Source organism: Toxorhynchites rutilus, chromosome 1 (genome assembly GCF_029784135.1).
Source record: "Toxorhynchites rutilus septentrionalis strain SRP chromosome 1, ASM2978413v1, whole genome shotgun sequence".
Classification (NCBI taxonomy): domain Eukaryota; kingdom Metazoa; phylum Arthropoda; class Insecta; order Diptera; family Culicidae; genus Toxorhynchites; species Toxorhynchites rutilus.
The window spans coordinates 134387261-134531439 of NC_073744.1; the positions used below are offsets into that span (position 1 = coordinate 134387261).

The following is a 144179-nucleotide window of genomic DNA, read 5'->3' on the forward strand; positions in this document are numbered from 1 at the left end:
TTAAAGAAGAAGAATATTTTTTTTGTTACTAATATTTAAGGAAAATTTTTAACTTTCAAAATTGATCCTGACAGCATTGCCGACTGTACTATAACTATTTTCGATGATGTATTCTAACTATTTTAAATTCCAATCTCTCTCAAGAGATCAAATCTTCAAATCCTTTCAATAAGAAATTCAACCCATTTTTCAACGTCACATATTTCAAAACCCGTTAGCTTACTCATTTGTATACTTCCGCAAATGGCATAATAAAAATAACGAAGCGACAGTAACATACATGTTTACTGTGTCGCCCAAATATTGAAACTTCAACCAGAACACTTGTGTTTACAAGCGTTACTAGGTCAACTCATTTCCGCGTGCGCAGCAAACTTCATAGAACGCTCAGCGCATTTTGCAAGCATGTTTTCATTTATTTATGGTTTCGCAACTGGCGTACCATTCGCGCGTTTGATTGTATAACTATGTTTTGCTTACCATTCATTTCTGATTGGATGGGCAGTAAATAACTAAAGCTTCTAAGACAACTCCCACTTTCTTCTGCCATATATTTTTATTGTAGTACTAGATTTAAGGTATGAAAAATGAGTTAATAAAATGACGAACAGAGTCGGAGAAACGGAGACTCGGAGAACAACTCTTGTTTGAAAACCGATATGTCCGAAAGCCAGGAAGCCCACTAAATGGCGACCGCGATTCAAATCAGTAATCTTCGGATGGTGAAAATGTGTGTTATAAGTGAAGTTTAAAAATGCTCCGATAAAAAGTGCCGAACAATTTGTGTGTTAGCGAAAACCAGGAAAAACTGAACAATAAGTGAATTCTAGAAATGCCCCGATGTAAGGTGCGGAGCAGATAAGTGTCGAAAAATTGTGTGCACACGAACAGCAAGGATAATGTGTTGATCCTATTGACTACTACTGAAGAACGTTATGAAAGCATGTGAAAGTGAACTCGTAAATGGAGATATTTGATCCTATTGGCTACTACTGAAGAACTTTATGAAAGCATGTGAAAGTGAACTCGTAAATGGAGATATTTGATCCTATTGGCTACTACTGAAGAACTTTATGAAAGCATGTGAAAGTGAACTCGTAAATGGAAATAATTGATCATATTGGCTACTACTGAAGAACGTTATGAAAGCATGTGAAAGTGAACTCGTAAATGGAGATAATAGATCCTATTGGCTACTACTACTGAAGAACTTTATGAAAGCATGTGAAAGTGAACTCGTAAATGGAGATAATAGATCCGGAGGGGACTAAACGATCCAGGATACAGCAGCCAGCGAACGAACCGGTCCAATGGTCATCAACATGGAACGTGGAAGCAGCGCTATGGAGTAAAAGGGATTAAACTCCGAAGAAAATCAGGTATTGTAAAAGAAAGTAGGGGAAGAATAATTTTTAAACAAAAAATTTGTAAATTGCAATGGAAGACCCAATTTCACAGGAAATTTGGGATATGATCGACGAGTTCTAGCAACCGTCGAATTGAAAAAAATAAAGAAGAAGTCCTAGAATAATTTAGAAATTTAAATATACATATTTTTTTTTACATTGCTGATTTTTTTGTACGATGTCCGGAAATAATAGAATGGATGACAATGAACTTAATGAATTTATGGAATTTCTAAATGAAATAGGAAGAGGACATGGATCTGGAGCTTTCGCTCCTCTAGAAGTAGGTTACCCCTTGACGTGGGAAGAACTGTTGAAGAGAATTAGAGAACTTCCGGGGGATGATCCCATTACATGGTTACCCCTAGAAGACAATTCAAAATTGTAAATCACAATTTTTATCACAAGTCAAATAAAATAAATATCATACATCTATACTAGTTTTCAATATTTTTTTTTGTCAAGTAATGACAAAGTATGATGACATAAATGAGGATTTAAAAATTTTATTGCAGCTAGATGGAAATTTAAAAAAGTCTATTTATAACCTTTTAAGCTAGCTACATTACAAACAAAGTTGGAGTATGCGAAGGAAATATATAAAGATATACAAGCAAAATTAATACTGCACGAAGACGACTTGTCAAGTACAGAGTTGAGTTTCATAGCAAAAGCAGCAAGAAACTCATTTTTTTCTATTAGAAGCATTTTAGAGAGTAAAATAGAAAATTTTAAAATGACTACCCCTCAACCGGTACCCACGAACACTTCGTTCGACATAAAGCAAGCGACAGCCATCGTACCAATGTACGATGGCTCAGCAGGTAATTTAGAAGCGTTCATTGATGCAATAAACCTTCTTGAGGAGGCCTTCACTAAGGCTGAACACATGGGTACAGCCGTAAAATTCATTAAAACCAGACTAACTAATAAGGCGAGATCAGGCTTGCCAAGTGACTTGAACAGTCTCCAAGCCATCGCCGCAAATATTAAAGAACGATGCAAAAGCTATGAGAAACCAGAGTCCTTGATTGCTAAACTAAAGCAAATCAAGAAAAAAGCGTCAACTGTTGATTTCTGTGAGGAAGTAGAAAACCTCATACTTAAGTTAAAAAGCCTTTATTTGGAACAAAAGGTTCCAGAAGACGTTGCAAATAATATGGCAACAAGAGTTGGGTTGGAATCCCTTATAAATGGGATTCAATCCAATGAAATTAAATTAATTTTAAAAGCTGGAAATTTTACAGACATCAAGCAAGCTATTATCAAAGTCAACGAAAACCCTGAAAATAACGCCCAGGTCTTAGTTGCCAACATGAGTAGATAAACAAACCGAAACTTTCAATACACCAATCGGTCAAATAACCCAAACAGAGGCAATAATAGGCCTCAATATACTAACAACCTACAAATGGGACGCAATCAATTTCACCGAGTGAACGGAGGTCAACGATCACACAATAAACACAACTCATACAGAAATTATAACAATAATAGCAGTATGAATTTCGTACGGAATGGTTTCAATGGAAATAGACAACAAAGAGGAGTCGAAACTTTCAACAACAATAAAGAATATACACGGGGGCAGCGACTCAGTTACCCGCTGTCCCACAAGTTAATATACCAAACATCGAAAACGGTGTCAGTTTTACACATGCACCGTTTGGACAAACACAAAACATGCTGAATCAGTTAAACCAAACTGAAGGTCAGCATGTACTACCTCAATATAATTTTTTAGGACAACGCCCGTAATCAGAACAACGTATGCAATGAATCTGGGTGCAACAAACTTTATTACGATACTCGTACATATGACTGGCGCCAAATGTTCATTCATAATTGATTCTGGTTCGGACATATCTGTTTTCAAACGGGGAAAAATTTCAACGTTGCAGAAAATTGACCCACTGAAGCGATTTCAAATAACAGGTGTTACCGATGGTACAACCGAAACCATCGCGGAAACAGAGACAATATTGCAATTTGATAATGGCCTTACACTTAGGCACAACCTTCAGATTGTAGACAATAATTTCCCAATACCGACGGACGGCATATTAGGCCGTGATTTCTTTTGTAAATATAGATGCATAATAGACTACGATCAATGGCTATTGAAATTTTATTTCGATAACCATCAGATCGAAGTTCCAATAGAGGATAGTATAAATAATGGATTTATTTTACCTAGCCGGAGTGAAGTGATTAGAAACATTTCATCATTAAATATAACGGAAGATATGGTAGTTTTCTCCAAAGAAATCCAACCTGGAATATTCTGTGGAAACACCATAATTTCTCCCAATAATCCTTGTATAAAATTTGTAAATACTACAGATAAATCTGTATATATAGATAAGTTTAGCCCAATTATGGAACCATTACGAATTTACTATTCATTTAATATGAAAATAAATAATCCTAGCAATAAAGTGCGGATCAATGAAATAATTAATGAGATTGATATGGAAAATATCCCACAATTCGCGAAAAATCAATTTTTTAAACTAATAAAAAACTATGCAGATGTGTTCTGTTTACCAAATGAAACACTATCAAAGAATAATTTTTATAGCCAAAATATTAATTTAAGCGATAATGTCCCTGTATATATACCTAATTATAAAACTATACATTCACAAAGTGAAGAAATTAATAACCAAGTATGTAAGATGCTGAAAGAAAACATAATAGAACCATCAGTATCGCCATACAATAATCCTATTTTGTTAGTTCCTAAAAAGGCAGAAAACAGTACAAAGAAATGGCGTCTAGTTGTTGATTTTCGACAACTAAATAAGAAAATACTAGCAGATAAGTTTCCACTGCCGAGAATTGATACTATTCTTGATCAACTTGGTCGAGCAAAATTTTTTACAACACTTGACTTAATGTCAGGTTTTCATCAAATACATTTAGATGAAGATTCGAGAAAATACACTTCCTTTTCTACACAATCAGGACACTATCAATTTACTAGATTACCGTTTGGATTAAACATTAGTCCAAATAGCTTTCAAAGAATGATGACGATCGCAATGGCAGGTTTAACACCTGAAATGGCTTTCGTCTATATAGATGATATTATCGTGGTAGGATGTTCGATCCGACACCACTTGACAAATTTAGCAACAGTTTTTGACAGATTAAGAAAGTACAATTTGAAATTAAACGCGAAAAAGTGTAAATTCTTTTCTCACCGAAGTAACGTATTTAGGTCACAAAATAACCGACAATGGTATTCTGCCTGACGACTCGAAATATGAATCTGTACTGAATTATCCGGTACCTAAAAATAACGATGATGTAAGACGATTTGTTGCTTTTTGCAACTACTATCGCAAGTTTGTGCCAAATTTTGCAATAATAGCACACCCATTAAACCAATTACTAAAGAAAAACGTTCAATTTATTTGGTCATTGCAGTGCCAACAAGCTTTTAAAACGCTTAAACAGTATCTGATGTCACCGACAACATTACAATTTCCAGATTTTTCAAAAAATTCTCACTACTGATGCATCCGATGTTGGATGTGGAGCAGTGTTATCTCAAAATATAAATGGCAATGATCTTCCAATAGCATTTGCTAGTAAAACTTTTACAAAAGGCGAAAAAAATAAAGCCGTTATTTTAAAAGAACTAACTGCCATTCATTGGGCAGTTAATCACTTCAAAGCGTATCTTTATGGTAGAAAATTTTTAGTAAGAACAGACCACAGACCTCTAGTCTTTCTTTTTGGAATGAAAGATCCCACATCAAAATTAACTAGGATGAGGCTTGATCTATCAGATTACGACTTTACAATAGAATATATAAAAGGAAAATCTAATGTTTGTGCTGATGCGTTATCACGGATTGTAACCTCTTCGGATGAGTTAAAACAACTCTCTGTACTCAAGGTTAATACAAGAGCAAAGACGAGGAAAAATAAACAAGATATTACTAAGAAAAAAAGTGTTAATACTAGCGAGATTGATCACCTTGCTATGTATGACATCGAAAATCAAACTAAAGTTAAACGTTTACCTAAGCTTATGGTTAAAGCACACAGAAATAATCTCAAATTTACAATATACTATGGAGCGCCGTACACTAAACACCCTACATTCGTGTATGAGTTTGAAACACAAATATACAATGGAAATCAAACATTAGAGTTTGCCTTTTCAAAACTTGATAATAATATGAAGAAAATGAATATTGAAATAATAGCGCTACCATTTGACGATGATATATTCAACATTATTCCGGCCGGAATTTTAAAACAATTGTGTAACCGTGTACTTAAAAATATTAAAATTTTAATTTTTAAACCAGCAAAGTTCATTAGTGATCCTTGCGAAATACAAAGAATTCTGAGGGAAAACCATGAAACACCACTCGGAGGACATAGTGGACAGCATCGACTGTACAGAAAACTTCGAGAATGGTATACATGGAAAAATATGAAAAAGACAATTGCGCAATTCATAAGGGCCTGTGAATTGTGTAAAATCAATAAAATAACAACACATACTAGAGAAAAATTAGTTATTACAACCTCACCTTCGAAACCTTTTGAAGTTGTCTCTATAGATACTATAGGACCACTTCCAAAAACTATTAAAAACAACAGATATGCTATTACCATACAATGTGAATTAACCAAATATATTACATTGATACCAATACAAACGTTATAGCAAAAGCCTTAGTAGAAAATTTTATCCTCATATATGGTACATTTTTGGAATTGAAATCAGACCAAGGGACTGAATATAAAAACGAAGTGCTAGAACAAATTTGCAAATTACTCCAAATTAAACAAACTTTTGCAACAGCATATCATCCACAGACTATGGGATCACTAGAGCGAAATCACAGATGTCTCAATGAGTATCTGAGATCCTTTGCCAGTGAACACCATACAGACTGGGATGATTGGCTTCAATTTTATGCTTTTAACTATAACTCAACACCTCATTCAGGACATGGATTTACTCCATATGAATTAGTATTTGGAACAAAACCAATAACACCAAATTTACAATGTTTACAAACAGGAAGAATTGATCCAATATATAATTTTGAACTATACAGCAAAGAATTGAAATACAAACTACAAAAATCACATGAATTAGCGAAACAAGAACTTATGAAACAAAAATTTAAACGAAAAGAAGCAATTGATAAAACAGCAAATCCAATTGATGTAAATCTAGGAGATACAGTTTATTTAGAAATCAACAACAGACGAAAATTAGATTCATTTTACAACGGACCATATGTAGTAAAAGAAATAGAAGAACCAAATTGTGAAATAATACATCAAATATCACAACAAGCATTTAGAGTACATAAAAATAGGCTAATAAAAATTTAAGAAATTGTGTTATAAAAAAATGAAAGATGGCAATAAATAATTAAAAATTATATTGTAAAATATATTAAATAAAAAGAATTTTTTTTTTGTAAGAGTGTCTGAAGCAATCTTTGATTTTTTTTTCCAGAGGCATTGTTAATGCTTTTGAATGTTTCCACTATGTTACATCATTCACCTAAAGGGGGATGATGTACTATAACTATTTTCGATGATGTATTCTAACTATTTTAAATTCCAATCTCTCTCAAGAGATCCAATCTTCAAATCCTTTCAATAAGAAATTCAACCCATTTTTCAACGTCACATATTTCAAAACCCGTTAGCTTACTCATTTGTATACTTCCGCAAATGGCATAATAAAAATAACGAAGCGACAGTAACATACATGTTTACTGTGTCGCCCAAATATTGAAACTTCAACCAGAACACTTGTGTTTACAAGCGTTACTAGGTCAACTCATTTCCGCGTGCGCAGCAAACTTCATAGAACGCTCAGCGCATTTTGCAAGCATGTTTTCATTTATTTATGGGAACACACAGAGCCGTTCAAGCAGGACACGATCTAATAAATATTATTCTCAATCTAGACATTACCAACCAGGAAATAATAAAAATTCAAAATTCCATTACATTATCAAAGTTAGGGATTGTTAATAACAGAATGATTACATCAAAAGAGACAGAATTCATGATTCAAATTCTTAGTTATCAAGGTATACCAACCGAATTGATAGACGAGACACTCGGGTTCGCAAGCGTCACCATAGGCACCGATGGACAAACCATACTTTACATCATCAACATTCCAAATCTCAGCAATTCAACATATCAGCATCTGAAAATCGTTCCTATAATAACAGATTCACTGCGTATAAAACTGGAAAGAGATGAATATCTCTACGGTAACGACAAGCTTTTCCTGAAAACCGACCATTGTTCAAGATTAGGCAACTGGAGCCTTTGCAATCACAACAGTTTGAAAGATGTTTCCTCAGACGAATGTATATCCAATATAATAATTGGTCACGACAGCAAGTGCACTTACGAGAATATCGTGCATTAACAATAGTAACGGAAATGAGTCCCACAATATTATTATTGAATCAAGTGAATGATTTATTTCACAACACGAGCGGAGTCTCCAATCGACGATTAATTGGATCATTCTTAATTACATACCAAAATTGTTCCGTTTCGATACGAAACATGACATTTACAAATCAAATCACAGAAACGGTTGAGCATCCAATCTTCTCGCTTTCAACGGGACTAAATGTTGTCAAGCGGCAAACAGAACAGCAAGCCGACATTCATTGAAAAAACTTCATCACAAAAAACCTGGAACTGAAACTCACAACAGTTACACACCATTGGACAATAATCGGGGGATTTTCATTTACAACTTCTATGATCATAATCTTTGTCATCTACATTCTTCTCAAGTTTAGAACGCAATCAGCTGAAGCAACAAACAACCCAGAAAAGTCAACCATAGACAATCATTCCGCTGACCCCGCACCAGTACATTTCTACCAACCACCATCACTAAGAATCTGACCGTTGAACCAGGAATTTCAACACTAGGGGAGGAGCAGTTACCACCCAGGCACGGTATACCGATAGCGGGGAACATCGCGACCCAGTGCACCGAGTCGCTAACACATTTTCTGCAACCATCAGCATAAGTAACAAATATATCAAAAAACATGGTGTAAGCATATTTTAGGCCCAGCCATGAAAACAGTGTTCAATGAAAGAAATAATAAATCAGTTCACATTTCGACTCCGTTCAGGACGGCTCAGCTTTTTTAAAAATTCATCCGAACGTCACGTAACATAATTTGGGAAGTCAAACCAAGAAGACAATTACAGATCAACACCAAATCAAAAGTCATAAGAAAGACTTAAAGAGAATATTGAAACCATATACCATCTATAATTATGTCATTCCAGATTGTGTCTCGCGACGATGGGGCAAGCAGACTTACGAATACATGATTTGAGACAAAATCCTGTAGTAATTCTTCCATTAGGACCAGCAAAGATTAGTCACAATTATTTGAGTATTGACCATCCCATTGAGTTAGACCCCATCGAAGAAGTTGTAAATCACCTTTTCACAAAAGTTCAAGTAATTGTAACGCAAGATCAAATATTAAGTCCCATGTTAAAAGCAAAAATAGAGGAAGTTATGTTAACGTTCAAAAAGCTTAGTCCAAAGAACAATATAACAAAACGATGGGATAGTTTAGGTAAGGCCTGGAAATACATTTCTGGGAGTCCTGACGCTGACGATGTAAGAGCAATCAATTCGACAATCAACAGTACTGTCAAAGAAGAAAATAAGCAAATTGAAATAAATACAGGAATAGATTCTAGAATTAGGAATACAACTAGAGCAATTAACGTTCTGATATCCAATCAGGGGAACCTGACATCGAAGATCAACGAAGGATTCAATTCAGTCAACTTGCTGTACAACATAGGCGTGCTAACGCAGCAAATCGAAACCATCGAGGAAGCAATAACTTTGGCCCGCTTCAACATTCCTAGCAGTCGTTTAATCAGCCTTACCGAACTAACCGTTGCACGAAATTTCCTAAGAAATCAAGGACTCGACGTGACTATGGCAGAGCAAGTATTGGAAATCGCAAAATCGTATGTCGTTACCATTAAAAACTCGATTAAATACACTCTGAGGATCCCAATGCTAGTAAACGAAATCTTTAGCCTTTATCAAGTCGAATCAGTCATTTCAAACGGAACTAGGATTCACCTTCAATATAACTATCATTTGAACGGAACAACCTCATACTCTTCGAAAACCATTCACCCCAACCACCGGGTTGAAGGTAAACGCAACTAACATATTAGATCGTATTCCTTTGGAATATTTACAGATACTACATATGGCCATATCCAACAGTTGAACTTGACTACCGAGAGTACCCACGGCAAGATAAAGTTTCTACATTGGCTATCCTTCGGTTCAATATCGCTAACATCGCTCTTGGCAATCGGAATTATCGTCGTATGGATCATCAAAATATTATCCCGACGAAAGGCAACAATAATCATCAAAGAGGACCATTAAGAGAAGACAAGCGAGACTAAGAATTCCATCAGAGGCTGTCGATAGGTTCCAAGGACGACTCTTACCCCAGCTTACCCCATACGAAAATTGCGAAAGTCGAGGACGACTTTCAATCTAAGAGGGAAGCTGTTAGTCATGTTGCTATGTGCATAACGCCACCAGGTGCACATCAGGTGACAAGCCGCGCCGTCAGCAGAAGCAAATAATAAAAGAGCCGCGAACACGAGGTTCGACCTCTTTTTCCGATCGCAAGTCAAAGTGTAAGCAGGTAGAATTTACGTTTAGTAAGTTGTAAACTTACTAAACTTAAATTCTACCTGCTTACACTCTTAAAATTGCATTACTCATCAAGATTTTCAGGGTGCCGTTTTTTGACGAAAAAATTGTTTTCCTAGATGACACTAGATCTCGACGTTTCATGCAATTTTAAAACATTTGGCATAAAAAAATCGAAAACCCCTATTTCCCTATCCACACGGACTCGTATATAGCATCCATGCGCCATGCTTTCGAGTATCTTCGGCAAACAGCTGAGTATTGACATTGATCGGTAGTTGCTTACATCGTGGATCACTGTCTTAGTATATCAGCAAATATTCACGAGTAACGAATATGATTTTATTTCAGTGTAAATTACTTTTTTTCAGCTTGAAAAACCCTGCCCTCATTATATTGATGACAATAACAAACGAGTTCATTCTGTTCATATCGCTGATGCATGAACAAATTTGCTATAATCAATGAATGCGGCATTGAGTGGGGTTCATAAAGTCAAACTTCAAAAATAAAAAAAAACAGTCAGGCTGAACCATTTAGAGAACAAAAACGCCAGAGTTCGATGAAACGAACTTTGCAAGAAATCGCGCAGGATTTTGTTTGGCAAGACGGTAACAACGGCATAAATAAAAACCAGCCGCACACAGCTGCCTAGGGTTAAAAGTAAACAACAGCTGATATTCATTTGGCTAAAATGAAATTCAATTCTGGCACCTTGAATAATCAAGATGAAAATGACACTGGGTGAAAAATAAACTTCAAAACAAATTGAAAAACAGTTCATTTGTTCATATTCACTGGTTGTCTGGATCTGTCATTTTTATTTTCGTTTGGAATATATAGGTTTTCGATGCAACCTAGCCCGAAAATCTATGCATTTAAGCTCAGCGAAGATGATTTTTTCTCCACTGTCGTGGATATTACCGAATTTGTGAGTCGGAGTTATTGCCGCTATTTCCCAAAACTCGGGAAAACGAAGTCGTTAAGTGACCGATTGAAGATTATGGAAACAGAATTATTAATCCCTGAAGAAGGAATGAATTCCTCCTCGGGATTACAGAGAAAAAAATAATATCAGAAAAATAAACTCAGAAAAAATCAGACAAAATTGGGTTTTGTCAGGATATCATGGAACGTGCCAAAAAGTCTTGAAAATCCTAAAAAATCAGGAAGGCTTGCATCTCTGTATGTGACTTAGAATCAGAGCTCTGCATAGTCATAGTCAACTGAGGATAGTCAGCTGACGATCTGACTGACTATATACGTATTCAGTTAGTAATGACTTTTGGCTTCTTCACGCAGTTTCTCCGCTAAAACGACTAAACAGTCAGTCGGGCGTTTAGTCGCTATCTCCCTCTACCAATTCGACTATATCATTTCATTCTTCCCAGTTAAATTGTCCTCATTGCATTTTGAAGTGACTTCCCCTAAAACGAATTCGTTCCTCTCTTTCTCTCTCCCATGTACGTGTGCATGCATCGATGTTTGAGTTCAACGTGGTTTGACATACGCTACAGGTGAGCTAGATTTTTTTGTGTCATACACGAAAAATACTCAAACGTATAAAATAGCGTGCAGTGTGTGCAGTGCGCTATTTTGCACGCTATTTACTGACACTAACGCGAGGACGTTCATAGCATACTTGATAAATGTCTAAGTTCATTGGTTTGAATTCACGATGGGTAGACAATAAACCGTCCATTGATGGGGTAACTTCTTTTTTGCATCAGAAATCATGTTTTCGTTCCTCTTTATATGGACGTAAAAATAAGATTGTGTACGCGGGTACAAATTTTGTTCCTAGGGGAGTTAGAAATGTGGATTGAAGTCAGTTGAATGAATAGGCAGATTTGTATTCATTAGTCGAGTCAGTTAAAATAACCACTGACTGGACTAGTTCACCAGTCATACTCGCTAGTCAACGCTAGTCAATTCATTTTCTAGTCAAGTCACTTTGACGTAGGACTTCGTCTTTGATTTCTATACAGGGGGTCACTCTAAGAAAAATGTAACGTTTATTAAGAGTTTTCAAATGCATATTACGCAGAATTGTTCTTTTGATATATGTTATAATGTATACCATTAGACGGCAAATTTATCCAGCATTTTTTTAGCCTGAGACATCAACAGTGGAAATATAAAAAAGGTGAACAATTTAACAAATAAAAGAGGTATGTTTTGCGAGCGGATGCGAGGGTAAATCATGTATTATGCATTCTTTTTTCCAACTTCGTTCCCGTGAATGTTGTATGTAACACAAAATTGCGAGCAATAGTTCGTTCTATCTAACAAATTAGCAAGATATTAAAGTAATCAGATGCAAAATTTCATGCATCACTCAAACTTCATGCAAGATTTCATCATAGCAACGAGGAAAGTGTCGCCCATACAGTGATCGATCATTAATTAGGAGGAGGCAGCGATTATCAACCGAAGATTTGTTGAGATCGGCATTACATCGCATCACAAAAATGAAACGAAATGAAATATTAATATTCTTCATGACTCATGTTCATAATTCTCAATTACTCAATTCCTTCTATGACAGATTAAGCAGTAGAACCAATACGACTTGATTGTGATAGTCTGCAAACGAACATTATTTCACCGAAAAAGCTACTGTTCTCGATGCCTGATAATATGAATAGGACAATGGAAAGAAATCACAATACCATAGCTATCCATTAAAAATAAAGCAACTTCATGATGTCATATCGTCACGTCACGTCACGTCATGTCATGATGTCATATGTCATATGTCACGAAATCGCGAGTATTTTCAACTTGTTTTTTCGTTTCTTCCCCATAAATTTCATGTGTCCTACTGTTACTCATCAATCATTTCCAGTTAGACAGTTAAACTTCCTGCCAGAAGCTTATTGTCTTTCTTTGTTCGTTACAAACCGTTTTAAGTTTATGAGTACATACAACAAACAGCCCTTTTCAGGGCTACTATTTAGAGTTTCAAAAGAGTTAAACTAACAGATTTCTAAACAATGAAAAGAATTACATTTAAAATAACCAAGTGTTCTGAACAATCACAGTCCTACGTCAAACTCTCGTCTGTGCCCCTGGCTCAGATCCTTTTTGTTGTGGGCGACTGCCGAAGCAGTTCCAGTCGAAAGCGAAGCTACTGATAGTAGAGTCGATCTTCATTTTTCACCTTCGAAGATTTCGGGCTCTGCTTGGAATATTTATGCGATATAATGTTTGCTTGGTAGTTACATTGGAAATTTAAACTTCATGGCTGTTTTGTTACAAGATTTGGGTGTCCAGATTGTTGCTGATACAGACCATCAATTAAAAAGGAACGTAGACTGTTCATTTAGAATGGCATTCCTAGGAATGGTTATGAAGACTCAGAATGTCAGGATCGTCAAAAAGACCAAAACGGCTAGTTTTAAGTTTCGTACGACCACATTAAGTTGGGACTACATTCTTCATATGAGTATGTATTCAAAGTTAGTGATCATTTCATCAACCAATCATAACCTGAGGAGCTACTTGCCTGATAGGAATCATAGGCTATTTCGATTGAAGTAGTTAAAAAAATTCAAACGAAAATATGTAAATATGTGAAATATGACTGTATGTTTAAAACACCTACGTGTTTCGATTCTAATTTTTTCTCAACGATTTTTAACGGGTGAGTCATAAGCGGAACTAGATTCCTGTCACGTTTCCCGCCACACGCGCTAGATAGAGAGAAACAGCTGTGTGTCGTTGCGTTATCCTCTTTGTGAGCGTTGTTCGAAGATCGCGGAATAGAAATTTGTCCAAGAGCGTGTCTTTCGGATGCTTGAAAAGCATTTGAAATCGAAGGTGAGTATAAAAAGAACTGTTTGTCAAAAAATGGTTGCTTTTTAAAAAAGCATATGAGATGTTGCGTTCTGGAAAGGCCTAGCATCGTTCCATTGCGCAAAGGCCACTCTGGAATGGTTTACCGCCCATAACTTACCCTTTGTACGCAAAGAAGACAATTCCCCAAACGTACTCCAGGCACGGTCAATCGAGTCGTATTAAGTCATACTGTCGCGGTGGGTGTGAGAAAACAGTTGGGAAGTCACAACATCCGAACAATTCAAATTCCGTATCATCAAGCTGGTCCAGACCATGATGGCGAGAGTTCCGGGAATCTAGAGGAAGATTTAAGATAAAAGGCCGTTATCTGTCTAATTGTTTCACACCTCAAAATTGTTCACACCTCAAACGCACATTGTATGGACTTGAAAAAGAAAGTGATGAAAATGTAAATGCAATAAAGAATTGAATTTAAAAAAAAAACTTTTTTACCAAGCGTGTTTTCATTTAGTCTCACTACTTATGACTCACCCGTCCGAAGGTTTTACCAATATTTCCACTGAAACTTCCCTCATTATGATGATCTAAAAAGAACTCTAATCATTTTCGTGGGTGACTTGAACATTTGAAGCTCTCCTCAGGTGTGTTAATCTGAGAGGAAGAACACTTACCTCATTCAAACTCAAAACATTCGAAGATGGCGATACTATACCTTGGAAGACATTGATATTGAAGCGATGAACAAAATCTTGTTTGAGCGACATTCAGGATAGAAGTTGTCGAAGATGATATGAAGCCCAAGTTTTGGAATGTGTCAAATCTGGACAATATGGACAAATGAAAACAAAAAAGATTTCGACTCCATTGATTTACCATGGCAATCTTGTTGGTGAGCTATAATTGGGGACTAACAGTATATTTCATATTGGGGGCTTCGTTGTTTAAAATGGAACAGGTGTGACACTCAAAAAGATCTGAAGATTGCCACCAACAGGCTGAACATATACAAAACAAAAAATGGGCTTATCGAAAGCTTAAACCACTTTGGGATATCTCCAGTAAAGAAACGACCGAGAGTTTTGATGGTTCGTACAAGCATAGTTGAGTTTATTTTTTTTTATTTGACTTCTTCATGAAGCATTTCTTTTATATCGTTTTTTTTTCTTTGTTGGTCTCACAAGATGGGTTTCCGATTTCTGTCTGTGCATCTTCATCATATCATGGTGTGACTAGTAAAAGTGAAAGCAGATGAATTGTATTGCGCGCAGCAATTAAGTATATTTTTCCAATGTAACGGTGTGTATTAATGTTAAATGTTCGATTCGACTAGGTGTGAATTCAAAGTAAGATGACGTGAGAACGAAACTCAAAGGTTTGTGTGTGTGTGTGCTCTTCACTAGCACTTCAATTCGTCTTAAAAAGTAATGTCTGAATCTGGAATAAGTAGAGAGAATTTACTAAACAAACGGAAACGGTGCAAAAGAACATAAAATTTTCTCAAAAAAAATTCATCATAAATGAATAACAGCATAAAGGCCACATTCCGATAATGATCGAAAAATTAAAGGATAACAATTTCAACCTCAGTTTAATAGTGAATATATCCACAGGTAACACAATAGATAACAAGAAAAAAATGTCATTTTTTAGAAGAAATTGTCGATTATCTAATAAATTTCACCCCAATGTATTTTTTGGAGTTGTTGAAAATAAAATTTTGTTTTAACGGCAGATTCAATGTAACCAAAGGATAGGAAAATAATAATCCTGGAGACCATGTCACAAAATGACATTAAACAAATTGATCAACGAAAAAGCACTGAAAACTAATCTGACGAAGAGTTCTAATAGTGTTTCATTATTCCACATGGAACGGGTTACATACGGTTTACATTCACTAGATTATTTTTTTTTCATCCTACTGCAATCTGATCCTTTTATATTTTTTTAATATATTTTTTGTTATGCATTGCTACGAAGAGAAAATCTTACAGCCGGTGGTGTGGATCGCCACCGCTTGACAAAACGCTACTATTTGTTTAATTAGCTAGAACAATGATTCATGTATTTTTTGAAATGTTTGCGCCCGATATCCAAAATCGAGCGATACTCTTCGATCGATTCGGTTGCGATATCATTTTTTTTTTGCTACTAAAATGCAGAAAATGTGTCGATTCATCCCTCCTGTTTTTCTATCTCTTCTACTCAGACGCCAGCACAAATGGCGTAGATTGGATGTCCGCACACAGATGGCGCGCTATACTTTTTCCTATCAAAATCATATTACACTCTCTCGCTCTTCTTTTTTTTACTTCGACTCGCTCAAAATGAGATCAACTCAGCGCTGCGAGCAAACCCTCACGAGAGCGCGTGATTGGGTGGGAGTGAGTTACCCCGGTCTTAATTCTCTTCCCCCGCACGAACCGTGTTCTATGTGTATGTCGCACAGGTGAGACAAGTACCCTAAAAACCATATCGCAAACTGCTCTGAAGCTGAGAAGGGAGAGTCCAAATACCTTATGCAACAGTATCAACCTCTTCGACGATTTGATGATTTTGAGCCGCCTCCGACGGAGATGCGGCCGCCGTCGCCGTCGCCGCCGCCGCTGTTGCAGACGTGGTAGTAGTAGTGGCAGTAGCGGTGGCTGTGGCCGCCGCCGCATTGTTATTGTTGCTGGCAATGGCCGTTTTGGATTGCATCGCGGACGAATTCTTTTCCATTGTCTCTGCGCCGGTTTCTGCTGCTGCGGCTGCATTGGGGGTGTTGTTCACAAGTTGGCAGCGAGAGAAACAAGTCGCCTCCAAAACCGACCCACTGGCAGCCGCAACTGCTGCTGATTTGTTGGATAACACCGGTGAAGAAGAAGAGATGATGGTGGCGAGCGTTGGCCCCGCTAAAATGCTATAGGGAGCACATTTTTGCTTACGTGCCTCGCGACGCTCCTTTTTCTGCTGCATAATCAGGCGAAGGTTGTCCAACTTGGACTTGGTCTTGGAGTTTTCGAGCTCGGCGGCACTGATGGCAGCGCACCGAGGACACTGAGCTTGGCTGCCGCCGACGACATCAACAGCAGGGGATTCACTTGTAGGTGTTAGCGTGAGACCACACTTGCAGAGAATCTTGGCTGGCGTTAGTTTCTGCTGATGATGGTAGGTATGGTGGCAGCGGCTGCTGATCGATGGTACGCCGGGTGGATCGATGGATTTACAGATAACGCAACTCGACCCAACCATTCCACTACCAGTGCTGCTGGTTCCAGCACTAGGGTATTTTTTGGTTTGTATTGGCGTTGGGATCTGGAATACAATGAAAGGATGAGGTCATGCTTCTATAATATACATGGAGGTTTATAAAGGGATATTCTCACCGCTTCGTAGCGTGGTCCGGGCCGAAACCAAACTATGTTAAGCCCGTGGATGTTTAATAAATCATGACGAATAAGTCATGTTTATTCTGTTTTTAATTTCTTTATTTTCTTCTATGGTGCAAAAATACAACACTTTCTTTTGTGTATAACTTTTTATTACATGGGTAAAATTTTGGTTAAAACTAGTAAAGAGTATTTAGGGGCTGTCCACATACCACGTGGACAGAAAAGCGTGAGTTTAGACACACTCTCCCCCTCCGTGGACAAGCGTGGACATTTTCTATACCCCTCCCTCTGTTGTCCACGTGGACATTTCTTCTCTTCTTAGAAACAAAATTCGGGGAAAAAATTATGTTGCGTCTAAGTTCTATTTTAAATTCGTTTTTACTTTCTATTCCCTGTTTTTACCTGATAAAAATGTTACCTTTATTAGTAATAGCAGTATGTAATCAATTTTTGGTTTATTGCCTAACATTGCCCGTGAAGTTATTTGTATCGCTGTTTTGTTTCTAACTAGTGAATCTAATCTCGGACATTTTCTATCATAAATCAACGTAAGCTGGTTGAGCTGTTTCAGTTTTTAAGCTGGAATGTTCTTTAAGCTTCCAACTGAAATGGAGTATATAGTGTAGGATATAATAATATTTGTAAGACAGGCCATTTGAACTTTATTGTTTTGTTCAGGCGCCAAAAACTCAAAAACAAAAAACCAAAAATGCCGATCATTCATAAATAAAGAACCAGATGGGAAACTATCACACCTTTCCAAAATTTAAATCGATTTTGTATGAATTCCAACCAGTTTCTAATCCGTAACTCGATTTTAGTTCAATGTTCCTTCATAAGATTCATCACAAATACTCGAATGGGTTTTGATCTGGGAAGCCCCTAATCCCTGAAGACCGTCCGGATTTCGTTACCTGGTGCCCAATTACCCAATAATCGCGGTGGTTTTGACACAAAAACAGCAACAAATGATTCCGAAATACTTCGTTCTACTCATGACTTTTCCATCTGGTTCTATAGTTATGAAACACTGGCGGTTTTGTTTTGACGTAGGACTACGTCTCTCATTGCTGTACCGGGGTGTAAGTTGAAAGTTTCGAAAGCGAGAGAGTGACGCTGGACTGCAAGGTTTTGAACGTTAATACTTCTATACCGGCTGAATAGAATGGTATAATAATCACTTCATCCGAAAGATAAAATGTCAACGAGTTATATATTTTTTTTTTTTATCTGTATTATAGTGACTTTCAACTAATTTGGCTGGTTCGTCACTTTTACTTCCGTTTTTGGAAGAATGTCGGGAGTGAGAATTGAACTCGTGACCTTTAGCGTGAGAGGCATGGATGTTACCACTACGCCAGATCGCCTCCACAACGAGTTATATGATTGTCACTTATTGGTCCAAAAAATCGTTTCAATAGCTTAAAATTTGCTTTGAAAGCATACTATTGAAGTCATAACAATCTAGCTCATTGATGATGATTGGTGATCGTAATGTGTTCCCGAACACAATCCAATCCTTTTTGACGTAGAACTACGTCTATCAGGAAGAGTACCAAATACATTACAATTCGTTAATCTCTAAACGGTTTAAATTCATGAAAACTGGAAGAACTTCCTTTTTCCCATACATTTGTTCTGCCGATTTGTGTGCTAACTCTATCCGTATTCCGTATGCTAATAACTCGAACATTTCTTAACAGATCGGAAAGATGTTTGCATCAATTGATAGAAAATATTTCTACGCGTCACAATTAATAAAATGTTATTTTTCATGAGATGTACAATTGAATAACTGTAAATGTCAAGCGTTATCTAAACGCCCCAACTGTCAAGTTTTGATTGCCCCGATTTATGGTTTCCCCAACTGCACTACAAAAATCTACCAATGATCTTTCTGTACAACTTCGTAAATTTTGGGATATGTAGGGTTATTCGAAATATTTTTGCCGTTTTTTAGGGGAAAAACAGAAGCATAATTTTTAGGATACACACTTAAATGATTCTACACTTCAACTGTAGAACCACTTATTTTTTTAGCTTTAAGAGACGCGAAAGATATCGAAAGATATATTGTATGGTATACAATGACTATTTTCGTTTATAAAACAAAATTCGCAACCTTCATTGTTTTTTTAATCCTTAAAAAAACAAAGTATCGGTGTTTCTTAACTTTACCTTTACGTTTTTACTTTTTATTTACTTTATTTTTTTCAACATTACCACGCCTTTCTAAAATTAACGAAGATAGTTAATGTTTCCTACTATTTACACTTAGTTTTAACCGAGCTTTTCCTGATCGCTGAAAAATTTGAAAACTTAAGTGGTTTTATCTTCTTGAAAGGTACTGTATGTGCACCGTTTTGTTCTCCACAAATCCACAGACCTTTTGTTTTTTGTTTTTGGCGAAAAACTGTGCAGGATGCTTTTTATGCCATCCCATGAGTCGAAATATTTGCCCTTTCTTCCAACGGCATCTGAAGATGCAATATCTGGAGAGTAAGGCTCAAATAGGTACTCCACCGAGTACCACATCCCAGTCAAACTCCAATATTTTTTTCCGGGCTGTCAAAGAAACATGGTATTTGGCATAATTCTGGGGGAACAGCTTAACTATCAGTTTTGGGGATAGCCGATTATGGATCAAAGCCTCAAAGCCCTTGCCTCAAAGATACACTCCAAAATACATTCTCAGAATTCACATTTCAGCAAAGCAGTTCAACTATATGAAAAATATAGATGTTCAACACTATCAGACAGCTCAATCCTTTTTGTAGATAAAAACGAATGAATTTATTGAAAACGCAGAATGCAGAAATTTCCATATATTGTTGAACACAGATGTGAACGGTTTTTTTTCAAAATATTTATTCAACGTGTCCACGTGGATATTGTCTATATCCCCTCCACCATCACCGTGGACAAGCGTCCGTCTTACATCTCCGACAGCATGTTGAAGCATGCCCAAACGGACGCTATTTATACTTATCTGACTGCAGCCTCCGATAAATTGAACCAATGTATAGCTGTCGCCAAACTGGACATGCTTAGAATTAACGGCAACCTTTTGCAATGGTTCCAATCGTATCTAACTGGCCGTCGACTAGCCGTCGTTTTCGGTGATAGCCAATCCTTTTTTTTGGCTGTTACGTCTGGCATACCACAAGGTAGCCATCTAGGCCCCTTGATATTTCTAATATACTTTTTTTCTAATATACTTTAATGAAATTGAACGTTTCAGCGAAGTCAAGGACCTGGGACTCTCAGATTTAGACATGCAACTCTCTTTCGAACCGCCCAACACATTCATGGTTAATAAAGCATTCAGAACTGTGAGGTTCATCTTCAGGATTGCTAAAAATTTTACCGACATCTACTGTCTGAAGTGTCTCTACTGCTCCCTCACTCACTCCATCTTAGAGTATGGTGCAGCTGTTTAGACTCCACACTACAACAACGGTGTCGAAAGGATCGTATCAGTTCATCGAAGGTTTATAAGATACGCTCTGCGTAGATTGCCGCGGACCGACACCCTTCAATTACCGAGTTACCAGAGTCGTTGTAAGCTAATCTGCTTGGAATCTTTGTCGGTTCGTAGAACAATAATCACGTGACTGTTTGTTCAGTAAAAAAAGAGCTAAATCTCCGACGAAGAAGCGTTCGGGATAAATGGTAATCGAACAGCTGGGCTACCCTGTTGAAAAGTCTTTGTAGACCATTTAATCCACCGAACATGCCGTAGTTTGTACGTAGGGCGGGCAATCGTAACATCAAGTTATTTCGGAGAGCCCGAGGTCGAACGTTGAAATTAATTTTTTCCAGAAGACCGGGACAATCGATGCGTCCTTGTAAGGTATCAGCTATCATCAAAGCCCTGGCTGTGTCTCTACGAACCGACAAAGTTTCCAAGCTGATCAGCTGACATCGACTCTGGTAACTCGGTAATCGGAGGGGGTCAGTCCACGGCAATCTACGCAGAGCATATCTTATAAACCTTCGTTGAACTGATTCGATCCTTTCGACACCGTTGCTGTAGTGTGGAGTCCAGACAGCTGCACCATACTCTAAGATGGAGCGAGTGAGGGAGCAGTAGAGGGACTTCAGACAGTAGATGTCGGTAAAACTTTTAGCAATCCTGAAGATGAACCCCAGAGTTCTGGATGCTTTATTCACCATGTATGTGATGTGCGGTTTGAAAGAGAGTTGCACGTCTAAAATGACACCCAGGTCCTTGACTTCGCTGACACGCTCAATTTCCGTGCCGAACAGGACATAGTTGTGCAATATGGTCTGTCTCGTGCGCGAAAACGAGATGACAGAACATTTAGCGGGGTTAACCTCCATTCGGTTTAGAATACACCAATCGGCAAAAGCATCCATCTGTCGTTGAAGGAAGCGACAATCTTCAATCGAGCTGACCTGAAGGTAAATTTTTAAATCGTCAGCATATGATAGCCGTGGACCTTCAATTACCAGATTTACGTCATTAAAGTATATCAGAAATATCAAGGGGCCCAGATGGCTACCTTGTGGTATACCAGACGTAGCAGCGAAAAAAGGGGATTGGCAATCACCTATAACGACGGCTAGTCGACGGCCAGTGAGGTATGATTGAAACCATTGTAGAAGGTTGCCGTTAATCCCAAGCCTGTCCAGTTTGGCGACAGCTATACTGTGGTTTAATCTATCGAAGGCTGCAGTCAGATCCGTATAAATAGCGTCCGTTTGGGCATGCTTCAACATGCTGTCGGTAATGTAAGAAGTGAGGCACAGTAAATTTGTGGTGGTGGAGCGGCCCGTCATGAATCCGTGTTGGTCAGTACTTATGTACGGTTTGCTGAGAGCGTCTAGCGGTTCCAAAAAAACGAGCTCAAATAGTTTTGCCAAAGCGCAAAGCGAAGTGATGCCGCGATAATTGTTAATATCTCGTCTATTTCCCTTTTTATGGACTGGGAACATATGCGATATTTTCCAACAGGTCGGAAAAACACCGGTGGCTACAGAGAGTTGAAATATGTGGAGCAGCGGGATCAATAGGTCATTCATGTGCGTTTTGAGAAAAGCTGAAGGAATACCGTCGGGTCCCGGGTTGAACGACGTTTTGAGCTTTGAGAATGACCTTGAAGTCATCTCCGTGTTGATGTCGAACCTACTCAGAGTTTGGCTAGAACGGGGGAGGTAGCTAGCCGCATGCCTGATATAGTCGTCGGTTAATGTTTCATCGGTGAAAACACTGGCGAATTTTTCTGAGAATAGGTTGCAGATATCCTGCTGAGTAGAGGCCGCAATTCCATTGAACGTCATAGACGATGGCAGGCCAGCTTCATGGCGCTGCTCGTTGATAAAATTCCAAAATTGTTTTGGGCGGGATTTGAGTTTCCTCTGTATTCTGCGCTGATAATTCAGGAAAGATTGTTTCGCAACACGTTTGTATTCGTAATTGATTCTCGCATACTGGCATTGAAGAGATTGTGTGCGGTATCTGGTGAACTTTCTTAATGCGGCCCTCTTTATGGATTTCATTCGTCGAAGTTCGCGTGTTTGCCACGGTTTTCGGGACGTATGGAGGCACTTCTTCTTTGGCACATATCTATCAATGACATATGCCAGGACGTTGGAGAATGTTACAGCTGCAGACTCGACGTTAGCGGTATCTAATATGTCGCCCCAATTGAAGTTAGAGAACAACTGGCTGATATTACGATGGTCAGCATTTCGAAAGTCGTAAGAAACGACTACAGGTGAAATATTGATATCCTGTAACAGTTTTGTGCCAACGGCAACCAGCAAGGGTGGGTGATGAGGGGTAAGTTTCACGAGAGGAGCGGGAGCCTCGCATAAGAATGGGGCTGTGTCCTGCGCACTCACAAAGCAAAGATCCAGGCTACGGCCGTTCTCGTTAGTGACGTGATTAATTTGCGAGAGAGTGGCTAAGCTATAAGTATCTAGCATGAAAGACGCGTTGGAATGGAGGGCTGAGTGACCCAGATCCGGATAAAGGAAACCGTTGCGTGATTTCTTCCAGGAGATTCCTGGGATATTATAATCACCCATCAAGATGATTTCATCTGTTGCTTTAGCGACTTCCAGAACGGAGAAAACTGACTGGCAATGGATCTCGATAAGTTCACGTTCTCGTGTTCGGTCAGGAGGGATATACAATGCGCATAGATATAAAGTGCGGTCGCCAAGTGTGATCGCCGTCCATACCTGCTCTAGACAAGACCATTTTTGGTTTTCTACAGCCCTCGTCTCAAGTCTAGAGTTCACGGCTACTAAAACGCCTCCGCCTCTAGCCTTACGACTATTATCAGCGTTCCTATCGCAACGAAAAACATCGTAATCGCAGCCGAACACTTGGTGAGAGAGTATACGTGAGTCCAACCAAGTCTCCGTGAGAACTACTATGTCGTAGCATTGGTCTGATACAGCTACCCGGAAATCGTCGACCTTGTTGTTGATACCGCCAACGTTTTGGTAATATACACTAATTTCCTGATGACGGTTGGAAGAAAGAGCGTTGAAATGCGAGGTTGTGGTAGCTGGAACAACAGTGGCATCGAGGTTCGGCTCGGCATCAACCACACCATTGATGTACGCAGCACTATCAATGGGACCAATATCAGGAAGAGAAGAAACGGTACTGCAATCGTACTTGCCTGAAGTAGCAAGTTGGAAGACTCCCTCACCAACTCCGGACACAGGAACGGAATGTCTTGAGTGGCAGGAACAGTCAGCGGAGAGACGACAGCGGTGCTCGACTGTGCCGGGCGGTTTGGGAGCTTCCATCATGCTATTTTGCGCGCATTCCGTTGGAAGTAACCACAGACGGCTGGAAACGGTCAGCGGTGACGGTGACGATGTATCCTCTGATTCGGTGAATGATGACCGACAAACAGCAGAAACGACGGGAGCATCAGAGTAAGGTGCGGTATCAGCCGCACCGTCGATGTAGGCAACACTATTAGTGGGGCGGATTTCAGAAAGCGAAGGAACGGTACTGTAGTCGTACTTGCCTGAGGTAGCAAGTTGGAAGACTCCCTCACCAGCTCCGAACACAGGAACGGAATGTCTTGAGTGGCAGGAGCAGTCAGCGGAGAGACGACAGCGGTGCTCGACTGTGCCGGGCGGTTTGGGAGCTTCCATCATGCTGTTCTGTGTGCATTCCGTTGGGAGTAACCGCGGTTGGCCGAATGGGCAATGGCTATATGACATTGTCATACTTATTGAAGAAATGCAACTGAAAACGTACCGAGAATCAGGAACGAAATTTGATCCAGAGGAACTGTACTTGCCTGTGCAAACTGGCTGGAAGACCCCTTTTCCAAGCCCAAACGCAGGTCCGGGACGACTGCTGACCGACGGCGTGAAGGGCACGACTGGGATGGGAGGAGAGGGGCCTTCCGAATGACTCAAACTATTGCGTCCCGGGCTGCAGTGAACTAACTCAAATTCATGATAGTCGCGGTCGGAGAAGATACCGTTTCTGGTGGCATCAACGGCGTTGTAGACTTCTTGTACTTCGTTGGAACTCCAAATTTTTGTGAACCGTAGTTTTCGAATTCACGAAATAGCAATCCTTCGGGCCATGTAGATGGGTCAAGTGCCTTTTCCCTGAACGAGTGGTCCAGTCCAATTTTAAAGGATAAAAAAGTGAGGGAATCCAACTCTCTGCCTTTTGGAATGAGCTTGACCACTGAAATATTATCCTCGGTCCCGAGATTAGCCTTAACCATAGTCGATACCGATTCCACGGTGACGTCTGGGCGAATTTTTGATACGTATAACCAGAATTTATGATCAGCATCATTATTGCAAATTGGCACAGAAGCAACATTTGCCATCGGCTTTTTGCTTCCTATTTGGCAACTCTCAGAAGCTCGGATTGTGAAATCGATCTCACGAGGCCGTTTCAATGCTCTGCGCTGCTCAAGTGCTGGCCAGTGCGTGCTTGTAGCGGGTGAAAACTGGGCAACGGGCTTAGAATGCAGTTGTTTTATTTCCGACCGCAGCTCAGTAATCGCAGTCGTGAGCGTGCATAGTGGGGATTTTTCATCGGCCTGGCGTGAGATGACGCGAAAATGCGAGTTCTCAAATAACTCAGCACATTGATCACACATCCAGAAAAGGTTGTTTCTGTTAGATGCGAAGTACGATTGCAACGCACGAGTTACACCGGAACATGCATTCATGTGAAAAGACGCACCGCAATAGCCGCGGCAAACGACATAATCGATGCCCGAAATAGCATTAGAGCACTTAGCGCAGTTTTTTGCCATGATGATGCGCCTTTGGGTATGCAGTACAATGCGCGTGCCGAGCTTTTGAAAATTCGACCAGATGCGAGGTTGAGTTTGAGTCCAGTAGATGTCGCTTCGAGCCAGAAAATCGGCGTGGAGAGTAAAGCACCTTTGTTGTTTTGTTCCACCGAATAAACACAAACTAGCGGGAAGTAGAAAATGCTACACAACAACTGTACGGATCGATCCACAAACGTAACTGTTCAAACACAGACCTCCACTAGACGATATCAACACGGGAATTAGATTTAAGACGATAAAATAAACACGTAAACCCAAAATTTATGTTTCGTTGTCACATTCACGTTTTCTTACTAAGCGCACGTTCATGGGTCCAATCGCAGAACTGTTCGTTGATTGATCTTCTAATCTACCCTTTAAAATTATGTTTTACTATAAAATTTCAGTTGTTCTACCAAAACTCAACATTATAATATCAGATTATTTTCAGACACAATTCTCGCGCAAGATTTTTCATCCACTTGCAAATAACACGTTTCTCCATTACATGGCATAAATGTTTGATACAGAAAATATGATAGAATGAAGACAGCCCTATATCGGACAATTCCTTTCTCGAGTTTTGCTGTTATCAACACATTCGGCGATCCATTTTTATTTATTTAGATACAAGACGACATAGAAGTGCGTTTATTACATTAAAAAAAATAATTATAGAGGCTTTCTTAGACTCTCAGATTTTTTCAGTTCATTCGCCTCTAACCATAAAAAAGACCAATTGGCCTTGAGAAAGACCATTTGAAAAGCCTCGCTGCTGCTGCCATCTGTTCGCCAGCAGGATGACTGAGAAATCGTGAATGAATTTTGCTGAGATACTGTATAACCAATTGGACATTTAGTGTCTCAGTGTCGCTCTAAACAGCGATAAATCAACAGTACATGTTAATTTTGAGTTGATTTGAAAATCTGCTCAAATTGGTGTTTTATTGCTTCCCAAAACGTATCTGCCCCTCACCCAGTGAAAGCATTCATCGGCTATTGTCAGTCTTTTAATCAACAGACAACAATATCGTCGAAAAATAAATACTTTGATCATTCAGAATCAGAATTATAAAAAAAGTTATAATCGTACTGCAAAAACATTGAAAACTAAAAGCGTATAACATAAAATTATCATAAACATACATAGACGTTAATGGCAAAAAAAAATCCCGACTTGATCCCAACCCGGGGACACGCCACGGAACAGTGAGAATATCCCTGTGTATATACTTACGCATCGAGAAACCAGTCGCGGACTCGGGGCAGCCATTGGCGTAGTCACAGTAGTAGTGCTGGATGATGCGTGAACGGATGGTAGTGGGTGCAAGTTTCCACCATTGCTTGTCCCCACTCCGGCCATCGATGCTGTCGGGGCCGCCATCGCCATCGGTGGCGGGGAAGAAACTGCAGGCGTCGCGGGAGTCGTGGCGGAAGTTTGGCTCGATGGTTCGAAGTAAATTTTGGTACCCGATCGGGCACATTGGGGTGCCGCACTCAGCAAATCGTTCAGTATGTGGATAATGGTGGAAATATCCCGCTTCGGTCGGCCAAATTTATCCTGGAGGGCGGGGTTCAGAGTTCCGGAAAACGTTCCCGAGTAGATGCCCTTCCCGTGGTGTTTCATCGACTCGATCACGGCACCGGAGCTGACGTTTCGTGCCGCCTCCTGTGACACGTCGTTGACTTTGTTGGTGAACACCCGTTTGGACAGTTTGCGCAGGGTTTGCGTCAGATTGCGGGAGGCTTCCGCCAGTGCCGGATTTTCTACATTGTTTGGGTCGGACGAAGTGCTTGGTCCGGGCTGAGGATGTACTTGGGCTTGAGAATGTGGCTGGTTTTGGTGGTGCGAAAGGTGATAATGTTGATGCTGATCGACCCGTTTTGGTGAAGTATGGGCAGAAGCAGGACCAACGGGTTGCACGATGTCCAGTTCGGTTTTCGCTAGGCTGGCACTGTCAAAGCTCAGGTGTTTCTTAAGCGTTTGAATTTTTGTTTTGTGACGAGCGATAGGATTGTGCGCGGTTCGATGTAGTCTTGCGGTCGATGTTGACGGTTGCGGCTGTGGTTCTGGCACCCGTGACAGACAATTGGTATCACAACAGTTATTGTCGTTACTGTCTAGGCTTTTGCACAAGCAGGAGGTGAGGTTGGCACTGATTGGATCGGCACAAGGTGACGATGGGCCAACGATCTCAAGAGTGTTGTTATTGCACGCAGAGGGAGCGGGAATGTTGGAGTTTATTGAACTAGATACTAGGTTGGACAGCGACTTGATTGGAGATTCCGTGGCCGGAGACCTCAGACCTGAATCGGTGTCCATTGAATCCTGTGCGCACGGTGAGACAGTCGCCACCGATGGGTTTTCACTAACTGCTAATTTTTTGACTATTCTGTGGATATTGTCTATTTCTTGCTTGGTTAGTGTTTGCGCTTCGCTCACTTGCTCCACCATCGGTTGACTGGACGAAGCAGGGACTCTACGGAAACCAATTGGAATCGTTGTTCTACCAATACCTCTGGAGGATGACGATGAGCTCGATTGGATGGAGCTCGATGCAACACTCGTACTGGTACTTGCTCCCCCAGATGAAGAACCAGTTATTGCTGTTCGCGATCTGTGACTCTTACCGCGGCTGCTGTTTTGTGACGAAGGATTCAGCGTGCTGAGTTGCAGTTGGATCAACATCATGTGATCACCAAGGCGTACACTCAGGTTCAGTGGTGACTTGCCGCTGAGAAAATCGTTCACCTGATTATCATTGAGGGATTCCAACGCTTGCATAACCGTGTTCTCGGCCCGCTGTGCCTGAAAAGATGAAGAAAGAGAAACACATTTGTAAAGCATTTCGTTTGAGCGGAATGTGGAGCACGATTGCTGTACTCCGAAAATGTAAACAAACAATTGCTCCAATTTTTTTCAAAGCCCCTCTCATTAGCATCGTTTTATAGCATCAGCAAAAGAAGCCGAGATGAATGATGTTCGAATTCGAAGAATGGATTGGATTAATGTATTTTTTGATAAACCGCCATGTCCCCTTCTCTGTGCTTCGTTATTGCTCGATAATAAATAATGCAAAAATAAGAAAAATCGCTGAACTCATACGATAAAAAATCATTCCTCACTGGGATATAATAAACCTCTCATTGAAGCCCCGTTGGTTATCTCAGTGAAGTTGTTTTTTTTTCAAGCGTCGTAAATGTTCATCGAAAATCAACCAAAGTATCAATGAAATCAGAATGTGAACCCATATTTTTTTAACCAATTCAGATTATTGTTATTTTTTAATCAATTTCAAAAATGTTAACAACACCTCGAAACGCAACACTGCATGCAAGTGGTTTTCTTCTCGCAGTACCTCTCTTCATCGCAAGCGCCGCTATGCGCAGGTCTTGAAAAGCACTCGTTTTGGTCTTTACCCAGTGGAGTGGAGTTAAGGTTTTTTTTCGTTTCCTCTCGCTTTTTTTCTCTCGCGCTGCTGCCACTAAGGCTCCCACACACCGGAACCCGTAATCGGTACGGTTAAAGTTGGGGCCGTAGTGAGCAGTAGCCGTAGCTGTGGTTTTTGCTCCCTCCTGCCAGCGGCGGACCGTAAATAGACAACGGTCCAAAATTCCATCAACTGTTGCGGCGTGGCCGAGCTGTACCCTTCCCTCACCCCACTGAGAGCCATGCCCGGCCTCGTTGTAGTGGTCACTAATGGCTACACTGTAGCAGCAACAGCAATCATGGCACTTAAAACTGTACAAACGCACCTTTGTTTCTTGAACTAGCAGCGATAATCGAAACCGGAGGAACCCACCTTTGATTCGGTGTGTTTACGCACTCCATGTTTCTTTCCATCGAGTACACAACTAGCGGCGCTTTGCAGATATGAAGAGATCAGAGATATGAAGAGATTAGATTAGTTTTGAAAATATAGAATGTGTACTAATCAAATGTCCAAAATTGTGGCTGAAGATTTTTTTTTCTAATAAATTATTTTATTGTCATTTATATATCCATTCGAGCCACAAATCCCTCAATGAGGTTATTAATCAATCGTTTCTCCGCTATTCTGTTACCATTGGAGAGACTAGGTTGGTAAATACTCCGTAACATTATAATCATCAATTCAATTTTCAATTTCAAACTCTGAGGTGGAAATCCTTTCGACAATTTTTGGAGATTTTACGCTTCGATTTCCGTGATTTCTAAATGCAATATACCAATACACTCTCTAAAAAACACATTTTTTCACCTTTTTATGCAGAAGTCAAACGATATCGAACTAAAATTAAAAAAAAAATCTTAGAAACATGATCAGTTGGAGAGTATTTATAGGTAAGTTCGCTTGTCGCCATGTCAAATACTTTTGTGGCGTGACAACACCTAACTTTGCAGTTTCCGACTATTGAACATTAAGGAACAAAATTGTATTTTTAGCTCCATTTCAAAACATACAAATGAACTTCATTCCATGATTTGTCAACAGTAAAAATGTAAATTCAAGTATCCGGCATCCGTTTTGCGACGTCTGCGTGAAAAACAGGTTTCACAAAATAAGAAAAATTTATTAACCCATAACCGACCAACGGTTCAAAAATTCAAACAAAACCCTTTACCAATAATGGGTTAAATGAATTTTATCATACAGAGCGGACTCCATTATATACAATTTCGGATTTATTTCCACTGTATATAATCGAGTCTAAAGTTTTAAGCGAGTTTTCGTTTTATGAAAATAAAAGAATCAAATTTTTGATTCATCCCCTTAAAGTCATAACATAGCTTTCTCATATAAAAAAAAACAAATTCATTCGGGAGGTGATAGAGGATCATATTTTATGAAAAAAATCCTTCTGAGCATATGTTCGAATTTCAACAATGTCAGCGTTATAGATTTTTTGTTTGTTTTGGACTCTGTTACCTCAAACTGGCGCTACATTGAAAGGTACGCTACACAAGACGATTCTGTTGCTTCCATTAGAAAGATGAGAAAATTTGGTACAGGATATAATTGTGAAACATCTAAATAAGTGGTTCTTTCTATTAATTAAATCCAAGCTCTTTAACCGCTTTACAATTTGTTCTTCTACACCCATCTTCTATCTATCTTAATTTCGCTGCAATATCGATATAAACAATTCCTGCTGAATATTTCAGCAAAATCTTCAAAAATCGCGATTTTCACACTCACTGAACGTATAATATTCATTTAAATGTCACCTTAACGTTGAAAGGTTACATTTTTCATTGAAATAAGTCATATTTGAAATGCAAAAAAATATATTTTTTTCAAACCGTATACAAACGAGTCCAACATTGTATATATTCGAATCACATATAATCGAGTTCGACCTGTATTGTATAAAGCAATACATTTTTTTTCATGTTATGAGAAATGAGAAGTAAGCCACACCAGTTTCGTCTTTCACGTATTTCAACAGAGTGACATATGAATACTAAGGTGGCAGTGAAAATGGTCATGTCAAATTTCAAAAACCGACCATATACACTTTGTTTATTGGCCCCAAAAAAATGACCTTTGCAAAGTTTCAGCTCAATTGGACATGATTTAGGGGTGCCTCAAAGCGCTCTAAGTTTTAATTTTTTTGGTCCTAAAGGAAATTTGGAAAATCGATTTTTTTTCTCGATGCCAAATGACTTAAAAATTCACGAAACGCCGAGATCTGGTGTCATCTCGAAAAAAAATTTTGGCCGAAAATCGACCTTTTGGGACTAAAGTTACCAATGTTTCGATTAGGAGTTTTGACCCACATGTCTTCAAATGTTTTTTAACGAAACTTCTGAACATATATTTTTACCATAATGATGTATTTGGAAAAGTTGTTGAAAATTATGAGCAAATTCGTAAAATTTCATGAACATGGCGGTATAACACAACAAAAATACAGTGAACTCTCCCTTACTCGATGTTCCGTAACTCGATATTTTCTCTAACTGGATGAATTTCATGGCACCTTTGATTTTACAAACATTCTTTTTCCATAACTCGATACCTCTCTAACTCGATGCCTCCCTCACTCGATGAGTTTTGATTCATTTTTCCATGGATTTTCCCCTTCCTAACTTGATTGATTTTCGTGTACATGTTTTTGTGCGTTATTAACTGTCCTTTCAATTGCTCTTGAAAATGAAGACGAAGTGTTCGTGTCATCGAGGAATTTATTTTCAAGTATGGAAAACCACGAAAAACCTTCCAACCGAACGATTAAAACGCTAACCATTGCGCAACGTTTGAGCATCATCGAGCAGGTCAAAAATTATGGACGGAAGGGGTCTGAAGCTGCAAAAGATTTCAGTATTGCACAAAGTACGGTATCAACACAATTCAAGCTGAAGAAAAAAATGAAATCGGAATGGAAAATTGAATCTAGACCAAAAGCATATAAGGTTGGTCAAAAAGCTGGAACGGTCAATGGATTTTTCGTCTTATCAAGCCTGAGAGAATAATTTAGATCTCTCAGGTTCTATTCTTCGGGATATGGCTTGCGAATTTATCCAGAAACTGGGAATTCTCAACTTCAAAGCACAGCCAAAATGGACGGTACGATAAACTACCCTTACTGGTCAATAGAAAGAGTAAAAACCCACGATGTTTCAAAAAGAAGAAGTCATTATCAGTAATATAATTAAGAGCAATAATTAAGAGCAACACCAAGGCCTGGATGGCCTTAATGCTTTTTGAGAAATGGATCAATGATGATGGTGATATTTCGCTGGCATAATTGATGCGTCGTGAGCTTGCTGATGTCGACAGTACAGCACCGTTCAATTGCTCAATGTCCTTCAATGATTAGTGCGAAAAGGACCAAAATGTGATTTGCTGTGTTCTGATGCCAGATACCGATATATTGGAAAGTGTTGAAAAAGCAGAGAAAAACGCTGAAGATAGTAGTCCTATCGAGTTTGAGAATATTCAGGAAGGTTCAGATGGTTGTGTCGGAATTACTCCTTCGAACGTTAAATCAAACCTGAAGGATATGTCCGGAATATTGAAATCATCTGAAAATGTCCCTGTGAAACTATTTGAACATTTCTTTGTGATATATTTTCTTTGTTAACCTAGTTTCTTTATGCAGCTCGGACTCGATTATATATGATTCAATTATATAAAATTTAGGACTCGATTATATTAGGCTGTCAAAAAAGTCCTGCGGTATTTCCGCGAGGTGTCGTTGTAAGCGCGTAGTTCTAGTTGTATTCATTGTATCGAGTCATACTATAGCTTGTTGGAAAGGTATTTTTGCGCGCTATCCTTGACAGTGTTTTGTTTGGTTAAGTCGTTCGTGAGTTATAGTGTCGCAAATATGGAGCAAAATAAAGAGAAAATCCGGCATATTTTACAGTACTACTATGACAAAGGCAAAAATGCATCTCAAGCTGCCAATAAAATTTGTGCAGTTTATGGACCCGATACAGTTTTCATTTCCACCGCACTACGATGGTTTCAACGTTTTCGTTCTGGTGTAGAGGTCGTCGAAGATGCGCCACGCTCCGGAAGGCCTGTCGTCGAAAATTGCGACAAAATCGCTGAATTAGCCGAGAAAGACCGGCATAGTAGCAGCCGTAGCATCGGCCAAGAGCTGGGGATAAGTCATCAAACCGTTATTAACCATTTGAAGAAGCTTGGATTCACAAAGAAGCTCGATGTATGGGTGCCACACACGTTGACGCAAAAAAACATCTTTGACCGTATCGACGCATGTGAATCGCTGCTGAATCGCAACAAAATCGACCCGTTTCTAAAGCGGATGGTGACTGGCGATGAAAAGTGGGTCACTTACGACAACGTGAAGCGCAAACGGTCGTGGTCGAAGCCCGCTGAAGCGGCTCAGACGATGGCCAAGCCCTCATTAACGGCCAGGAAGGTTCTGCTGTGTGTTTGGTGGGATTGTCAAGGAATAATCTATTATGAGCTGCTTCCCTATGGCCAAACGCTCAATTCGGACCTGTACTGCCAACAACTGGACCGCTTGAAGGTAGCACTCATGAAGAAGAGGCCATCTTTGATAAACAGAGGCCGCATTGTCTTCCATCAGGACAACGCCAGGCCACACACTTCTTTGGTGACGCGCCAGAAGCTCCGGGAGCTCGGATGGGAGGTTCTTTTGCATCCGCCGTATAGTCCGGACCTTGCACCAAGTGACTACCACCTGTTTTTGTCCATGGCGAACGAGCTAGGTAGTCAGAAGTTTGCCACAAAAGAGGCCTGTGAAAATTGGCTATCCGAGTTTTTTGCCAATAAGGAAGCGAGCTTCTATAACAGGGGTATTATGAAGTTGGTATCTCGTTGGGAACAAGTCATCGAACAAAACGGCGCATATTTGACTTAAAACAGATGATTGTAACTAATTTTATGAACAAATGAAAATCCAAAAAAAATACCGCAGGACTTTTTTGACAGCCTAATATGAGGGGCTCAGAATGCAAGGGGGTAAGTGACTTGATCGATTTCTCTTCATCAACTTTTTATTTAGATAATAACTCAACTACAAAAACTTCCCAATTTAAGTTTGTGATAGAATCCGATAGATGAGGTTCCGACCTATTTTCCACATTGGTAAATACAGCTGGGAATGTATTTGCAGCTAAGTTATGCAGCTGTAATGTAAGTTATTTGCAGCTAAGTTATGACTAAGTAATGAAAGAGAGAGTCGATGTAGAGAAATCGATCAAATCACTTACACTCCTTTCATTCTAATTCTAAAACCCTCATATACAGTTTGAAAAAAATAGTTTTTTTATAACTCAAATATGAATAATTTCAAGAAAAAAATTAACCTTGCAACATCAACATTAATAATTACATATTACAAAAAATACTAACTTTTCAATTTTCCACTTCCAAAATGAACTCGAGTCGACCGCGAGTAATCGGTTTCCAATTCATTAACCATAGAATTAAGGAAACAACATGTTGATATATGCTAGTTGAAATATATGTAAGAGTTTGGCTCCATTAAACTTATGTAACTGAGCCTTTAAAAATAAACGGATTAATAAAAAAAAATGTAAAATAACATTCACTAATCCACTCATCTAGATGTTCCACTACCATGTCCTATACTAAATTTTCTCATCTTTCAAATGAAAGCAACAGAATCGGTTTACCTAGCGTACTTTTCAATTTAGAGTCAGTTTGAGGCAACAGAGTCCGAAACAAAAAAAAAAAGGTCTATAACTCTGTTATCGTTGACATTCGAACATATGTGTACAACGATTTTTTTCGTGAAATATAACCAATTATCACTTCCTGACAGATTCTGGAAAAAATATTTTTTTTATATCAGAAAGGTGTTTTCTCACTTTAAAGGGATGAATCAAAAATTAAAATTCATACCATAATTGGGACATCTACCCTAATATATGACAATTCATGACATAAAAAAAATATGAAAAAAAAAGTTCTCTATCTCGATACCTCCCTAACTCGATGGTCCCCTTGGATATCGAGTTAGGGAGAGTTGACTGTATTTAGAATATACTAACTGGCAACACCTCCTCGCTCATGTGTGCTGCTGTCTACACTAGACACGAGCGAACGAGTGCATAAACTACGCACAAAACGCCCCCGAAAACCAGACGAATAGATAGCCTCCAGCGGTTCTTCCGATAAAGGTCTATTCGCACATCTCACGTCACAAATCTGTACCTTCCGAGATAATGGGCCTGATCGCGAACGTCACTTCACGGTGAAAACGAAGTGAATTGTATACAACCTTATTACGACTGCCACCGTTTGTGTAGAATCCGGAAGAGTGCATCCGTCGTGACAACTTTGATGAACTCGGTGTTATTATGAATACCACGATACTGTCACGTCACGGAGAAAAACAGGTATATTTGTCACTTGTGTTTTGGATGGTGAAGGCTAGTCACGCGTAATTGAGTAAGTTGATTTCGTATTTATTTAGCTGTTTTACTAACATTTTGTATCTTGTATTGTCTTGTTTAGGAAAGAAAACATAAACAAACGGCAATTTACCCGCTTGGTGGCATTTTTAGACGAAATCCTGACGTATCCAGAGGACGTAAATTTGTTTTTTTTTGGACTCGGTTACTGCGATATGAGGAGTAATTAAGAACTAAAAATGTAGCTCCCGCAGGCCCATTTAAACATGGCAAAAGGTAAGTAACTCTACTACCGAATAGCAATAGCAATTTTTTGTTTCCATTTTTAGGACTAGACTAACAGAAAGTTGCAACACCATAAAATGTAAATTGAGGCCACTGGACTAAATCATGTTGTAACAGTGTGAGAGAAACAACAATTTGTCATCATTCATTAGAAAGAACAATAATTACGGTTGATTATGTATAATATTGATTTGTTGATATTTTGAGCATTGAATGAAGAAGTTTGTTTTGAAGTTTTTCCAACATTGGAAACAGTTTTTTGTAATTCAAAACATTCGCACGATAGTTATAAAGAATAAGGTCATTATTTTTTCCTTTTTACATAACAAATATTTTCATCGATATTGTTTTGAAGACATGTTTTGAATAAAATAATATTAAAAAAGTGATAATAGATTTAAGAGCAAAATGAACTGCAAAGTATAATGCTCCTTAAAAACAAAGTATTGAACTGAACTGATAATAAGTTTCAAACAAGGAAAAAACGTGTCTATCATTGCAAAGCATACCTAATCATCGAGGTATAATCGCAAACTTGTCATTCTGAAGCATACGCTTAATTAAATGGAATACTATCTCATACACTGTATTAATTTTACCTACATTACGTTCAAACGTCCGAAATTAGGCAATCGTTCAAACGCCCGAAATTATGCAACTGCATGTCTCTTATAAAAAAGAATGAACTCTTTCACTTCACGGAGTTTATTTTTACACGCAACTGTCCGTGACAATGATGATAGACACAAAAAGATTAAGTGAAGTGTAAGTGACGTGAAGGCGTACGTGGCAGTGATGTTCGTGATCAGGCCCAATATCTCACCTGGTCATGTCGGTTCGCAAATTATCATCAGTTTGCTGGAAGTTTTTTTTTCTCTAGACTCATACAAAAAGAAGCCTGTACCATGCTGGGAACTGTCACCCAACAACAAAACAAAGCGACTGATCACGAACATCACTTCACGGTGAGAATTAATGATTTGTATGCAATGTTATATACGTATCAATTCGTTTTCACCGTGAAGTGACGTTCATGATCAGGCCCAAAATGATGAGAACCCGTGACGTGACGTGACAACACTGTACGAACAGACCCTCAATCGAACACTTTGAGCACACGACAACGACTAAGCACCGTTTGTCGTCATCATCATCATCGTCGTCGTGAGCGTGAAAAGCAAACAGCATAAACTCTCGAGCGCGGCACCCGAAGTCGCCGGCGGTGTGGTTATGTAGCTCACCTCCATAGGCGCGCCGCCAGAGAAACGAGAACACGAAACAGCTAGGGAACCCAGAAAAAAATTAAACGCCGAGTGCACGTCACGCCACGCAAGCCTCGAAGGTGAGTGCGGCTGCGGGCGGCCTGACGACGACTGCGACGCTGGTCATCCATGGTTTCACTTCTGCGGTTCGCATGTTTTGTGGGCGCTCTGGTTTGGCTTGATCTCGAAGCTGGCTGGCTGACGGCGACCAAGCCGCGGACCGCTATGAATTAATAACGATCCCCGCACGTGTACCGCGGTGCGGTCGATCGGCGAGCAAAGGTCCGAATCGAGGCTCGTTGTGTGGCCCCCCGATTTGCCTTATTTGTATAGTGACCTACGTTCGTGGAGAATACATGTTCATTCTGCCAAAAGGTACCGTGAATTAATAAAGTGAAGCCTTTCCAACCCGCGTAAAGGGATTGATTGTCACAATTATTTTTGTCGTTAAGTTGACACAATTATCCTCGACATTGTCGTGAAGATTCAGCGCAATTCGTCATTCAATTTGTTCACAGTTACAGTTTACAATGGTTTTAAAGATCGAATAAAGAATATGTCGGAAATGTTATTTCAGAAAGCTCATTCCTCCACATCTGGCTCACAACGACTGCTACCAGTTTGAAGACCTAGAATTAATAATTCAGGAAGGGAATCGACTCCAATGAAAAAATGATTGTTGGAATTGAAGTCGAAACAACAAGCGTTAGAATGTATGTTTCGTTTTTGGATGAAACTATGTTAATGCATAAATTGATATTCATCAGTTCTGAACCCATTCTGAACCATTAATATATTCCTAAATCTCGTGAATCATCTTTACACCTTACAATGTCGGAATGATGACTTTCGTTACAAAAAGTACACTTCAACGGGCCCGTTCACTCTAACATTACGCTGGAACAAAACAAGTTCCATGAATATGCCGTTCCGCATCACTTGACGCGTGCTCCCTGATAATAGCTTAGGGTACGAGTTTATCAACATCGTATATAAGTGTACAATATGGTTGATGACAGAGGAAGAATGCCTGCTTATGTGGGAGTGCCCTCCTAAATGATCATCGTAATCGAGTGATGTGTTCACTTTTGCTTGTTTTATACCTACCAATAGACCCGTTTCTACGTTGGGTGTTAGAATCAATTTGGAACCATCCATCAGTCCATTTTCGCGGAGCGTTCCATCGTGTAGTTCTCTGGAAGGAGAAAATAAAATCAGACTTTTAGTACCTTTTGAAAACTGATTGTATAGCTGTGGTTATTTGATTAAAGTACATGCATCGCATATCTGTCTATGATTACGATTCAAAGTAATTATTGTTCAGGCACAACAGTTAATAAAATATCCACGGATTCTATTTCTCGAGAAAAACTGAGTTGACGTTGTTCGGGGTAGTCATAACAAACTAAGATTCAAAGCAGCAATTTTCGTGTTTCGCAGCCTAAATTTTTTTATTTGTTTAATTATTTTCATCTTTTCTTTCTTTTCAGGATTTGCTCACATTTTACAGTTTCTTTAATAATTTCACTATTCTTTTCTTCTCAGGGCGCTCAGGATCCAACGGTTATTCGAAAACTATCAGAACATTATGTTAATTAACATTATGCAATTCAATTTTACAATTTATAAATATTACCAATAAATTTCGTTTGCAAATTCCTACAATTGCAGTTAAAGCCTCCTTGAGTTGTAGCTCTGTTGCTCTGGAAGACTGCAGCAATCTCGAGCAAGCCGTCGTTTACATAAAACTTTTGAAATACGTTTGCGGAATTTACCTTCGACCCAACTCGCAACCGTCGTTGTATTCTGCACACTCCGCAGCAATTCAACAGCTCCGCGAACGTATTGCGGACTCTGACAAGATCGTTGTAGTCGGTGATTATAATCTTCCTCGTCTGATATGGGAAAAAGACGACGATGTCAAAGGATTGCTGCCATCTAACGCATCTTCCGAACAAGAGATTGTGCTGATCGAAACTATGGTTGCTTCTGGTCTACACCAAATCAACAACCTTTTAAATTCGAATGGTTGGATACTCGATCTTGCTTTTGTGGACGAACCAAGTGAAGTTGAATTGATTGAACCACCCACCACATGCCGTTCGTTCTTCGTATGGACGTTGATGACTTTCCTATGCAGTTTGCTGTGAGCCTGGATAATAATGGCAACTATGATTTTCGACGATGCAATTACACGGAGCTGAACACCGCTATAAGCTGGGACATGATTTTCCACGGCCTTGATACGGACGAAACGGTATGTTTATTTTATGACAAAGTGTATGAAATCCTGGATCAGTTTGTTCCGCGCAAAAGATGCAGACAGCATTCTTACAAGCATCCTTGGTGGACATCCGAGCTGCAGCGTCTCCGCAATTTTGTACGAAAATCTAGAAAGCGCTTTTTCCGAGCAAGGACAGACGAAAATCGCAATCATCTTCGTTCAATTGAAACTCTGTACAACGACTACCAGAGTGTATCGTTTCGTAGTTACATTGCACGCATGGAAATGACTGCGAAGCAAAATCCCTCTGCCTTTTGGACGCATGTACGCAATCGTAAACGATGTAAACAATTCTCCGCTGAGATGACATTAAGAGATAAGTCTGCTGATTCTCCGATCAGTATAGCCAATTTATTCGCAGATTTCTTCGAAAGTGTACACAGCACTAACTCACCAGCATTTTCGTCTGTCAGCATTAGGGACTGTCCTGCTTTTGATGTGAATCTACCACTTTTCAACATAACTCAATTTGAAATTTGGACTACTCTGAAAAAACTCGACGCATCTAAGGGACCCGGAACCGACAACCTTCCCCCGTTGTTCCTGAAAGAATGTGCAGAGTCTCTAAAAAAGCCGCTTTCAACGATTTTCAACAAATCTCTCCGTCACAGGGTTTTCCCGAAGCTATAGAAGACAGCTTCAATTTGCCCAATATACAAATCAGATTCGAGGCATCGCTCTAGACTCATCGCTCTCGAAACGCTTGTCTCCAGACGTTCGAATCTACGAAAATCTTTTTGTTTTCGATTTGATTTCGGGAACCATCGACTGTCCATCATTGTTGTCGAGTGTTTCGTTTTATGCGCCTGCCCGTCAACTTCGTGAGCGTGAGTTATTGTTTATTAGACGACATAGATCCTCTAATGGCCTCAATAACCCATTGGATGTTTGTTTTCGTTTGTTTAATAGTGTTTGTGCAGTGTTCGAATTTGATGTGGTCGGTGTTAAGTCAAAGCGGACCAAGACACAAAATTGAAAAAATCGAGTTTTGATTGTATTAGGTTGAACGGTTTGTAAGCTACATTTCACATTTATCAGATACGTAAAATCGCGCGTACAGCAGGAATAACTTATCGAAATTGTTTTGAACGCTCAATAAAAACCCATTATAGCACCAAACTCTTTTTTCTCGAAATCATAAAAATGTCACATGGTCCGGTCTGACATAACACCGGCCATATGTCCAAAAATATGTTTAAAAATAGATTTAAGGCTTTATCGGTTTAAGTTCAGTCTGTGGAATTGTTCATTAACATTCGAGACGTTGCAAATAAATAAATAAAGTTTGTATCAATTCCACCTTTTCCGTAGACATTACACGAGCTATTATTTTTAATAAAAGAAACTTCCAACTGAATCCACCTATTTACCTTTTGTTTATGATGTCTATTATCTATACCGTTTTAATTCGCTCCACTGCCATTCTGACATTCCGTCGCAAGATGCATAATTCATGCAGGCAGTCCTTTGTCGACTGTGTGTGGCGGTGTGTACAGACGTTATATCTAATTTGTTACAACCGAAGGGAATAAATAATACACAGTAGATACTGGCCGACTACTGATCAATTCAGGTTAGTTTTGAGTCAGTCTAGAACAGCCATACTCATCCTACGGCCCACGGGTCACATGTGGCCCTGTGAGCTCTCCTGATTGAGCCATCCGGTGTTGCTTTATTTTGTACAATTTTAAATGTGTAACAATACGATAACCTAAGAAATCACTCCCTTTTTTTTACGAAATCGTAACAGCAAGTGTTCGTTCTAAGGAAAATGTGGATAGAGAAAATATTGCAGTTTAGCTCCACCCGTTTTAAATTTATTGAGTGTGAACAAGCTATTCGCAATTCCAAAGCATTCATGATTCATCACTCATCAGCCAGTTAGCGACTAATCGACAACAAGGCTTTCCAAATGGTCTTTCTCGAGGCCGTGAGTTTAGTTCAGTTTTCCAAATTGGTCTTTTCTAGGCTAGAGGCGAATAATCTGTAAATTTTTAAAACCTGTATTTTGCACCACATCATTTGTGCATCTGTACTAGGGTGTAAGATTAAAATTAAAAAAAAAACCAAAGCGTTACGTTTGGCGTGCAAGTATTCGAGCGTTAATACCTCTATTAGAGTGCCAATGGATGTATGGGAAAAAAGTGACCTTCGAATTTTCAAAGGGAACTTGATTAAAAATGTTGATTCCCACGAAAAACTACCCTATGCAAAATATCTGCTCTATCGGACTTCATTTACTAGTGTCACACAGCCGTCAAAGTTTGAGTTTTATGAAAACCGAAAAATCATCCGAGGGAGAACTAAAGGAAATCGGGGTTTTCGAAAAAAAAAATTTAGGCCAAATGTCTTGAAATTGCAACGTCAAGATCTAGTGTCATCTCGAATTTTTTTTTTGCAAAAATCGGCAAAAATCTGGGAAGTTTTTTATCGGAGTACGAAACGAAAAGTATGGTTTTAGGTGCCAATAAAAATAGTTATCTCGATTTTTCATTCGGAACTTGCCACGAAATGTTGATTTGGACGATAATATACCCTATGCAAAATATTAGCTCATTCGGACTTCATTTACTGGTGTCGCAGACATTAAAATTTGAGTTTTTTGAAAACCGAAAAATCACCGGAAATCTGGGTATTCAAAAAAAAGTTTGATTCCAAATGTTATAAAATTGCATGACATGTCAAGATTCACAGTTATCCCAAAAAAAAAATTCTCAAAAAAGGATTTTTCAGGCGGAAATATGACCAGTGCCAAAAGAAACATTTTTCAAGATAACTGTGAATCTCGACGAGTAATGCAATTTTAGAACATTTGGTATCAAAAAAAATTTTTAAGCCTCGATTTTCGGTGATTTTTCGTTTACCAAAAAAAACTCAAATTTTAACGTTTGTGACACGAGTGAATGAGGTCCGAATGAGTCCGCTGACAATAAGGACATATATCTCGTGGATTATTTTCACGAGAACAACAACAACATTTTTTAGGATTTCCCAGACTTTTTGTCACGTTCCCTGATATCCTGACAAACGCTCAATTTACCCTGATTTTTATAAAATGATCCTGATTTTTCTTGATTTTTGCACTTTTTATTTTATCAGAAAAAAAATATCCATGATAAACCTACTAGAATCCCTACCAAAATTCTTCTGGTACAAATATGTGCCTGATATTGTCAGTTGTAAATCGACTGAATAAACCTTTCCAGAATGAAAATCCCGAATTATATTCACAACACTCAAACTGTTCTAAGATTTTCAAAACCAGTGCTGGATAATTTCATAATTTGATGAAGGAATACGCTTTAGAGTGTAAAAGTACTCAAGAGAAAAATTTTGTTTGGAAAGTCAATATGATGAAATATGTATAATCGAACCAAATAACATAAAAAATTGAAAACAATGTTCAATTCTTCCTCTGCTGATATGCTTTTCTTTTTTGGTGAGTAAATATTCAGTCCATAACATGACTTATGAATGCAGATAAATTCTGAATATAGATTTTCCGGTAATTGGCTGTAGTTCTGCAGGTTTTCGGAAAAAATATTAACGATCAAATGACGCGGGGACATGCTGGCTTTTCCACTTCTGGGAGATACCATGTTTATCAATTCTTCCACATTCCTCAACATAGGTTGAACGACTTTCCTTCCAATTCAATCTTAATAACACGAATATTAAAAGAATAGACTGGGAACGGAAGCCACTAAAAATTATGTAGAGCTAAACAAAAAAGATACTGGTTCCGTTATATTTTACATCAAACAACTAAATATATCAAATCGGTATATGAAACATTTAGAAAAAGAATATTGAATAATATAACTTCATTTTGTGTTTGAACACACGCGCAATGTCATGACAATGCATTGCGCTTGGCCTGGCTATAACTAAAGCTGTGTCGGCGTTACTCATGATAGTGTCTCGCAAGTGAATGTATTATTCCTCGCACCGCTTTTGTTGATTGTGTAGTAAGAATTGCAGTCGTTCAATCTCTACCTTCGCGTATATGTCGACCATAAATTGTTGGCACAGCTTACGATATCTTGAATTGGCGTTTCTTGACCATGTCAAATCACCATATGATAAACATAAAAATACTTCGAGCGCGCAATAACCTACAATAACCGTTCATGTGGATCTGGTGAAAATTGATAAAACCTTTAATATATTGCATCTCGGTCTGCGACACGCTTCAAAAACGCAATGAAAATGCCCTTTTGAAGCAAACCGTGACGGGTGATGGAAATGAATCATTGACAACAGCGTCGATCGGCTGAAAACTTTGGGTAAGCGAAATAAGTAGCTAAACCCAAAGCCGTTCTTTACCCGAAGAAAGACGTGCCTTGTGACTGGTAGCATTGGATAGGAATTCTGGATTATGAGCTTCTATGGTATAGAAATTGATAACTAAGTAGGTACTAATACAAATAATGCAAGTAATACTACTTGAGACATCGAAGTTCCTCTAGTAACGTTAGAGCCATCTAAAAAGAAGAAGGTTCTTGATGGAAGAATGGCAGATGATCTAACCCGCAATAACCCTAAAACTTATTCTTTCGATGAAAAGACGCCTACAGAATGTAGCTGCAGCAAACGATGACAATTGGTATTGACGGGCATGAAGTATTCGTTATGCGAACGAGGTTTCGCTCTCTTTTGACGTAGAACTACGTCGTTCATTAAGGGTGCCAAATCAGATAACAGGTCACGTTTTTATGAAATAAAGTTAACTTTAATAACTATTTTTGCCGTGAACTGATTTTGGCGATTTACATACTAAACGAATTGGAAATTCCGTAAGATTTGTTTAATATGTTATACATTAGAATCCCCTGATTCGTAAATGGTTAAAATTCATGAAAACTTTAACGTTTCCATTTTCCCATACATTTGTTCTGTCCATTTGTGTGCTTTCCCGAACAGAGCTGTCAATAACGAGCAACTTATCGACGACCAACGGAGGGGAAATCGTAGGATTTAATGTCTCCGTAAACAAAGGAAAAGTAGAAGAATTAAAGGGAATACTTGCCTAGAATATAAACAGTGGATCTCGGTGAGACAAACTTTCATTCGGCATCGGACTGTTGAGCAATCCAGTTTACTTTGCTTTCGCTGCGCTTCGATCTAAGATTGGACCCCACCAGTGGTAACTAGAGGTGTGCAAATCAGCTCATCATGATGAACAGCTCTGATCATATCAGCTCATCTAAATGAGCTGTTCTTTATGAACAGCTCTTCAGCTCAGTTGTCAGTGCCGACTTTCAATTTGGGTCCCAAACTCGATAGCCACGAAGCCAGTTTGAAAATGTTAAAATTCAAATGAAATTTTTCACACCATATTATTAATTACTTGAAACACGTATTCCAGACTATTATTTACAACAGACTCGGCGAATACAACATTTCCGACATTTTTACTGAGGCTTTACATTACAATAGAAAGTTTTCTTCAAAAAAAAAAAATCTTATGAGATTTTTGCACCGCCTGCAAACAAAGTGTTTTTCATTGAAATAGAATACTCATTTGATACACAGAAGTTAATTTTCATTAATAATTTGAATTTTAAAAACGTGTTCATTCTGCCTGAGAGCCAATTATTATTTTTGGCGCCCCCTAAACTGGTAAATAAAGCTCAATGCCGTCAACGCGAATATAACAGTTGAAAAGAAGAGGGACAAATGAAACTAAACTGATGTCTTAACACGAAGAGCGAGAGACGGTCAGTTCATTTGAATCTTACAGCTCACACACTCTCTTCAATTCTACAGCTCTTTTCTCTCCTTCATCATCATCAAAGTGAGCTGAAGAGCTGTTTGATTATTTTTGCGAGCTGTTCCGCGTCAACTCACTTCAAAGAGTCGATTCTTCGGAACAGCTCATGAGCGGATGGCACATCTCTAGTGGTAACCCAACATGGATATCGTCGTGTGGTTTTTTTCAGTTCGTTTTTCCCGTTATTTGTATCGTGTTTTTCTTTCATAATCGTCATAAATTAGACGCTTCTCGTAATGTGTTTGACCAAGAAAAAGAGGAAGGCAGGCTCGAGCCCTGCAAAAAACGAACGCATTGCCAGGGGCAATAAAATTTCGAGGCAAGCGTCGTCTAATGATGCACGCGATGTTGGTGCAGTGAATAGCGCTCGCACTGAACCGAGCTTTCGCGAGTGTGACACCGCATGGAACAACAGCGAAGTAGGCGATTTCGGCGCGTCGGTCGAAAATGTAAACGCCGTTACCCAGGCAGCAACCGAAATCAAGCTCCCCCCGCTGGTGGTGATGGCGGTCGCTCTTGACAAACTCATTAGCGAATTCACATCGATGGGTGTTACTGCAGAGTACAAGCTGTGTGGCATAATTCAGTCTTTTCCAAGCAGTTAACATTGTTTGTTTTCCGTCATCATAAGGGCTTCGTTGGTGCGTTGGTTGTTATTACAAAAAGAGTTTATTTCGCTTGTTTAGTCACCAAGAAAGTAAATGTCGTTCTGGAATTTTGTATGTGATTAGGTATCACTTGCCAGTGACAAAACTTCCTCCACTTAGGGTGACAGCTGCGCTTCTCTCTAGCATGAGAAAGTAATGCAACTCTTTTCCGAGGCCAGTAATATTAACAAAAGCGTTTCTTTTGAGAATAGCGCAAAATGATGAGAAGTATTTATATTCCTAGTAGTTTCAAGCCACTAATGTATGGCTCTGTATGCATGCTATGGCGAACGCTTGTTTGGCGCTTGGTTTACGTTGTACGAACGATACCTAGAGGTGCGATTCCTTTGAGGTAATACTAAATAACATGTAGCATGATATTTGATACTTGCAAGTGTTGTCATTGTTGTTGTTTCCATGCGGTGCCAAAGATATATTGATGTAGTTATGTGATGTGGAATAATGGTGCTGGTGCAACATGAATATTATCGACTGTAGCCGAGTCTATGTCAATTGCGAAAAAGACCACCGGAATAGCGTTCGAGGTACATTTTCAATGCATTGACATGAAATAAATTGCGAAATACGATCAGCTAGTGTATTGTTTTGCGAGGGCAAGAATGAATCATCAATCAATTATCGTCAACAGATTATACAATGAAAAAACCACTTCAGAGATTAGTCTACTAAGCAGTTGTTTCTAAAATTTCACAGCATTATAAAATAATATCCCAAGGTATAAACAAGCGACTTATATAAAATAACAGCGTAGTTCTACGTCAACAATGCGGTCGTATCTTGGACACAACCTCCTATAATTTTTTGATGAAAATCAACAAATTTTGTGCAACACATTCACATTCAATCGCCTTCGACGAGTTCTTTGTTAGTTCTCATGGACTGACATCGATTTAAACGTGTAAATCGAAACAGGAAATCTCTTCTTGTAGGAGTCAGCAAAATGGTGACTAAATATAACACTCTCGGTTTAGTAGCTGATATTCGAAAAAAATTACATAAAAGCTCTGGAATGATCCCCCACAAGGAAAAGTTATAACCGATTCGGGACATGTTCAATAATCCACAGAAATAAATACTCATATTCGGAACGCAAAATGCCTAAAACTAGACACAAACAGAAGCATATCGTATCGACTGGTTCTCAAGTCCCAACAAGGGAAATATAATTTCATAAAGTAAAACTATAACAATGAAACCGAAAGAGAGAGATAGAGAGGCCAAGGGAAACGAGAAATCGAGCCGAACTTGAAACGATATTCTCGCTGTGAGTGCGCGCGTCTCGAAGTGTGATTGTATATAGTGTGTGATATCTAGACGGTCAAAAGCGCAGCAAAAGAAAGAGAATGTTTAATTGTAAATCGAAACTACATACAATTGTGTTCGTGTGGTGATACACATAATGTATATCTCTATCCACAATGACCGCATGTTGGGAAGCGGAGAATGAAAAGTGTAAACATCGTGCAATGATTTCATTCTCACTGGCGCTGCGCAACGCCGCCGGTGACAGGGTGGTGGTATATTCCGCCATGATTGTTTAATTTTTGTTTGCATAAGATGGAGCGAAGTGAGTGGAAATTTGTTTTCCCCAGAAAGCACGTTATCCATTGACTATTATTCTTCGGAATCAACCTATTTAGTTGGGTAACCTCCCGTGGGACCGAGCAGAGAACCACCCTGGCACGTGTCTTCAGAGTTTCATTATATTCTTTATTCATATCTTGCTTGGATTCGCAGTAATTCTATCTTCGAAGTACAGTCTGGCAGAGACAAAGAGAACATGGTGAAGCTAAAGGATCACTGCATGTTCCATTTCTTCAAGTGATTAACACTTCACAAATTGTTACATTGAAATTTCAAACAGTCACTCTTCTTTCGTTTACGAGCATCATGAACACCCCTAGGGACCACAACGCAAGCGTCTTATTTCAACATTTTTGTTTTTCCTCACGTCATCACAAAACAGCACACCAGCAGAATGTGTGGCCACATAAACCCACACACGATTCGGGGTTTCGCTGCTTTATTTATTTTCTTGTGTGTGCATTTCGCACCGTCGCCACAATCTCTTCGGGTTCGGTTGCGATAAGCGTTTTTTATTTCGCTTATGCAGTCACACACAGTATTTGGCCCCTATCGACGACGACGACCATCACCAAACCACAACCATGAACAAACACGATAAGCAGCGCGTTGTTCTCCGTTCGAGTTGGGAATTTGAGGGATCAAGAAAGCATACACACTGTGACGAGCGATGTATGATTGAAACTTGAAGAATTGTAAAAATGAGCTCATTGTGGTTCGGGTCTTAGTGCGTCCTCCTTATTTTCGAAGACCTGTGAAACGGTCAGATCGTAGTCCGGAAAATGTCGATGAACGTGAGGTTAATCAGACCATTTCTTCAACTGTATGCTGTAACTACGACTAACTTAATGTTTTCTAGAGAACTTTGAAATTCCAATTTCTAATGACGAGTATTTGAGGATTTCAAGAATTTCGACCTCCAGCATCTCAATCCTAATCGACTTAGACATAAAGAATCTGGACTTTATGCAGCCTTGAATGAGACGAAACGAAACGGGATGCAAAAATCGTTCTAGCCGTGAACCCATAAGAACACTGATTTTTAAATATTTTGCCGTAAAAAACAATGATTTTTGTAAAAAGCTGAAAAAGTTTTCTAGGCACTGTGTTTAAGTGAGGTCAAAAATTTATCTTTTAATACTGAACAAAAAATGCCACGTAGATGTTACACTCCATCTTCGTGATCTGTGATCCACTAGAAAAAAATCAGAAGCAAATACCTTTGGTGGACAGAAAAACCGCGATTAAATTTTCCATATCACGAGAATTTCAACACATTTACACGTTGAGTTCTTCTCCATGATCCTTTGACGAGAATGTCCGATTGCCAATCGAAACCCCAGGCGAATGGTGGGAAATCTGCGCCGTTCGAATGTGCCGACTGTTGTTGTTCCTCTTCTCGCGAAGGGGAAGAAACAAGAATCTTTGGATTACTATTTCTTACTCAAATTTAAAAATACAAATCGGCTGCTGAGAAAGGACCTCTTATCTCAGTGCATACCGATGCTGTTGGTGTTGATGGTAGCAGGCAGCCATAGATAATCCGCAGTGCATTGTTGTAAGTCAGAGATACAGGAGTCTATTTCTGGCCAGGTACGTCGATTCGAGATGGTACGTAACGCGGCTGTTGATGACGGCTCTGGCCACCCGTAAACGAATCATTCGGTTATTACTCCGGTGATGTTTGGAAAAGGCTTCCAAAAAGACTAAACCGGGTGGCACTGCAGGTTGCAGTCGATCACTCCTTGGATTTTCAAAATTCTACGCGGGGGATGTCGTCGCTGGAAATTTTGACACCCGAATTGCAACCTTAGTGTTTATGACTGCTGACTACCATGTGACCACCCTTTTGCACCGAAAGTGGGAAACCTCTTTTGACAGCCCATTTACCGATAGCATAGCTTGGATCTTGATGCGTGGTGCCCTTTGCATGTTCCCCATCACCACCAAAAGGATGTCGTTCGCATAGGCGAATACAAACACTAAGGTAGAATCTTGAGGTGTACCAGATTCGTCGTGGAGGTGCCCTGAATTGGTGTACCCAACTTTTACCTCGAAAGTTAAGGTCTGCCGATGTCTTCCGAACTAGTGGAATCCAAGTTCGATTCATGAATCTGGAGAATCAGGGCTACTATCTCCACGTGCTGTCGATTCTTTCTATATTCATAATACGAAATTCCCCATACCACTAGGCACAAAGAACGACTCTCTTCGGGAGAAGATTAGCTTTGGGGATTGCTGATGGCGGTTCATGTGTCTAGCCCAAGGATTTTTTTCGTTCCACTTTTTTTGTAAATGATTAAACTTTTCATCGCCCATCACGGTCCGTGCGCCCATGAAAAAACAATAAGTGGGTTATATCTGTGTTATAACTGCAAGGTAGACGTAGGACTACCATTGGCTTGGTAATCATTGATTTGAAATTGCATCTGAATCAATTCTTAATGCATGAATGAATGAATATTTTGAAAGATTGCTGAAAGTTTTTCTTGTTAGTGTGTGGGTGGATGAGTAGTTTTGGTTTGTTATTAACATAAAATTCAACTATTTCGAACTTGTTGGTGGTCCTGAAACGATCCGATGGAATTTGAGTGACCTTTTAAAAGCAACTGAAGATGTTTGATACACGATTTATTTTTGTTTTCGTGAGATTTTTCATGATTACTCCACGCGCAGAATAGAAACTGAGGGTGCCATTTCACGGTGAAAACGGAATAAAATCTATATAACCTTACATTAAATTCATTTCGTTTTTATCGTGATGTGTCAATTTTTCATGACTGTTCCATGCGAAACCAGAACAGAAACTGATGCTTTTGGATTGCATCACAGGAACACCAAGCCGAATGCGTAAATGGGTGCGAATATTCCTTCGCTCGGACGCATTCACACGCAAACAATTTTTCATGACTGTTCCATGCGAAAGCAGAACAGAAACTGATGCGAGTAAAAGTACTCACGCCTTGCTCGTATTCGCTATGACGTTTTCTGCAGGTGCCTAGATTTTGCGTCCGTGTTAGGGAACACATTGCGATCACCAATCATCATCAATGTGCTAGATTGTTATGATTTCAATAGCTTGCTTTCAAAGCAATGTTTAAGCTATTGAAACGATTTTTTGGACCAATAAGTGACAATCATATAATTCGTCGACATTTTATCTTTCGGATAAAGTGATTATTATACCGCTCAATTCAGCCGGTAAAGAGGTATTAACGTTCAAAACCTTGCAGTCCAGCGTCACTCTATCGGTTTCGAAACTTTGAACTTACACCCCGGTACAGAAATCAAAGACGTAGTTCTACGTCAAAATTTGTTGTTCGTGTTGTTGTTTGGAAAATGTTCGATTTTTCGGGAAATTGATAATCGGAACAAATACTTGTTAAGCATTGACGTTTCTCCGCGGTCAACAATGAAAGCAATATCTTTCGTTTGCAAGAAAAAGTCTGCCCGTAGTAAGTTTAAACTACATGAAATAAGAAAGGTCACATCTCACCATTAATTCTGATTTATGCTTAGAGACTTTTATTCCTCTGTGCTTGTTAGTCCAGGAATGTAAAATTAATGCATTTATGAAAGTCGCATATTAGCTAATTGAAATGACCTTCAGTTCGTAGTATGCTTGTAATTGCAAGAAAAAGTGCGGGCTTTGGTCAATGTTCGATTTTTCTAACAATCATTTTCCGGAAAATGGAAGTCTTGAACATCATTGGGGTTCAAATTCTGTCTCGTTGGTGGAAAATACGCCCTTGTCATTTTCACGATGGACGACTAATTTTTATAGCTGCTGGGTCATATTTATGAATTGGGAAACCAACGATACGCCAGGCAACTTAAATGGAGCTGATATACCTTTCTATTTGGAACCGCACTATTTCGTCATTGTCATTCAATGGGCCATGAACCATGCTTGTGGTTACAGTATCGAACAGTCTTCCACATTTCGGAATACGATTGGTTACAAATTTTACGATTCGATTGAAATCGATTTTTGCATTCTTAAATCCGTTCGACTCAAATTCAATAGTTATATGCAAACGTGGCAACCTCGCCTTATTTCAAGAAAACGTCAAAGTGATTCATCCGTATTCGTGGAGCAATTTACTCTCTATCAGATTGGCAGACCCGAGAGCTGTTTTGAATTGTTGAAATTAGAATGAAAATTATCACTCTATGCTACTTAAATACATAGAAGACGCCCCTGATCCTAACTTAACATTTTTCCATAAATTTACTCATTGCAATTCGTTAGGGTAATTTTGACTCGATCGGTTTCCAGAATACGGGTGTGTAGTTGATCAGTTGACAGATCTGGAATTTCTGAGGTAATTAAACTATTGATTTCTTCGGGGCGTATTTTGTGGATACCCAAACTAAAAATGTGTGTATGGGGTAATCCTCACTTCTCCCACTCAACCGAATACATTCAGCAATAGGTGAGACCGAATCCGACCAGATTGAACACACGCGCTGTTATGTGATGACAACAACGGGATTGTAATTTTGTAATTCGACCAAATGTGATTTGCAGTATTTCAATAATTCATTGTGCTCACTCAAAGCTTCCAGCTCGCCGGCGATACGCTTGGCTTTAAACTGATTGAGGTTACCCACGCATGAAGCGGCCATAGTGCCATCTGTCATTCAACAACGTTAATAAAATCCTTCTGTTTGAAAAACAGGGAGTGGGTTATATCTATGGTATAACCGCAATGGTGACGTAGGACTATCGTTGATTTAGTGATCATTTGTTTGAAGTTGAATCTGAATTCATTCTGAATGAATGAATAAATGAATGCTTGGGGACTTCGAAAACGAGAGCGTTGTTACATTGGAGGTACAAGGTTTTATGCATCCAATATTGAATACGAAAATATCCTACCGATGGGGAAGAATAATCTTCAGAAGCTTTCCTGCTGATTGCGCTTGATTGAAAAATCACAGAACTAAATGTATTTGGTCGCAGTATTATATGGATAGAAAACATTAAAAAAAAACTCTTCCGCTCGAATGTAATTTTCAAGTTCAAGGGGGACTGGCAGATTATTTTGCAGTAACGATGACATCTTTCCGGATTCTTCTCGAAGTCCACCACCAGTGGTTAATGTTAACTCGATAACCACATGTTAATAGCACTTGATTGAAAAATATTTGGTCGCAGTGTTACATGGATAGAAAACATCAAAATAAACTCTTTCACATGAATGTATTTTTCAATTCCCAAGGGAACTGGTAGATTATTTTCCAGCAACAATGACATCTTTTCGGAATCTTCTCGATGCTGGATGGCGACACTCGCTTATATACCGATTGGTGATTTGAATAGCCTGTTTTGAAAGCAATTTTAAGGCTATTGAAACAAGTTTTTGGATGAAAAAGTAACAAGTATAAAACGCGTAGACATTTTATCTTTCGAATGATGTGTTTATCATACCATTTCGTTCAGTTGTTTAAGAGCTATTAACGCTCAAAATCTCTGTCTCCGGCGTAACGCTTTCGTTTTCGAAACTTTGATATTACACCCCGGTATAGAAATGAAAGACGCAGTCCTACGTCAAAACGAACGACGGTTGAATTATTTGGATATTGTTCATACAAAAATACTTAAATCGCGATTGTTGCCCTAGACGGCGCCAGTGGTTGTATGGTTAGCGTAACAGCCTCACAATCCGATCGGCCTGGGTTCAATCCCAGCTGGCGTCGTTGGGATTTTCTGAGGCGAAAAATCTCTGGTTACGTCTTCCTTCGGAGCGGAAGTAAAAGAAGTTGGCCCGGCTCATGAGTTGTTGAGTCTGATAGGTAGGAACAGGTGGAGTCGCCTCCCTGATGTCGGTGATTGGCACTAAAGTGGCGGAAATAGGCCGACGAAAAATAAGCGAAGATAAAAAAAAAAAAAAAAAAAAAAATTGTTGCCCTAATCAGTATTTAATATATGGTAATCGGTATCCTATCAGTATCGTATATAGTTTACATCCTATTCTCATGCCTACAAAGTTTGTTGTGCCTAATTTCATCAAAATCGGTCTAGCCGTTTGGGAGGAGTTCGGTAACAAACACCTCGACACGAGATTTTTAAACGGTTTTATTTAGCTTGCCCTGTAATCTGTTTGTATGTTTGCATGTTTGTCTGTAGCGCTGACCCACATTAATAGAAATTTGACCCCCTTTATTTTGACCGATTGATCTGAAATTTGGAACACACCTTTATCTCTGTAGTCAATATAATACTGTGTATTATATTGTCTACAGATCTTGATCCAATATGGCGGCCGCTACAAAATGGCGGATCACATATTTTCTCATAACCTCATCGATTTGGGTTTTCCAAAACCACATCAATATGGGTATCAAATGAAAGGGCTTGACTAGTAGAAAACAGTTTTTTTATGAAAAATTCAAATCCAAAATGGCGTCATATATATATTTTTTCAAAACTCCATCATGGTACCCATCAAATTAAAGTGCTTGACTAGTAGAACAGTTATTTATGATAAATACAAACCCAAGATGGCTGCCACTACAAAATGGCGGAATGTATGTTTTCTCAAAACTTCATTAACGTGGGTATCAAATGAAAGGGCTTGACTAGTAGGATACGGTTATTTATGAAAAATATAAATCCATGATGGCTGCCACTATGAAATGGTGGACTACAAATTTTCTTAAAACCCGATTAATATGGGTATCAAATGAAGGGCTTGAATAGCAGGTCACAGTATATCATTCAAAAATCAAATCCAAGATGGGCGCAATCACAAATTAGCAAATTACTTTATTAAACGGTTTTATTTAGCTTGAACTGTTTGTATGTCTGTAGGGTTGTCCCACATGGATAGAAATTTGACCAATAGGAACTGACCGAACACAGCGAAACACCTTTATCTCTGCTGTCATTTTAAAACTGCTTATCTTGAAAAGTCCAATTCGGCTGCCGCTACAAAATAGCTGATTTCTAAAAAAAAAAAAAGTTGATTGAGATATGTGTATCAAACGAACGAACTCGACTTGGAGAATACATTATGTATTTTCTGCAATCCACTCAATATCGGTATCAAATGAAATTTTAAATTTGAAAAAAAAACTGTTTAAGTTAAACGGTTTAATTGTGATTAAACATAATAATGTACTAAAAGCTAGAAAATAATTAGGCAAGTAGCAGTCAACAGTTATCAGACCTCTCCTTCATTAGCCTAGGGCATTGATAAGACTATAAAAGACGGGTGGGTAATGTCGGGGACATAACCGGAGTGACGTAGGACTATACAAAGGGGACAGCTTTTGTTAAATATATATTTTAAATATATTGTTTTATTTTCTTCTCCTACGTGAATACTTACCTATCTACCTGAAAAATGGATTAGTTTACTGTTTACTCTTTATGAATATGTTGATGGTTCTGAAAAGAACCTTTGATGTTGTGTTTTTGTTATCACTCGATATTCCCATCTTGTTCGGTTAAACCTTCCTGTTTAGCTATTGCGTTTGCCACTCGCCACAGCTTTCACAGTTGGAAAATTTCTTCCCATCCAGCTTGTGACATGTTGTTCAGTAAATTACATTTAATGCGACGTGCCGGAGAAACACTTTGCCACTCACTGAAACTAATTGTTGCCTTGATGAGCGCCGAACCGAAGCTGCTCTGTTCTTGATGCGGGTTTTCTGATTGTCGTGAACAGCTTTGCAAGCCAACTCGAGCACTCCGACGGCCGAAACTCTATAATCGCTGTTAGGTATACTGGTGCTCCGGCACCAATCCGTTCGGCCTAGTTACCCTTGCGGAGCAATCAGTGAATGCGACCAACAGGGAACTGGAGACCTGCACGGTTCGAGTGAGACTTTGCCTTTTCCTTAACTTGTCCTCCTTTGTTACGTCCACGATGCCGATGCCGTACAACCACACGGGTTTACGGTTTGAAAGAAAATAAGATATTTTTTGGGGTCCGCGTGTTTTATACTCTAGCGGTACACACTCACAGGATAGAGACAAATCGGCAGACTCAGCCAGAGGGGCGAGTCCAACGAGACGAACGAATGAGCGTTAAAAGGGAGCGATGGCGAAAAATACATTCATTACGATTTGTTCGCTCGTTGGTTTCACATGCAGGCTAAAAAGGGTCCTTTTCAGGATCACAAAATTATCTTCAATCTAAATAGTTTATTGTGTTGTTATCACTCGATATCCCCATCTTGTTCGGCTAAACCTGTTTAGCGATTGCATTTGCCACTCGCCACAGCTTTCACAGTTGGAAAATTTCTTCCCATCCAGCTTGGGACATATTTTACAGTAAACGTCGCATTACCACCACTCAGTATCGGATTGGAGGTAATTTTAACCTGTAATTGAACATTTGCGATGACAGTGGTACAGTGTCGACTTTCAATGTGGGGTCATAGTTTGGACCCCGAACTCTATGTTTACAAAAATGTCCAACTAAATATGTCGCACTGCAGGTCCGTCCAATTAGCTAAATGTCGAGATAAGTGTAAATTACTGTACTTTCAATCTAGAAGCAATTTAAGAATTGGTGAAAATCAATAAGCTCAGAACAACTGCCAAATTCACATACTCATCATATCCTGGCAAACAAATTATGAAAAAATCAATTGGTGTTTTATTATTATTTTGGATATTTTTTTAGAAAGCATTGAACTGTATTTCGTAAACTCTTTTTTGGAAGGTTTAATGGCCCTGAAAAGCGCCTTGTTTTATGGAATGGTTCCAATTTAGAAAACTTAGTACTCGTGGTTTTGAAAAAAACCATTTCGAACGCCCTCGATGCCGCCTTGTTCTGGATTTGTCACCAAAGCAGTTTGTATAAAGAACAAACTTTTTTCTTCTGCTACCTGATGCCGTTTTGCGATTGCGTTTGCCACTCGCCACTCGCTGCAACTGCCTGTTGTTGACTTGATGTCCACCGAACCGAATGTGTTCTGTTCCGAATGCGGGTTTTCTTATCGTCGCGAGCAGCTTTGCCAGCTAACTCGATCACTTCTGCGGCCGAAACTATATAACGCCGGCTAGGTGGACTGGTGCACTGGTACTAACGCGCTCATCCTAGCTACCCTTGCGGGGAACTCCAGATCAACACGGTTCGAGCGGGATTTTGCCTTTCCCTCCACTTTTCCTCCTTTACCATGTCCAGACATGGCTGCTTGGGTTGGTTTGTTGATGTGTTGTGATGCGAACCGATGTGGTGTACGGTTTGAATGAGAATGATCGTTACGGCAGCGGAGCGGGGATTTTTAAGCTGACTGGCTGGCTCGAGAATTACGCATGTGTGAGACTGCGACCAATGTTTCGTTCATATTTTTTCTCTTTCCTTTCCAATCGTGCTTCATTCTATTTCGCTGCTGCTCTGGTAGCCCGTTTTGGTCGGTACGATTTGAGTAGCACAAACTGGACCAATCAAAAATGGGCACATAGTGAATTTCCACAATGCTTGATATTTCACAATTATTCAATTATTTATCTCAAGAAAAATGAAATGTTATTCGTTATGATAGATGCGTAGATATATTTCCTATCAATTGATGCAAGAACCTTTGCGATCTATTGAGAAATGCTCGAGTTATAAGCGTTCCAAATCTTGCATTTTTTCCTACTTGTTCAGTGCCTAGATTTCCATTTCACCCCCTATATCTTCCGGTTAGACGTAGTCCTACGTCAATAAAATCGTGGGGCACATTGGATTTCCATTATCCACAATTGGCGACTTCATGATATGTTGTTAGTCTTAGCAATGCCCTAGACTAATGAAGGAAAGGCGTGATAACTGCTAAATGCTACTTGCCTAATTATTTTCTAGCTTTTAGTACATTATTATGTTTAATCACAACTAAACCGTTTAACTTAAAAAGTTTTGACGTAGGACTACGTCTTTCATTTCTATACCGGGGTGTAAAATCAAAGTTTCGAAAACGAAAGCGTTACGCCGGAGACCGAGATTTTGAGTGTTAATAGCTCTTAAACAACTGAACGAAATGGTATGATAAACACTTCATTCGAAAGATAAAATGTCTACGCGTTCTATACTTGTTACTTTCTGATCCAAAAACTTGTTTTAATAGCCCTAAATTTGCTTTCAAAATAGGCTATTGAAATCACCAATCGGTATATAAGCGAGCGCCGCTCGGAAATCCACTCAGTTCTAATTGAACAGCGATTGGAGCATGTTGTCGCTGTTGTGGTGAAGCTCTTCATTTATCATGAAAGCGTGGATGAACGGTGTCACCAAGAGCCTGTTTGTGCACCTTAGGCCAGAAGGGAATCCATCAGGAGGAGAGTGATGCTACAAACGGTTCCCCGGGAAGATCTCGAAGCAGCCGCTACACACACACATACACGCACGGAATTCTTTCCGTTTGAATCGAGAAAGATCCGGAAAATAATCTGCCAGTTCCTCTAGGAATTTAAAAATACATTCATGTGAAAGAGTTTATTTGAATGTTTTCTATCCATGTAACACTGTGACCAAATATGTTTCAATCAAGTGCTATTAACAGATGGTTATCGAGTTAGCATTAACCACTGGTGGGCTTCCAGTATCGAGGAAAATGTGGAAATATCTAATCGTTACTGAAAATAATCTGCCAGTTCCTCTGGGAATTTAAAATTACATTTATATGAAAGAGTTTATTTTAATGTTTTCTATCCATGTAACACTGTGACCAAATACATTAGGTTTTGTGATTTTTCAATCTATCGCAATCAACAGGATAGCTTCTGAAGATTATTCTTCCCCATCAGTAGGATATTTCCGTATCCAATATTGGATGCATAAAACCTTGTGCCTCCAACGTAACGCTCTCGTTTTCGAAGTTCTCCAAATATTCATTCATTCAGAATGAATTCAGATTCAACTTCATACAAATGATCTCTAAATCAACGATAGTCCTACGTCACCCTTGCGGTTATACCATAGATATAACCCACTTCCTGTTTTTTTACTTATTTTATTATATATACAAAAGATATATGAGTTTGTTTTTTTCACCTCAAAATCCATTTCCGCTTTCGACCAAAGATCAATTGAGTTAGCGCAAACATCAAATGTACTAACAACCCTTATCATGATGTAATTGTAGAACATATGGGAATTAAATTTTCCGAACTTTCTCTTTTTACTTTAGAGTTTTCCGAAAATGTTCAAGTGTCATGTTTGATTGAAATATGTGTTTCATGTGTTTCGTTATCGGGAGATACATTTCACGTAACTTTTTCCACAGTATGAATGAGCTGCCGTCTTGAATGGAATCAACAACATAAAAAGGAGCTTTTTGGTTACTATTCTACATCCTGAAATAGTCTGGAAAGTGACTAAAAATCAAGGAATATCTGGAATTGAATTTGCAGTGGTGCTAAACACTGGTTTACTACGCGATGTTACACGGTTTAAGATTGTACTTGGAATTGATATTTGTCGGTACTAGGCATCTGTTTCCAATTTGGTATTTGAAAATTTGAGACCATTGATCACGAACACGTTTTAGTTGATAATTTTTTTATAGTGCTTGTCTATAAAATTCTGTCTGATGTACTACAAATCTTGATTCTTGGACCAGTAAATGACTCTAAAGTAAAGGATCTGGGAGAATAATAAAATGATGGAGAGTGATGACTAAGTGCTGCCAGATATTTCGAATCGACGCTCTTCACATCACAACAATGTTCAATGTTCTTACTCAAAAATACCTGTTTCCTTTATCTAATGCCATGAATGAAGTATGACGTTCAATGAAAAATACAAATAAAAAAAACTAATAAATTCCTCCACTGCAGCAAATAGTTCCACTCTATCTGTTCCCCTATAGTTATTTTCCCGTTTTTGCACCCTCTCACCTCATACAAGCATGGCATTTGAACACAGAACACGTGACTGCGTCCGCGCAGCAGAGCTCCGTGGCCGCTTCTCTTCACCTTGCGTGGTGACGTGCTGTACGGTACGAGGGGTGATTCTCCTGGCATAGACACAGAGTCCTTTTCCTGCTGTATTGTTACTAAAGCAGCAGCACCCTTTTTGTCGATCCATTCCACTTCCTTCCATTACCCCTTGATTTCACTCATTTTCGGGCTCCGGGCTCAGAACCATTGTGCGCTTTCACTTGCTTTGGTGACGGGAAGAGGCTGTGTTGTATCTGTGTTTGTGTGCGTGTGAATCAGCCTGAATCCCGGTGGTAACCTGTTTCTGCCATGTGTGCTCTCCCGTGCGGTGCTGCTGTGAGTTTGCATTCACCTCCGATAATGGTTCGTGATTATCCTCCACTACTGTAGTATAAACCGGGATAATTACATACAGGTTTCTCTCGAGAAGATTGCTTGTCCTCTGCTTCTGTTGCTGCTGTTGCCTAGCTGGCTGCAATAAACACAGGGAAAAGCAACTCACCACGATGAAAGAAACCCTTGCTTCTTCTGTTCGTCCGGCTTTTCTTCTCATCCGTCGCAAATGGCGGTCCCAATGTCGTCGGGTATGTGAGTCATTGAATTCACACTGGACTCATAAATGGGAAAATGTAGTTTCCATTAGGTTTGTGCAAAAAATACACTAAGTCGCTAACTAACTCGTAAAATTCAAGTAGAAGTGGTACTTTTAACATAGAACTATGTCTTTGATTTCCATATAGATGGGGTCACTCTACGAAAAATGGAACGATTCATTAAGAGATTTCAAGCGCATATGACCCAAAATTGTTATTGCGACATATGTAACATTTTTTTGCTTGAAACACGAACAAAAAATAAAGTAAAAAACTATGGATGGGTTATACCTATGATATAACCGCAAGGTTGACGTAGAACTGCCGTTGGCTTTGTAATCAATTGTATTTCTTCAATTAGTAATAATCCCACCTTGGATGTTCCTCATTAGGTACGTTATCGCCGCTGCGCAGAGCTATCTTTTGTGTTTATTGATTAAATAATTGATCAAACTAGTGAATGAATGAAACTATTTACGAATTCAATTGCAAACAAATCCCAATTTTAGTCAATTTATGCATTATGCTAGTAGTTATCGCAGCAAATAGTTATCAACATTTCGTCTAATCATCAAACGGTATGCGTAGAAGTTTAGTGAGCTGGCGACATGCAAAGATATCTTCCAATGCAGTCTTGAATAATCGAACCAAAGCGTTGCATTTGTACCCGCTTTTGAAAACCGTGTTAGCAAAACGAATTTCGTAGTGTAAAATTGCATGGGGGTATAAAAGCATTGCCAACTTGAATGTATCTTGCAAGGCCGATTTTCCCAACTTCTTGGTTTCGGAAGCTGTATCGGAAAAACACATTCCGGTTTGCAAAAATACAAGCGAGTACAAAAATACCCGTAGTTTGCATCTACTTTGCAATGCCAATTTCCCCAGAACCCATGTTTTTGTAATCTGTGTTATGGAAACATTCCAATTTGCAAAAACACAAACGAGTACAAAAGTTCCTGCTGCTTGCATCTAATTTGCTATGCCGATTTCAACAGACTCCATGGTGTTGAAATGTATGTTGGGTAAACATCCATCCATACCAGCGATCGTACCTCAATCGTTGCGCAAACATAACTGAGTGGATTTCCGAGCGGCACTCGCTTATATACCGATTGGTGTGAATATCTATCTATCGAAGCAAGTTATTGGATCAAAAACATTCACCATCTTTCACACAGCTTAAATATTCTATCCTCCCAGAACATGTTTGCTTCCTCGTCGAAGACTGCTGCGAGCCATACATATGAGAAACAGGTTGCTTGGTAGTAGCTCATAAGACAGAATCCATTCCAAATCTCACCAGAAACAAAGTATATCTTCCTTCGGGCGAAGACCGGATATGTAGAAGAATTAATAAGCATGGTATAAATCCTCGCTTACGCGGAAATGCTAATGTTTCACCTGACTTTTTGATCGTTTATATTTTTTCCGAAAAACCTACAGCATCACTACAGTGCAGAGTTGCAGAGAAATCAATATTCAAATTTTCATTGAATTCATCATCCATGCTTTGGAATGAATCTTTACTCGAAAAATGAGGAAAGCATATCAGCAGTGGAAGACTTGTTGATTTTTTTCCTAATTTTTATGATATTTAGTACTGTTATACATATATTTACAATGTATCCAACATTAAAGTTGATTCTACTTTGAATCAGATGAACAATATATATATATATAATTTTTTTTGATATTGCCTGTGGATTCAAAAATTTTCTCTTGTGTAATTTTGGAAAACCACGAAACAATTGAGGGTAGAGATAAAAAAAAGTTAAGTACAGATTCGCGTCTAGAGAATTTAACTTAATGTGTGATATATACAAGTGTGAACCGGAGAACTATCAGAGAAATTTAACATCCTTTTTACGATTGTAATCACAATAAGTGTTGTGTCCTGTCGCGCCCCGCGTATAGTGTTGTGAAAGAAAACTTTGACATGGAAACCAGTATATTTATTACGAATAATGTTAAGAGTACAAAAATCAGGAAATCAGGGTCATTTCAGAAAAAAATCAGGATAAATTGAGTGTTCGTCAGGATATCAGGGAGCATGCTAAAAAGTCTGGGAAATCCTGAAAAATCAGGGAGGTTGGCATCTCTGCCAGTACGAATTGATATAAAGCGCAGAGTCATAAATTTCAGTATGGAGCGTACAGAATCTATTTTGTTGACTGATTTTCTTATATGTTTTCGTGATAATCTGTCAGTGTTAGATTTCTTTCAATATCTTTATAAGACAATTGAATCTGAATACGGATTTCACGGAGATACTTTCCAAATGTATAAATTCTCAAGTATTTCTAACACAATTGTTGGAAAATGAGTGTTATTGGTTCACTAACAAGCCCAAACGAATGGTGACCCATTTTGCCCAACCTGGTCATTGTGCCCCTATCTACTCTATACTTTTCTCCCAAAATCGACAACCCTTTGAAACCCATTTTTACGATTGATTCGCTGTTGCAAATGATTCATTCAATACAATAGCGTCACACCTAAAATACGGGGGGCTCGATTTCCGTTTTATTCGGGGATTTTTCGTCAAAGAAATTTCCTCCGACTTGCACTGTGCTCACGTGTGTTCTAGAGCTTGCTACTCAAAATGCATTCAAGGCGTGATATTTGGCATAGAAATCTCAACCAAGTATCTATATATTAGGCTGTCAAAAAAGTCCTGCGGTATTTTTTTTTTGAATTTTCATTTGTTCATAAAATTAGTTACAATCATCTGTTTTAAGTCAAATATGCGCCGTTTTGTTCGATGACTTGTTCCCAACGAGATGCCAACTTCATAATACCCCTGTTATAGAAGCTCGCTTCCTTATTGGCAGAAAAAACTCGGATAGCCAATTTTCACAGGCCTCTTTTGTGGCTAGCTTCTGACTACCTAGCTCATTCGCCATGGACAAAAACAGGTGGTAGTCACTTGGTGCAAGGTCCGGACTATACGGCGGATGCAAAAGAACCTCCCATCCGAGCTCTCGGAGCTTATGGCGCGTCACCAAAGAAGTGTGTGGCCTGGCGTTGTCCTGATGGAAGACAATGCGGCCTCTGTTTATCAAAGATGGCCTCTTCTTCATGAGTGCTACCTTCAAGCGGTCCAGTTGTTGGCAGTACAGGTCCGAATTGAGCGTTTGGCCATAGGGAAGCAGCTCATAATAGATTATTCCTTGACAATCCCACCAAACACACAGCAGAACCTTCCTGGCCGTTAATGAGGGCTTGGCCACCGTCTGAGCCGCTTCAGCGGGCTTCGACCACGACCGTTTGCGCTTCACGTTGTCGTAAATGACCCACTTTTCATCGCCAGTCACCATCCGCTTCAGAAACGGGTCGATTTTGTTGCGATTCAGCAGCGATTCACATGCGTCGATACGGTCGAAGATGTTTTTTTTTGCGTCAACGTGTGTGGCACCCATACATCGAGCTTCTTTGTGAATCCAAGCTTCTTCAAATGGTTAATAACGGTTTGATGACTTATCCCCAGCTCTTGGCCGCAGCTACGGCTGCTACTATGCCGGTCTTTCTTGGCTAATTCAGCAATTTTCGACAACAGGCCTTCCGGAGCGTGGCGCATCTTCGACGACCTCTACACCAGAACGAAAACGTTGAAACCATCGTTGTGCGGTGGAAATGGAAACTGTATCGGGTCCATAAACTGCACAAATTTTATTGGCAGCTTGAGATGCATTTTTGCCTTTGTCATAGTAGTAGGGTAACACGGGGTGAGTTGGACATATGGGGTGATTTGGACCACCCCATTATCTCAAAAAGTATGGCTCAACTTGGATTTTTTATAATGTCATCTTCTTTTATTGTTGAACCGTATATAACTAACGTAAAAAAACTTTGGTAAAATTCGACAGGTTGAAGGAAACGGTAGCATTAACACAGCAAGCACTTTTATTGTCAAAAAATGTGAGTTTTCCGATCGTGGTTTTAAGGTTTTTCCCGCTGATTAAACAAACTTTTCGTGTATTGTGCAGTAAAGTTCTGTTCTCCTACAGAAGAGGAGCAATTTGATGCAGCGAAACAGTAAGTTAGATAACAATAAATGAAATTAATTGCATTTTAATTTTTGGATGTTGTGTGGGGTGACATGGACATGTTTTTGTGGGGTGAATTGGTCCTACAGATTTGAGGCTTTTCTTTGGTCTAATTGATTCCAGATGCCACTAAATTACAAAAAGAGGATGGGCAGACAACGTTGGAAGAAGGAGGAGCTTGAAAGACCAACGCAGGTCATCAAGAACGGATTTTCTTTGACCAATCATCGACAGTGTTTGAAAATGCTCGAACAACAGTGAAAAGATCCATGCATAATTCGAGATGGTCCCAATCCTATTTTTCTGGTCTGAAATCTGGCCAAGACACCTGGTATCGATCCCAGAACACTGTTACAGATTGTAACATTATTTCTAAATACTTTAAATAAACATAAGAATGTTTTTTTCGATGAAACACACACTGGACCAAATCACCCCACAGATGGTCCAAATCACCCTACATCAAATTTTAATGTCCAAAAATCGTCTCTTTTATTTTATGATATATTTGGTAGTTTGAAGCTTGATATAATGATTAAACATTATTGATTGAGAGAAAACAAGTGTAGCTCAGTATACAATGTGACATTTTTTATTTAGACCGTATTGGTTTGGAAATATTAGGCGATTTGCTTAGGTGGTCCAAATTCCCCCCTTTTCCCCTACTGTAAAATATGTCGGATTTTCTCTTTATTTTGCTCCATATTTGCGACACTATAACTCACGAACGACTTAACCAAACAAAACACTGTCAAGGACTATATTATAGCGCGACAAGCTGTAGTATGACTCGATACAATGAATACAACTAGAACTACGCGCTTACAACGACACATCGCGGAAATACCGCAGGACTTTTTTGACAGCCTAATATATATATATATATATGAAAATGGATTTCTGTCTGTCTGTCTGATTCTTATGGACTCGGAAACTTCTGAACCGATCGACATGAAAATTGGTATGTAGGGGTTCTTGGGGCCGGGGAAGGTTTTCATGATAGTTTGAGACCCCTCCCCCCTCTCAAAGAGGAGGCCCCCCCATAAAAACTGAAAAAAAAAAATTGATGTCTAACCATCTTGGAACTAAAAACATTAAACAATGAATATGAAATTCAGCTCATTCGAATTCATTAGACAATGTTATCTTTTTAGTACCCTTCTCGAACCTTTGAATTATGTCCAATTCATTTTTAGCGTTAAAGATTTTCGTGTATTTCAACTCATTTCGGGTAGTGAATGTTTTCGAAGTGAAACAAATCCCTCTAGGACGGGATTCTTGTTCAACAATGCTTCGATTAGTATGTTCCAATAAGCTTCTCCTATCTTTTATGGCTTAAATTTCTGTTTTTGTAAGTATTCGAAAATTTAAATCAGTTGGGCGTGAACAAATGTTCACAGTTGATTAAACTATATAATACACAACATAGACTATTTACACACACACTATGAGTGGAGTGAAATTGGAAATTGTCGCAATAGAGCATGTTATGTTTTAGTAAATAGAAACGATAATGTGTCGTTATACGGAAGGTCGTTATAGAGAAATGTCACAATGAAGAAAAGAATTTCTATGCGATTTTGGAGGGACCTTCAAACATGTCGTTATAGAGAGCTTTGACTCTAACTCGAAAACTAATCAAGCAAATGGAGCCAAATTTGGCCTGTGAAGATTTTAGGGGGCACGAAACGTTTCACGCTTAACACGCAAAGACATGTTTTCTCTCCATCCACTTTGTTATAGTAGAGTGGACTTTCTCTACGCGGCTGTGTTTGTTCTTCTTCTTTCTTTGTTTTTAAGAGGCTTTAAACTTTGCAGTTCATTCGCCTCTATGTGTTTGTGTATGTGGGAAATAAAAAATGCTGTCGTGCTTCAAGTTTCAGTGTTTGTGATTTATCGATGAAATAATATAACCAAAGTGATGCAAGAAGAAGATCCAGTGGCTGCCAGAAATTCAATATTTTATTATTGCAGTGATTTTATCACCATGATTAGGTGTATCGTAATTGTGTACCAGCCTAATAGATAAACCAAAATATTTTGCTATGTTTACTTTTCTTTTCATTCTCTAAAAATCGAACTTATAATTTATTATTTTACAACACACTTACAACAAGTAATTTGGTTTAAAAGCGTATAGTGTACGGAGAAGTTCCCTTTTATTTAGCTATTTTATTACCCTCATTATTTCTATGACAATTCAATTGGATTTATGTATCTTTAATAATCTTCGGCGTCGCGAATAAAAATACGATACAGTATTGGCGTTAGGCACAGAACAAGTCTCCGATTAGAATCATAATAGAGATTACGTGTATTACGTGTGAAAAGTCCCACAATTTATACCCGATTCGAACTGTCTCTCGGAGTCTGTTTGGTTACCTTCTCAGGTAGCAATTTCATAACCGCCGGCGTCGTGATTTGACATTAAAATAGAGTACTTGACGTGAAAAGTCAAAGTATGTATGACCGATGCGATTTATTCTAGAAGATCTTTCGGTTACCTTGTTAGGCAACTGAATAAAAATCTCCTGCGTCACGATCAAAGATTGCAATAGAGTACTACATTTAAAGTTAACATAATCACATCACTTACCACAGTGAATCCTGATTCTTACCTTCCCCACTGACAACTATCCCTCCCATGATAAACGCTAGGGAACCACGCTATAGAGGCGACCCTTCTGGCTTTCGGGCGGCGAATATCATACTAACATTCCTTCCCCTCCCCTGGTGACTGTAAGGAGTCCCAAGCGTCATTCTTTGTGCAATTTGGTTGGTTCAGGTCAATCACGGAGAGCAACTACGAATTGTACAGTCTACCCAAGCTCAAGCTCAAGCTCAAGAACTAGGCATTTTTTAGTAAAAGCTAAATTCAACGGGATCGATTAGAAGATCAATCAATGAACAGTTCTGCGATTGGACTCATGAACTTGCTCAAGGTAAGAAAACGTGAATGTTTGACGGCATTGATAACAAAAAACAAATTTTGGGCGGGACGAAGTTTGCCGGGTCAGCCAGTGACTAATAAAAATGACGCAAGGAACACTACGTTGAGACGGCGAAGTTTCTCTAGGAACGTTGGTGTCATTTAAGAAGAGCAGGAGTCAAACGCAAGCCATGTTCTTCGAGATAAGGATCCGTTTTCCAGAATCCAGTAACTAATCACTTAGCAAAATGTCCACATTTGTACACACTTTTCGATCAGGTTTATCTTGCATGAGCCAACATAAAAAGTATCAGTAGTTCGCATCCACAGATTAAGTCATCGTCCGTTCTCCTTCAATCGACCGATTCTCCAATTCCAAGTTTCACTGTTCGAATGCGGGGGGGGGGGGGGGTCTTCCTCGGAAAGTACACGCGCCTCCTCTCCGCCTGGAGAAGACATGCATCAGCACGATGGGGCGCGCGGAGGAGTGACGTTGAGTAGCACACGTCACCCGCATATGCACAGCACACACATAGCCACGAAATGCCACACCGCCACCACACTACCATCGTCATCACCGTCAAACGCCGCGAATCGACGATGAAAAATAACCTTTCGATGAAACAAAATGGCAGCAGCGCAGTAATCGCTGATTTCTGCGTCTTTGTGGCCATCGCCGGTGCGTACCGGAGAACACACTCGTACAGGCTGCCCGGAGGCTGCTTTCCGAGGTTCTGCTGCGGGTGGGTAAATGATTTTTTTGTGGGTTTCGGTAAAGCTTATAGACAAAACAAATATTTGTGCTGCATGATCATCATCGACCAGACGTTAAAAATAAACAAGATAAAGAAAGGAGCTCTCGCGATTAACTTGTGTGAGCGCAATTAACTCTCTCTACACGGGAAGATACTAACCTCTCACGATGTAGCAAACATATGCGGTCCTTGGAGACTTTCAGCTTTTTCGATATAATTTTCTTCAGATTTTCCACCGAATTTTCACCGTCCACAACGACTGAGAAACTGCCTCCGGTCGTGGTGGTGACGTTCAGCGTCATTGGGCTCGTCATTGGTGGGCTGCTGCTGCTGGTGGTGTTACCGGAATTAGAACCACACCCAATTGCTGCTGGAGTCGCAGACGATGACGAAGCCGTTGTCGGATTCGTTGACGGCCCGCCGTCACGCGAATCACCTTCACTTGATTTATCCATTTTTTCTGCTGTATTCCTTTATTCTTAGTTTGCACCGTCCGCTGATGGATTATTTTTTTTCTCGTCTTCGTTTCTCACTTCAATAACATCCAACTATAACAGGCTGACTTCCGCTGACGCACACACAAGTTTGGAACTGTACCGAAAAACGAACGGTTTCAATTCTATAATCTTATCACCGATGGCGGCCTGCTATGATTCCTCAAATGTCCCACTCCATTTCTTTATCCTATTTCCCACTCTCCTACGCCTCGCTAGTCAGTCAACACACCACACCTAATAGGGTTTCTGTGCGCTGTGTGCGCGAAGACCTACGGATCTTCTGCTGGGATTTCCCCTGGAATAATATAGCGGCGGCAGCTACTCTATACAACACACCACCACCGTGTCGAAGCACTCCGGGAGAGATTTTTCTGTTCCCTATCGGTATCTCCACCCACTCCTCGTAACTCGTAGAGCCAGACGACGGTTTGCTGACACTGGAGCAGAAGTGGAACAACTTCTGAAGCACAAAATTTTCCCCGATTCGACACGGAACGACAATTATGTAAGGTAGAAGCGGGTTTCACTCGGTCCACACACGGAACGCGACACACGCAAAGTGCTGAACTTGTTTCGACGTCTCTCTGAGGCACCAGGCAGCAGCTCACCAGCACATTCAGAAATTTTCACGCGAATGAATTCGATCCGCTGTTCCGTTGGCACAGCTTGAACAATTGAAGAGGGGAAACGCCGCGATACCACAGAGTGTTGGGGTTACATCCAGAAAGAGCACACACTGAATTTGTGTTATCAAAACTCGCTGAACGCACACAATCTTCCACACACTTCTGGTTTCTCCTCTCACACCACACTCGGTTGTATTAGTTGTGTAATCCCTGGCACCGGACGACCAAACTGACGAATGCTCGTACGAACCGTACACTGAGAAGTCTATTCGATGACTGAGAAGCGGCGCTCGATCGTTTGGTTGCTGGTGTCCGCAGAAGCAGACACTCAAGAGAGTGAGTGAATGAGTGCTGTTATTAGTCTACTGAGCTGAGCACACAAGTGCTAGCAAACATAGTGAAGGATTTCCTGGAAACATTTTTATACTTATAATTATGAATAAAAATTACCTTATCATTATAAAATGTATACGTTATGATTTAGAGTATTGAATTTTCTGAAAAAGGCCACTGAATCTTGGATGAAAATTATGTCTGGCAATGATTTTGTATAACGATAGTAAAGTTTCATAAGAAAGATTGAAGTATTATTTCATTAATGTTTGAGTATGGGCCAGTATAACGTGTTTGAGGTATTTGAGGAACATTAGTCAATAATTTTCATTGAAAATTTTAATATTCAAAGATATCTTCAGCCGTAAGTTCCGGAAGGAATACACTTTTTCATTGTGCAAAACTAATAGCTGATTTACACATTGACCAGTAATTGGCGCCAGTTACTTGAACGTCAACGGCACGCCATATTTAGATCACCAGTTGAGTGGTGCTGTGCGTTCATACACATTTTCAGCAACTGGACAGCTTGGCTGTCACTTTATCCTCGATGACGAATGACAGTGTCGACGTCTGGTGGCGATAACCATTTTGGGAGGCAAACTAATCTTTATCGGTTTTGTAGGCCCGGAGGCAGTTTTAAATTGTAAAAATTTGAATGAAAAATTTTACTTCTTGTTAATTTACTAATTAAAACACGTCGTACTGAACCTTCATCAGCTGTTTTTATATAAATTTCCTGATATTTCCATGATTTCATTGTCTATTATCATTTTCGCTTCACAAATCGAACACATGAAGCACAATGCCGTCAACGCGAATGGAGATTCTTCCATGTATACGTTGAGGGAATTGAATTTGATGTTCCTTGTACCATCGAACCATCCAGTGTTGGCAAATGTACAAATTTATCCGGAAAGGTATATTTTTTCAGTTTTGTTTGTCTTGTTCTGTACGGTAAGAACACAGATTTTTCTCATAAAGCACCGATAGGAACTGTTTTTAAACGGTTTTATTTAGCTTACCCTGTAATTTGTATGTTTGTATGTTTGTACGTTTATATGTTTGCTACATGTTTGTCTGTAGCGCTTTACCACATGAATAGAAATTTGAGCCTCTTCCTGTTGACCGATTGATCTGAAATTTGGAACACACCTTTATCTCTGCAGTCATTATTAAACTGGGTATTTCATTATTTTAAAATTCAAGATGGCTGCCGCTACAAAATGGCGGATTACATATTTTCCCAAACTCCTTCAATATGGGTATTAAATGAAAGGGCTTGGCTAGTAGAACACAATTATTCATGAGGAATTCAAATCCAGAATGCCATTTTTTAGCGGCGGCCAAATCAAATTTTCCATGAACATGGAATACGCAGTTTTATAATGACAGTAGAATTAAAAGTATGTTTCGATGTTTGTTGGGATTTTTCATGATCTACTGTGTTCTACCAGTCGAGACCTTCATTTAATACCCATATTGATTTGAATATCATATTGGCTTTGAAAAAACATGGCGCCATTTTATGATGACGGTCATTTTCGATTTACATTTTTCATAATTTTCCATAAATTTCTGAAAATTTTGTAGTGGCCGCCATTTTAGATTTGCATTTTTCGTAAATAACTACTAGTCAAGCCCTTTCATTTGATACCCATATGAAAAGGGTTTTGAGAAAATATATGAACGACCGTTTTGGTTGGATTTGCATTTCTCTTGAATAACTGCGTTCTACTAGTCAAGCCCTTTCATTTGATACCAATATTGACCGGGTTTTGAGAAAATATGTGAACCACCGTTTGTGGAGGCGGCCATTTTGGATTTGCATTCCTCATGCATAACTGTGTTCTACTAGTCAAGCCCTTTGATTTGATACCCATGTTGATGGGGTTTTGAGAAAATATGTAATCCGCCATTTTGTAGCGGCCGCCATCTTAGATTTTTAAAATAATGAAATACCCAGTTTTATAATGACTGCAGAGATAAAGGTGTGTTCCAAATTTCAGACCAATCGGTCAACAGGAAGAGATAAATTTCTTTTAATGCGGTAAAGCCCTACAAACAAACATGTTACAAACATACAAATATACAAATTACAGAGCAAGCCAAATAACACCGTTTAATAATTGTCTTCACCATAGCCGAAAAAGATTTTTCCCCTTCCAGTACAAATAAATATGTGGCAACACTGAAACTACCTGGCATTTCGATTTCACACAAATGTCTAATATGACGCACTGTTTGGAAGCAATTGTCATTTATCTATTTGCGCCAGTATCTAGAAAATTTTCTATTCGCTGGCGTGGCCAATTACTTGTGCGATACTTGCGCAAGTAACTGGAGCCGGGTGTTTACATGGCTCTAATTACTAGACTCTAGTGATTGCATTCTTCTACTAGCGCGTTGATGGCACCGTCTAAATCAGTCTTAATGTAGGGGACGATTCTATACCTTCCAAGATCCGAATCAGAAATCAACGAGCTTTATCAGAAAAAAGTGGTTTCACCCGATTTGAATAAAGAGGGAATATTCATACAGGTTCACGCCAGAGATAATCATATTGCATGTCTTACTGCTATTGTGGAGCAAATCCGGGTTAAGGTAAATGAGAATCATACACAATTGACGAATTTACGTTGGATTTACAACCAGATGGCGCAGCGAGTAAAATGAGGATGTTTTGTTTTTTTGGTATGAAATTCGTTCAAATTTTCTAGAAAAATCAGAATTTATCTTCAAATTTCCCGGTTTCATGTATTCTTTCCACGCTGAAAAGGTTAGAAAATCATCATTTTACAATGTACTATGTATATTACGAGGAATGGCTTGTTATAAGTATTGTAACTTTAATTTTTTTCGACTAAGTAAACGATGAATAGGGTGTTTTGCGCTAAACATACTGCAAATCCTTCTCGTATCGGCCCCTTCATAATCAATGATATCAGCCAATTTGATATGATATCGATTTCATCGCAATTATCCATAGTATCAATAACCGGTATGTATTATCAAACTTGAAATTTTCGAAGATTATCTATGACTTTGGTCAAATCGCGTGTTGAAACCATCGTAAATATACAAAACTCTAACTTTCTTACCATATACTGACCACATTCAATGGCTGAAATGAATATAAATTGAAATAAAATGAATAATCACAACCGAATCTTGCTTTTCAGTGCGCAAAATAAACAAACACCCTCACTTTTGTGGTTCTGAGCTCTAATGTAGATGTCGCATGAGCTGATTCAGCTTTGCGTAAATTCGTCAATCAAAACCCAAGGCGCCTAGAAGTATATCCTAAGGTGGGCCAACTTGCTTAAACCACTCTTCAGCCATCTTGGAAGTCTACTGTGTTTTGTTTGTAAACAAAACACAATACGCTAGTGCCGAAGCTCGCTCGTGATCAGTCCGTCTCTTTAACTCTTCAAGCAAATAATTCCCCTTCTGCTTTCCTTCGTACTGTTTTCATATACCGCTCCCCTAACCAACTTAGTGACGAAACGGCCTCACCTTAGGATATACTTCTAGGCGCCTTGTCCAAACCAAGTTGAAAAATGCATGGTTCCTGCATGTGAGAACTACCTTGGAAAGTCCGGAGGTAAAATATACGTGATTTGTTTTTGAATTTTAGGTTAGCTTATCATCATTTTCTTAGTTCAAAAACAAAATCCAGATATCTCACCGATCGTTTACGTTTTGCGTTAGATCGCCAATTGACGAATTTACGTTGGATTTACAACCAGATGGCGCAGCGGGTAAAATGAGTATGTTTTGTTTTTTTGGTATGAAATTCGTTCAAATTTTCTAGAAAAATCAGAATTTATCTTCAAATTTCCCGGTTTCATGTATTCTTTCTACGCTGAAAAGGTTAGAAAATCATCATTTTACAAGGTGCTATGTATATTACGAGGAATGGCTTGTTATAAGTATTGTAACTTTAATTTTTTTCAACTAAGTAAACGACGAATAGGGTGTTTTGCGCTAAAAATACTGCAAATCCTTCACGTATCGGCCCCTACATAATCAATGATATCAGCCAATTTGATATGATATCGATTTCATCGCAATTATCCATAGTATCAATAACCGATATGCATTATCAAACATAAAATTTTCGAAGATTATCTATGACTTTGGTCGAATCGCGTGTTGAAACCATCGTAAATATACAAAACTCCAACGAATGTCGTCAGTGTATGGTAAGAAAGTTGGTTTTTTGTATATTTACGATGCTTTCAACACGCGATTCGACCAAAGTCATAGATAATCTTCGATAATTTTATGTTTGCGATGAAATCGATATCATATCAAATTGCCTGATATCATTGATTATGCAGGGGCCGATACGAGAAGGATTTGCAGTATTTTTAGCCCAAAACACCCTATTCATCGTTCACTTAGTCTCTTGAGTAAAATTAACAGAAACGGTCGCTGAAAATCAACGATGCCTAAACGGGAACACGACAGAGTGTACGTATTCGAATCTGATATTCCTGAAAAGAATAAAAAAAAAATGAATTCTAGAATACATGCTGTGTCTGAAATCTGACATTCAAAATTTGGATATAGGGCATTGAAGTTATAAAACAGAATTCTACAGGACTGGTCCATACAACTATTGACGAATTTACGCAAAGCTGAATCAGCTCATGCGACATCTACATTAGAGCTCAGAACTATAAAAGTGAGGGTGTTCGTTTATTTTACGCACTGAAAAGCAAGATTCGGTAGTGATTATTCAATTTAATTCAATTTAGATTCAATTCAGCCATTGAATGTCGTCAGTATATGGTAATAAAGTTGGAGTTTTGTATATTCACGATGGTTTCAATACGCGATTTGACCAAAGTAATAGATAATCTTCGAAAATTTTAAGTTTGATAATGCATACCGGTTATTGATACTATGGATAATTGCGATGAAATCGCTATCATATCAAATTGGCTGATATCAATGATTATGTAGGGGCCGATACGAGAAGGATTTGCAGTATTTTTAGCGCAAAACACCCTATTCATCGTTTACATAGTTGAAAAAAAGTCACAGGAGGGTTGTGTCCGAGACACGACCGCATAGTTGACGTAGGATTCCGTTAGGCTATCTGTTGTTTTGGATATGTTTGAAGAATTACATTGTTAAACTCTTCGATAATGATTTGGTGGCCCGGAAAAAGTCCGTTTTGTCTGGTTGTTAGGTATTGATTGTTCACTCGTGATGAGTGATGATGATAGAAGGATGGTGATTGGTGCGTATCACGATAGAAGATGGCAAAATGGAATGGGATATGATGAAAGCCGCCCTCTGTGGCCCTGAACGAGATGGCTCCTGTGTTATGTATGGATGAAATGAAAAAAACAGGAAGTGGGTTATATCTATGGTATAACCGCAAGGGTGACGTAGGACTATCGTTGATTTAGAGATCATTTGTATGAAGTTGAATCTGAATTCATTCTGAATGAATGAATATTTGGAGAACTTCGAAAACGAGAGCGTTACGTTGGAGGCACAAGGTTTTATGCATCCAATATTGGATACGGAAATATCCTACTGATGGGGAAGAATAATCTTCAGAAGCTATCCTGTTGATTGCGATTGATTGAAAAATCACAAAACCTAATGTATTTGGTCACAGTGTTACATCGATAGAAAACATTAAAATAAATTCTTTCATATGAATGTAATTTTAAATTCCCAGAGGAACTGGCAGATTATTTTCAGTAACGATTAGATATTTCCATACATGGGACTCCCCCAGGGCTCATGTTTAAGCCCCCTTTTGTACAACTTCTACGTAAGCGACATTGACAATTGCCTTACACAAAATTGCAGCCTAAGACAACTTGCAGATGATGGAGTGGTGTCTGTCGTAGGATCAAACGAATCCGACCTGCAAGAATCCTTACAAGATACTTTGAACAATTTTTCAACCTGGGCCATTGGGCTAGGGATCGAATTCTCCACGGAGAAAACAGAGATGGTGGTTTTTTCTAGGAAGCATAGACCAGCAAAACCAAAGCTTCAACTTTTGGGTAAACCGATCACTCATGCTATGTCATTCAAGTATCTTGGGGTCTGGTTCGACTCTAAATGTACTTGGGGGGCCCATATTAGGTATCTGAGTAAAAAATGTCAACAAAGAATAAACTTTCTCCGTACAATTACCGGCACCTGGTGGGGAGCCCATCCCGAAGATCTTATAATGTTGTATCGAACAACTATTCTCTCAGTGATGGAGTATGGCAGTTTCTGTTTTCAATCAGCTGCCAAAACACACCTCATTAAACTCGAGCGAATTCAGTATCTTTGTCTCCGTATCGCGTTGGGATGTATGCCATCAACGCATACCATGAGTCTCGAGGTTTTGGCAGGCCTACTCCCACTAAAAGATCGCTTCAATTTATTATCTCTTCGGTTCCTCATCCGGTGTAAGGTTATGAACCCATTGGTGATCGGAAATTTTGAGCAGCTGATCGAGCTAAATTTTCATTCTGGATTCATGAGCTCATATCATGAATTCGTCTCCATGCAGGTTGATCCTTCTTCGTATATTCCCAACCGTGTTTGTTTTCCTGACTACATCAATTCCTCTGTACATTTCGATCTGTTCATGAAGGAGAAAATCCATGAAAATCCAGATTATCTTAGATTGGGGTTCGTTCCTACAATCTTCAATGCAAAGTATGGGCGTATCAATTGTGATAATATATACTTTACTGATGGGTCCTCTATGAATGAGTCCACAGGATTTGGAGTGTTCAACGAATTTTTTAGCACCTCACACAGTCTTCAGAATCCTTGCTCAGTGTATATTGCTGAATTGGCAGCGATACACTGGGCGCTGGACAGCGTCGCCTCACGACCTGTTGAACACTATTACATTGTAACGGATAGTCTTAGCTCTGTCGAAGCTATCCGTTCAGTGAGGCCGGAAAAGCACTCGCCGTACTTCCTTGAGAGAATACGAGAAATTTTGAGTGCTTTATCCAGACGCTGTTATGTCATTACCTTTGTCTGGGTCCCTTCACATTGCTCAATTCTGGGTAATGAGAGGGCTGACTCATTAGCAAAGGTAGGTGCAATTGAAGGCGATATTTATCAGCGTCAAATCGCCTTCAATGAATTTTATTCTTTAGTCCGCAAAAATACCATAGTTAACTGGCAACGCAAATGGAACGAAGATGAATTGGGCCGGTGGCTCCACTCGATTATCCCTAAGGTTAGCCTCAAACCATGGTTCAAAAGTCTGGACTTGAGCCGGGACTTTATTCGCACCTTCTCCCGACTCATGTCCAATCACTGTTCGTTAGATGCGCTACTCTTTCGTATTAATCTTGCCGACAACAATCTTTGTGTTTGTGGCCAAGGTTACCACGACATCGAGCACGTTGTTTGGTCGTGCGAGCTGTATCTTGTCGCCAGATCGAATTTAGTAGTCACCCTTCGGGCCCGAGGAAGGCAGCCCAATGTGCCGGTGAGAGACGTGTTGGCTCGGTTAGACCTTGATTACATGTCCCAAATATATGTATTCCTTAAAGCTATCGATCTTCGTGTGTGATTGTCCTTATACCCTTAGTTTTTCCTTTTCCTTTTCCTTTGTGAGAGATCGGATCCCTTCTTAAGAATAAGATGAAATGTAAATACATATTAGATATAAGATAGGTTTAAGAATTGAGTGTGATGAGTGTGATTGAGAGTGTGATTGAGAGTGTGAGTGTGATCAATGTCAACATATCCTCATATCCCCTCCTTTTCCTGAAGAAAATATGTCACCCTTCTAAACTCGAGTTGACCGCGAGTAATCGGTTTCCTATATTATTAACATTAGAATTAAGGAAAAATGTATATATACTAGTAACAATACAGTAAGGAGTTCGGCTCCTTTAAACCTATGTAACTGAGCCTGTAAAAATAAACGATTTAAATAAAAAAAAAATAGATATTTCCACATTTTCCTCGATACTGGAAGCCCACCAGTGGTTAATGCTAATCCGATAACCATCTGTTAATAGCACTTGATTGAAACATATTTGGTCACAGTGTTACATGGATAGAAAACATTCAAATAAACTCTTTCACATGAATGTATTTTTAAATTCCTAGAGGAACTGGCAGATTATTTTCCGGATCTTTCTCGATCCAAACGGAAAGAATTCCGTGCGTGTATGTGTGTGTGTGTGTGTAACGGCTGCTTCGAGATCTTCCCGGGGAACCGTTTGTAGCATCACTCTCCTCCTGATGGATTCCCTTCTGGCCTAAGGTGCACAAACGGGCTCTTGGTGACACCGTTCATCCGCGCTTTCATGATAAATGAAGAGCTTCACCACAACAGCGACAACATGCTCCAATCGCTGTTCAATTAGAACTGAGTGGATTTCCGAGCGGCGCTCGCTTATATACCTATTGGTGATTTCAATAGCCTATTTTGAAAGCAAATTTAAGACTATTGAAACAAGTTTTTGGATCAGAAAGTAACAAGTATAGAACGCGTAAACATTTTATCTTTCGAATGAAGTGTTTATCATACCATTTCGTTCAGTTGTTTATGAGCTATTAACACTCAAAATCTCGGTCTCCGGCGTAACGCTTTCGTTTTCGAAACTTTGATTTTACACCCCGGTATAGAAATGAAAGATGTAGTCCTACGTCAAAAAACTCATCAATGTAATATAAGATAATTATAATTATCGAACAAAATTATCAATTGTTCTCACCAGAAAAAAAGAATTGCTTTATTATAGAGAAAATATATTTGAAATGGGGAAGGTAATTTCATTTATAATTTTTACTTTCTGATTGTTTATTCAATCCAATCCAACGGAACACGGAACTCCTTCATTTTTCCAATTTTTCTCGTCGCATGAACTTTTCTTGGGAGAGAAAAAATTGTTTCATATTTCAATTTATTTTAACACAACCGCTACCATATACAATTTTACACTTACACTTGTGCTGAAAGTTTTATAATGCATGATCGGTCATTGATATGAAATTTCACGAAGCAACCAACATTAAAGTTCCAAATTTAAATATTATTTATATTCTATCAAACATAAGTTTCATTTAATTCATTAAAACATAATTATTCGATCAATCCATCGATTCTTATTGGAACGAAAATAAGAAAAAAAACTCGTTCATCGCTACCAACTTATTCGCCAACATGTATGCAATCAGCAATGCCCATGCTAGTCACAATGAGCACTATCCATTTGTGCGCGTCGTTCGTTAAACTATCGACCACGAGGGTATTTATTTGCTGATTTTCCCCCAGGTATATTGAATTGGAAATCTCTGTTAGAGAATACTTGTCGATGGAAACTAAAGCTTCCCCTACTTCCATGTACTTGCAATGCCGATTTCCCCCAGGCAGCTTGGTTTCAATATCTCTGTTAGGGAACACACTTCGGTGGGAACAAAAGTTCCCTTTACATTGATGTATTTGCAATGCCAATTTCTCCGTATCTTCACCAATGATACGATTCATACGACCAATCAGAACGAGGTATTTCCGTTTGGAGATTTTTCGATTGTTTGATAGTTAGTATCATATGATATGTTATTTTATCCATTGTGATGAATTGTTATGGAATGCTCAGATCGATTGATGAAAATATCTCGTAAATCCATCAAGAAATAATTGAACAATAATTGTAAGTACATGAGCCGCCGCAATTTCGACAAATCAGAAGTGGGTATTTCCGTTAGGATAGGGGTTGAGATTTTTCAATTGTTCCATAGTTAGTTTAATGAAATATGTTATTTTATTCAATGTAAAAAAGTAAAAAATTGTTATGAAGTGCCGAAATTGATTGACGCAAAAATCAATCCATCATGAAATGACTGAGCAATTTTCACAATGTGCTCGATTTTCGATTTTCAATTTGTACTCCCATATGTTCCCGAAAGACGTAATCCTACGTCAAAATTAAAGTTACAATACTTATTGGCGATCTAACGTACAAATCTACACCTAGGCAGCGTCGCGGTGAAAGTGATGATGGTTTTAAATTTTTCCATGTGAGCTTATGGAAGGTTTGTAGTTGTTTCCATAAACTACAATAATCATAAAAGATTATTTTATTGCGATGAGTTTTTAAGAAATTTAATTCTGCGCATTTTTATATATAACATGTTATTTTCTTATCTCTTCCAGTAGTGAAAATTGTATAAATATTGACAATGGTTGAATCAAAGATGGAAATTCGAGAGCACCATCAAAAACAAGTAGAAAAATGCATGGTTCTTGCATGTGAGAACTACCTTGGAAAGTCCGGAAGTAAAACATACGTGATTTGTTTTTCAATTTTAGGTTACCTTATCATCATTTTCTTAGTTCAAAAACAGAATCCAGATGTCTCACCGATCGTTTACGTTTTGCGTTAGATCGCCAATAACAAGCCATTCCTCCCCACAATCCAATCGACGAAAAAAACATCGACCTAACAACGACCTTAACGCTGTTACCTATTCACGATGACGACGATTATGTATCGACATCTGGATACGGCATTAGTTTGAATGAGGCAAACTATTCTCTATCATATTAGTCGGCCCGAATCAGTTTTTATTTGCTAAAATTTGTATGAAATTTTTTTCTTGGCATAATTTTTTCAACTTAAAGTACGTTGTCATGACCCTAAATTGAATTATTTTTTATAGACGTTCAGATATTCTCAAAAAAACTTGTCATTATAATATAAAATTATCTTCAAACATATTTTTTATGACGTTTTTTCACCACTTGCAGGCAATGGTGATTTTCACTTACATAGAGTACTAATTTGATTAAGGAAAAATCATGTTCATTCATAATTTTCATTTTAAAAGTGTATTTATTCCTTCTGCAAATCCATACTGTCATGCCTATTCCCCAATATCGTCAACGCGGATAGTTCGTTTGTCGAAATACTGAATAATTAAACAAACCAAATGGCATCACTGGTGGTTCTTTTTTCCACTCCGCTAAACTGTCATCTCAAACAAAAACAAATGGATCATACAACTGGTGAGTATGAAATATATTTCGGCTTTTTAATTATTAATTATTTTATCTTGTCTTATCAGCTATGAATACATTCGACTCGTTTGCTTCCATCAATCGGTAAGGTAGAAAGATGATTTCTCCCATCACCACAGTGCGGATTTCCACTTCTATCACAGCAGCCAACAACATCCGTTTTCCTGCAGCAGTAACCTACAACCCCTGTTGGCAATGCCGGGGGACAGCATTAACAGCAGCAGCAGCAGAATTTGACCATGGTATGGTATTGCGAAGAACTTTCCTCATTAGAGGTTCCGTGCTTCGCGCACATTCAAAAATCCTCTTCAGACACGAAAACTCAACAAGGAGGTATTTATCAACTTGCTCAGCTGAATTACCACCCCGGAAGAACCCGAATGCACTGATTCCGTTGTATAGTAGAATGAAAATAGGTGAGGTAAGCGAACGTAATCGCATGATATTTTAATGTTCGCATTTTTATCCGGATCATACAACTGGTGAGTAGGGAATTCATTTCTGCTTTTCACTTACTAATCATTTTATTTTGTTTCAGCTATGAATACATCCGACTCAATCAATCGGCGAGTGAGAAAGATGATTTCCCTCATCACCACATTGCTTATTTCCACTTCTGTCACACCAGCCAACAGCATCAGCTTTCCCGCAGCAGTATCCTTTAAGTCCAGGGTGCTATTCCGGGGAACAGCATCAACAGCAACAGCAGGTCCTGGCCATCGATAGTATTTCGAGCAATTTTCCCCATCGGAGATCCCGTGCTTCACGCACATTGAAGAATCCTCCTCAGCCACATATCTGTGTCATCAAGGGCAAGGAGGTATTCATCAATGTACTCAGTCGGATTTGAATCGTCAATCCAGACAACCCGGATGCACCGATTCCATTATATACCTTATTTTTATTATACATGGATTTTTATTATTTTTTTTTCAATAAAATGATTAAAATCGATCAATGTATTTCCTTTTCATTTTCAATAACAAACCAATACAAACAAGCAGCAAGCAGTGCTGAAAGCAGCGCTGCAAGCAGGTCGACGCCTTGCACATGTTGGCGAAAAAGTGGCGTCAAGTTGTTCGATGAATGCATATGAAAGGTCGATAACTCGATTGCAAGGTGGCAGAATTTGAGGTCGATTGTTGACATTTCATCGACCTGATCTTGGCAGGCAAAACGGAATGTGGGTCGTAATGTACATAGCACATTGTAAAATGAGGATTTCCTAACCTTTTCAGCGTGAAAAGAATACATGAAACCGGGAAATTTGAAGAAAAATTCTGACTTCTAGAAAATGAACGAATTTCATACCAAAAAAACAAAACATCCTCATTTTACTCGCTGCGCCATCTGGTTGTAAATCCAACGTAAATGCGTCAATAAAGAGTCTATGAATAAGGTAATCAATTTTCATCGATTTTCGTACACAAAACCCATAATCCGATTCCATCAATTTGAGAAATGACACTAGGTGGCGGGTCATGTATAAGTAAGTTATTCAATCATAGATGGCATGAAAATAATAAAGAATACCCGAAGATGGCTGAGATTGAAATGTTGCCAGAGATGCCAGATGTCAAGAAATTCAATGTTGTGAAGTTATCTTGAAGACAACTCTAAATATGGCAAAATGTATTAAAAACACACAGACAAACATCGGTCAGTAATCTTGAACATAAAGTTTAATCACGAGAACAGAATTCAGAATTGTAGGGAACTAAAAACTCCCGAGAATTAAACTGTTCTTAAACATGCAAGAGGAATCAGATTTGTTCATTTCTAACATTTTGATAGTTTAGATCTGGGTATACTCAAGTACAGCGTATTGGAGAAACATTAAAAATTCGATAAAGTGCGCCGAACCCACAAATAGACTGTATTGCTGTTAAAAAAAAAGACGGGTGGGTAATGTCAGGGACATAACCGGAGTGACGTAGGACTATACAAAGGGGACAGCTTTTGTTAAATATATATTTTAAATATATTGTTTTATTTTCTTCTACTACGTGAATACCTACCTATCTACCTGAAAAATGGATTAGTTTACTGTTTACTCTTTATGAATATGTTAATGGTTCTGAAAAAAAACCTTCCTGTTTAGCTATTGCGTTTGCCACTCGCCACAGCTTTCACAGTTGGAAAATTTCTTCCCATCCAGCTTGTGACATGTTGTTCAGTAAATTACATTTAATGGGACGTGCCGGTGAAACACTTTGCCACTCACTGAAACTAATTGTTGCCTTGATGAGCGCCGAACCGAAGCTGCTCTGTTCTTGATGCGGGTTTTCTGATTGTCGTGAGCAGCTTTGCAAGCCAACTCGAGCACTCCGACGGCCGAAACTCTATAATCGCTGTTAGGTATACTGGTGCTCCGGCACCAATCCGTTCGGCCTAGTTACCCTTGCGGAGCAATCAGTGAATGCGACCAACAGGGAACTGGAGACCTGCACGATTCGAGTGAGACTTTGCCTTTCCCTTAACTTGTCCTCCTTTGTTACGTCCACGATGCCGTACAACCACACGGGTTTACGGTTTGAAAGAAAATAAGATATTTTTTGGGGTCCGCCTGTTTTATACTCTAGCGGTACACACTCACAGGATAGAGACAAATCGGCAGACTCAACCAGAGGGGCGAGTCCAACGAGACGAACGAATGAGCGTTAAAAGGGAGCGATGGCAAAAAAATATATTCATTACGATTTGTTCACTCGTTGGATTCACATGCAGGCTAAAAAGGGTCCTTTTCAGGATCACAAAATTATCTTCAATCTAAAGAGTTTATTGTTTTGTTATCACTCGATATCCCCATCTTGTTCGGCTAAACCTTCCTGTTTAGCGATTTGTTGCCACTCGCCACAGCTTTCACAGTTGGAAAATTTCTTCCCATCCAGCTTTGTGACATGTTTTACAGTAAATTACATTCAATACGACGTGCCGAAGCACCACTCAGTGTCGCATTGGAGGCGATTTTAACCTGTAATTGAACATTTGCGATGACAGTGATACAGTGTCGACTTTCAATGTGGGGTCATAATTTGGACCCCGAACTCTATGTTTACTAAAATGTTCAACTAAATATGTCGCATTACATGTCCGTCCAATTAGCTAAATGTCTAACTAATTGTAAATTACTGTACTTTCAATCTGGAAACAATTTAAGAATTGGTGGAAATTGAAAAATCAGGAAAGTCCCCAACTATCAATAAGCTCAGAACAACTGCCAAATTCACATACTCATCAGATCCTGACAAACAAATTATGAAAAAATCAATTTGTGTTTTATTATTATTTTGGATAATGTTTAAGAAAGCATTGAACTGTATTTCCTAAACTCTTTTTTGGAAGGTTTAATGGCCCTGAAAAGCGCCTTGTTTTATGGAATGGTTCCAATTTAGAAAACTTAGTACTCGTGGTTTTGAAAAAAAACCATTTCGAACGCCCTCGATGCCGCCTTGTTCTGGATTTGCCACCAAAGCAGTTTGTATAAAGAACAAACTTTTTTCTTCTGCTACCTGATGCCGTTTTGCGATTGCGTTTGCCACTCGCCACTCGCTGCAACTGCCTGTTGTCTTGATGTCCACCGAACCGAATGTGTTCTGTTCCGAATGCGGGTTTTCTTATCGTCGCGAGCAGCTTTGCCAGCTAACTCGATCACTTTGGCGGCCGAAACTATATAACGCCGGCTAGGTGGACTGGTGCACTGGTACTAACGCGCTCGGCCTAGCTACCCTTGCGGGGAACTCCAGATCAACACGGTTCGAAGGGGATTTTGCCTTTCCCTTCACTTTTCCTCCTTTACCATGTCCAGACATGGCTGCTTGGGTTGGTTTGTTGATGTGTTGTGATGCGAACCGATGTGGTGTACGGTTTGAATGAGAATGATCGTTACGGCAGCGGAGCGGGGATTTTTAAGCTGACTGGCTGGCTCGAGAATTACGCATGTGTGAGACTGCGACCAATGTTTCGTTCATTTTTTTCTTTTTCCTTTCCAATCGTGCTTCATTCTATTTCGCTGCTGCTCTGGTTGCCCGTTTTGGTCGGTACGATTTGAGGAGCACAAAATGGACCAATCAAAAATGGGCACATGAGTGCCTAGATTTCCATTTCACCCCCTATATCTTCCGGTTAGATGTAGTCCTACGTCAAAATCATTTTCGGATGCAGTAAAAGAATATGCACGATTGCTTCAATACATTTGTTTATTCATTTAGCCATATCTAGACTTGTTATGCTTAAAATTATATGGATTTGTTCTTCCATTTTTAACAAATTTGTCGATAAAATGAACTGTTTTTTTGTTTGTTTTCTTCTCTTTTCTTTTTCATTTGCTTGCTAGCCCCGTGACAGATTGTTTTTTTATCTCTTGTTTTTATCGGTGATTTCTAACATCTACTATATGGAATGAAAAGTGCACATATTGGTATATTTGTTTTGCAATCTGGTTAGTTCTCGGTTTTCCAATTGTCCATAGATTTAGTTTTGCGTTTGAAAGTGACGGTTACATGTCTTTTGATATTATTGTTCGACATTGTCTGTTGTGTTGAAAAAGGTATGTGTCTTGCGTTTCTGTCAGTGGAAATGTGATCAATTTTTCCATGTTTTATTGCTGTTGAAGAAAACAGAAAGCTTCCAGTGGTGCTTCATCCTGATAGCTTGGTGATATATGGTGCAATTCAATACGCGAGTTGTTCTCTTTGGAGGAGACATTAGTTCATTGTGTGTGTGTGAGGGGGGGGGGAGTTGTATACATCATCATTATCAATGGTAGGTATATGAATATTATTTAATGTTTTAAATTGCAGACTCAAACAGGAATTAACAACTTCTTTTTGATTTGCTTCCATGAAAATGAACAACACACACAAACTCTCGAATTAATTGAACCTTAAAACTTTGCTTAATGTTAATATGTTCACATTTAAATTGGTTTGTCTTGCATTAAACTTTACCATAGTATTATGAGTAACATTTGTCTTCTTTGTTTGTTTTATAAAAAAGTTTTTTTAATTAAATTTGGTTATCACAGAAGTCGTGTATTTCTCATTATAAATGTACTTTTTTTTACTTATCTTCGACCGATTAAATCTCTAGTTCCGCAATACTTAACGTTTTGTTCATTTATTTTCTCTTGTCAGTAATAAATCGTTTGGTCCACCATTTTTGGGGAGCGAAGGGTTTCGCAGATTATTAATCGACCGTGTTTCTTCACGTGAAGGGGACATAGAGTGAGTAGGATTTATTTCTTGGGGACACATTAGTCCTCCCAGACGGAAGTAGATCAACTTTGTCTCATCTTGCTCGAAAAAGTTGAGTTCTCTTTGGTTTAAAGTTTGTGTAAAGAATAAAGCAGCATGCATACACATTTTCGTTTTATTCATTCAAAAGAGAAGCACGCTTGAAATTGGAGGCAGGAACATTTTTTGCTTTTTTTGTGTCTTCATCATAGGACATATATAGATATAGAGACGAATGAGATCAGCTTAAAATTAAAGATTTGTCGTCGTCGAAAAAAGGCAAGCATTCATGCAAGTTTTACACTTAGATAGAAAGACCCGTATGTTTCAATAGTTGTTTACCTAGCAAGCAATTGCTGTTGAGTGGTTTGTGTGGTGGATGTCAGACAATTGGTTTTCCACTCTCAAATATAACTAGTAAGCAAGACTTGGTTCACTGTCACTGTAGAACTAGGATGGAATTGGAATCTAATGTTAACAAGAAGCATGAGTTTGAAACAAAACATCGACGTTGCCCTTTTTAGGTCACGCTCTTGTATCCTGACTAGAACTGATAACTATGGAGGGCCTATTCGGAGGTTTTCCGGCTTCCGGCTAAACTCTACTATCGGTGCGGTTTTCTGTGTGTATTGAGCGAATTTTTAATGTATTGATATATTTCTAACATATTGCTAATCGCTGGCGGAAGAGGAGTTTCTTTTCGTTGAGTATCAGGAATTTTTGGTGGATTACATATGAATGTGTAGACTCAATATAACATAAGAAAAACGTTGTGGCAGATCGGATGCAAGCTAACGCCATTGTTGTCGACCAGCAGTTCATTTTAGAATGTCGCGCATACGTGCCCTGCCATAACGTAGAAGTTGCGGGGGTGATAACAGAAACGGGTCTGACGTGTTATTTTATTAAAAAAGGAATTGGAAAGTTCAAGAAGCTCCCCTCGATGGAAGTCAAGATCTTGGACTGCCTCCAACAAGGCAAAGTCTCCCAGGAAGGGAGAGAAACTAAATTCACGCCGTCCGACTCGTTTCGAGTAAGTTTTACTAGTTCCGCTCTCCCTTACTACGTCATGGTGGACAAATTGAGACTGCCGGTGCGACTCTTTGTGCCAAAGCCCATGACTTGCCAAAAATGCAAGTCAGTTGATCACACTTCAGATTAGCGCTGAGCAACTTGTGGAGAGCAACATGTGGGGGAATCCTGCAGTGCGACTGAGCATAAGTGCCCATATTGCGGGGGAACTCCACACGTGCTCTCAGCTTGTGAAACTTACAAGAGTCGCTGGGAGAAACAGAAGCGCTCTTTGAAGGAACGTTCGGAACGCACTTTTGCGGATATTTCAAAGGGCGTTTCTCCACTCCATGACGTCTACTGTACAAGTGATCGACGAAACAGCGATACGCTTCCGGTTCGCATAAAATCTCTCCCGGTCATTGCAATCGACCGACTGTGGTGGACTTCAATATTTCCGCAACGTCGACGACAGAAGAATTGACAAAGCAGCTGTTCGAGCTCCAGAACAGCCTTCGGATGCAGCTGGCGGCTAAGCAGTCCGCTCAACCATCAGTGATCAGTCAGTCGCACACCAAAACCAGCCACCGGTACCATTATCCATGCCGGAAAGAATTCCATTATATGAGTTTCCCATAAGCAGATCGGTAAGTCAGGCGTGATCTAGATCTACTGGAGCTGTTTCGATATGCGCAGCGAGCCAACCCACTTTTGAGTCTACGCCGCTAAATATACGAAATATAGAATCAATAATTAATTATACTCCTCCTACGCCGACCGAACCATGTAGTCCCCCCTTCCTGCTTCAGGCTTTCATACCGCCACACAGAAGCACTCCTCAATCGAATGCGAATAACTCTTCCGTTCATACAGTCTCCGCTTGCTTGTCCTCGATAGTTACTCCTATGGTTAGTTGCATGGCAGCCAATTCGACTTCTATTCACGAGGTACCAGTTTCCCCACCATTTTCATTTCACGGTCACAACTCACAGCAAATGGCAGATCCCGTCTATTAGCAGGAGGCAGGAACTGGTGGAAAAGTTACCAGTCAATATCGAACTGAATTGGTCGCTTATCAAACGAACTCGTCCTGTTGTTGATCTTTCCACCTTCGGTTCGTTCATGGACGAGATCGTGGTTGCAGCAAGCGATGTCACTTTTACCCACGATACAGATGGTCAACGAGCTGGTAAGCAGGATAAACAAAAACCAAAAGAAAAATTATTCGTGAACGCACACAATACTGAGAAATCTACATACTACGCAGCCAGCGGATCAAACAATTTGATTCGTAAGGAATATCAACCCAAACCCTGTACAGCCTATGTGAAGGAAGGTCATAAAATCAAGGACTTTACCACCTTTCGGAACTTGACGCTTGGTGACCGTTGGAAACTAGTCCAAGAACGATGATTGTGTCGGCGATGGTCACCTTGGTCACCGAAAATTTCCGTGTAAAGTAGGGTTGTGTGGTGAGAACGGATGCGACGACAGACACCACAAACTCCTCCATCCCGGAAAACCAGAATTATCGCAGACGATCGATGTCCCGAATACTAGAAGCACGCTCCATCGTCAACTACAGTCTTTGATTCTTTTCCAGGTGATTCCAGTGACGCTGCACGGCAACGGAAGGGCCATTCGGACTTATGCGTTCCTTGATGACGGCTCATCGATCATACTGTTAGAATCAGCAACAGCGCGAAAGCTAGGACGATATCCATCCCCTCTGTCTGCAATGGACTAGTGACATTGAGCGCATGGAAGGGGATTCACAACTAGACAAGATGGAGATCTCGATCCTGGGGAGTTTGAAGCGGCACGTTCTGAAAAAGATGCACACTGTGAAGAACTTGTATCTTCCAGTTTAATCGTTGGACTACTCAGCACTGCGTAAACAGTTTCCACAACTTCGTGGTTGATCCGTGCACAGTTATGAATCAGCATCTCCTACAATTCTGGAACGTTTGGACAACTCATTCCTAAAGGCAACCTTGATGCTTCGGGAAGGTTCAAAAGGTGATCCGATGGCGACCAAAATATGGTTGGGTTGGAAATTTATAGAACGTTGAACGCAGAAGCAAAAACAGAAAGTGTGTTATATATGTTGTATAACCGCAAGGTTGACGTAGGACTATCGTTGATTTAGTGATCTTTTATTTGAAGTTGAATCTGACTTCATTCTGAATGAATGAATAAATGAATATTTGGGAGACTTCGAAAACGAGAGCGTTACGCGCAAGGTTTTATGCAATATTGTATACGAAAATATTCTACTGATGGGGAAGAACAATCTTCAGAAGCTTACCCGCTAATTGCACTTGTTTGAAAAATCACAAAACCAAATGTATTTAGTTGCAGTCTTATATGGACAGAAAACATTAAAATAAACTCATTCGCTTGAATGTAATTTTCAATTCTAATGGGAACTGGCAGATTATTTTTCAGCAACGATAACATCTTACCAGATTCTTCTCGATGCTGGATAACAACCAAACGAAAAGAGTTGCGCGCGTGTATGTGTATGTGCGGCGGCTGCTCCGATGCCTCAAGCGGAACCGTTTTTTCGATGCTGGTACTTTCTTGGTCGCTTTTTCAGTGGCATCGCTTTCGTCCTGATGCATTCCCTTCTGGCCTAAAGTGCACAAACAGGCTTTTGGTGACACCGTTCATCAGCACTTTCATGATGAACGAAGTAAGCTTCACCACAACAGCGGCAACATGCTCCAATCGCTGTTCAATTATAACTGAGTGGATTTCCGAGCGGTGCTCGCTTATACAGGTAAACTTCGATATAACGTACATTTCTCTTTCAAAACTGTACGTTGTATCGAATTGTACGTTATATCGAAGCATAATAAAGTACTCACAAACGTAGTCTATAATACATTATTGTGTTGCTGTTTTAGTAATGTTAATGAATAACTTCAATCAGAAGATGAAGCCAGTCTTTCTCATGATGCTTCCTTTCTCACTGTTGATTAAAGCTTGATTCATTTAGAATCCGGAATCACAAAACCAGCTGTATTTCGGGATTGATTGAAGGTACAAAACTTGTTTGGTCATCACAATACAGATAATTCATTCTATCAGGAAAAAAATATTGATTTTTTTTCCTCTACACTTTGGATATGTGTACGTTATATCGAGGTAAAATGTACGTTATATCGAGTGACATTATATCGAGGGTACGTTATATCGAAGTTTCCCTGTATACCGATTGGTGATTTCAATAGTCTGTTTTGAAAGCAATTTTCAGGCTATTGAAACAAGTTTTTGGATCATATAGTAACAAGTATATAACGCGTAGATATTTTATCTTTCGAATGAAGTGTTTATTATAACATTTCCTTCAGTTGTTTAGGAGCTATTAATCCTCAAAATCTCGGTCTCCGGCGAAACGTTTCGTTTTCGAAATTTTGATTTTACACCCCGGTATAGAAATGAAAGACGTAGTCCTACGTCAAAACGGCAGTTCATCATCAGTTCCATATTTGCGCTTATTCGTCGGATGAGGACCTACACAATTTAGTGAAAGAGTTTTTTAAGATATCGGCTCGGCCAAATCATCCGTGGTGGAATCTGACGATGATCAGCGTGCGGGTGAGATACTGGAGAGTACAACCGTTCGCACAGCTTCTGGAAAGCTACAAGCTACAAGGCTTATTTCGGAAATACGATTGCATTGGATTCCCGAACAGTAAGCCCATGACCGAAAGGCGCTTGCGATGTCTAGAACGCCGTCTGGCATCCAAGCCCGAGTTATACGAAAATGTTAGACATCAAATGCAGCAGTATCAAGCTAAAGGATACGCACACAAAACTGATCCTGAGGAGCTAAGTAACTTTGACCCTCGACGAACCTGGTACCTGCCCTTAAACGTGGTCATGGACCCAAAAAAACCGAATAAGGTACGATTGGTCTGGGATGCTGCGGCAAAAGTTCAAGACTAATCATTGAACTCCGCTCTGCTGGAGGTCCGGATTTGCTCATACCGCTTCCTTCAGTGTTGTGACCTTTCCGACAGCTTGAGGTGGTCTTCGGTGCAGACATACTCGAGATAAGCCTTCTTATTAGACCGGAAGACAAATCAGCACAGCTGTTCTTGTGGTAAGACGATTTCTCCAACTCGTTATAGAATTCACTATATCACCGGTTTTTAAACATTTATTATTACACCAAGATTTCACAGTTAACTAGTCAATTCGCACGCCTATCTTCCTCATTGTCGCCGTCGAACCCACTCTCCTGTTTCCTCTTCTTTACTCTCCTGTCTGCTCGTTCAAGGTATTCTCTCTTCACCAGGTAGGCATAATTCATCTGTTATTCAAGGCTCCACCATGCAGCTGCAGTAAGACCCGTATGAGCTCTTCGTTACGGACGTCGCGATATTCGGCGCTTCCTGTTCGCCGTCGGTAGCTCAGTTTTTGAAAACCTAAACGCTCAGGAGTTCTCTGATCAGTATCCACTGGCAGCAAAAGTAATGGTGGAGCATCATGTTGTTGACGATTTTGTATACAGCACCAGTGCCACAAATTATCAAAATTTATTCACGAATGATGGAATTAGATTTTTCCCAGTGTCGGATGAATTCTCTTCTGTTGACGATCAACGCCATATCTGTTATAATGAGTATAACACAAGAGTCGAGACGCGTGAACTTTGTCTGGTATATTAAACGAAAACAGCATGAACGATTTTCGCAAAGCCTGCATTCAGGCACTTTTATTACTGTCAATATTTTCAGGTGATTATCACGAACGTTAAGTTGATCTTCATCGCTTGCAGTGATTTTTTTTTATTAAAATCGTGTTTGATTTTCATATTTAGAAAAAAAGAAAGAACCAGGAATCCGGAAAAGGCAACATTAGTTTTCGTTGAGCGTTGACCGTTGTGCGGTGTTGAGCGGCTGAGTGAGGTTTAGCGTTGAACAGCGTTGAGCGTTCCGTTCCTTTTTTATACTGTATTATAGTGACTTTCAAGTCAAATATATTCATAAAACATAGCAAGAGTTATACTATACATTCTATTGCCGAAGTCGCCAAAAAACAAGAATTTTGTGTTATCGGTTTCACTCTCAATGGATTAACGTTGAATTTTATGCTTTGATTTCAACTAACACGCAATGATCTTCAACTTCGACGTTACGAATATCATGGCCAAAATGAAGATGCAAATGAAAAATGAACTTCATGGCAAGCTGATGTTGTTGTTCATGCCACTGGTGTTCATTGATACTGTTTTCCATATTTATCGACTCTCGCTTGAGCAGTAGGTTATCAATACAAGGCAGGCTGAATTCGCCGAATTTGAATGTTGTGAACGTGAATATTTTCGGCACTGTACAGCACAAACACCGTGAATGAAGCAGTCGAACTAGCACAGCAGGTGAAAGAAGTACATTCTAGAACTGAATTCATCATACGCAACTGGTTGTCCAATTCACCCGAAGTTTTTGTGTTCCAAGGCCTATTCAGAGAAGAGATTCGATCACAGCTTGGCGACACTGTTATTCCAACGAAAAGACAAACTCTAAGAGTCGTCATGAGTATATTCGACCCCTTGGGATTGGTAGCTGTAGTTGTAGTTCACGGTAAAATATTGGTACAAAACCTCTGTGCAAGACGGATTGGGACCATTCCATACCAGACGAATTACTCGATGCATGGAGACGATGGACTAAACTGTTGGATCAACTTGAGGAGGTCCAAATCCCCCGCTGTTATTTTCCTTGATATTCGGATAAAAGTTATCGTTCCTTGGAGTTGAATATTTTTGTAGATGCAAGTGAGGAAGCGTACGCTGTCTTGGCTTATTTTCGCATCGTGGATAGCTCTGCAGTTCGCTGCTCACTTGTCTTGGCAAAGACAAAAGTGGCTCCCCTAAAACTGCTCTCAATTCCCAGATTAGAATTGCAGGCGGCGACTGTTCTTGGTGCAAAACTGTCAAAATCGGTAGAAGACAATCATACACTGCCGATAGTTCGCAGAGTGTTCTGGAGCGACTCCAGCATCGTACTTTCCTGGTTAAGGTCGGATCATCGAAAATATCGGCAGTACGTTGCATTTCGTGTGACGGAAATTCTTGAGCTGACACACAGGTGGACGAGTGGTGGTGGGATCCTTCTCGCTGGAACGTAGCCGACGAAGCAACCAAATGGGGCAAGGGCCCTAACATAAGTAGGAACAGTCGTTGGGTTCAAGCACCAGTGTTCCTGTATCAAGAGCCAGACACCTGACCATAGCAAGTTCCATGTGTGGTTGAAATCAAGGCGCCTAGAAGTATATCCTAAGGTGGGCCAACCTGCTAAAACCACTCTTCAGCCATATTTGAAGTCTACTGTGTTTTGTTTGTAAACAAAACACAATACGCTAGTGCCGAAGCTCGCTCGTGATCAGTCTGTCTCTTTCACGCTACAAGCAAATAATTCCCCTTCTGCTTTCCTCCGTTCTGTTTTCATATTCCGCTCCCCTAACCAACTTAGTGACGAAACGGCCTCACCTAGTACCATAGACCCGTCTTGGTTGAAATAACGGAGGAGCTTCGTGCAATATACCTTCATTATTTATCATCACATCAGGCAGCAACAGATATATTTTGAAAGATATTCGAAGTGATAACGATTAGTGTGTACGATAGCGTATGTGAACAGGTTTATAGACAACTGTCGCCGTAAAATGGAGCATTACTCAACGGAATGATCTGGGTAGTTGAACCGGGACGAGTTGCAGAAAGCGGAATGGACTATCTTCAGCCTGATTCAGTACGAAGCATACGGGGATGAAGTTGTGATCCTTAATAGAAACCAACATCTTCCAGTGGCTAAAGCTCGAGAAGACCAGTAAAATTGTTAAACTATCCCCTGTGTTGGACGACCAAGGGGTTTTGCGTATGCGTATCACCAATGCACAGCAACTGTCCGCAGATTTCATAATTCTTGCCAAAGGTCATTACGGGACACAGCTGCTCGTTGACTGGTATCATCGCCAAAGCAAACACTTCAACACGGAAACAGCGGTCAACGAGATGAGTCAGAAGTTCTATGTGTCGGAGATGCGGGCTGCGTTCAGGAAGGCTAAGAAAGAGTGTACGTGGTGTAGGACCTACAAGGTGACTCCAGTGGTTCCAAGGATGTCACCACTTCCTCCAGCAAGAACTGTCACTCATATCCACCCATTCAGCAAACACATGGACTAACATTATTTACCAGGATGTAATTATGGAACATATGGAAATTAAATTTTCCGAATTTTTCGACCTTCCTTCAGAGATTCCCGAATTTTTTTCGTTTTTTCTCTCTCCGTAACATTGATCTACGGGAAGGCAACAACATACAGACGGCTCAAATCGGATCATTCCTTCCTCGGGTTTTGCGTTTACCAACACATTTGGCCTTTCATTTTTATTTATATAGAGTATATATTATAGACGCTAGCTAATATAGGAGTGCGTTATTTCGCACGAGACGGATACCGTAAAATAAAGAAGGTTCAAATCGGACCATTCCTTCCTCGGGTTTTCCGCTTACCAACACATTAGTTCTTCCATTTTTATTCATATAGATGATTAGCGGTAATACTAGGAAATTTAATGAAAAATAATTGGTTAAAGATTTGAACGACGTGTTCTTAGTATTCAAATAATATCAAGAAATAATTTTCATTCAAATTTCCAAAATCTAAAACTGCCTTCGGGAATGCTAGATTGATATAGTAAATAGCTTCACGAATATGTCGATTGGGTTTGGATCTCGAACGAATTGCAGAGTACAAAAGTCGATCTCGATCAAATTACGGAATCCTAAATCTAAATCCTAAGCATGGTATTTACTTAGGCAACCGATGAACACAAGTAAAAGACTTGAGGTAACCTATGCATTAAAAAAAGGACAACTTTCGGATGACGATGAAAATAAAAACAACTACAAAATATAATTCAATGGACCGAAATTTTCCTTGAATGCTACATTGATTGATCCTTATTAAAAAAATATTCGACGCCCTGCAGGGTAGCCTTACGGTAGATGATAGAAACCTTAGCCATGATCGATAAGAAGATGTTCGTCAGCATGTTCTTCAGATTTGTCGTGACATTGGCGATTAGTTGCTTTTCTGTTTGACCACAAAATTATTGGAGTAGCTCCTTCGTTTGTAGTTCGCCAAGCAATTTTCTATCGGTTGCAGCTGGGGGCCTTTGGGAAGGTCAGCGAACCTCGGTACCACGTCTATCTTTCGGTCCATCTCAAGTGATTTGTTGCCAGCCGCTTTTTCTGGGTGATTGGTTACGGCTCAGACACGGCCGGCCTAGACTGACGCTTCCGCAAAAATGTACTTGTTCATAGTTTGACCAGGGGTTAGACATCAATTGAATATAGGCTACCCAAAATCAAAATCAATTTGGCGTCATTTGTTTATCAACATATCATTTACGAGGATTGAAATCGAAAAATGCGCTGCTTTATTCTAACTGCATGAGCGATTTTCATATTCCGGTTTCACATGGAGGTGTTCACATTTAACATGGAGTTTAAAGTTAGCCACTATTCGACTATATAACCGCACCGAGTTGTACACAACAGTAATTCATTGAACCAAAATGTCAGTAAACCGCAGCAATATTGGGTACACTGGCAATATGAGGGATTTGACGTTTTAGTCGTACCCCTGAGTTTGACCGATTGCTCCGACCTCAATTCCAAGGCGCGGGACGATGAGGCTACCATGATCTCGGTATACATCTCTAGCTGCTGCTACACTTTACGGTTGCTCAGCATTGTCGGACCATCAGAACCAGGCTTCCTTTCGACGCTCTCGCCATTCTCCTGGAGAGAGAGAGGATGTTTTAAATGCCGGGTCGGCTTTATCCACCGGACAAGCAGTGCCTTAGTATGTCCAACTTCTTCGCGCTCTGGGGAGAAATTGGCAGTATGAACGAAGTATCGAACGTAGTTGTTTCACAGTTTTCGCCAAGACTGTTATGAATCAACTGATAAGGGCGCCGGTGCATTTTTGTAGAAGGCTCAATAAAGGAAATTTTGGTTCATCGAATTATATTTTGTAGGTTTTTTTAACGGCATCCAAAATTTGTCCATTTCTTAAATGTACAGGAAAACCTTTTTTTGTGCGGGGGATAGGGACCGCACAAAAAAATCGCATAAAAAATCATGCACAACTTCACCAGTAGCTTTAAGAAGTCGTGAAAACAATTTGAAAAAAAAAAACCGGTGTGCGGTAGATGGGGATCGCATAGAAAAAGTTTCCCCCAAGAAAATAACTCAAATCCACGCCGTTCACCGTTCGAATTACGTTTGTTTCCCTGCTTTGCGATGAAATACATATAGACCATCGAAAAAAACTAAATGGACGATAACTTCGTCAAATATGCTTCTTTTCATATACCACACAAAAAAAAAATTGCCAAAAAAAAAACTCTGCACCAGAACAGAAAATTGTAGAAAAAAAGATAGCACAAAAAAACAGCACGAAGATAGGTATTCCTGTATACGTTATTGTTGTCTTCATGTCAATTTTCGAGCATTACTTATTATTAATTTTGATAATTATATTTTTTCATAATTGTACAACAGGTTCTGCTTATCCCAATAATCAAAAAATTCGCATTCGCAATTTAAATTTGAATTAGCTAATGAGAATTTCTCTACTATACTTTCGAGGAGTCAGAATTAAGAACCAATTTCCCCAGAAGAAACTGAGCTAATTGACGAATTTACGCAAAGCTGAAGGAGCTCATGCGATACCTACATTAGGGCTCAGAACTACAAAAGTGATGATGTTTGTTTATTTTGCGGACTTGAAAGAGCGATTCGGTCGTCATTATTTTCATTAATTTCTATTTAAAATCATTTTAGACATTACATGTCATCAGTAATTGGTAAGAAAATTCTATTTTTGTCTATTTACAATGGTCTTAACACCCGATTGGACCAAAGTCATAGATAATCTTCGAAATTTTTATGTTTGATAGTGAATATAGGTTATGAGCACTAACTTCCGGACATTTTTCAGAAGCTCAAACTGTGAATAATGACGATGCAATCGACATCATTTCAAGTTGATTGATATCATTGATTATGCCGGGGCTTTCTTTCGGCCGATACGAGAAGGATCTGCAAATTTTGAAGCGCAACAAATGCCACCCATCATTTGCCTAGTGAGAAAATCTAAACTGAGGGGCTTAGAATGCAAGGGGTGTAAGTGACTTGATCGATTTCTCTTCATCAACTTTTTATTTAGTTAATAACTCGACTGCAAAAACGTTCCAAATTAAGTTTGATATAGAATCCGACAGATGAGGTTCTGACCTATCTTCCACATTGTCAAATACAGCTGGGAATGTTTTTGCAGCGAAGTTATGACCAAAAGAGAGAGTCGATGTAGATAAATCGATCAAATCACTTACACCCCTCTCATTCTAAGCCCCTCAATTATAACACTTGTACCGAATCATTCGTCATATGTCATATGTAACCTTTTCAACGTAGAAAGAATACTTGAATCCGGGAAATTTGCAGAAAGTTACTGATTTTTCAAAACAAATCAACCAATTTCATATCAAAAAAACAAAACATCATCATTTTACTCGCTGCGCCATCTGGTTCCAATTCTAACGTAAATTCGTCCATTGGGAGCAGATTTCGTACAGAGTTTGGAATTTCAATGTTTCGATGTTTTGACGTAGGACTACGTCTTTTATTTCCGTACTGGGAGGTAAGTTTCAAATTTCGAAAACGAGACCGTTACGTTTGGAGTTCAAGGTTTTTCAGCGTTAATACCTCTTTGTCGGCTGTACGAAGTGGTATGACATTGTTTCCGGGTTAAAAGCGGCGTCGAAGAGCAGCGCACTTCAAGGCGGATGTGGAGAACGTATTTTCCTGTGGTGAAAGCTGCGCTCTTCGGTGGGAATCTCTTCTATTTTTTTTATGTAACCAGGGATTATAATGGTGAAAATCAACGGCGCCAATGGTTAGCGTGGAAGCTCCACACCTGATCGGTGTTGCCTGTGTGCTTTCTCAATCGACAGAGTTGACGTATTTCCACTCATAGAGACATGGTTAAACTGACCAGACATCCCGCGTTACGCGGGACAGTCCCGCATTTCAACAAAATGTCCCGCGTAGGATTACGTCCCGCGAAACGTCCCGCATTTGGCAAAAGGAATGAAAATGTCCCGTGATATCAATATATTTCAGTATTACAATTTGATCATGTTGATTTTCTAAAATGGATGTTGAGGTTCATCCAATAAAACTTTTATTCGTCAGACTGTTCAAGAGCGCTTCCAATTCATTCAACGATTAATACGTTGAACTGGTTTCATCGCACCGACAGTGGACATTTTGTTTAAATAGTGTCAACAGGGAACGACAGCTACAAAATCGGAAAATTGATTTTTATAAAGATTTATTTTTAAGATTTTCATAAAGATTTATAATCATTTTTATAAAAGTCCCCTATTGATCCGCAGAGACCAACGTGAGTCAAACGAAAAGTTCATCTTTGGTCCTCTAGCTCGGTCAGGGCTTAACGTGTTAAATAAGCCGGATGAACTAGTGTATGCTGGACAGGAAGAGGCAGGGTTGTTTGATGAAGTATCGCAAATGAAGCAAATGTTGGCCGGAACCTCAATCATGACTGATGAAAAGATGTATGTCGACATGTTTTTTTACCTTTCCGTGGCTTTGGTAGTCAGCTATCTCTCCATTTTCGCCATTCGCTTAAAAGTTTTCTATAGGCCGCAGCTGGGGTATGTTGGGAAGGTTGGCGGTCTACGCGACAATGTTTATCTCCAGTCGATCCATTATCTATTCTCCAGTGATCTTTTGGCATAATGGGCTGATCCCCGTTTCGGCATAAAGACCACATCACTTTCGCTAGTTTCGGCAAGCACTTCGTACTCGTTCCCCGTTCACCATATGACTCGAAAGAAGAGCGGCTTGGACATCCCCTTCTCGTCTGTCAGAGAAGGACCTTCTTCGAGAACTTGATGTGGATGATATATTCGACGTCATCGCTTACCTTGGGAACGTAAAGTACTCGGTTCCCGGCCATTTGTTGAATTCTAACATCAAGCACGTCTCGTCTTCCATTATGAGCACGAAAAGAGGTTTTTCACTTCTTTCGCCGGAAAGAAGTTTTTCACCAGCACCTGCAGCTACTCCTTCTGGGTGATTGCCTGCTGCTCAGATACTGCCGGTCTCGTCTGACGCTTCCGCATAAAAATGTCCATTTTGGCCAGATTCTCCTTCACCGTTTGGCCGGTTGTTTCTATCTCCCGGCTTAACCCTCTACCGCCCAAGTTTTTTATTTATCTAAAAAAACTACTCAACATTTATCTCCAATTTCCGTCTTTCGACATAAAATACTCCTAGCAGAAAACTGCCAGCATAAAAACAATGTGTATGTGTGATAGATGAAAATATTCTAAAGACGTTCTAGTGGGGGTGACTATTGTAAATATTGTCTGAATAATTTGAAAAGAGAATCCGCGAGTCTTGTCTGTAGAGGGTTAAGGAACGCCAGGGAGAGGATGTTGTAAATACCAGATCGGCTATGTCTGGTGGACACAAAGTGTATCAGGATGTCCAACTCCTGTGCTGTATAGTATGTATAGTATAGTATGAAAAAATCATGAAGTTGCTTGACAGTGCTGTTGCTGCTTATCAACAGCCTTGAATAATTTTTGTTGTACGCCTCATAAACGTAATATTTAAGGAAAATTTGTTCCATTAAATTATTTTTTGTAGTTTTTTTTCATGGCCATCCGAAAATAGTCCTTTTCTTAATGCATACGTTAACACTAAATTGGATGAAAAATGAATTGAAAGTGATTTTCAGGCGTAAACAAAATCTAAACCACCGAAAAATCACAACTGAATGACGATACTCAGAAAGAAATAATACTGATCAGTTTAGACTCGCTAAACTATGGTTAATGTTCACATAACGTATATACATAACGTTTTGTTTTTTGTGTCCCGCGTTAGACCTTTGACCATCTGGTCACTTTAGACATGGTACACGTACGTAAACCATGATAGTTGAACCAACTTAAATTTGAGCAAAATAAATAACAATTGAGAACACAATCGAGGCCAAGGTTAAATCTTAATACAACCGCAAAAAGAAGAATCTCCAATTCCGCCACCAGTGCATCACAATTGCAGCTATTCCTATGGTTATGTTTCATCTATGTGTACGTATTCTCTTTCTCTTTTTTTTTCGTTCCGGCTACTGTATCCTGCTGTAACTTCACAAGGTTCATCCGCGGCTACTTCTGTTGGAATGCTACCCGGTTCAATTGTCGTGTCTTCTGTCACTTGTCACGTTTATCAGCTGTGCAACAAGCTTATTTTCGATTTCGTGTTCTAAAAAATCAGTCTCAATTCAGGTGACCTACCAATCTACACGTTTGCCTCGTTTTTTATGGTTGTTGTTGATGTCTAGATATCCTTCCAGCGATTCTATTGTTCGCTCTCCCGAAGGCATCTTCTTCGCTCTGGATGAGTGTATGAGTTAAACGTTCGTTCTAGGCGATTCCTTCGGAAACTGTAGAAATAATAAGAAGTCCTTTCTTTTAGCATCAATTTCTGCAATGACTTGTACCTGCGTTTTGCACTTTTGTATGTACATGGTTGTGTTTTTCGTGCGCGATTTTATTTTTACAGAAAGGGCCGGCCACAAACAATGCGCTTCTCGATGTCATACCGACATCTCGCAGTGGTGTATATACACGTGTTTCGTTCTCTAGATATTTTTACAGTGTGAAATTAGACAGCTCGCGTCAATAGATCAATTCGTAAATAAACTGAACACATTCAAAGGTTGCAAGCCAGGTGAGGACTTGTAATTTTTTCTATGTTCAATAAAAAATCTGCTATTCGCTTCTTAGATTAAAACGTGAGTTTTGTTTCTTGTGTAAAAAGGAATACAAAAACACACAGCTTTAGTTTAGTATTATGTTTAACAGTTTTATACCTCTTGCTTGAGTTTGTTGTTTTTTTTTTATTTAGAAAAAGGTGTCCTATGTATTGCTGTAGAATTTTCTTGCTTTTTAGTTTTTTTTTCTCTGGTTACGGTTTTTGATTAGTTACATTTTACATTATTCACATCGTTCGTACAATCTTTCGAAAAGTGTAGGCTAGAATAGCTTAGCATTTAAACGGTAACAGTGCCTGTGGACACAAATCACACTGAGAAGGTAGCCATCCGCTTGTAACGATTGCGTTCATGTTGTTTTGTGCATTGAGTTACGACAAACGAACCTAAATAACACGACATATTTTTTTCTTTAGTTTCCTACTGTGTGGGACCTTTTTATGATTTTCGCTGGAAGAGGGTGGTTACTAAACGTAAAATGTCACATTTTCCACTATTCGAGTTTAAGCTAGTATTTACACTTAGTCACTATTTACATCGCCACTGCCGAGCAATTTTTGCTCGCGCTCCTGCCAGGGCTGTTCGTTGTAACCCACGCGGCTGTTGGCCACCCGCTTCTGGCGGGACATCTTGAAGTTCTGACGGGATTTGATCCCGGCAGTACTCGATGGCATCAGTAGCTGCTGCTGCTGCTTAGGCTGGTGGTAGTGATGGGCTTGCAGGCCGGTGCTGTTCTGCGATTGTGTCTGCAGTGGCGTCCTCTCATTGTGTGATTCCACAATGACGATTTCCTTTCGTTGGTGTCCGCGGGCCAGCGGAGAGCTGTCTTGCTTTTTCAGCAGCGGCGAGGTTGCCTTCGGTGAATCTCGTGAGGATGAGGCGTCTTCGTCCGAGACGGCTATCAGACGGTCCTTCTGGCGTATCGCTCGCTCAAGTCGACGAAGGAATCTACAGGGAAGAGGTAAGGATGAAAAAAGCAACGTTCGAGGTGGATTCGACTCGATTACCGTATCTGATTCCCGATCGCTCTGAGCCGTCCAATCTTACTGTGGGGCCTGCTGATGTCTTCCACCGTTACCTTGGGCAGTATTTGACTAGACACATCCTATTATGGGGTAATAGGAATAGAGGAAACATTAAGTCAATCCTTGCGGAATGGAGTTGGAGTGGGGGCATTCACATTCATCTATGTTGGGATAGCATTGAGGTCATATGTTTTATTTACACTAGCAGCATCAGCAGCAGCGATCTAGCGATTTTGCAGGGTTCGTTTCCTGAAGAGGGCTGATGGAATGGATATTTACACTGAATGGTTAATGAGTTTGAGTGTCTGTGAATGGGTTATGGGATGTCCAAGTGTTTTGTGTGGTTCAGATTCGTTCGATATTGGGGGATCAGAAACCAAATAAATTTTAACACGAACAATCAACATCTGGAAGGGAAATATCACTTTCTAATAATTTAAAAAATACCGTTCCTAAAATTTACGCCTATGAATATATATGTGAATAGTTTTCCTGACTCAATCTAGTTATTGAGTTTTTATTCCCATTATTTACGTTTTTAAAAATATTCATAAACCAGGATGGCACTAGCGTTCCCAGTGGAACTTTGGCCTCCTTAACGCAGGTATTAGTTGCGTCATTTTTATTAGTAGTACTTAGTTGAGATTTCTATGCCGGATAAAACGCCTTGAGAATGGAGAATGGCAAGTTCTAGAATGCGCGTGACCATAGTGCGAGCCGGAAGAAATTTCTTTGACGAAAAATTCCCCGACCAGAACGGGAATCGAACCCGAACCCCCGGCATGATAATTGATCTGTTGACCTAAAATAAAATATTAGGTGTTCATTTATAAGATGTGGTTTCTTCCTAAAAGGTGACGCCGTATATGTGATCTCACGCGATGTGATTATTAATTCAAGTTTAATTCCCAAATTACGAGACCGTTTTGATTTCATATTTACATCTCTTTCAATATACGCCACTCCCCTATCCGTAGAACGCTGCATGCGAATTTCCCATTAAACGAAACAGTATTGGAAGACTTCTGATATCTCCATAAATAAACATCAGTGTGTGCTCTTTGAAAATTTTAAAGGACTTCAATCTTATTCTATTTTATTCAGAAATGCACCCTAGAAAACAGATAGTAGGAGCAAAGCAAAATATTTATCGAATATGGTGGATGATGGGTGATTTTGAAACAGCTCTCAGTTGCTTTCAGCTTATCTTGTTATTCGATAGCCACACCTTGAATAACTCTAAGGTCTAACAATAAGGTTGTTCCACCTAGGATTTGAAATTGCGAACAAAATCGCACCACGGTTACATTTGCGCCATGACACACTATCGACTCTCCAAACTGATATTGACCGCTCGCTGGCAGGACCAAGACTGGTCAATAGAAATTACAAAATCTGTTTCTGCGCTCTCACAGTGTTAATTACTCTCTCCAGAGTGTCCGTTCACATGTGGCAGTGTTTGTTATTTGTGTACAACAGACTCCATAGCAAACTTTTATTCTATTCAACAACTATCAACTATTGCACAGGATGCTTGCACTGAGCTGCGTGAGCGATCGGACTTCAAAGCAACTTTTCTATTACTATTAATTAAGTTATACTTTTATTCAAAAGAACTTTATTTATTTCTCGTCGCTCCACGCGGCCGTCCGCGTCGACTGTCATACAAGAACTCTCTTAATGCTAGTTACAAAAGTCTTAAGCTAACTTAGCCAACAGTTTGTGGAGAGTTTCATTGGGAGGAGCCAAGTCGATTTCAAAGGGGAATAGCCAATCAATCGAATGCAGTGTTCGATGTGAATGGTGTCAAGAAATAGAATTGCTTACTGCGCTCATAAGCGCGCATATCGATTTCATGAGAAATCGTAAAGTGTCACGACGACTTTGTGTACGGTCGCGTATTTAATCAGAATAGAACTGGGTTTGTTTTGGTTTCTGGTTTATTGCCTTTAGCTGCGCGCGACATGATGTAAGGGTGCATTCATATCGTCCGCGCATGTTGGCTTGTTTACATGGACGAATGTGGGAGAAAAACAATTAACGAAATAATGCAGTTGCGCTTGAGGAATGTTTCGTGGGAATCGTAAATTGAAGTGACCACGCATGAGTCATTTATTTTGAAACAATCAACTGCTTATGAGGAGAAGGATAATTTGTATATTGGGAGTTTTAAGATGGACTTTGGAACGGGGTTTGAAATCATACTACACAACTATAGCCTCTAACATATGACGTTGGGTGATCGCTGTCTAGAGTCGCACTAATAAGAATGTCGCAGAGTAACGTAATTTATTTCTCCATTACTTGCAACGTGACATGTTGCATCACTATCGCTACATTACTTACTCTTTTTACAGTACAACTGGGAGAGAGATCGTGTATCACGTGTATGTCAGCGTCTTTCGGATCTTCTATAACAAACTGCTAATGAAGAAAATCGTCAAAAACTGAGAGCGCCCTACCGAAACGTTAAAAAGAATGCTTAACTCCAACGACGAACATTTCCGGACAAACCTATTTGTTATGTAGCTAATTACTCTCTGTCCAACTTCTATAAGACCACCCTGATTCTATTTCGTTGCAACACAAACAGTTAGAATTTCAACAAGATACAATCACACATTGTTGAATGCTTAGAATAAAGTATATTTAACGTCAATTTCGTTCAAAAGAGTTGTTTGTTTATTTATTGTGCTTAAATTTGATAATTTCAGTTGTCCAGTTTCTATAAGACCATTTCCAAATTCATAAGTATTATCAAGGGAAGATTCAAAACGATCGGCTGATTTACATGCCAATAATGGGCACCCTTGTCATTTCGGCTAATAACCTGGAAAATTCGTGTTGGAATACTATTTACCAAATGCTGCTGAAAGATTTTCTCGATATTTTTTCAATGTTTCCGAAATTGCGACCTTGAGCTCTTCAATCGTGGTGTACCGTTTTTCCTCAGTGTAGATTCTGCGTAGAAGGATACCCTAAGATTTCCAACATGATTGAAATCTGGAGAGCGAGTCGACCAGTCCGAAAAAAAATAGTTTTTCGTCCCCAATCCATTTCTTAGTTACCTTGCTGATATGAATATGATATGATAGGTGAATTTTTTTGACGATATCCTAGCAAAAACGGTAGGAGAGAGGATTCCAGAACAAGTATGTAATCCTTGAATGATGTGAAAGCTATCTTAAGCTTTCCGGTTGCACAGAATCCCGCACAAACCATGCACGAGCCTCCACCAAAATTCTTGGTTGTAGAATACTGTTCCTTTTTTTGTAAATCACGCTAGTACCCGTTGAAACCATCAGGACCATCATAATTGAACTTTGTTTCGTCAGTGAAGATAACCTTTACATTGGAGAACTTGTCGTTATGGTATATAGCAAAATGTATTCCTAGGGGGGTCTTCGTAGCCACTTGGTTACGCGTTCGCTTACCAAGCGATCGGTCGTGAGTTCAAACTCAGGACCCTCAATTGACCATCTTTGTGTTGTTATAGAATAACTACGTCCACGCAACCATCATCAGCGATGGAAATCGATCCACGGTCGAAATAAGATCGATTCATCCATGCAACTGCTCTGCTCTGCAAGACACATCGGGTTGCTGTTCTATAAATAACTCAACAATGATCAATATCAACTGTCTCCGCTGTCCGGTCTGCTGAACAATGGATGAACAGAAAGAATACCCTTACGCCTAAATGGCTACTACTGTGTAATTTACCATAATGTAATGGAACAGAAAGCTTAACGCCTAAATGGCTACTACTAACGACTGTGTAATTTACAATTTATAGAAACATAAACATATGTACATGTACACGATTAAAACCCGGCTCTGTTACGGCTAAACTGCTAATGAGCCTAATAAATAAATAAATGAGATAAAAAAAAAGTATTCTTTTGGAAACATTCTTTGTCACAGCATAACATGTCCCACTGTCGGTTTATGTGAGCTTTGGCAAAACTCAGACGTCTTCCGATGTGAGATGGTGTAAGATGAGGAACTTTAACCTTTTAAACCCTCTTTAGTGAGGGTTTTTTACAAAAACTTGACGAATTATCACCCGAGTAACATTTAGATTGAAATATTGCTTCATTCGCATAAGTGATTTTGAGGTACTCGAAGCTGTTCTAGCTATTTCCCGCTTATCCCGGTCAGAGAGCTACGATTCATGTGGAGCTCTCTCCTTCTTACCGTATCCTTGAGGATTCGTCAAATAATTGAGCACTACTTGATGGGATCGTCCAATCCGACGAAAAATTTCTCTGATACCAACATTTTCTTGGTGAAATGCATCGATTTGTCTTTCTCTTCTCTCCGTGAGCAATTTTTTTCTGCGGCATTTTCCAGATTTATTGATCAAAACCACTAAAACAGAGAAAAAATGTAACTGATCTTATAGAAACTTGACACTTGAAAATACAAAAACATTCGTTTACGCTTAGCGCTTGCACACATACATATGAAAATCATGCAGTGCATGGTAGTCAGCAATACCAATACACTAGAATATAAGTTTAAGCATTGTTTGTTTACAATGGCACAAAGCAGCAAGATCATCACCTGGTCTTATAGAGGTTGGACAGAGTGTAGGCAGCTCCATAGAAACACTTCAACTTTTGTTATTGCTTTCGCGACTGACGATCAGCGAGAAAGAAATGTCCAAGTCGCTGTTCTTTCGAACTGCGACCGAATGAAAATATTTGGGCTAACCTCAAACGGAGAATGTACTCTCATAATTTTGTGACCATAACGGTGAAGCGGCTGATCTCCAGAGTCACGAAAGAGCTGAAGAATATGCTGACATCCGTCTTTTCACTGATCATGGTTCCAGATTCCCGATTACAGTCACCCGCATCAGGGCGAAGCATTTTTGTAGAATGCATCATAAGTGTAAAATTTCAGAAGTATTTTTCTATTGGATTATTTCTCATAGTTCTTTTTAAACACCATCTGAAATTAGTCCATTTTTTAATGCATACGTTAAGCACTAGTAATGCTTATTAACACATTAAGGACCGCACGTTTTGGGGCAAACTTGTACGCTTCATTCGTTCGGATTCCACGAATGAGATCGTTTTCTTCGGCTTGGATGAGACGAAGGCGAGTCATCGGTGGCCTTGTTAGATTCTTGGCAGGCCAAGGTCTTAGCCATCAAGTGTAGAAAACACGGTTTATTTAGTGATCTATCCGTAACAGACGGAACGCGAAACACGGCAAATCATAAAAATGGAGGCATTTCTTCACATTTGGTAGCAGCAGCGCACTATCACACTATCTTTGTATTTGTGCAATGAGGTATATATGTGGTGGAGTAGTAGGCAGAGTATATCAAGGCGCCTAGAAGTATATCCTAAGGTGGGCCAACATGCTAAAACCAAGGCGCCTAGAAGTATATCCTTAGGTGAGGCCGTTTCGTCACTAAGTTGGTTAGGAGAGCGGTATATGCAAAACGGTACGGAAGAAATCAGAAGGGGAATTATTTGTTTGAAGTGTCAAAGAGACAGACTGATAACGAGCGAGCTTGGGCACAAGCGTATTGTGTTTTGTTTACAATCAAAACACAGTAGACTTCCAAGATGGCTGAAGAGTGGTTTTAGCAAGTTGGCCCACCTTAGGATATACTTCTAGGCGCCTTGGTTAAAATCAGGATCAATTGACGCGCTCATTGGAGCAGGAACGTTTTTCAAACTTTTACGTTACGGTTGCATTATTTTGGGTCCTAATTTTCCGGTACTCCAAAACACAACGCTTGGATGGATCGTCTCGAACACGCCGATGTCCTCGCCGGCCCAACGATACAAGACTCACTTTTGTCGATAATAATGCGTTTTCGAATGCATGCATTTGTTGTCACTTTAGACATTACCAAAATGTATCGCCAGATCACCGTACATCCCGCGGATCAGCCTCTTCAACGCATTTTCTGGCGAAGAAAATGCAACGAACCATTGAAGACGTTTCAATTACAAACCGTGACATACGGCACTAACTCGGCTCCTTTTCTCGCAACCCGAGTGTCGCAGCAGCTTGCCGAGGATGAACAAGATCGCTATCCTCTAGCAGCTCCCGTTGTCCGAAAGGATATGTACATGGATGATTTACTTACTGGAAGGAACTATTTGAATGAGCTTAAACAATTGTGTTCACAGCTAATAAGGATTTTTGAGAGTGCAGGAATGCAGCTTAGGAAGATTTCCTCTAACCATCTAAAGATTCTCAACACAATTGCAACAGAGTTGCGTGAAACCAAAGATTTGATCGAATTTGACTTAGAAGCACCAATTAAGGCTCTCGTATTGCTCTGGGAACCTTCATCCGATTCCCTCCGAATAATCTTGTCGCAACTTTCGAAACTTGGACTGTTAAGTCCTGCTGTTGTACAAGGTAAAATTCGCATTCAATGCCTTTGGAAACTGGAGTACGACTGGGATAATCCATTGCCAGAAAATATTACCTGTGCAACTTACCCCGAAGCGCTCAGCGAAAGACTGTCGAACGAAGATATGTTCGGCTCGCGCTTGCTACGGTGAATGATCGTACTAACCTTATTAAGCTATATTCGCATTAGCGTTTTATATGCCATACATCTTCCCCTATCTCCAGAAAAAAAGAAAGAGTGAAAAAAAAAATAAAATTTGAACGCAATTGCAATTCGATAAGAATATTATCTAAAGATGAATACAATTTATAACGGGACTCCAGAAAGCTTCTCTCACCAAGCTCTAGCAAATATTGCAAAGACCTGCTATGTTACATTCATGGATGAAAATTAGCTTCAAGTAGCACTAAGCTCAAAGTAGCTTTGATTTTTAAAAATGGCCGATGAGCGTTTTTGAGAGATGGATTTACCTTCTACTTGATTACTGGTGTTTGTGCTTTTTGACGTAGGACTACGTCTTTCATTTCTATACCGGGGTGTAAAATCAAAGTTTCGAAAACGAAAGCGTTACGCCGGACACCGAGATTTTGAGCGTTAATAGCTCCTAAACAACTGAACGAAATGGTATGATAAACACTTCATTCGAAAGATAAAATGTCTACGCGTTCTATACTTGTTACTTTCTGATCCAAAAACTTGTTTCAATAGTCTTAAATTTGCCTTCAAAACAGGCTATTGAAATCACCAATCGGTATATAAGCGAGCGCCGCTCGGAAATCCACTCAGTTCTAATTGAACAGCGATTGGAGCATGTTGTCGCTGTTATGGTGAAGCTCTCCGTTTATCATGAAAGCGCGGATGAACGGTGTCACCAAGAGCCTGTTTGTACACCTTAGGCCAGAAGGGAATCCATCAGGAGGAGAGTGATGCCACAAACGGTTCCCCGGGAAGATCTCGAAGCAGCCGCTACACACACATACACATACACGCGCGGAATTCTTTCCGTTTGGATGTCATTCAGCATCGAGAAAGATCCGGAAAATAATCTGCCAGTTCCTCTGGGAATTTAAAAATACATTCATGTGAAAGAGTTTATTTGAATGTTTTCTATCCATGTAACACTGTGACCAAATATGTTTCAATCAAGTGCTATTAACAGATGGTTATCGAGTTGGCATTAACCACTGGTGGGCTTCCAGTATCGAGGATAATGTGGAAATATCTAATCGTTACTGAAAATAATCTGCCAGTTTCTCTGGGAATTTAATGTAACACTGTGACCAAATACATTTGGTTTTGTGATTTTTCAATCAATCGCAATCAACAGGATAGCTTCTGAAGAATATTCTTCCCCATCAGTAGGATATTTCCGTATCCAATATTGGATGCATAAAACCTTGTGCCTCCAACGTAACGCTCTCGTTTTCGAAATCCTCCAAATATTCATTCATTCAGAATGAATTCAGATTCAACTTCAAACAAATGATCTCTAAATCAACGATAGTCCTACGTCACCCTTGCGGTTATACCATAGATATAACCCACTTCCTGTTTTTTTTGACGTTTGTGAGTAAATAACAAGGAACGAAGTGAAATGAAACAAACACTGTGACGTTCACAGTTTGTTATGCAGCAAATTATAATCAAACGAATTTCTTCCACAAGAGCACTGAATCAAAAGTATTTATGCTATAAATCACGCTAATCAATTGTTGCGTTTGAGGCTTATTAGAAATTGATGATCCATGATACATAATATTCACAGATCACGTACGTACTGGAAGCCGCTATAGCCTTTTTTCCGCGATTGAAGTCTTCTACTGCCTTGCATGCAACAAATTTTCGGATTGATTTTTCAGTCATGTGATGTTTTTGCCAACGTGATATTTTTGCCAAATGATACACCCTCTCCACCTGCTTTATTTTTCATTTTATTGTCCTGTGAAGAATCAAGTTTCCGTTTTTCAGAGACGGCGTATCCTTTATAAAGTTATTGACACACATTACCCATCAATGTAATGAATATCAAGGCGCTTTCAGTTCACTACAAAGTTTTCGCTTACCACGGCATGTGAGATCTCTGTGTCGCCTCTCTAAGGTCGAAATTCACGGGTTCAGTGACGCATCAGAGCACGCGTATGGAGCTTTATTTACGTTCAATTTCTTCTGACTAATATGTTGTTATCAGACTTCTCGCAGCCAAATCACGCATCGCACCGTTAAGCAATAAATCGATAGCTCGTCTGGAGCTATGTGCCTCTCTACTTCTTGCCCGATTACTTCAGTCGGCCATGTCTAGCATCAGTATTAATGAAAATGTGTTCTTGTGGACTGACTCTATGATAGTTCTCCACTGGCTAGCATCAAGTCCATCAACGTGGCAAACGTTTGTGGCCAACAGAGTCGCAGAAATTCAGGAGATCACCAGCAACTGCACCTGGAATCACGTTCCGAGCGAACAGAATCCCGCGGAGTTAATTTCTCGGGGACTAGAGATTGGTCATCTTCTGAATAGCTCACTGTGGTGGAACGGTCCGATGTGCCGTGGCCTGAACCACCAGGATATTTTCGCTGCATAAATGAGGAAGTTCTCGAAAAACGCAGAGGAACTGTCCTTACAATTGCCGAGTCGCAAAACACCGAAATAATTTCTCGTTATTCGTCGTTCACAACATTTCTCCGCATCAGCGCACTTTGCCGACGCTTGGTGAATAATTGTCCCGCTCGAATTCATTCAAAATCAAATTCTGATGAAGTGTTCACTCCTCATCGCTCCGGTTTCATAACAGTAGACGAGCTAAATGAAACTCTCCATGCTGTCGTTTGTGAAATCCAGCAAGAACACTTCGTTCCAGAGTTATCTTCACAACAAAATGGAAAACAACTACCGCATTCATCTCCATTGCGATATCTCAACCCAATGTTGAACGCAGGATTAATTCGTGTCGGTGGCCGGCTTAAAAACGCTGAAATCGCTCCAGTCGAGAAAAACCCATTAGTTCTACCCGGAAACCATCCTTTGACAAAACTAATAGCAGAAACCATGCACCGCCAGCAGCTGCATTGTGATCCACAATTGCTCCTGGCAACACTACGTCAGCGGTTTTGGCCATTGAAAGGACCGTAATCTTGTGCGTGCAGTGGTACAGTCCTGCGTAGCTTACGTCAAGGCTCGACCGAGTACTATGGGATCGATACCATCAGTTCGTGTAACGAAATCCTGTGCCTTCAAAAATGTTGGCATAGACTTTGCTGGACCCTTTCACTTGCGACGTGCAGGTCCTCGTTCTGTCCCAATCAAATCGTACGTTGTTGTCTATATTTGCATGGCTACGAAGGCAGTACATCTAGAGCTGGTTAGCGAGCTGACTACGGCTGCATTTATCGCTAGTCTTCGCCGATTCATCGAAAGGCGTGACCGCCCGCAAAATATTTATTGCGATAACGCAACTAATTTTGTAGGCGCCGATAGAGGGCTTCGTGAATTATGCAAGCAATTTATGTCAGAACAATATCGCCATGCAGTCACAGCTGAAGCATCCAACCAGTTCATCAAATTCAATTTCATTCCAGCTCGTTCTCCAAATTTCGGTGGGTTGTGGGAGGCCTGTGTCAAGTCGATGAAGCATCATCTGCGACGAGTCATCGACGACCCAAGAAGCCTTTTGTACCGGATACTTTGGGTCGACATAGTTATATCAGCGTAAACATCCGTTTGCAGTTGCATTTTGTTTTCTGTTGAATTATTTTGATTACGTAAAATTTACTGTGTCGTGATGTCTTGTTCCTCATCTGCAGAACTCCTTGGTCTGGGTGTCTTTTATGTGAATTTTCGTGGGATGTAGAGTAATTAGTACCGGATTTTTTTTTCCAAAATTTCGTTTTTTTTTTCGGAACCACTGTTCCGAAAATACTTAAGTAGCTTAATTTCGATTTATGCACACTATTTTCTTCTAAAATATGGAAACATTCATTTCCATATCATAGATTGAATTTAGATGCCGGTTCATTTGCAGCAGTGAGCCGGCGCAAACAGTAGGCAAGCCATTACGCCATCGCAGTTCATTATCCCCCTCAGAAATTAGTCGATTATGTTGCCATTGCAGATGCATTTCGGTTCATGAGGTGGTGCACATTTGGCATCAAAATTGCCGAAATGGAATTAACGAAAACAAAATTTACAGTCACAGTATCCCGGCCATAAAGTTTATTCATATTCTCAGTCACCTGACTTGAGTTTTCAATGGTGAAATATGGTGGATTTCGTCTTTGCTGTGTTGTTTTATCTTCAATGCATGCTCAAACAAAACTGAATCAAGTAATCAAAAAACTGTTTGAGAGCTGTGTTTAGCAAGAAATGTAATATTTCCAATGCGTAACCGGATCGCATTTGTACGACGCGAGATATCGATCATTTCAACCATATATTGGAAAAATAATCGATATAATTTACACCAACCCATTTTAAAAGCCATCAAACAACCCGGGAACGATTGTGAATGTTAAACGGATGTTTAACATTATTCAGAGAGCGCGATTTTGACGCTCTCTCAATCAGTAACTTCTTGCTGTCCATCTTACCCCACTGATCTGCTCATCTAAATTACCGCTCCGGAGGTCCCGTTTTGACAGCATTGAAGACATAAAAAACGAATTCGCTGCGAGAACCGAAGGCAATTCCTGAATACAGCTATAAAAGTATTTCGATGACTGGGTCCAGGTGCATATTTTGAAGGCGATAAATTCAGATAGTAAATGAAGCATTTTCTTCAAAAACACAAATTCCAGGTATCTATTTGACAGAGTGTGTATGTGTTTCTACCAAAAATTTTACAGTTTATCTAAGCCAAAGCATCCGAAATTGGCACCTATTAACTTGCTACTGTAGATTGGTTGATACAAAAAGTGATCACGAACATACGACCATGTGACCATGTGGTTCATTGGTCATATACCAAAGTTGAAAACTGGAGTATTCAATATCCTGCAGACCCCAACAAATTATGATATTGTAACTGATTTCCCTCATGGTGATTGCTAAACTCGCATTACTACAGTGACCCAATACTCGGATTATCATCTAACATTTTCGAAACTATCAATATTCGAATTCTGTAATATTACTGAAAAAAGACAAGTCGGATATATAAAAAACGTCGTGGTAACGAGGTGTTATTGACAGATGTAAATGATGATCTACGAATGGATGTGAGTAGAGTATAGTGAGGGCATGATGGTCGATTATAAAGCCTAACTACGTTCTACTGTTCTAGAATCAACTATAGGTTACGAGAACTCCAACTCAACGAGACACACTCACAGCAACATACGGTGTGCATAGAATTCACTCATCGTCTGAATGAATAAACAACAGCAGAGTAAAAATACAATCATCTATACTTTTTCAACTGTCAAGCTACGGCTAGTTGGCAAGTCATTCCGCTTGGAAAAGTTACTCACTACAATCGAAACGAAAATGTCACTATTTTTTAAAATTACTTCTACGCACTAATTGAAATGAAACGCAATAACTAACTAACAGAAATTTGGTCTCTCTGTATATTCCGAATTTCATCAGTTCTTGTTTGTGTGTGTGTATCGGTTTTCTAGTGTAGTTGTGGGGTCCTAATTTTGGTTATTGGCTTCACGAACTAGGCGACACATTTTTTTTGTTAGTTTGCTTTTTTTATTCGTCATTTCGACATTGAGTTTGAGCACTTTTCTAGGGTGTAAAAAGCGAACGAGGTTGAGATGTACGAAAAAGAGAACAAAACCTTTTCGAGGTATTCATCGTCGTCTAGGATATCATCAAAATCTTCATCTTTGTCGTCGATTTGGCTAACTTTAGTATAGGAATAGCGGTCGAAGGCCGTCGAGTGTTTGCTAGATGACTGCTGCGGCGGGGAAACCGTAGACGCTCTGGACAGTTTGTTCAGTTTGTAACTGAGCAAGCGCCGGAAGAGGTCAGAGTCGGCGCAGGCAAACCTGGGCAGTGCCTCGGGTTGCTGGGATGAGTTGGATGATGAAGTAATGGCTTGGGGCTGATGGTGATTGGGGTCGTGGTGGTTGGGGTAACGTGATGAAAGAGAAGTAAATTCCGTCAACTGGCTGTTGTTGTTGTTGCTGGTGTTTGATACGGTTAGTGAACATACCTCACCGGTGTCATCTCCGGAGTCGCACAAGTGGGTCTCCTTCGTGAGGGTCACGAATGCTGGAGATGCATCAGCAGATCGGTAGAGGGAGGGAAAGAAAGAGACATTTAGTGAGTGAGAAGGGGCTATATGAATGTTAAAGCATGATTTGAGCTGAAGTTTGTGGGGAGGGGGGAGCAAAGGATCGTTTTACCTTTGCTTGATCTTTGCGCGTACTCCCGGGTCGATGTCAAAGACTCGGTTGATGACGAGCTGCTCGCAATGGGTGGCCTGTGCAGTGGACGCCGCTTGGGACTTTTACGCGTAGGTGTGGTACACGAGAACTTGGAAGCGGCGTGTGAGTTGCACGTTGGGGCTGCATTGTCTTTGCTCGGTATTTCCAGCAGCACTGAGGTTGATTTAGAGGGTGAAAGCGTAGCTCCGGAGCGCGAGCTGCGGCGCTCTCTTCTCCGACCGGTGCTCTTCCGGTGATGTATCGTTGAGCTGCCCTTACCATCGGACGAGGGGAAGTCGTACAGACCGTCCGAGTCGGTAAATGGCAGCTGCTGATCTTTCTTGCCGTAAAATTGCGTGGAGAATCGTTCCATGCTTGCGGTTCGATCACTGGAAAATGGAAGAATAGATGGATGCAGCAAGCGGATGCAAACAGCATCATCTATCGGCGTTTTTGGGCTAGACGGTCGAGCTTCTCGTTACGGGTGATAGAAACAATTAGCGATGCGTTGGAAGCTGTTTACAGTATGAGCCATAGTAGTAAATTATTTTTGATTCGATAGATAGTTTGATTTTTGATTTGTTTCATATCATTTTTTTATATATTTTTTTTGAATTTAGTAATCACGACCTTTCTAACGAACAATCAAGTTTACTCGCACGATCATCCAAAGAAATTTAGTGGCATATAAACAATATCCCCATAATGCATGTCACGTTTTCGTTATTTAAAATCGTTAGTTGTTGGGGAACGAGGGGTAGACGGGCTAGTTAAGGAGAGCAATGATTGTGACATGGAAAAATTGTGTTTTCTAAAGCAAAACATAGCCGTTCAATATACTGTTTTTCAATATACAAATATTCCACAGAAAAAACCTCTTTGATGTTTTTTGTTCGAATGAAAAGCGACCGAAAAGTTGGGTTAAAACGGATGCAATACGTGAGGCGCAGAAGTTCGTCTGTCTATCCACAATCAGTAACTTCTCGCTGTCCATATTACTCCACTGATCTGCTTATCTAAATAACCGCTCCGGAGGACCCGTTTTGACAGCATTGAAGACAAAAAAACAAATTCGCTGCGAGAACTGAAGGCAATTCCTGAATACAGCTTTAAAAAGCGTTTCGATGACTGGGTCCAGGTGCATATTTTGAAGGCGATAATATAAATTTAGATGGTGAAGCATTTTCTTCAAAAACACAAATTCCAGGTATCTATTTGACAGAGTGTGTATGTGTTTCTATCAAACATTTTATAGTTTATCTAAGCTAAATGCTTCCGAAATTGGTACCTATTAACTTGCAACTGTAGATTGGTATTTATAAAAAGTGACCACTACCATACGAAATAAAAAATAGCGTCTGCCAACTAGTGATCTTTGTCAACACTTCGACATGGAAGTTCTGCCTGGGTTGCGGGTTTGAAGATACATGTGTTTGAGATAAAACATACGAATAAGAATAAGAATAAGAATAAGAATAAGAATAAGAATAAGAATAAGAATAAGAATAAGAATAAGAATAAGAATAAGAATAAGAATAAGAATAAGAATAAGAATAAGAATAAGAATAAGAATAAGAATAAGAATAAGAATAAGAATAAGAATAAGAATAAGAATAAGAATAAGAATAAGAATAAGAATAAGAATAAGAATAAGAATAAGAATAAGAATAAGAATAAGAATAAGAATAAGAATAAGAATAAGAATAAGAATAAGAATAAGAATAAGAATAAGAATAAGAATAAGAATAAGAATAAGAATAAGAATAAGAATAAGAATAAGAATAAGAATAAGAATAAGAATAAGAATAAGAATAAGAATAAGAATAAGAATAAGAATAAGAATAAGAATAAGAATAAGAATAAGAATAAGAATAAGAATAAGAATAAGAATAAGAATAAGAATAAGAATAAGAATAAGAATAAGAATAAGAATAAGAATAAGAATAAGAATAAGAATAAGAATAAGAATAAGAATAAGAATAAGAATAAGAATAAGAATAAGAATAAGAATAAGAATAAGAATAAGAATAAGAATAAGAATAAGAATAAGAATAAGAATAAGAATAAGAATAAGAATAAGAATAAGAATAAGAATAAGAATAAGAATAAGAATAAGAATAAGAATAAGAATAAGAATAAGAATAAGAATAAGAATAAGAATAAGAATAAGAATAAGAATAAGAATAAGAATAAGAATAAGAATAAGAATAAGAATAAGAATAAGAATAAGAATAAGAATAAGAATAAGAATAAGAATAAGAATAAGAATAAGAATAAGAATAAGAATAAGAATAAGAATAAGAATAAGAATAAGAATAAGAATAAGAATAAGAATAAGAATAAGAATAAGAATAAGAATAAGAATAAGAATAAGAATAAGAATAAGAATAAGAATAAGAATAAGAATAAGAATAAGAATAAGAATAAGAATAAGAATAAGAATAAGAATAAGAATAAGAATAAGAATAAGAATAAGAATAAGAATAAGAATAAGAATAAGAATAAGAATAAGAATAAGAATAAGAATAAGAATAAGAATAAGAATAAGAATAAGAATAAGAATAAGAATAAGAATAAGAATAAGAATAAGAATAAGAATAAGAATAAGAATAAGAATAAGAATAAGAATAAGAATAAGAATAAGAATAAGAATAAGAATAAGAATAAGAATAAGAATAAGAATAAGAATAAGAATAAGAATAAGAATAAGAATAAGAATAAGAATAAGAATAAGAATAAGAATAAGAATAAGAATAAGAATAAGAATAAGAATAAGAATAAGAATAAGAATAAGAATAAGAATAAGAATAAGAATAAGAATAAGAATAAGAATAAGAATAAGAATAAGAATAAGAATAAGAATAAGAATAAGAATAAGAATAAGAATAAGAATAAGAATAAGAATAAGAATAAGAATAAGAATAAGAATAAGAATAAGAATAAGAATAAGAATAAGAATAAGAATAAGAATAAGAATAAGAATAAGAATAAGAATAAGAATAAGAATAAGAATAAGAATAAGAATAAGAATAAGAATAAGAATAAGAATAAGAATAAGAATAAGAATAAGAATAAGAATAAGAATAAGAATAAGAATAAGAATAAGAATAAGAATAAGAATAAGAATAAGAATAAGAATAAGAATAAGAATAAGAATAAGAATAAGAATAAGAATAAGAATAAGAATAAGAATAAGAATAAGAATAAGAATAAGAATAAGAATAAGAATAAGAATAAGAATAAGAATAAGAATAAGAATAAGAATAAGAATAAGAATAAGAATAAGAATAAGAATAAGAATAAGAATAAGAATAAGAATAAGAATAAGAATAAGAATAAGAATAAGAATAAGAATAAGAATAAGAATAAGAATAAGAATAAGAATAAGAATAAGAATAAGAATAAGAATAAGAATAAGAATAAGAATAAGAATAAGAATAAGAATAAGAATAAGAATAAGAATAAGAATAAGAATAAGAATAAGAATAAGAATAAGAATAAGAATAAGAATAAGAATAAGAATAAGAATAAGAATAAGAATAAGAATAAGAATAAGAATAAGAATAAGAATAAGAATAAGAATAAGAATAAGAATAAGAATAAGAATAAGAATAAGAATAAGAATAAGAATAAGAATAAGAATAAGAATAAGAATAAGAATAAGAATAAGAATAAGAATAAGAATAAGAATAAGAATAAGAATAAGAATAAGAATAAGAATAAGAATAAGAATAAGAATAAGAATAAGAATAAGAATAAGAATAAGAATAAGAATAAGAATAAGAATAAGAATAAGAATAAGAATAAGAATAAGAATAAGAATAAGAATAAGAATAAGAATAAGAATAAGAATAAGAATAAGAATAAGAATAAGAATAAGAATAAGAATAAGAATAAGAATAAGAATAAGAATAAGAATAAGAATAAGAATAAGAATAAGAATAAGAATAAGAATAAGAATAAGAATAAGAATAAGAATAAGAATAAGAATAAGAATAAGAATAAGAATAAGAATAAGAATAAGAATAAGAATAAGAATAAGAATAAGAATAAGAATAAGAATAAGAATAAGAATAAGAATAAGAATAAGAATAAGAATAAGAATAAGAATAAGAATAAGAATAAGAATAAGAATAAGAATAAGAATAAGAATAAGAATAAGAATAAGAATAAGAATAAGAATAAGAATAAGAATAAGAATAAGAATAAGAATAAGAATAAGAATAAGAATAAGAATAAGAATAAGAATAAGAATAAGAATAAGAATAAGAATAAGAATAAGAATAAGAATAAGAATAAGAATAAGAATAAGAATAAGAATAAGAATAAGAATAAGAATAAGAATAAGAATAAGAATAAGAATAAGAATAAGAATAAGAATAAGAATAAGAATAAGAATAAGAATAAGAATAAGAATAAGAATAAGAATAAGAATAAGAATAAGAATAAGAATAAGAATAAGAATAAGAATAAGAATAAGAATAAGAATAAGAATAAGAATAAGAATAAGGAATAAGGAATAAGGAATAAGGAATAAGGAAGAGGAAGAGGAAGAGGAAGAGGAAGAGGAAGAGGAAGAGGAAGAGGAAGAGGAAGAGGAAGAGGAAGAGGAAGAGTCCAGCTAGTGGAGGCGATCTGGCGTGGTGGTAACATCCGTAGCTCGCACGCTGAGGGGCACGAGCTCAACTCTCACTACCGAAATTCTTCAACAAGTGAATTTAAGTGACGAACCAGCCAAAAAGTGTTGAAAGTTACTATGATACATGAAAAAATCTAGTCCAGCTTCAGAAAACTATTATGAATCATGCTAGGATCGATAACGCATTCTCATTGGCAATGCAAAATCCTGTGGGTAGTTCAGCTCAAGAAAAACTGATCAATGCTGTGGATGCGCATCCTTAAGCAACACCATTCGAAGACGGTATCAATTAGTGCTCATGTTAAAGATCAATGTCCATGAATGTCATTCGACCTCTGGAGACTTACGCGAACCAAAAACCATGCGTTGAAGAACAGTCGAAGGAGACGCAACTACTTTTATGAGCTTTATTCATCGTAGATCATTGTTCAGTGTAGTTTGTGAGTCGGTGGATGATGTTGTTGCTTATCGATGCTCGAAAACATTGTTTTGAAATTTCGAGTCCATTCGGGGTAACACCGAAACCTTCAGTCAGGGTAAAACCGACACCGACACCGTCGATATTTTCGGAAAAATATGGGAAAGTTAGATGTGATAAAATGTTCTTTACTGACGGTTCATTCATAAACGGGTCCACTGGCTTCGGCATCTTCAATGAAAATTCCAGTGCCTCTTTCAAACTCAAAGATCCTTGTTCCGTGTATGTCGCTGAACTGGGTGCGATATACTACGCACTAGGGATCATTGAAACATTGCCCATCGACCATTATTTTATTTTTTCAGACAGTCTCAGCTCAATAGAGGCAATCTGCTCAATGAAAGTTGATAAACGCTCATCTTATTTCTTAACAAGAATAAGACATCTATGAAGTGTTTTGGTCGAAAAATTATTCAAGATTACCTTAGCATGGGTTCCCTCTCATTGCTCGATTCCGGGGAATAAGAACGCGGACTCGCTAGCTAGGATGGGCGCTTCAGAAGGCACACTTTTTGAAAGGCAAATTGCTTATAACGATTTTTTCACATTCCTCGTCAGCACACACTCGTAAGTTGGCAGCGCATGTGGAGTGAAGATGAGTTCGGTCTTTGGTTACACACGATTATCCCTAAGGTCTAGACGAGTGCTTGGTTTAAGGGATTGAATGTAGGTCGTGATTTCATTTGCGTGATATCTCGGCTTATGTCCAATCACTACAACCTAAACGCGCATCTCTATCGCATTGGGCTCGCAACAAACAATCTTTGTGATTGTGGCGATGGCTACCACGACATCGAGCATATTGTCTGGTCGTGTATCTGGTTCCATGCTGCTCGCTCTCAGCTCTCTAGAGCACTAAGAGCACAAGGCAGACAATCGGATATCCCCGTCCGGGATATCTTAGGTAGCCGTGATCTTGATCTTCTGCTTCATCTATACCTGTTCCTCAGAAACACCGATGTCAACGTTTAATGATGCTTCCTTCGTTGTGTCCCTGTTTCATATCCCTCCTATCCGATCTATAAACTTTTACTTAGTCGCGGCAATACATACACACACTCTTCACAGATACACGGGCCAAAGGTTGTGCAGTCCACTGAACATTCAACAAGAGCCAAAGGTTGTACCGCTCATGACAACTCTACATGAGCTGATGTTTGTGCCGGTTAGTAACCATTCTGGATGGATCCCTCGAGTCAAGAAGACGCACCACGCTAGATATGGGGTACATACTAGGGGGCGTTGCTGACAGCAACATCACTATTACGAAAACACTTGTAATACTAACCTCGAGCCAACCGTGAATAATCGGTTACATATTACTAACATAGTGTAAGGCAAACATTGTCGAAATATTGAACTCCCGTCAGGCTGACGCCATGTGAGCCTTAATAAAAATATATATTTTGGATAAAAAAAACGACACCTGGTTTATGTTTCACAGACAGGAAAAATGCATTCTTACTTTTTGTAGGCGGCTCGTGTTTATATTCGAAAGACGAAACGGTTGAGCTGAACTGATAAATCAGCCAAAACCAACGTTGAATTGGGCATGTCAACAAAAAAGCCTGACAGAGCTCACGGAATCTTTTCGTTCAACGTTCATCGGCACATTTCACGTGGATGTTCACCTAAGTTGGGATCATAAATTGTTCACATAGTATATAGATAACCTCTTAATAATTTGAAATTATTGTAACAAGTTTTCATTCTTTTCTTCAAAGGTGTCGATCTCACCCGCACTCCCATTTATTTCACCTGAAAACATCAGATTCTTGGCTTTAACAAGTCCGCAAAATTTGTAGAAATACAGATTATTCTGTAGATACCCTGGTATACCCTGGAGTCCTTGGTTGTGGGTTATACTATCCCGGTCGGCATATGAAACTGGTTGGGAAGCCACCAAAGCACAACAACTCAAAATGTGCCAAAAAAGCGAAGGTGGTCCAGACCAACGACGACGAGGGTTCCTGGAATCTTAATTTTTTTTATTCTTTATTTTTGACTCTTTCAGCCTCCTGGGCTGGTTTGTCTGATGGAAGAATCTTGAAGAAGATTGAAAATGGAGGGCCACGATCTGTCTGATTGTTTTACACCTCAAACGCGCATTGTATGGACATGTGGAAATGCAATAAAGAAATAAATTTAAACGAAAATCTTCTTTACCTAACGTGTTTTCATTTAGTTCCGCTTACTAATGACTCACTCGTTATCTATGCGTCGAGTAAAATTAGCTTTTGAAGGGTAGCCGATTCGGATACTCATAGGGTACCTACTCAAGTAGCCCGCTGATGACTTCCGCCGTTGTGATTTGAAATATATTCGCACCTCGGGACTTCGATTCGTCGTGCGGTTTAGAGCCCGCAATAGCATAATCATATCCCACTAACAGTTAACCCTTCGCTTGCAAAAATCAAAGTAACATTCCTTACCTTCCACTTGTGACTTGGTAAGAACGCGACCAGCGTCCTTAATGATTATTGAGAGCCCGAATCACTGAAACTTGCACAGTAAGAATGGATCACTATTATATGCTACTTAAAATCTTTTTTTGTCAAAACATACGGATACTTCCCTGCCAACTGCAAATTTAAAGCTCTTTGAATGCAGTTGTGTAATCAGAATGCTGATTATTGACAAGCAATATTTGAAAATATATATATATATATATATATATTATATAAAATATATGTATTATATGTGTATTGCATTTAAAATGCTAATTTACAGCAGTATACCGCTGAAATGCAAAGAAAGGATTGATTCACTGCAAATGCTAATACTTGGTGAACCCTTAGGTTGCTAATGTGTGTTTTCTGTGCAATCTTTCTGATTCAAGCTGATTACCGAGAGTTATTGCTTTTGAGGGGTAACTCAACCTCAACTACTGCTACTCAACTTCTCGTTCAACCCACCCAAAAACTGAACGCATATTTTCTCCCTATTGCTATGGCAAATACCGTAACGACGAAGAGCCTCTAGCGACTGTGTTACCTAGGCAAAATTAAACAGTATTAAACATATCGCTATGTGCAACTTCTTGGCGATAAGTTGACAGGTGGTGCATGTTTCTTCAAAAAGGCATGTGCAAAGTGCATCACTCGAATTTACATCGCTTTTCTACGCGCTACAACCCGTCGGGAAGCTCAACCCTCAAGCATCCGTTTCAATCCACGTACGCACAGTTACCTCAGGGGGCTCTCGGATCGCGACGAGACGGGCGAGAGCTTGTCGAACCCACTCTCGGACTGGATGACGATCGATGGCAGCTGCAGCTGTGACATCGAGCTCGCTTCCTGGTTCAAGATATTCCGGCCGCTGTCGATCAAATCTTTGCCGATGTAGTTCTCCAGCTCTTTGGCACTCCTTATCTCTCCGTCTTCGATTTTCTCGTCCAGATGATCCGTCCCGATACCTTCGTCGTTGGATTCCAGCAGAGGATCATCGGATAGCGTCTCCGAGTCCGATCTCAGCCTGAAGGACTCGTGCCTGTCGTTGGTGCCACTGGTGGTAGTTCCAGTGCCGCTGGATTCGTTGTGCTTTTTGAGAATCGATGCTTGTCGACGACTGTTTGTGCCCAGCATGGTGTTGAGACCAGGAAAACCAGTTCCCGGAGGACCTTCAGTTGTTTTTGTTTGTTTTATTTTGTTTCAAATGATAGTCAGAGGAGTCATCATGAAGGGAAGAGAGGATATGTACATGTTAGACTGAATGAACTGAATCGCTGGAATGCGGAGGAAGGTCTCACCTGTACCCGGATCTTCCATCTCGCTTGGACAGAGCGGATTGCTAGACCCGCACCTACTGGGACCAGGACTAGCCATACTAGAATAACCGGACGAGCTAAGATTACTTTCGGACGGCGCACGATCGCCACGGATACACATCGAAAATGGACTGAGATAGCACATGCCTACGGAGCTACCGGACACGCCAAGCGTGTTGCCACCGTTCGGTTTACCTGTTGCGGCCGGCGACATACAGTCCGCGTCGGATTCGACCTCACTCATGTTCGAGGTGATCGTTATCATTGGCGGCTCGAACGGAAGATCAAGGGACCCTGGTTTTTCCCACGTTTTCAGCAATCTGCAAGAAGCGGTCATTTGGTTAGAGCGGGGTTCTACAACATTAAGCACACAAGCACACTACATAGATCACAAACATCGGTCGCACCTTTTCTGCTGTTGTTTACTCGGGAAGAGAAAGCTTGTTTCGCCGATGCTGGCGCGCTGGGGTGGAGGCGAACCGGGAAACATCACAACCGCTGAGCGTTCCTTTGTGGGACTAGGCTGCTGAATGATCAATTCAGGGATCACTAAGTCACGAGGCCGCTCTGGTCTCTCCCGTTCGGGAGTGGGAGGTTGTACGTCGATTGAGATTGATATCTTTGGTGGGGGTACTTTGCGACTTCTGCTCGATCCATTGGAACTGGTGGAATCACTCTGCGAGGATAGGTTCATTGGGGTAGGGGAATCGGTGTCGGATTCGGGATGATTAATTTCAATTGTAACTTGATTGGGCTTCGTGTTCTGAGATACAGGGTAGAAGAAACACAATGTTAGAGTGATCGCACGCGGGGGGTTAACCTACAAGCGACTTACGTTGTACCCGGAGTAATTGCCACTGAATGTGACGGACATCGACTCATCGTGCAGACTCTGAGGAGACCGCATTCGCTGAGGTCGCGGCATGATGGGTGTCAATGCTGGTGATGGGATAGGTGTCGGCATTTCTCTGATCGGAGATAGGCACTTGTTGTTGATTCCATTGCTGGGTATCTCTAGCAGGATGGTTGGTGGATGCTGCTGTGTGGCTGTAGTCGTGGGTGTTGTTTTGTGAGCGCTAAGTGCATCGAGAACAGGTACTTCGATTGTACTTTGTCGGTAGAACACGGGTGAGTCGGGTGCACCGCTAGAGAAGCTGACCGGGGTATGGATGGACGAGGTCGACGAGTCGTCATCACCGGCCAGATCGTCCTGCGGACTGGACGCCGTTGGTGTTGACGATGGCGAGATAATGATTGACGATGGCAGATTTATTCCGGCGCTCGATGTAGCAAAGTTCTTGAACATGGCCAATATCGAGTCGGCGCTGGATACCTTCGGACGTGCCCTTCGCTGGGCCCGCAAACCGAAATCATGCAAAGCAAGCTCGGAGCTAGACAGCGAATCACTTCCCTGATTGGAAGAAGTGCTATGTGGCGAACGAATTTCGTTTGTGCTAGGCGATGGCGGTACAGAATTTGCGCGTTGCGGTACTTCAGTCGGAAGACTTAAAGCGCTAGAATGTTTTGTTCCCTTTTGATAAAGAAATAAATTGGAATTTTTGTTTTCGCTTTTTCTCTTTCCGTTTCCGCTTGTCATATTTTTTGGGGTTTTTGTTTTTTTTTGTTACAGAGACGCAATCACACAGATAACACAAACAGAAACGAAAAAGAAAACGAAACAAACACCAATCTAGAAGAAGTAATAGCAGCTTTTTGGAGCGCGAAAAATTGTAAAAACATCGAAAGATTCAATTAACTCATCCCAAGAATATCGGAGAATTGGAAAACAAATCAGCGCATTGTTTTTGTTCGACAATTAGAAATTGAAATCAAATTACTATATAGTTTGTTACGGAAGTCAACGATTGTTTAGAAAAAAAATGTGAACAATAAGTACGTAAATTTTCTACTCACATTTGCGTAATCTTCGGAGCCGCTGCTAATTTCAGCGGACACCTTGCTCAGGAGTCGCGCGAATGTTACCTTCTTCTCCAGCTTCGGGTCGGATATTTGACGAACCATCGATGAAACGGATAGCGAGTGTTCGGAAAAGCTCGTTTCCTTGAGGTCCGATTCCGACTCAGCGTGGTTCACCTTGAGCCGGTTTTCGGACAGCTGGATTAGCTCGCCGAGGCTGACTTGCTATAAAAGGAAAGTAGCGATCGGATTAATAGATAAAAGTATTGACCCTCTTGCGTCTTGAGTACTCAGTTGGGTTGAGTTCAAAGTAAGTAAGCAAAATGTGAGTAAGCAGATGAAATATCCCGAAATATTAGATTCTACTTAATTTATTTTCAGTTGAAATTTTGGATGATTTTTTGACCTAGGACTACGTCTTTTATTAAGGGTGTCAAATCAGAAAACAGATCACGTTTTTATGAAATAAAGTTAACGTTAATAACTATTTTTGCCGCGAACGGATTTTGGCGATCTACATACCAAACGAATCGGAAATTCCCTAAGCTTTGTTTGATAGGCTATTCATTATAATCCCATAGTATGTATTTAGTTTAAAATAATGAAAATTGGAAGCATTCCCATTTCCACATACATTTGTTCTGTACATCTGTGTGCTTTCCCGAACAGAGCTGTCAATAAAGAGCAACTTATCGACGAGCAACGAAGGGGAAATTGTAAGAAGTAAAGACTCCGTGAACAAATAAAAAGAAGAAAAACGAATGAGAATATTTGCCTAGATTATAAGCAGTGGATCTCGCTGTGGCAAACTTTAATTCTTCGTGAGGAAATCGACTGAACAACATCGTTGCTGGGCGAGCCGGACGGCGAGGGATCTTTCTCAAGGCAATGGGGCTGGAGGGGTAAATATTATGAATAAAGTAAAGTTTTCCGAGGGCCTTTTTGAAGGCAAGGAAGGAAGGCAAACTTTCAGTATCGTTCTGTATTCAAAGCAATGAATATCGCTTGTTCTTCCTTGTTTTGCGTCATCACATGTCTTCGTTTCGGATTGAGCTGTGGACGCGACCAAATTACTCACTCGCTGATGTCTCTGGCATAGCAATCATTGCATCAAACTGACGCCATTGCATTAATGTTCTGAGCTACACAATTGTGTGGGGAATCATTAAGCTAGGCTATCATCGAGCTGAAAATAAATGTTCTGGAATTTTGTCAGTGGTTTCGCAAGACAGTAGGAAAACGCTCTCCACAAAGGATGACAGCTAAGCTAATCTAGACTTGCAATATAAACAGGCTTCTGTTGAGAAGACCGCAAAACGGAAATAAGTGTTTGTATATTTAGTTGCTTCAAGCCATCGATATATGGAGATGTGTGCGTACATGCGTGCTTTATAACCCGTACGTAAAAATGGTGCATCTTCTCTACGCTGAAATCCCATTTGTATCTGCTCCCGTGTGCATTGGCCCTGTCACAATGCAACAATCGCGTAATTTTTGATGCTTGTTTTCCGTCATCATAAGGGCTTCGTTGGTGCCTTTGACATTGCACCAATGCATTAAACTGACGTTATGGCAAAGCAAACAGTAAGGTTGTGCGCCAAAATATTATTTGAGGAATACCAAGCATCTTGAATGTCGTACTGGAATGCTATAAGTTATTTGGGTTCGCGTGCCAGTCGCAAAACTATCTTCAACTAGGATTGCATTTGCACTAATCTGGATCATAATGAAGCAGTGCTACTGTTTTCGAGGTTGTTGATATTAACGGAAAGTAAATGTCGTTCTGGAATTTTGTATGTGATTAGGTTTCGCTTGCCAGTAGCAAAACTTCCTCCACTAAGGATGACAGCTGCGCTTATCTCGAACATGAGAAAATATTGCCACTTTATTCGAGGCCAGTTAACAATATTAACAGAAGCGTTTCGAATAGCGCAAAATGATGATAAGTGTTTAAATTCCTGATAGTTTCAAACCACAATGTATGGCTCTGTATGCATGCTATGGCGAACGCTTGTTTGGCGCTTGGTTTACGTTGTACGAACGATGCTTAGAGGTGCGATTCCTCTGAGGAAATACTAAATAACATGTAGCATGGTAGTTGATGCTTGCAAGTGTTGTCATTGTTGTTGTTTCCATGCGGTGTCAAAGATATATTGATGTAGTTATGAGATGTGGGATAATGGTGCTGGTGCAACATGTATACTACTACTCTTTTGTTAATAACAACCTCGAAAACAGTAGCAATGCTTCATAGCGCTAATGCAATCTTAGCTGAAGGCAGTTTTGCAACTGGCACGCGAACCCAAATAACTTATAACATTCCAGTAAGACATTCAAGGTGCTTGGTATTCCCCAAATATTTTTTGACGCACAACCTTATGATGACGGAAAACAAACAATGTTAGTTGCTTGGAAAAAGACTGAATTATGCCAAACAGCTTGTACTCCGCTGTAACACCCATCGATGCGACTTCGCTGATGAGTTTGTCAAGAGCGACCGCCTTCACCACCAGCGGGGGAGCTTGCCTGGGTAACGGCGTTTACATTTTCGACCGACGCGCCGAAATCGCCTACTTCGCTGTTGTGCCACATCGGTGTCACACTCGCGAAAGCTCGGTTCAGTGCGAACGCTTTTCACTGCACCAACATCGCGTGCATCATTGGATGACGCTTGCCTCGAAATATTATTGCCCCTGGCAATGCGTTCGTTTTTTCAGGACTCGAGCCTGCCTTCCTTCTTGCACATCATACACTACGCGAAGCGTCCAATTTATGACGCGGAATGAATGATACGAATAACGCGAAAAACGAACATAAAAACCAAACGACGATATCCAAGTTGGATTACCACTGGTGGGGTCCAATCTTAGATCAAAGCGCAACGAAAGCAAAGTGAACTGGATTGTACAACAGTCCGATGCCGAATGAAAGTTTGCCTCAGCGAGATCCACTGTTTATACTCTAGGCAAGTATTCCCCTTCATTCTTCTACTTTTCCTTTGTTCATGGGGAATTTGAATCCTACGATTTCCCCTCCGTTGGCCGTCGATAAGTTGCTCGTTATTGACAGGTCTGTTCGGGAAAGCACACAAATGTACAGAACATGGGAAAATGGAAACGCCTCAAGTTTTCGTGAATTTTAACCATTTACAAACCAGGGGATTCTAATGTATAGCATATTAAACAAATCTTACGGCATTTCCGATTCGTTTAGTATGTGAATCGCCAAAATCCGTTCGCGGCAAAAATAGTTATTAACGTTAACTTTATTTCATAAAAACGTGTTTTCTGCCCTGTTTTCTGATTTGGCACCCTTAATGAACGACGTAGTTCTACGTCAAAAACATTTCAGAGATTATTCTAGCAGCAGTTGTTTCTAAAATTTCACAGCATTATAGAATAATATCCGAAGTTATCAACAAGCGACTTATATAAAATAACAGCGTAGTTCTACGTCAACAACGCGATCGTATCTTGGACACAACCTCCTATAATTTTTTTGTATCGCGAGGACCTATAAGCGTACCTGATAACTGTCTAAGTTCGTTGGTTCGAGTTCACAGTGGGTAAACAATGGATCCGTCCATTAATGGTGTAACTACTTTTGTATCAGAAGTCATGTTTACATTTCACTTTATATGGAATTTAAAATAAGATTGTGTACGTGGGTATCGAGATTCATGTCAGGGGGAGTAGTAGTGTGGATTGAAGTCAGGTTGAATGAAGAGGCACGTTTGTATCCATCCTTCAGGTCAATTAGAATAACCAATAGATAATCAATAGCCTTCATTCGGTGTAGCTACTTAGCGATATTTTCCCAGCTGGCGCTATTTAAAGAGTTCTTGACATCGTCGATCGATTCGCCTGTGTGATGAATGCTATTCACCTCAATTTAGATACTCTCCAGTAGTTTCCCGAGTGCCGACATGAAATAGGAAACCATATGAAACCGGATCTCTCGGAGGCTTTCTTAGCTTTAGCAACAACAGATCTAGATCTTCCATTTGTCGGAAAAGTTATCTCTATTTAGGTATTTCCGCGGCATCACTCTCGTCATGTCCGGGGACTATTGGAATTCCAAATTCTATACCAGGTTGAGTGCTCCTTCGATACCGAGTGTTATTTCCTCTTTCAGGATATACGCCACAACCACGAGTTTCTCGTGGGAGAATTCCTCATACGTTTGGCTACTTCCTCGCCACATCGTTGGGTCCTCGGGTAGAACGCCTCCATGAGTTTTCGGGATATGCTTCCATCATCATATCCCGAAATTTTTACCTATTTTCGTTTCGAAACGGCTTTCATCGCACGAAAAACAACCATACATTCCTCTCTTACTTCTGGACAAACTTCCAGATCAGGTAGCCCGGAGATTGCTGAGAATCTCAATTCACGCCGTTTGTACTCTGGCTCCTGATTAGTCGGCAAGATAGCGTTTGTATAGGTTCATGTCCGAGAGAGATCGCTATCGAAGTATCGAAAACATTCGTCATTTCCACTCGTAACTTCTTGTTAGTCTTAGAGCCACAGAATTCCAACGGTCGATGCTATACCAGATTGTCTGATGGTCACTCCGCGTATACCTCTCGACTTCTGAACAACGAGCCTTTTTGGTAGTTGATCCACCTAGTAGGAACTGTTCTGTTGATTATCCAGGGAGTGCGTATTCGCTGCACATGGAGATTCTCTAGATTTTTGCGATCACGAAACCTACATTTCAATTCGACACCACCTGTTGAATGGAATATCCACCCATAACTTGTATCACAGCCTTTCCGTTACCGTCCGTCATTCAATAAGTATTATCTAGACAAACTCGATACGATTCGGCAGTGATTGGATAATCGATTTTGTCCCTGTTGTTCACTGCCACAACGGTTGCTGAATCGCATTGAATTAGGTTGATCTGAGTTACATCCTTTACCGCAGGATTGACGTTAGCCGTCATCCTGCTTGCATAGAATGCACCTTGGTTGCCCCGTACAGTATTTTGCCATACGATCCTTTTCTCCTCGGTTTCTGCCCAGCTCTGCTATGTTAGGGTCACTGTAGTTTTGAAAGCCCAACTTTCCATCTTATTGGTGGTTCGAGGGGTAACCCTCGTGGAGCACACTGACCACCCTACCTTAATGTTGTACGTCTTGCACGTCAACAACAGTCTGCTCCAGTCGTCGAGGAGCGTATCGATACCGTCTTGGAAAAGAAGGAAAACCTGCCGCTGAACACCTTTCCATGTGAAATCCAAACTTGTTCGCCAGAGATTGAAAAATATGACCGATCGTGCAAGATGACAGGCACGATCGGTCATATTTTTTAAGTGATTTCAGCGTTTCCTGAGTTCATCGTAGATGTTGCAAAAACGATTACTGCCATGCCACCAACTCAAGTCAGCGTAGGAAGGTTGTTTGAGAATTGTGAAGTTAGATCTTTGAGTCTCCATGATGGAAGATTTGGCTGTTGCGATTCTGTTTTTAACGATCATTCAAAATCAGAGCTCTACATAGTCATAGTCAACTGAGGATAGTCAGCTGACTATCTGACTGACTATATCCATAGTCAGTTAGTAATGACTTTTGGCTTCTCCACGCAGTTCCTCCTCCAAAACGACTGAACAGTCAGTCGGGCGTTTAGTCGCTATCTCCCTCTACCGACTCGACTATATCATTTCATTCTTCCCAGTCAAATCCGCGTTGACGGCATTGAGCTTCGTATTACGAAATGGGGGAGCAGGCATGACAATATGGGTTTGCAAAAGAAATGAACGTGCTTTTAAAATAAAAATTATGAATGAAAATTATTTTTACCAAACCAAATTAGTACTCTAGGTAAACTAAAATCACTTTTGCTTGCAAGTAGTAAAAAAATATCATACACAAATTGTGTTTAAAGATAATTTTGTATTATAATGGCAAGTTTTGGTGAGAATATCTGAAAATTGATAGAAAATAGTTTAAATTGGGGCAGAACAGCGTACTTATAGAAGGCAAATAACGGAAAGAAAAAAATTTCATTCAAATTTTAGCAATTTAAAACTGCCTTAGGGTCGACTAATCTGATAGAGAATAGTTGACCTCATACAAACTAATATCGTATCCAGATGTCGACACCATTCCGCCGTCAACGCGAATTGTCCTCATTGCATTTTGAAGTGACTTCCCCCCAAACGAATTCGTTCCTCTCTTTCTCTCTCCCATGTACGTGTGCATGCATCGATGTTTGAGTTCAATGTTCAATGTGACATACGCTACAGGTGAACAAGATTCTTTTGTATCGTACACGAAAATTACTCACACGTATAAAACAGCGTGCAGTGTGTGTGCGCTAATTTGTACGCCTAATACTAACTAAAACTAACGCGAGGTCCTTTATAGCATATTTGATAAATGTCTAAGTTCGTTGGTTTGAGTTCACGATGGTTAGACAATAAGCGGTCCATTGATGGGGTAACTTCTTTTTTGCATTGCGTACGCGGGTATGAATTAGTGTCAGGGGGAAATGGAAGTGTGGATTGAATCAGTTGAATGAAGAGGCAGATTTGTATTCATTAGTCGAGTTAGTTAAAATAGCCGCTGACTGGACTAGTTCATCAGTCATCCTCGCTAGTCAATGCTAGTCAATTCATTTTCTAGTCAAGTCACTTTTTGTTGGCGGCGACTGCCGAAGCAGTTCTAGTCGAAGCAAAGCTGCTGAGAGTAGAGTCGGTCCTTATTTTTCACCTTCGAAGATTTCGGGCCCTGTTCAAAACTATGACGTTTATTTTATTAATATTAATCAGGGAAAATCGTAAATAACACATTCTAATGAAAACCCTGGTTCGAATTATTCAGTTTTTTTTCGACAGGAGTCGGATTCGGTAATAATAATTGTGGGGAGTCAGAGTCGGAGTCGGGAATTTTTTCTCCGACTCCACAGCCCTGCTAAAAATGGACTGATTTCATTGGTTTTTCATGCGATTACCCTGCCACCTGGTTGTGAATTCACCTATGAATCGCTAATCGTAGTACAGAAAAAAGTTGACAGCGTTATCAGTTGTTGGCAGTTGAACATCGTAAGGCACTTCGTGTCCGCCATACATAGCCGATCCGGTATAAGAACATCCTCTCACTGCTGGAGAAAGATGAGAGTATTGATCGGAAGCGATGTTTCGGCCGCTGTACGATGCTGCGAGATCATAAAGTGTGGCAGAAGTTAAGGAGGAAAACCGAGAACAAGGTAGCTTAATCGTTCCGCGCCTTGAGCTGGGAGGTCGGATCAACCGGCCGAACGGTGGAGAAACCTGGCTGGTAATAGACGTCTGAGCAGCAGAAAATCACGTAGAAGAAGCAGTAGAAGCTGCCGGCGACATCTTTCCGGCGAAGCGTGACGTGGTCATAACTGTATTGTGAAGTCTCGCCGCAAATCGGTCGGGTGCGTCGACTGGACAAATCTCTTCAGCCAGCATCAAACTTGTCCAACGGACACACATGAAAGAATCTTGCATTACGTAAAATGGTCGTACAATGTGGATTGGATGTACAGGGTCTTTCATATTAAAGGCTCACGCAAAAAAATCGAGTAGCTCCTTACAAATTTTTTTTCGCTCCGTCGATGGTAACATTGCAGTCCCCACTTCGGGTAGATAATATGCGGCTACTCGTTCAGTCTGATCGGATGGTTTTTAGTGTCAAGATGTACAATTTACAAGAACGTGTATGTTACCGCGATCAAGTCCCTTTTCGGATATGGGAATCAGTGCCTACGATTTTTGGGATAAGTTCTAGAAAAAATGAGCTTTTATTGATCCACCAGTTATAAACGAAACGATAAATCGGTATGATGCGTAGAAGGTTCAATGCGATACTAACCCTATTGCTTGATTCTACCTATCTTCTAAGTGAAGAGAGTAAGTGAACAGAGATGATGCGATAGTTCTCTTTGGAAAGTGGTCGGATGCTGCGACCAAATTCCCTAATTCACGTTAGGCGTTAACAGTGTATTTTTAGGGAAACCGTATTACTCGAGCAACTTAATGAAAGTTTGTCCTCTTATGGTAAGAATTTCAACATTTCTCGCCGTCGATTACTTTCTCTGGGGGTACGTGAAGGGCCTGTCGGAGAATGTTAATAAGCCACAACATTTGGAGGAACTTAAAGAAGAAATAACACGGATTTTCAACAGCTTTGAAGTCGTAATGTTAGAGTTTTGCATGAAGAAATTTGTTCACCGTTTAAAACGTGTTATCGAAAAAAAGGGTGGTCACATCGAAAATGTCCTAAAATAAGCTTTATTTTGGTTTTTTTAAATAAAAATCGGTTCACTTTTGTAGAAGTTATTAAAATTGGTTGCGTGAGCGTTTAATCTGAAAGACCCTGTACATAGTGGAATCTTGAATACCGGTGTTGGATGTGTTTACGGACGTAGATTGAATGATAGACGATTTTAGTGGTGTATGTCAGTCCACTGTAATGATGTTGTGGGTTTCTAGGAAGAAAAATAACTATTAAAAGATCCCTGCATTTTTTTAAAGGATCGAATCTTCTTGAACAGTTTTCGACGATGTCCTGATTTTTTGAAATTATAGTTGGCAACTCTGAGTACAAGTGCGAGTTGGTGTTCATGGAGATCAAGTTGTATTTCCATGGAGAATATTTTGAAAACGATGAAGCTTTGGTTGATAACAAATTCTTGTCTTATTCCACTGTCTCTAAACTGTTTGAGTATCCTCGTATCAAACTTCGACATCATCTTCTGTTTCTTTATGTTTGTATTAAAGAGGCTTTGAAATTTGCAGTTCATTGATCTTTAAACATAATCAATTTCCTTACCTTTGTGGTGGCGTTCGGCGCCGGCGACACTAGCTGTTGCAGTATCTGTTTCTTCTCGTTGACATTCTTCTTGGTCGGTGTCGAGTTGTTGCGTTTTTTGCGTGGTGACGGAGTTCCTGCAATTATGAGCCATGTTTAGTACCAACGTTCTTCCTCATCTGCGCCAATTGTGAAACGAAATCAAAAGGTATGGAACGGAACGAAAAATCTTAGCTTCGGTGAGGCTCAATAATACCGCAATGCATGCCACTAATAGAGAGTGTACGCTGATAGAGAACTAAAACATCGATGATCGGTGAGGCGAGGAATTTACTCTAGATAGTTGGATTAGTTTTGGCCGAAAAGAAAATAGGGGGCAGTTACCTGTTCTAGAACCGTGTTGGAGCGGATTAGAACGGATGTCGTTATTACGTCCTAAACTACAGTGCCAAATTCGAGCAACGTTTGCTCGTTCTTCTCTCTTGTGATTTTTAAGAAGCTCGCTAATCTACTGAATGGTGGGTGGTTGAATCAACTTATAATGATCTATGACCAAACATAAAAAAAAAGTTGTTTGTGTAGGTTGCGAAAGAAATAAAAAAAATGCACGTGAGTTGTGCATTTTGCCTACCAGCAGCCACGTTAAATTTTGTAATTATACAGACAAATTGCATCACTATTCCACGTTATTTTTTCCTGAGGGGAACTTGATTTGTACAGGTACATCGATTTCCATAACTTATCGGTTTCGGGATGGGGTTTAGTATCTACCAAATTGGTATCAGCGTATCAGGGTGATTTTTTTTTAAGTTTTAGAATCAGGGATAAGCGAGGGACGGTGTCGGTAGGATTAGGAAATGATTTCTAATGAAAGCAACATTATGCTGGTAGACATTTATGACGGTCTCAACATTTGATATGTATTTAGAAAATTGGAAATCTAACTGCGAAATCAATTCAATAGATAAGAGGGCATCGTTGGATATTCGTCCGTTGACAAATTCTGTCAAATATACACCAGGAATTTGTAATTTTAAATATTCCTAATGAAAATTTATATTTTTTCAATTTTTTTTAAGTTGGTACTACAGTCAGTGGTCTTCATGTCATTTTTGAGCGCGATCTTTCATTTACTTTGCTCACAACATCATTAAGAACAAGTTAACTTTCATACCAACAAGGAAACTAAGCAATGGATTATGGTCCAAAAACTTATTTTTTCGGACTGGTCGGCTCGCTCTCCAGACTTCAATCCTGTTGAAAATCTTAGGAGGATCCTTGTACGCAGAATCTACACTGAGGGAAAACGGCACACCACGATTGACGAGCCCAAGGTCGCAATTTCGGAAACATGGAAATATATCGAGAAACCCGTTCAGCAGAATTTGGTAAATAGTATTCCAACAAGAATTTTCCAGGTTATTAGTCGAAATGACATGGTTGTCAATTATTGACATGTGAATCAGCCGATCGTTTTGATTTTTTCATTGATAATACTTGTGAATTTTGAAGTGGTCTTATAGAAACTGGACAGCTGAAATTATCATAATTAAGCATAATAAATAAACAAACAACTCTTTTGAATGGAATTGACGTTAAATATACTTTATTCTAAGCATTCAACAATTTATGAATGTATCCTGTTGAAATTCTAACTGTTTGTGTTGCATCAGTAGAATCAGGGTGGTCTTATAGAAGTTGGAGAGCGTGTAGTTATTTAAAAAAATCAAATCCAAAATGACCACCACTACAAAACGGAGAAACGGTGAATATATTTCTTAATACCCTATCAATATTGTTAGAGCATTTGGGAATTGAATTTACGCAAATTTTCCGATTTTCTTCAGAGTTTTCCGAAAATTGTCAATTGTCATGTTTGGTTGGAATATGTTTGATTGAAATATGTGTTTTAATTTTTTGGAATCCCCCCCTCCATTCCAGAGGAGGAACATTTCTCGTACCCAACAACCCTCACATCCCAAATTTGGTTCTGTTTACGTGATTGATTCTCGAGTAATGCAGACCCCCCATCCTTAGGGAGAGGATAGGAGTGTCAAACTACCAGAAACGTGTATTGCCTACAACCCTACAACCTCCATATACCGAAATTGGTTCCATTTGCTTGATTAGTTCTTGAGTTATGCAGAAACTTATGCTTCATCTGTATGGTAGCCCCCTTCCCCCTTAACAAGAGGGGAGGAGTGTTGATTCACGATAAAAACCTCCACATGCCAAATTTGGCTCGATTTGCTTGATTAGTTCCCGAGTTATGCAGAAATTTGTGTTTCATTTGTATGGTAGCCTCCCCTTAGAGAGGGGGGAGGAGTGTCGAACCACCATAGAATCCTTCATCGATCCCTAAAACCTCTATATGCCAAATTTGATTCCTTTTTTTTTATTAGTTCTTGAGTTATGCAGAAATGTATGCTTCATTTGTATGGCAGCTCCCCTTTAGAGAGGGGGAAGGTGTGTCCACTCACCATAGAAATATTTCTTGCCCCTTAAAACCTTCAGATGCCAAATTTGGCTCGATTTGCTTGATTGGTTTTCGAGTTACGCAGAAATTTGTGTTTCATTTGTATGGCAGCCCCCCTTAGAGAGGGGGAGGAGTGTCTACTCATCATAGAAATGTTTCTTACCCCCTAAAACCTTCACATGCCAAATTTGGCTCCATTTGCTTGATTAGTTCTCGAGTTATGCAGAAATTTGTGTTTCATTTGTGCTCCCGTGGCCGAGTGGTTAGCGTCATAACTAACATGCCGGGTGTTCGGGTTCGATTCCCGTTCTGGTCAGGGGAATTTTTCGTCAAAGAAATTTCCTCCGACATGCACTGTAATCACGCGTATTCTAGAGCTTGCCACTCAGAATGCATTCAAGGCGTGTTATTTGGCATAGAAATCTCAACTAAGTACTAATAAAAATGACGCAAGTAATACTACGTTGAGACGGCGAAGTTCCTCTAGGAACGTTAGTGCCATTGAAGAAGAAGAAGAAGAAGAGAAGTTGTGTGGCAGCCCCCCTTAGAGAAGGGAGAGGGATCTCGAACTATCATAAGAACCTTCCCCGACCCCAAAAACCCCTACATACTAATTTTCATGTCGATCGGTTCAGTAGTATTCGAGTCCATAAAAATCAAATAGACAGAAAGACAGACAGACAACATTCCATTTTTATATAAATATATAGATTTTTTTTCTCTATTATAGTGACTTTCAAACACATTTCGGCTGGTTCTTCAATTTTACTTCCATTTTTTGAAGAATGTCGGGAGTGAGTATTGAACTCGTGATCTCTGCATGAGAGGTATGGATGTTACCACTACGCCAGATCGCCACCTTTGATAATTTACAATTCGATTAAGTACGTTTCGTGCCTCATCGTCGGTTCGTTCCATTGTAGATGTTTCTTCCAATCGCCTTCTGGCACATGGATAATCTCCAGCGTATTCAAATATGTGATGAATAAGACAGAGTTCGAAGCGTGATAACTCAACTGCAACTCAATGTTGGTCTAGCAGTTATTGGAATACACAGTGCATTCACAAAGTTCCGGGACTACCGCGCGCTAAAATCGGGAAGTGGCGCTATTTCTGCTCCAAGGCGGGAACTACTTTCCACCAACTTCTGGCCAGCTACCGTTTCTACCGTGAACCGCCATCTCGATTCAGTAGCTACTTTTGGCTGATAAGAGTAACGCAGTGATTTTTCGTCGCGTCACAATTTTAATTATGGTGCAGAGAGCCGCCATCAAATTTTGTGCCTCAAGGGCAAACAGTGAATGCGGTCTTCTACAAAAGTATCCTGGAACAATTATTGGCACGAATACGGCGCGTGCGGCCTGACCAGTACCGACAAGGAGAATGGTTTTTGCTTCATGACAATGCGCCCGCGCACACCACGATTTTGGTAGCACAGTTTCTAGGCAAACGAAAGGTGACTGTCGTCACCCATCCCTACTATTCTCCAGACCTCGCCCCGGCAGACTTTTTTTTTGTTTCCCAAGCTAATGAATGCTTTGGAAGGGGACCGTTTCGAAGATGTTCCAGACATTCAACGAAATGTGACGTGTATTATGAACTCCATACCGGCTGTGCAGTTTAAACGAGCCTTCCGACACCTCTACGAACGTTCAAAATTTTGTGTGGAAAGAGAAAGCCTATATATTGAAAACTAATATCTAATCTTTCGAGTATCTCGTTTTCTCTTTGTTTTAAAAAAGACGGGTGGGTAATGTCGGGGACATAACCGGAGTGACGTAGGACTATGCAAAGGGGACAGCTTTTGTTAAATATATATTTTAAATATATTGTTTTATTTTCTTCACCTACGTGAATACCTACCTATCTACCTGAAAAATGGATTAGTTTACTGTTTACTCTTTATGAATATGTTAATGGTTCTGAAAAGAACCTTTGGTGTTGTGTTTTTGTTATCACTCGATATCCCCATCTTGTTCGGCTAAACCTTTCTGTTTAGCGATTGCATTTGCCACTCGCCACAGCTTTCACAGTTGGAAAATTTCTTCCCATCCAGCTTGTGACATATTTTACAGTAAATTACATTCAATGGCACGTCGCATTACCACCACTCAGTGCCGGATTGGAGGTAATTTTAACCTGTAATTGAACATTTGCGATGACAGTGGTACAGTGTCGACTTTCAATGTGGGATCATAATTTGGATCTCTATGTTTACAAAAATGTCCAACTAAATAAGTCACATTACATGTCCGTCCAATAAGCTAAATGTCGAACTAATTGTAGATTACTGTACTTTCAATCTGGAAACAATTTAAGAATTGGTGAAAATTGAATAATCAGGAAAGTCCCCAACTATCAATAAGCTCAGAACAACTGCCAAATTCATATACTCATCAAATCCTGGCAAACAAATTATGAAAACATCAATTTGTGTTTTATTATTATTTTGGATAATGTTTTAGAAAGCATTGAACTTTATTTCCTAAACTCTTTTTTGGAAGGTTTAATGGCCCTGAAAAGCGCCTTGTTTTATGGAATGGTTCCAATTTAGAAAACTTAGTACTCGTGGTTTTGAAAAAAACCATTTCGAACGCCCTCGATGCCGCCTTGTTCTGGATTTGCCACCAAAGCAGTTTGTATAAAGAACAAACTTTTTTCTTCTGCTACCTGATGCCGTTTTGCGATTGCGTTTGCCACTCGCCATTCGCTGCAACTGCCTGTTGTCTTGATGTCCGCCGAACCGAATGTGTTATGTTCCGAATGCAGGTTTTCTTATCGTCGCGAGCAGCTTTGCCAGCTAACTCGATCACTCCGGCGGCCGAAACTATATAACGCCGGCTAGGTGGACTGGTACACAGGTACTAACGCGATCGACCTAGCTACCTTTTCCGGTGCAATTGGCGGATACACCTACGGGAAATTGCAGACCACCACGGTTCGAGCGAGATTTTGCCTTTCCCTTCTCTTTTCCTCCTTTGTTGAGTACACGATGCCGATGCCGTACAACCACACGGGTTTACGGTTTAAAAGAAAATAAGATATTTTTTTGGGGTCCGCGTGTTTTATACTCTAGCGGTACACACTCACAGGATAGAGACCAATCGGCAGACTCAGCCAAAGGGGCGGGTCCAACGAGACGAACGAATGAGCGTTAAAAGGGAGCGATGGCAAAAAAATACATTCATTACGATTTGTTCGCTCGTTGGATTCACATACAGACTAAAAAGGGTCCTTTTCAGGATCACAAAAAGTCTAAAGAGTTTATTGTTTTGTTATCACTCGATATCCCCATCTTGTTCGGCTAAACCTTCCTGTTTAGCGATTTGTTGTCACTCGCCACAGCTTTCACAGTTGGAAAATTTCTTCCCATCCAGCTTGTGACATATTTTACAGTATATTACATTCAATGACACGTCGCATTACCACTACTCAGTGTCGGATTGGAGGTAATTTTAACCTGTAATTGAACATTTGCGATGACATTGGTACAGTGTCGACTTTTAATGTGGGATCATAATTTGGATCTCTATGTTTACAAAAATGTCCAACTAAATAAGTCACATTACATGTCCGTCCAATAAGCTAAATGTCGAACTAATTGTAGATTACTATACTTTCAATCTGGAAACAATTTAAGAATTGGTGAAAATTGAATAATCAGGAAAGTCCCCAACTATCAATAAGCTCAGAACAACTGCCAAATTCACATACTCATCAAATCCTGGCAAACAAATTATGAAAACATCAATTTGTGTTTTATTATTATTTTGGATAATGTTTTAGAAAGCATTGAACTTTATTTCCTAAACTCTTTTTTGGAAGGTTTAATGGCCCTGAAAAGCGCCTTGTTTTATGGAATGGTTCCAATTTAGAAAACTTAGTACTCGTGGTTTTGAAAAAAACCATTTCGAACGCCCTCGATGCCGCCTTGTTCTGGATTTGCCACCAAAGCAGTTTGTATAAAGAACAAACTTTTTTCTTCTGCTACCTGATGCCGTTTTGCGATTGCGTTTGCCACTCGCCATTCGCTGCAACTGCCTGTTGTCTTGATGTCCGCCGAACCGAATGTGTTATGTTCCGAATGCAGGTTTTCTTATCGTCGCGAGCAGCTTTGCCAGCCAACTCGATCACTCCGGCGGCCGAAACTATATAACGCCGGCTAGGTGGACTGGTACACAGGTACTAACGCGCTCGACCTAGCTACCTTTTCCGGTGCAATTGGCGGATACACCTACGGGAAATTGCAGACCACCACGGTTCGAGCGGGATTTTGCCTTTCCCTTCACTTTTCCTCCTTTGCCATATCCAACCATGGCTGCTTGTGTTGGTTTGTTGATGTGAGGTGATGCGAAACGATGTGGTGTACGGTTCGGATGAGAATGATCGTTACGGCAGCGGAGAGGGGATTTTTAAGCTGACTGGCTGGCTCGAGAATTACGCATGTGTGAGACTGCGACCAATGTTTCCCTCATTTTTTGACGTAGGACTACGTCTAACCGGAAGATATAGGGGGTGAAATGGAAATCTAGGTACTGAACAAGTATGAAAAAATGCAAGATTTGGAACGCTTATAACTCGAGCATTTCTCAATAGATCGCAAAGGTTTTTGCATCAATTGATAGGAAATATATCTACGCATCTATAATAACGAATAACATTTCATTTTTCTTGAGATAAATAATTGAATAATTGTGAAATATCAAGCATTCTCAAAATTCACTATGTGCCCATTTTTGATTGGTCCATTTTGTGCTCCTCAAATCGTACCGACCAAAACGGGCAACCAGAGCAGCAGCGAAATAGAATGAAGCACGATTGGAAAGGAAAAAGAAAAAAATGAACGAAACATTGGTCGCAGTCTCACACATGCGTAATTCTCGAGCCAGCCAGTCAGCTTAAAAATCCCCGCTCCGCTGCCGTAACGATCATTCTCATTCAAACCGTACACCACATCGGTTCGCATCACAACACATCAACAAACCAACCCAAGCACCCATGTCTGGACATGGTAAAGGAGGAAAAGTGAAGGGGAAGGCAAAATCCCGCTCGAACCGTGTTGATATGGAGTTCCCCGCAAGGGTAGCTAGGCCGAGTGCGTAAGTACCAGTGCACCAGTCCACCTAGCCGGCGTTATATAGTTTCGGCCGCCGAAGTGATCGAGTTGGCTGGTAAAGCTGCTCGCGACGATAAAAAAAACCGCATTCAGAACAGAACACATCAAGACAACAACAGGCAGTTGCAGCGAGTGGCGAGTGGCAAACGCAATCGCAAAACGGCAGCAGGTAGCAGAAGAAAAAAGTTTGTTCTTTTTACAATCTGCTTTGGTGGCAAATCCAGAACATGGCGGCATCGAGGGCGTTCGAAATGGTTTTTTTTTCAAAACCACGAGTACTAAGTTTTCTAAATTGGAACCATTCCATAAAACAAGGCGCTTTTCAGGGCCATTAAACCTTCCAAAAAAGAGTTTAGGAAATAAAGTTCAATGCGTTCTAAAACATTATCCAAAATAATAATAAAACACAAATTGATGTTTTCATAATTTGTTTGCCAGGATCTGATGAGTATGTGAATTTGGCAGTAGTTCTGAGCTTATTGATAGTTGGGGACTTTCAAGATTATTGAATTTTCACCAACTCTTAAATTGTTTCCAGATTGAAAGTATAGTAATTTACAATTAGTTCGACATTTAGCTAATTGGACGGACATGTAATGCGACTTATTTAGTTGGACATTTTTGTAAACATAGAGATCCAAATTATGACCGCACATTGAAAGTCGACACTGTACCACTGTCATCGCAAATGTTCAATTACAGGTTCAAATCGCCTCCAATGCGACACTGAGTGGCGCTTCGGTACGTTTTTTTTTATCCCATTTATTTATTTATCAGGCTCATTAGCATTTTATCTGTAACATAGCCGGGTTTTTATCGTGTACATGTACATATGTTTATGTTTCTATAAATTGTAAATTACACAGTAGTTAGTAGTAGCCATTTGGGCGTTAAGTTTTCTGTTCCATTACATTATGGTGAATTACACAGTAGTAGCCATTTAGGCGTAAGGGTATTATTTCTGTTCTTCCATTGTTCAAGCGAACCGGACAGCGGAGACAGTTGATATTGATCATTGTTGGGTTATTTATAGAACAGCAGCCCGTTAAGTTAAGCAAGTCAAGGGAAAGGCAAAGTCTCACTCGAACCGTGCAGGTCTCCAGTTCTCTGTTGGTCGCATTCACTGATTGCTCCGCAAGGGTAACTAGGCCGAACGGATTGGTGCCGGAGCACCAGTATACCTAACAGCGATTATAGAGTTTCGGCCGTCGGAGTGCTCGAGTTGGCTTGCAAAGCTGCTCACGACAATCAGAAAACCCGCATCAAGAACAGAGCAGCTTCGGTTCGGCGCTCATCAAGGCAACAATTAGTTTCAGTGAGTGGCAAAGTGCTTCTCCGGCACGTCGCATTAAATGTAATTTACTGAACAATATGTCACAAGCTGGATAGGAAGAAATTTTCCAACTGTGAAAGCTGTGGAGAGTGGCAAACGTAATAGCTAAACAGGAAGGTTTAACCGAACAAGATGGGAATATCGAGTGATAACAAAAACACAACACCAAAGGTTCTTTTCAACCCTCAACATATTCATAAAGAGTAAACAGTAAACTAATCCATTTTTCAGGTAGATAGGTAGGTATTCACGTAGGAGAAGAAAATAAAACAATATATTTAAAATATATATTTAACAAAAGCTGTCCCCTTTGTATAGTCCTACGTCACTCCGGTTATGTCCCCGACATTACCCACCCGTCTTTTTCTTTTTCCTTTCCAATCGTGCTTCATTCTATTTCGCTGCTGCTCTGGTTGCCCGTTTTGGTCGGTACGATTTGAGGAGCACAAAATGGACCAATAAAAAATGGGCACATAGTGTATTTGGACAATGCTTGATATTTCACAATTATTCAATTATTTATCTCAAGAAAAATGAAATGTTATTCGTTATGATAGATGCGTAGATATATTTCCTATCAATTGATGCAAAAACCTTTGCGATCTATTGAGAAATGCTCGAGTTATAAGCGTTCCAAATCTTGCATTTTTTCCTACTTGTTCAGTGCCTAGATTTCCATTTCACCCCCTATATCTTCCGGTTAGACGTAGTCCTACGTCAAAATAGTACGGGAACTTTTCGAATGCACTGTGTGCAGTAAATCCTTGATTCATAAACCTTCTACTAACAATTACCCATTCCATGATGATCAAAGAGGAACCACAGTACAGGTCGAACTTTATTATATACAGGGTTTTCCAGCTTTAAATTCCGAAAGTAAATTGAAATAAAACACACTTCGAATTCGAATTTCGATGAAACTTTTATTTCAAATTAAAGTTTGGTTTATGCCATTATGTGTGAAATACAACATCATTCAAATGTCCACCTAGGGCTTCCTCGCGCACCTTGATCCGGAACAGGTAATTTTCGATGACTTTTCGGCACATATGGGGCGGTATCTCGGTCATAACTTCACGAATGTTGTCTTTCAAATGTCCAAGAGTTTGCGGAGAGTTGGCATAGAAACGGTCTTTCGCAAAACCCCACAAAAAAAGTCTGCGGGTTCAAATCGCATGATCTGGACGGCCAATTTGCATCACCAAAACGCGAAAGTATGCGTCCCTCAAATTTCGTTCGCAATATGGCCATGTTCGGTCGTGTTGTGTAGCACGTGGCGCCGTCCTGCTGAAACCACATGTCATCCGTATCCATATCTTCAATTTGTGGCAAAAAAAAATCGGTTAACATGCGGCCATAGCGCTCACCATTCACAGTTACCGTCTCGCCGTCCTCATTTTCAAAGAAATACGGCCCGATGACTCCACCAGACCATAATGCGCACCAAACAGTGACTTTTGGCGGATGCAATGGCCTCTCAACAATCACGTGTGGATTTTCTGAGCCCCATATACGGAAATTTTGGGTGTTCACATAGCCACCGAGCTCGAAATGTGCCTCATCGCTGAAGAAAATTTGATGCGAAAATTCAGCATTTTGCTGCTGTTGTTCGTTCACCCAATCGACGTATGCCCGACGCATTCCATGGTCACCAGGCTCTAATTTTTGTACCAGTTGGACTTTATATGGATGTAGGTGCAAGTCCAAATGCAAAATTCGCCACAATGATGTGTTTG

The 144179-nt window shown here is 39.5% G+C and overlaps 3 protein-coding genes and 1 long non-coding RNA gene across 12 annotated transcripts in view; 2 read left to right on the top strand and 2 right to left on the bottom strand.

Annotated features, from left to right (window-relative positions):
* The first annotated feature begins 2142 nt into the window (after window positions 1-2142).
* On the top strand, window positions 2143-9890 carry LOC129761459 (uncharacterized). Its single transcript, XM_055759181.1, has 3 exons — window positions 2143-2582; window positions 8730-9628; window positions 9703-9890. Exons 1-3 carry the CDS (start codon window positions 2143-2145, stop codon window positions 9888-9890), a joined length of 1527 nt encoding a protein of 508 aa, XP_055615156.1.
* Window positions 9891-14890: 5000 nt separating this feature from the next.
* LOC129776585 (midnolin homolog) lies at window positions 14891-68931 on the bottom strand. Its single transcript, XM_055782314.1, has 4 exons — window positions 67700-68931; window positions 38135-38222; window positions 26859-28430; window positions 14891-17244 (listed from the first exon to the last, which is right to left on the bottom strand). The coding sequence occupies exons 1-4, from the start codon at window positions 67993-67995 to the stop codon at window positions 16465-16467; spliced, it is 2736 nt and encodes a 911-aa protein (XP_055638289.1). The 5' UTR covers window positions 67996-68931; the 3' UTR covers window positions 14891-16464.
* A 10981-nt stretch (window positions 68932-79912) lies between these two features.
* Window positions 79913-80973, top strand: LOC129762374 (uncharacterized). Its single transcript, XR_008740604.1, has 3 exons — window positions 79913-80007; window positions 80067-80501; window positions 80558-80973. It is a non-coding gene; the product is annotated as an uncharacterized LOC129762374 (long non-coding RNA).
* Window positions 80974-84199: 3226 nt separating this feature from the next.
* The window catches only part of LOC129762992 (uncharacterized), a 464623-nt gene continuing 404643 nt past the window's right edge, over window positions 84200-144179 (bottom strand). For 4 of the 9 annotated variants that reach the window (XM_055761656.1, XM_055761657.1, XM_055761658.1 and 1 more), the window contains 11 exons: window positions 133540-133655; window positions 124734-124961; window positions 123655-124350; window positions 123227-123582; window positions 122802-123139; window positions 122243-122672; window positions 113916-114325; window positions 113723-113781; window positions 113345-113611; window positions 101168-101265; window positions 84200-101108 (listed from right to left, as the gene is read on the bottom strand). In XM_055761656.1, coding sequence (XP_055617631.1) covers window positions 100682-101108; window positions 101168-101265; window positions 113345-113611; window positions 113723-113781; window positions 113916-114325; window positions 122243-122672; window positions 122802-123139; window positions 123227-123582; window positions 123655-124350; window positions 124734-124961; window positions 133540-133655 — 3425 coding nt within the window. In that variant the 3' untranslated portion in view covers window positions 84200-100681. Of the gene's footprint in view, window positions 101109-101167; window positions 101266-113344; window positions 113612-113722; window positions 113782-113915; window positions 114326-122232; window positions 122673-122801; window positions 123140-123202; window positions 123583-123654; window positions 124351-124733; window positions 124962-133539; window positions 133656-144179 lie in introns of those variants that run through there. The other 5 variants (XM_055761661.1, XM_055761660.1, XR_008740772.1 and 2 more) reach the window with 4 other exon arrangements.

What these genes read in the sequence shown, in the direction of transcription:
- LOC129776585 (XM_055782314.1), bottom strand. Translation starts at nt 67,995, where the DNA reads ATGGATAAATCAAGTGAAGGTGATTCGCGTGACGGCGGGCCGTCAACG. An exon ending in TGTTTGCTACATCGTGAGAG is followed by an intron (nt 38,223 to 67,699) that starts GTTAGTATCTTC and finishes TTCTCCTTCCAG; the next exon opens with AGAACTACACGATGGAACGC. An exon ending in CGCGACTGGTTTCTCGATGC is followed by an intron (nt 17,245 to 26,858) that starts GTAAGTATATAC and finishes ATTGTATTCCAG; the next exon opens with ATCCCAACGCCAATACAAAC.
- LOC129761459 (XM_055759181.1), top strand. Translation starts at nt 2,143, where the DNA reads ATGACTACCCCTCAACCGGTACCCACGAACACTTCGTTCGACATAAAG. An exon ending in AATATGGCAACAAGAGTTGG is followed by an intron (nt 2,583 to 8,729) that starts GTTGGAATCCCT and finishes ATGTCATTCCAG; the next exon opens with ATTGTGTCTCGCGACGATGG. An exon ending in CCCCAACCACCGGGTTGAAG is followed by an intron (nt 9,629 to 9,702) that starts GTAAACGCAACT and finishes CATATCCAACAG; the next exon opens with TTGAACTTGACTACCGAGAG.